This window comes from Taurulus bubalis (assembly GCF_910589615.1).
Source record: "Taurulus bubalis genome assembly, chromosome: 11".
Classification (NCBI taxonomy): domain Eukaryota; kingdom Metazoa; phylum Chordata; class Actinopteri; order Perciformes; family Cottidae; genus Taurulus; species Taurulus bubalis.
Window position 1 is genome coordinate 15,628,621 of NC_136599.1, and position 123,222 is coordinate 15,751,842.

General features: G+C 39.7%; 2 protein-coding genes across 2 annotated transcripts; one reads left to right on the plus strand and one right to left on the minus strand.

Moving 5' to 3' along the window:
- Window positions 1-8,434: 8,434 nt before the first annotated feature.
- On the plus strand, window positions 8,435-76,713 carry cpne5a (copine Va; the record flags this gene model as incomplete). Its single annotated transcript, XM_079225676.1, has 21 exons — window positions 8,435-8,589; window positions 22,471-22,511; window positions 23,340-23,386; window positions 28,562-28,665; window positions 29,784-29,823; window positions 30,737-30,751; window positions 30,907-30,983; window positions 48,170-48,233; window positions 51,958-52,061; window positions 52,310-52,414; window positions 55,053-55,094; window positions 55,391-55,466; window positions 57,795-57,848; window positions 58,400-58,461; window positions 68,618-68,664; window positions 69,308-69,489; window positions 70,433-70,560; window positions 71,704-71,806; window positions 75,221-75,278; window positions 75,474-75,547; window positions 76,525-76,713. Exons 1-21 carry the CDS (start codon window positions 8,480-8,482, stop codon window positions 76,711-76,713), a joined length of 1,722 nt encoding a protein of 573 aa, XP_079081802.1. The 5' UTR covers window positions 8,435-8,479.
- A 19,642-nt stretch (window positions 76,714-96,355) lies between these two features.
- Window positions 96,356-99,345, minus strand: dclre1b (DNA cross-link repair 1B; the record flags this gene model as incomplete). The annotated part of the gene is made up of 4 exons (XM_079225816.1): window positions 99,045-99,345; window positions 98,308-98,473; window positions 97,976-98,158; window positions 96,356-97,635 (listed from the first exon to the last, which is right to left on the minus strand). Exons 1-4 carry the CDS (start codon window positions 99,240-99,242, stop codon window positions 96,356-96,358), a joined length of 1,827 nt encoding a protein of 608 aa, XP_079081942.1. The 5' UTR covers window positions 99,243-99,345.
- Between the last annotated feature and the right edge of the window lie 23,877 nt (window positions 99,346-123,222).

The window sequence follows — 123,222 nt, forward strand, 5'->3', positions numbered from 1 at the left end:
GTGTTTACCTAGGAGGGGGTTATCCGCTGTATGAGAGTCGTGCAGAGCGCTGATAAGCTTGCTAGGGGGGCGCACACTTAGGGATTCACATGAAACAAAGCACAGAGAGACTTGGATTATAACACACACAGAGGAAGAGTGACTGTGCAGGACGCCATTACTCTGCTATATCTTTACATTGTTGTAAGATTGTAGTTGTTTATTGCTATATTAATGCTCATAAGTTAATTTTGAATGTATACTATATGGAGTTCAGAGTGTGACATTCTGGCTCTGCCAAAAACATGCTGATTGGTACTGATTTTCTTATCTTTCTGTTTTTGCATATTACTGCAGATTTTTCATCATGTGCATGGGCTTGATTTCACACCTGAAATGATTGCAGGGGAACTAAATTGAATCCCTGGTTCCTGCAGTTTGTACATTTTCTCAGTCCATTAAAGGCTTCTTTGTCTATCAATACTGAACTTTTTCTAGTTTAACAAAAATAAAAATAAAAAAGGTAATTTGCTAAATGAGGAGAGCAATGGTGATGGCTGGACTAATAGAACTATCAGTTACAAAATGAATCCCTTGAAATGCTTAAACGCCTTCTTGTGCTGCTGTCTGATGCTGATAAGCTGCATATGTGACATTGTTTATTCTCAGTGAGAGAGAAAACAAAATACGGAAAGTTTATTCATTCAGTAGTCAAGTTTTGTGCACTGGAACACAGCAAACTTGGCTACAGATGGCAAACTTGTCCTTGAAAAGTGTTTGCTTTTCCACAGAGATGTGAAAAACTGAATCAAAACAAACTAAATTCCCCTTTTTGGCAAAAATCTTTTCGAGAATTTATATCCAGTATTTATTTCACGGTACATTTACACTATGTTGCTTCACAGATGCACATTACCAAGTAGATGCATGTTTTCAGACTGCACAGAAAATAGATGACAGACTTTCTAACATCTATCTTTTCATAAAAACAGGAAATGACAGCAGCTTTTACAAGATACGTTTTTGTAACCTTCCGTGGGAGAACAAGTATGCAGTATATGTCGTAACTCAAGTATTTGTAGCAGTACCACAACAGAAAAATGTCGCCCACGGCTAATCACGCATTCTGCTGCAGCGACCTGCATACTATTTTGGGTGCCAAGTTGTGGCTGTATGCTCAAAGGCCTCTCATGGTTGTGGAGACTCACACTGTCTCAAAACACAATGTATTGCCTGTTGTATGCTTTCATTGACTGCCTGCTGACCCCTGGCCCATAGAGACCGCTAGTGATAACACGGCTAAGTTCTTTGGCCACTACTCTGTGTGTGTGTGTGTGTGGGGGGGTAGGGGGGCGGAGAGAGAGAGAGAGAGAGAGAGAGAGAGAGAGAGATGTCACTCTTACCTGTCTTAAAAACTTGAGAGCCCTGCAGTAAGTGCACCTTTTTAATTATTGTTCTAATTAATAAAATGACCCTGTCTGACAATGTGAAAGGGTAATGATGGATTCACTGAGAATTACCACCCAACTTTGCAGCTCAGGAGGATATGCAGCTTTTGAGTCTCTTTAAACTAATGGTTTGCGTTGTATTGCACATTTACAGTAAATAAGAGCAGTGAGACTCAAAGTAAACGATTACTACATCACATTTGAGTCAGCAGCCCTGTTTTCAGCAGCCATATTCAGTGAAAAAGCTCTGATACCCACTGTATTATCTGCCCTGTCTCTGAAGTTGGTGCGTATACCAAAGCTAACAAACATTGTAAATATTAGACTTTCGTTTGTCAGGTGGCCAGGAACAAACTCCAAATGAATGTCAATGGTGTCCTGTGTATACAGGATATCTAACAGTTTGCCAACATCAGCCACAACAGCTTCACAAGATGACCAAAAACACTGTTAAAAATCAGAAGGAGTCACATTGATGTAGGAGTGTTGCTTTAGGCACAGATGTGAAATATAGCTATGATCCAGAAAAGTCCAGTTTGAGTAAAATAGATTGACGAAGCTAAGATACAAGCGCCACACGTTAGCTACTCTGCTGACATGTGGCGACACCATAGGCCTAGCTAAGCTATGCAAGACCTACTTCGTAGTTCGGACGGTCAAACAGGGTTTCCTAGTCATTGACAAACAGTAATTTCAGTTTACCTGCTATTACCCTGCATGGGGTAGTATCCTATGGGTTTATATCAAGAGGTATTTTTCTGATCCCACAATATTGCTGATATGGCCGAAATATATCATGTCTGCTCGGGGAGAAACCAACATTTAAATCTTTACACATGAAGAACGCTGAACACTTGTCATCCCGGCCTGCACAACAATCATTGGTGCGGCACCATTTTGTGGAAATTTAAACCTTGTTTTTATCCCAGGCTAACATGTTATAATTCTGCACATAAAGCAGACGCTCTGAGATACTTCTTTGAAGGCCAAACACCGATACTGGGAAAAGGTGAAAATAGCGTTGATTCACTAAAGGAATGACACTGAACCAAAACTCTGGAAAGTTGTCATGGTAATAGTTACATTTATTTGTGTGTTAGTCCGTTTGATTATCTCAGCCACCAACACAATTTTCAATACATTTAAACACTTGTTAGTCACTGAAAAACTGCGACGTCAGTTTTCTCCAGTAGATTTCAGTAGCAGCTCCATAATGTCAGCGACTGAGGCTGTAATCGCGAAAGAGCAGAACCGTCATAATGAGAGCTAACATTAACGCTTGCGAAAAATCTTGTACTCATCTCATCTAAACTGCATACAAACTGTTCTTTTTGCTGTGTTTGAAGGTGAGAAAGTGAAAAAAAAAAACCACTATGTTAAATCTTTATGTCTGGTGCTAAGTAAAGATAACCTCCTGGGCTAGTTTTTATGGGGAAATCTAGGTAATGTTTACTTGTAGTGGCTCATGGGAAACTTATTTTGTTAACATGCGAAGGCTGGAGAGCAGATGATATAGAAGGTGTTTTGCGACTGAAGTGGTGGAATAACTAATTAACACAATGTAGTTAAAAAAAGCAAGTAAGTCCTGGATTCAAAATGTTATTTAGCTGTTAGCTAAGTATATTTTACCAGCAAATATACCTCAAGTAACGATAGTAAAAGTACCCAATTATGCAGATGAATTGCCCCTGTTAATGTTTCACTACTAAATATTACATTGATATACTATTGAATCAATATATAACTTAAGCGTAAGGTTAAGCAGTATTTCAATGCTAGCTAGTTGAGGTGGAGCTGAACTTGGTTAGTTTTAATGAAAGAATGACATCATATTATGAGTTATTTTATAGTTTTTATGCAGAATAGTTATATGTTAAATGACAAGTAACTCCAGATGCACAATAGAATTACAATAAAAGGTAAAAAATAAATAAAAATAAGGCACAAAAGATAGCAACAGCATTACACAAAAAAAAGGCACAAAGATGTGATGATAGTATTGCACAATCAGTGTATAACGTGCATTATGCATTGCTACAAATATACAAGTACAAGTATGGTCGTGTGTGTGTGTGTGTGTGTGTGTGTGTGTGTGTGTGTGTGTGTGTGTGTGTGTGTGTGTGTGTGTGTGTGAGGAAAATGTTCGTCAGTCTCGTGGTTCTGGACTTCAGACTCCTGTAGCGTCTGCCTGATGGCAGGAGCGAGAAGAGTGTGTGCTGAGGGTGTGTTGTCCCTGATGATGTGGTGTGTTCTCCTGGTTACTCTGGAGTAAATGTCTTGAAGAGAGGGGAAGGCTGCTCCTGAGATATACTGTGCAGTTTTTATTACACGCTGGAGTGCCTTGCTGTCCTGGGCAGTGCAGTCTCCATACTACACTGTGATTGAGCTGGTAAGGACGCTCTCCACCGCACATCTCTAGAAGTTGCTGAGAATCTTGGGTGGCATGCCAAATTTCCTCATCCTTCTTAAGAAACACAGTCGCTGCTGGGCCTTTTTGATGTTCTGCGGTGTGTTATGAGACAAGGTGAGGTCCTGGCTGATGTGCGTTCAGAGGAATTTGAAGGTTTTCACCCTTTCCACCTCTGTCCCACCTATGTGAAGTGGTGTGTGTATCGTGATCTATTAGTGTTAAGTTAATGTACACTTAGAACAGTCAACATAGCCGAGAATACAATCCCTGTATTCATCCAAGACATTTTTTTCTTCTTTGCCGTTATTGGAAGTATTTGGCACCTGATTCAACTCAATCATTATTCAGAGGGAATAACATGCGCAGTGCTAATGTTGATCCTAATGTGGCTTGAAGGCTTTCATATGTTGCAATTGAAGTGACTGTTGGATGATCAAACAGCATCAGACCCTCCCCTCCCTCGCCTCACAACAGAATTGACAGGTGGCCAGGTGTGTGGAGGTAAGAAAGTAGGCAGCACTTGAACTCACTTTGTTCCATTCTGCACACAACTACTTCTGTCACTTTTCATTTGTACAGATGAATGCAACAGTATGAATGCCTTGAGGAAAGACCGTTCGAAACTTTGAGCTGTTATTCCAGTTTGAACAATATTGTTTGTTTGTGTGTTTTATTCAGTCAATCATTACAATACAATACAATATACTATACAAAACAGAAAGACTGAAAAGGTATAGGTAGAAGCAAAAATGCTTATATATTCCTATCCTAAATTATTATTATCAATTAAATCAGATAATTAATTTGAAATAAAGAAAACATGAAATGAAATAAATATATACATACATCTTCCATATACATACATTTCATTCACACCCCTCACAAATTGTAACCCTCACAAATTGTTCTAGAAATGATCCTTTTGAAAACCAAAAATGAGTTGACCATTCTTACATCCATTTTAGCGTTGCTGCATAATTGAACTCCTACAATAGAAATAGATCTTCTTTTAATCCATTCTTTTTTTAGCTTTTTGTACAATAAACTTACAAACATCTCTCAAATCATAGTTACACTCATGTATTGAAAACAACCTTTGTACACAGTCTGGCAGTGACTTTGCTTTAGCGCTGTACATTGCCTGCATTATTTTATAATAAACCAAATCATTAAATTTCATAACATGTGATCTGTAAAACAAAGAATTTGTGTGCTCATAGTAGCCAGCATTATTCATGATGCGTATCGCTCGTTTTTGTAACAAAACTGTCGAATTTATAAAGGTTTTATAGGTTGACCCCCACACCTCCACACAAAAAGATAAATATGGAAGTATAAGTGAGCAATACATTATATACAAAGCCTTAGATGTTAGTACATATCTACATTTATACAGTATTGATATTGACTTGGACATTTTACCATTTATATATTGAATATGTTGTCTCCATGTTACTTCATGATCAATCACAACCCCGAGGAATTTTGTCTCAAAAACGCTTTCAATTTTATCATCACAGAATTGTAATTCAATATCCCCATCTAATTCCATTTGATTTCCAAAAACCATGAATTTTGTTTTCTTTATTTTAAGATATAATCTATTAACATCAAACCAAGATTTGATAATTTCTAGCTCCTTTTCAATAACAAACGAAAGGTCTTTCAATCGTTTTCCTGAACAAAATAAGTTAGTATCGTCAGCAAAAATGACACATTTGAATATTTTAGTAACATTACAAATATCGTTAATGTAAAACATAAAAAGTATTGGACCAATCATTGATCCCTGTGGTATTCTACAGGCGACTGTCTTAAGTCCTGACACCATGTCATTAACTTGCACACACTGCTGTTTATTTTCCAAGTAGCTTTTCAACCAAGAGTGAGCTATACCTCTTATCCCGTACTTCTCCAATTTCCTTAATAATTTACTGTGATCTATCGTATCAAAAGCCTTCTGGAGGTCAATGTAAATATAGAATACTCATCATTTTCAACTGCCTTTGTTATTCCTTCCACCAGCATTAGTGCATGGGTAGTAGTTCTATTTTTCCTAAATCCATATTGATGTTCACTCAATAATTTATTTTTACTTATAAAGAGATCCAATTTTTGCACAAATAATTTCTCTAATATTTTAGAAAATTGAGGAAGAAGGGATATTGGTCTCTAATTATCCATGTAATGCTTATATCTTACCTCTTTTTGAAAAGACTGATTACATATATAGGTCAGAGGTCCTGCAATACAATCAATTACTTCTTTAATGATCATCATATCAATTGAAAATATATCAGAAGATATTTTGTTTTTGAAGTTTTTTACAATTTCAACTATATCAGTTTCATTTACCGCACAAAGGAACTTTAAATTATTCTTATTAAGGTAATCAAACAAATCTTTTTGTTATCAGGCACAACTATTTTTTTGGTCAGAGTCCAACACCCACAAAATAATCATTGAAATCATCAACAATACTTTTTAAATCGTCCACTTTGGCATCAAAGCTGTTTAGAAAATAACATGGAAATTCAGATTTGCCTTTATTTCGGATAATCTGATTGATTACTTTCCAAGTCTTTTGAATATTGTTTTTACTATCCTCTAGTATTTTATTATAGTATTCCATACATCATATGCTTCATATACATATTCATGAATATAATCTTTGCTTGAAAAGGAACAGCTGTCGGACAAATGCAATATAGCCAAATGTTTAATAATTCTCAATAAATATATGTATAACTTTCAACATCTTCTCTTGTTGGTGTGAGCTACTCGTCGCTGCAGAACACCAGGGTGTTATAGTTTGTATCCTGTCATCTGGCCTCCTCCCTCTCTTGATGCTGAGGCTTGCTGCTGAGCAGGTATGGGTTGCATCACTGCTCACTCACTCACGGACCCCCCGCCGCGAGGGTCCATACAGCCGTAATTACACTCCTGCCACAGCTATATGTGGGGCGGCTGTGGGTTGGAACAGTGGAGAGCCTCACAGCAGGCAGCAGGGGACAGCGTACTGAAGGGAGCTGAAAATCAACCAACCAAAGGCCTAATTACAGATTGAACATGACTAATGATGAAGCTGCACTCTGGTAGGGCTGTGTCCGAAATGTACAGTCCTCATCAGCCCAAGTCTCACTCTCGGATGTAACTATATAGCAGTAGGTCACAAATAGACCTTCCACAATGCTTGCTTCTCAGGAATGATATTTGGAAAGTAATGGACCTCATTTAAGTTTCTATGGCTGCATGATTCATATGTGATCTGTGGAACATATGTAGCCTATAGGTGTTTCAGTCTGTAGCAGATTTGCATTTGTATTAAATTGATGAATCTCTTAATACATTTGTTGAAATTGACAAGGGGTTATTTGCTGTTTGTCTATTTACCTCCGATAATTGTGTGAATGGTTTCAGGTGATTTTTTCAAAAGAAAAAATAAATGTTTGCATGGGAGAAGCAATCACACACATAGAAAGGAGTGGGCACACACACACACACACACACACACACACACACACACACACACACACACACACACACACACACACACACACACACACACACACACACACACACACACACACACACACACACACACACACACACACACACACGCACACCCACTGCACAAATGTCCACAGAATCTATAGCAGTTTACCTGTGAATTATGTTTGATAGGTTGAATTTATCCATAGTTCAATCAAGAAAACGATGAAACGGGGCTCCCCTCGAGAGCATAGCCTCCCATGCAATATATATATATATATATATATATATATATATATATATATATATATATATATATATATATATATATATATATATATATAATTATATATGCAGTAGGGGTGGAAGAGAAACAAACGTCACTTTTTACTGGTGAGATAAGCGAGGAAGAGGCTGTGCTGAAGCTGCAGGAGTTTAAGGAGCTGTCCAGATGCTGAAAGAGGACCATGCCGCATTTAAATTTTTAATAAGAGCTGGTGGCTCTGCAGGAACTGATGATTTTAACATTAGGTGAAAATAAACTATTCATCGTTTGCGTGCGACCAAAAGGTTCAGGTTGAACATTTTAATTTATCTTTTATTTGAGGCGGTTATTTAATTTGCAGGGAACCCCCACCCATTCTTAAAAAAAGCAGCAAGAAATGGAAATTGCACTCTATATTCACGCTCCTTGGTGCTAATTTATTTTCTGTAAGCGGCTCTTAAAACCAATTTGGAGCGAAATAACGATCCGCCCAGTCACAGAGCGACAGCTTGAATCTGCAACGAGTTGTGTCCGTCGCAGCCCACCATGTAGGATAATGCAGACAGGAGGGGTGGAGTTCACAGCTTTTACTTTTCAACCGCTGCTCTGGCAGAAGAGCTCATTCTTTGCCTGGTAAACAGCGGAGTTGGTGCTGATGCGTCCTGGCATGTGATCCCACTTTCGTCAAATCAGTCGCCTCACTGCTGCAGCGTCCCAGTAAACTTTCCATGCTGTTGCCCGTCCAGTGGACAGCACTTAGGAGGTTTGTCTGGACCGTATCTTCTCCTGCTCGCTTGTCCGCTGCGCTCCGGCTCTCCATCGTCGACTCTCCAGGTTCAGAGGGACTCGCGCGGCTCAGGGAGCTGGCCTGGGTCTCCTGCACACATGGAGGGAGACGTTATGGACAAAGTGGAGGCTACGGCGACGGTCTGTGACTTCGATCCCATCAGTGGGAGCATCCCGGCCACCAAAGTGGAGATCACCGTGTCCTGCAGGTGAGTCCGGTGCTGATGCTGCTGTGCCTGCGCCAGGGGTTGCGGAGTGTTTGTAACAATTAACGTGCCATTTAACATTCTGGTGCTGAACATTAAACATTTTGAAGAATAAACAACTACAAAGGTAAAATAGCGTTGTAGGTACAATCTTTCACAGAGTTTATTGCTCTGCTGAAAGACATAACACAATAACATAATTAAATACCACAGCACCCAATTGTGATGTTCAGAATTTCCTTCAATCGTATAGTGAAATACACAACGTCCCGTAAATCTGACAATCTCTGTACTTTTCTTTGTTACTTTGGCGTAGAGATGTACGCTTTGATGTTTATCAAGATTGATCCCTTTCTCTGTCAACGTGTCTCGTGGGTCTACAGCGCATCGTGTGTGTGTGTGTGTGTGTGTGTGTGTTTTGCGCGCGCCAAGTCGCGTGCCACACGAGATATCGACCGTCATAGAGTTTGTTGGCGTGCCTGAGAGGTTTCCCCAGAGACAACTTGTCGTGTGTGTGAAGCCGTGTAACCGCTTCACAGGATCCGAAAACAACACAACACTATTTGTCACAGAAACGTGAAATTATAAATTGGAACTACACATTTTGTCTCTCGTTGTCCATTACGCTTTAAGTGAATCATAGCTCCCCCACAACCCCAAATACCACGAAGATGTCAAGTGCGTCGGCTGGATAGGGCGGGGCAGCGCTGGCTGCAGGTAGAGCCACTGTGTACAGTATGCTGCTGCAACATAGGGGCGGTATAAAGGTCGACGACTACAGTCAGTCGGTACAGTTTTAATCAATGTTTCTCATGTTCAGGGACTCCTCAGCTGTGTGTAATTTTTCCATAATCCACAGTGATTAACTCTTTTTAACTCCTGGCATCAGCATCATTATTATATGCATATTAATGATGTGTTCCCATGTGCACTGCTGTTGAAAAGGGTCCCTTAGAGACTTCAGATAATAATGTATGTTCAGCCATAGGCCAGAGATTCAACCACCAAACATTCTGTTGTCGTCGTTTTCTTCGCTCTCTCTCTTCTGACTTCTTCCTGAAATCTGCATTCACACATGTTTGTTGCAAACGCTGCTATGTCATCCATTTTGAAATTCTTGTTCAAGTTGTTCAACAGACCCAACATTGCGGTTGCCATGTAGGCAACCTTTTAACCCATTTTGGATACAAGTCACCTTTCAAAAGAAATCTGTTAACCTTTATAGAGATGGCAGGTTGGGAGGATGGTGCAGCTATGGGGAGAGGGACGCTGTTAAAAGAAAATGAACAGCATTAAATCCTAAAGGCCTCGGGTCTTGCGTTTATGTAACCAAAATGTATTCAATTGTGTGTAAACCTGAGGCAAGAGAAAGTGTGTGTGGTGTGTGTGTTTGTGTGTGGGTGTGGGTTTGTGTGTGTGTGTGTGTGTGTGTATGTGTGTGTGCGTGTGTGTGTGTGTGTGTGTGTGTGTGTACGGTTTACATATGGAGCTTAGGTTGTGTGTGTCCATTGTGGGGCTTGTGCTGTGAATAGCAGCTGGACTTCCTGTTGGTACACACTTATGTTTTTTTTTCTCCCTCAGACCTTCATACTTTAAACTAGGATCTGTGTTGATGCCCTGCGGTCAATCTGCAGCTCCCTAGTCTGTCATTAATGTCTCTCCAAACAAAGACTTGCTCAAGGACACAGTTTGATAGAGCAGAACAAAATATTTTCTGCTTTCATTGGGCCTTGAAACATTGTCGGTTTTAGATGCAAAGACTTCAGGTCCTGTCGGTTCTTCTTTGTGACTTGCTTGTAGCTCATGTCTGACCTCAGAGGATTGCTTCAAAGATCAACCACTGGACAGTTCCCAAGTTAAACACGTAGCCATGCATGAAGCTGTTCCTCCCACTTATCTTCAAGTGTGTATCTAGTCCATCCAATAGAAGCCAATAGAAACAGTGGGTTTGACGTGGGTGAGAGGCACAGGCTCCACAACTCTGTGTAATTGATTTAGTAAGCCTGAAAGCTCGAAGATTGCGGCGCACATGGTATTGAATTGTGGCATGCAGCCCCGTAGGCATTCTCATAACCCTCTGTCAATATTACAAAAAGCTTGCCGAAAAACTGGAGGGACTGAAGCAGACAACCCCTTATCAAAACAAGCGCATATCACAGCACATTGTTCCCCGTCTATAGCTCTGATTGGCTTTGCTCACAGGTCAGCCAGTGAGCCGAGTCCAGAGCATCTGCTTCTTAGCTGCAAGCTCCAACTCAGCGATAAGATGGCTCTTCAAACTCAAGTGGCGACTAGTTCTACATCTGCCTTACCAAATGCATGCCAGCTAATACATTTCAGTGGTTTAGGCCAGCGGTCCCCTTTTACAACCTTGAGCCCACCTCTTATGTGGCAGTTGTGCGTGTGTTCATTAGTTATTACTGAAGCAGCTCTGATGAATATTTCATAAGGTGTCTATGTGGTTTGCTACATCATGCTTTAATTATGACCAAAATAGTCAAAGTAAATCCTGCTCGTTTGTAAAATGTGCCCTTTCTTTCTATCAGCTTACCACACCGCCTCAGAGTTATGTACAATGACTTAAGGGAAACTGGGGCTGCAGCTCTTTCGGTTCCACTGTGAAGCACACTTTTGGTAATGAATATCGGAAATAATGTGCACACAGCTGAAAATCACCAAGCCCTAAAGGCTTGACACGTGGATCTTCAGTTCATGATTAGTTTTGTTTCTGTGTTTCTCTTCGTCACAGTACAGATCCATGGACAGGATGTCAGTAACGATTTGTTAAAGCACTGTTTACTCTATGCGCCTCTGCGACCACAATGAAGGACCAGAGCTGATAAGCCTGACAAGCACCACAGAGGTTTACAACCCTTATCGGAGTAGAGCGAGGGACACATTATTTCGTGCTCCTGAAAGATTAGTTTTTGGTATCTCATTTGTTAGAAAGTTACCACTGAGAGGAGATTGAAGGTAAAAAAACAACAACAATGATTTGATGAAAATCCCAGATTTTGACACTATATCATTGTGAGTACATGATATACACCAAGCACAAGGACGTGGCTTCAATTTTTATATCCCTTCCACTTAAAAACCCGTCAACCAAGGGCATATTATATAAATGTATTGGTCCTTTGCAGCGTGTCGGATCACACCACAGGTATCCTGTTAAAAGTGCAATCAGCTGACAAAGCCACCCTCCCTTCCTCTACGCTCCTTCTTCATCCTGACAGCTTGAAGAGTGAACTTTATCAGCCTCCATTGCCCATTTGATCAGGACGAAGACAATGCTCCATGTCCGTCTCCTCCTGTTCTCTGCTGTTACTCTCGCTGTGACCATTCATTTGCTGTGATAGATTGGTTAGAGTAGCACCGCATCCAATCAATGCACTCCAATGTTCGGGGGGATCTAACTCAACAGTGCCACTCTGCTGCCGAGGGATTCATTACCTTGTGAAACACACAAGAGGTCACATGACTGCCAGCTTCCTGTGACAAATGCTAGCAGGAGAGGATACCTGGTGCAAAAAAGCCACCTGATACGGTTCCCAGGGGTCGATCTTAAAACATAAGGCAGGCTTCCTGAGCTGAACTCCTCCTGAGGCAACCATTGCAACAGAGGGGGGAAGCCTAATGAAATCATCAGGACAATTAGTATTTGTGTGGCGTCGCTCAATCTGTCAAAAACAATTGCCTGAGCAGAGTAATTGGGATTCAAGCTGTGTGAAAACCTTTTGTTTATTCCAATGCTTTGTTATGGCCTGTTACTCCGTTGCTGTTGTTTTGTGAAATGCTGTTGTAGTTGTTGATCTAATTCCGTCTTGGTTACCCATTCAATCAAACCCTGTGACCTGTTTTTTTGTGTGTGGTTGGAACATCCTCTTGTTTTTCTCTGGCAGAAAGCAAGTTTCAATTGAACTAGTTTGCATTGTGCAAGAGCATGAAATATTAATACAAGATCTCAGAGTTGGAGAGAAATTTAAATTTGCAGTGTTTTCACCGTGCTGCTCTTTTCATATCGTGTTCTGGGTTAAGACTGACCTGGGGCGAGCTTGCAGCTTTTATCTCGCAGGATGGCTTGTGTGCGCGGTGTGTTAGTGATGTGTCACATCTGTTTTGGAGATCAAGGCTGAGAGACACAAGGGTGCCAAGAGGAGGTAGATTTTTTTTTCATTCCAATTTGGGGATGTTAAGATTGCAGCAGGCGAGTCTCACAGGTCGATGAAGCGGATGATTATGCATGAACCCCTGACACAGTGAAAATTAGTTTGGAACCCAGACACTTGGCTTGTGTTGGTGTCAGTGTTATTAATATATTCTCATTTGGGATTGATGACAGCAGAGGGGGATCCCATGGATACACAGTTGTGGTGCCATGCCAGTGGTGTACAACACTCTGCATGTTGGCTGTGTCAACTGAAAGTGTTGATTGGAATGACAGGAAAAGTCAAGAGCGGGTTGCAGCAGTAAGACATGAAGTCCCTCTTGGCTCAGAAGTATCAAGCTGCTGCGTTTGTCACTATTTTCAGAGAAGCTGAAGGGTCAGCTGAGTATGTCAGTGGATTTCTGTATCAAGGGGTATTTGACCTAACATCACAGCTTGTCTTGGAAATGTGCGAGCTGGTGGAAGATTTGCACAAAGTGCGACAGGTTGCTGTGTGAAGATTTCACCACATTGTGTTACATCTGTAGAAGGTCTCTCCCTCGTTGACAGCCTCAGCCGCAGGCCTCAACAAGCTATACTCAATGTCAGGTTATTGACATTTTTAAACTTATCTGAGAGAGTAATTGTTTTGCGAGATACATTCGAGTGCCTGATGTTATACTTTAGCCAAAAGGGACATTTGTGGCTGTGTTGGGGAGAATATGTGTGCGTGCTTTTGTCACAGAGCTGTGTATGTGCATGCTGAAAATGTACAAATACAATTAATTTTCCCTGTAGGGAAGTAGATTATTAGTCAAACTGTGTGAATTGTGCAAGATAAACGTAACCACAAGCTACACAACTATTAAATGATTATAGCCTTCTGTGGAAGCTGTCAGTTAGTCTAAATTCATTAAGTCTGTTCTGCTTTGTGAAGAGAAGGAAAAGACCCGCTCCATATATAGTATGTAGATATAAACATCTCCTTCTAAAGTAACGACGACACAAATCATTTTTAATAAAAATAATACACTAAAGAAAGCATGCATATTATATATAGATATTTATGTATATATATACATACATAAATATCTATATATATTTATGTATGTATATATATATATATACATACATAAATATCTATATATTTATGTATGTATATATATACATAAATATATATATAATATGCATATATATGTATATGTATATATTTACATATTTTCATGTATATATTTATATGCACATTTACATATAGATCGCCTAAATGCTGCACACTGCTCCTTTAAATATTACATGGGTAACACCAACGTGTTTCGGCTTAAAGGTGTTACCATTGATTGACAGGATATCATTGAACGCAGCAGGCTCTGTGAAAATCTACCAAATACAGGCAGAAACAAGCTGTCTGAAACTGTTAATTGTTAAAAATTGTTCATTTGAGTGTCTGAATTCTGAGTTGTAGATGGATCCGCTAGTGTCCTTTAAAAATCTTCAATGGAGTTCAGTGCAATGTACAGATTGTAACATTGTACTCGAGAGCTAATTGTTGAGTGGTGGTTATATAGGGAGGAACAAATAAGTGATCAACGGTGTGATTTCAGACTCAACCACAGACTTGCAGTTATTCCTGAGTGCTATAAACGTTCCACCAATCAGTGACTTCAGTGTTACTACTGAGATGAGGAGTGTTTTGAGGGTGCACAGTTAGCTAGACCAGAGGACAGAAAGGGTGTCGACATGTTAGCCAAACACTAATGTAAAAAACAGAATCTTTTTTTGGAACAGCTGACTTGCCCCTGAAAACGTGGCTTCAAAGTTCAAGTATTTATGTTTAACATTGATATTCATTAGAGAATAAACAAAGTTAATCAAAGTAAAAAACAGTATGAGTATCAATATTACAGTTTCCTCAAAAACAAATCAGATTTCATTGACAGTGACAGTAACAACTCATCAGATTGATGACATGATTTAAATGTTATCTCTTAACTGTTTGGCTCATTTCAAAGCTTAACATTTATATCAACCTTATATGAGGGACTTTCTGTCAGATCTGTTGTCGCCTGGTTCCAGACCTCCGAATTGACACCCACCTCATTTCATGTTTATTTGTTGGGGACAGATTCAATATACATAGAGAACTGGAGAACAATTTTCCAATGCAATGCACAGCATTTATAGCTGCTGAAAATTTCCAATGGTCGTTCCTAGAAGGGCCTTGAAACAATAAATATCAAACATGTTTAGGGGCAAAAAACACATTCAGACTCATACTCACACTGCATGCACATACCTAAACCTCCTTATACACCCCCACCCCCACACCCACCCTCGAACCCCTACACATGAGTACATGATTGATTGTCTTTTACAAAATCCTTCCTTTCTTAATTAACCTGTTAAACAATTAATTATTTTAGTTTCTATGTACTTGTTATAAATGTAGTAAAGTGTCTAAAATGTTTCATCAATGTAAAAAACAAAACTACTATAGCAACTGCTACGTCAAAGGAAATAGCAATCCAGTCTGATTAGCAGACTATCTGTTGTGAAACTGCATAGAACATGGGTTAATTAGTGTGTGTTTGAGTGAAGAGGTGTCATTATGGTTTACAAACACTTTACCTGCTGCGTACTGTCTGCTTTCATATTAGACAACTGCATTTCTCTGTTTCCACCTTATATGCTATACGCTTGCCGCTATCTCATCCCTCGCTAACATCAATTAGTGTTATACTCTGAGAAAGTTTCTTAGAAAGCTTTATGATCATGAACACGTTGACCCTGCTCCTCCCCTCCACACTTTACTGAATCCAAGCAGAGCTTTCTTTCAAGTTAATGATCAGTTAGTCATTTCAAAGCCCAAATATGTATGAGCTTAGAAATACTTTACTGTGCTTTATTGGGTTCCTAATGTAGAATTTAATGTGATTTCAAGTCGACAGTGTGTGTAGTACATGGTTAGTGTGTGCCTGCAAAGATATCTGCAGCTCGGGTTTTCTAACAGTAGGCTAAGTGCAAAGTGCTCTGCCAGGGTTTTACCAACCACATAGTATCAGTGTGTGCATCACCCTCAAATCCTCACAAAAAAGACCTTTCCCTGCTCAAATCCTGAGCTGTCACACTATGCAATTATCAGTGATATTATTCCCTGGTCAGACATTGGTCACGCAACAAAAGCCACTCTAAAACAGGGAGTCACGGCATACGTGAATTCTCATCTGTTATACTAGCAGCTTTATGACTGAGATTTTGTCACTGCCCGCGAGACGGCCGCCCAGGGAGTGCTCTGCTGCAGGTATTGTCGACCTGGAGAGTTTCCAGGTTGAGAAGAAACTGAATAATTAAACAGTAGGAGGAAGAGAAGACACCTGGTGCCATCACAGTGAAGGTCAGCTGATGGGTGTGTAACTAATAAAGGGACCGCATTGTACGTTGAATGAAACGGAGGGTTTTTGAGATCCAGACAAAAGCAACATTGCTGTGTATCAATCTGTCGCTATTCAAAGTATTGTTGAGATTTATTTTTAAGAATTACAAAAACACCCTCAAAGAAAGTAGTATTTCAGTCTAAATAATGTGATTCCTCCAGTTTGTAAAGCTCTGCTGCAGCATATGTTTCATGTGTTTGGTTTGCTGACCGTTTCACCCCTGCTTAAGGCCGTATTAGACAAAAGTTAGACCTATTGCCCCCGTGGTGTATGAGTGGAAAGAAAATGTCTGTGCTCAATCAAAAAAGAGAGGGCAGTAGTGAAAGTGAAGTGACTTGAAAATGCTGACTGTCCTTCACTTTCTCCGCCCAGCAATCTCCCATTTTCTCTAATGTAATAAAGAGACTTTCCTTCCTCAAACCCAATCAAATACTTGACTTTCAAGCTTCTATATGTTGTGTCCTTTTAAAACACAAAGAGGCAGCAGCGCATACTGGAATTGGCAAGCCAGATTCAAGACAATTTAAAAACACTTTCCACTGAATTAGATGACAATACGCCAAAGTGCCAATTATGATTTCGACAACTCTAAGAAAGTGGAGGAGATTTAAGAGACTTCTGACAATAAGGCACTGCGGGTGCTGGAATTAATTCTCACATTTCTCAGTTTAATAATCGGTTACATGGACCAAAAGCTGCTAAAATATCTCTAGGGAACTGACCGAGAGGGAACGTGTTCTTTTATTACATTCTTCTAAATTTCAGTTCAGCAGCCAGTCATGTTTTAGAGGTCAACTTTACTTTACTCTTGGTTTCTAGTGGAAATTCTAAATATTTAGCATTTATTGACATTTATACAGCCTGAGAGAGTTGCAGATTTTGAGTTCATGCATTGGTTGTGTGATATTAATTCATAATTTGCTGATTTTCCATGACACTGCTTTAATCACAGTGTGCATAACCGATAACTAGAAGCTTAATTCACTGACAAATAAACAAATTGCTTTGTTGGGGATGATTAGACAGAGAAAGAAAGCCATTTAAATTATATATTTCTTTCTTTCATGTGAAATTAACTTTAATTTATTTTTGTTTTGTTTGTTTCACATCTAATAATGCACTCCAGACTCTTGCTTCACATGTGATAAAATATTAAATGCTCCAGTGACGTGAGATACATTTTTTTGCACAGTTTTAATGAAGGTGGTGAGATCAAGAGGAATAAAAATGATGTTTGCCATTTTCATTCACGTGTCTCAAATAAGATGCCATAGTGATCAAAAAAGTGCTACAGTATGAAAGAAGGCTGATAGATGAAATGTGGTGGGGATGAAAAGTAGCTGGATCTAATTACTTTTGTCCTACTTTCAATGAACTTTATCTTCAACAAACTTGTTCTACATCAGCTTTCGGGATGATGATCTTCTCTTATCCCGCCGAGATTCGTAACGAGAAGTAGTTCATTTATTAAATAGGCAGTGAAAGCAGACTGATTATCTGAGTTGGTAATACCCATTCTGTGGCACCATTGTATGTTCTCTGGCCATGTGAACAGTAAGATGGTGGATTAATTTGCACTGGGGTGTACATCTGTATACTAATAATTTCTCCTTGGAATAGAAAGGTTCTGCATGACCAAAGTGAGGTTCAGCACCACAAATGAAGGCTTGTTTTCTACAGTACATTATGTAAATTGAAAAATAGGATGCCATGTTTTTCCCGTGGCGCGTTCTCTTCTGCACTGAGAGACGGGATGACGTGACAAACGAGCTAATTGTCGGAGGGTAATGGATGCCAGGCGGTTACAGGTGGATACAAAGAGGCAGTTAGTCATGGATGGCTTTGTTATCTCCAATGATAATTACACTGACACTGTTCCAACTGTAGTCAGGTCAGCCCAAGGCTAATACCTAACCAAGCTGCATCTGTTATTCCCCTTGTTTCCCTGCGACAGAGGAGTTTGTGTCCAGGAATGCAGAATGATGTGCACATGAATGAAGCCCCCTTGCTTGTATTCAGTCCTGGAATCCTTCCGTCCCCTAAAGGGATGATCATTGTTCTGAGCTACATGCAAGTTATTTATTGACGCTGCTCACAATCAGGGAGCAGAAACAAGACGTATTTATAGGCTTTTTCATTCTACTATAAGTTAATGAGTTCATGTCTCTCATTTACAGTGTTGCATTAATTTAAGTGATTGATGTTCAGGCCCATTTGCAGTAGCCTTGTGTTTTAAAGGTAATACCTACTTTATTATATCTTGTACAGTGACAGAAGGAAATACTAAAGGGAATGACTGGAGTTGTCTGGAAAACGAAGAAACACAGGTTCTGAACAGGCTAAAAATAGAGATTGAATGAATAATATTAATGCTGATTGCGGGTCTCTTATCTTGAATGAGTCTGAAAGCCAATCAGAGTGTCTGGCTGCTTATAAAGGTGTTGGATGATGATCAGCATCAGGGAACGGTGTAGCACCTCCACAGCGAGCATGGCTGGGCTTTATTTGAGGATTTAGAGCAGGGGTGTCAAACTCATTTTCACACCGGGCCACATCAGCATCATGGTCGCCCTCAAAGGGCCGGTTGTAACTGTACAGTGGCGGGCCGTGAATTTTCTACCTGCGCCTTCAGTGGATCAGCTGTTCAGCTGGTCTGGCTGCAGGACTCACCATCACCCCTGACAACCCTGTCTCCTAAAAATTACATTCCCCCAGAACTAATACGCATTCCCAATTACGTTTGATCAGAAACGTATCTCCTCCCTGATTATGTTTGTGTTTGACGTATTACACATACGTTGATTATACACGTATAGGTTGATTAAACACGTATGTTGATTATACACGTATTTTTGTTTTATTGTTTTTATGTTTGTGTTTGACGTATTACAAATAAGTTTATAATCGTGTGTTTGTGTTATTGTTTTCTTGCTTTATTTAAGCATATTTTAATTTTTAAACTCTGCGGAGAAAAAAGAAAAGAGGGGCGTCGCCGTCAGGCCGTCGGTAACAGCCTCCTTCGCGCCGGCTCCGGTCTTCTCTGAGTCGGGTTGTTTGTGAATGCAGCCCAAAGTGTGTGATAAACTCCATCTAGTGCAGTAAACCACTGCGATCATCAGCAGACACTCGGATCTCTGTGGTCACATCAAGTGCAGAATCTGACGTGAAAAATATTCAAACGGGCGGAAGGAGTCACGGGACCCAACATCCGGTTTTCAAAATACTAACTGAAATGAATGTGTTCAGAACATTTCTGACCACATCCAAACATCTTAACTGTAACAGTACGTTGTGTTTGATGTATTACAACATTTATGTAAGACCAGTACAGTAAATATGTTTGGATGTGGTCAGAAATGTTCTGAACACATTCAAATCAGTTAGTATTTTGAAAACCGGATGTTGGGTCCCGTGACTCCTTCCGCCCCGTTTGAATATGTTTTACGTCAGATTCTGCTGCAGCCGATGTGACCACAGAGATCCGAGTGTCTGCTGATGATCGTAGTGGTTTACTGCACTAGATGGAGTTTATCACAGACTTTGGGCTGCATTCACAAACAACCCGACTCAGAGAAGACCGGAGCCGGCGCGAAGGAGGCTGTTACCGACGGCCTGACGGCGACGCTAAGCGTCTGAACACCGAGCCCCGGTGCAAGCAGTCTGAAGACTGGCCTAACAACGGCGGGCAAACGGTCTTCGCCTCCCGGTGCGGCCGACTCTCGGGCTCCCAGCCCGGGCCGGCCGGCTCTCACTGGCCGGCTGTCACTGGCCTCACCCCGCCCCTCTTTTCTTTTTTCTCCGCAGAGTTTAAAAATTAAAATATGCTTAAATAAAGCAAGAAAACAATAACACAAACACACGATTATAAACGTATTTGTAATACGTCAAACACAAACATAAAAACAATAAAACAAAAATACGTGTATGATCAACATACGTGTTTAATCAACATACGTGTTTAATCAACCTATACGTGTATAATCAACGTATGTGTAATACGTCAAACAGAAACATAATCAGGGAGGAAATACGTTTCTGATCAAATGTAATTGGGAATGCATATTAGTTCTGGGGGAATGTAATTTTTAGGAGACAGGGTTGCCCCTGAATAACCTGCCAAGATCGAGGAACATTTTCAACTTCTCAATTTGATTTAATGAAAATATGGTGCAGTTTGAACCTGAGATAGTACAGCACAGCACAGTATGCCAAACACATAAATATTCCCTTATACATTCAATTAAAAACCCAAAAGTGCATCTTAAGGACATAAGGTAATACAACACACATAATCATTTTATAACTTCAGCCTTTTTTAACATAACATAAAAAAAAGGTTGGGAATGAAGCGAACTATCACAAATATTCCGGTGTGTAAACGCACGCACGTAAAGTGTGTTGTGAACGCAGCATTGAGGAGTGTGTGTGAATATTCAATTCAATTCAGTTTATTTTATGTAGCCCCAAATCACAAATTAAAATTATCCTCGGAGGGCTTTACAATCTGTACACATAACACCCCTGTCCCAAGACCTCACATCGGATCAGGAAAAACTCTAAAAAATAAAACCCTTTCACAGGGAAAAAAAAAAGAAGCCTTCAGGAGAGCAACAGAGGAGGATCCCTCTCCTCGGATGGACAGAAGCAATAGATGTCATGTGACCAGAATGAACAACGTAACAGAGTTACAGCACATTGCATGAATATGACAGAAATTGAATTGAATAAACGGCACTCTGCTGCATTAAAAATTCCCTTCAAAATAAAAGCACAGGATTTTTTATGCCCATGCAAAGGCCCGTGACCGACTGAAAACGGGTCTGCAATCCATTGAAAAAAGGGACGCGAACGACTGAAAACGGGTCCGCGATTTCATGGCCTTGAGTTTGACACTAGTGGTTTAGAGGATTTAAAAGTGTGGGAAAGGCTGTTGTAGGTATATCCCATGGGACACTCTTTTGCTGAATGCTCCCATGAAAGCTACATGTTACCTTACTCATGGACGCATGTTGATGGACGTTTGATATATGTATCCATGTTGTGAATGGTGAAATACATCCTCATATATGCACTCTGTGCTGTGGCCCGTTGCCTTCTGTTCTGATGCCAGAGTCACCGGGGCAGAGACAGCTGGACTCCTCATCTTCACTCTGCTGTACTCCTGAGCATTGATGGAGCTGATTACTTCACACTTTCCTTCGTGTTGTCATGGATATTTTTGAGAGCACCCTCAAATAGCACATTATATTCTGATGAAAGTTGCTCATGTGTGCAGGAAAGATTTCTTGATCCATATCAGATTAGGAGTTGATGCTTCAACTAACAATTATTTGTCTGACGAAAAGTCCAAAACACAGATGTATCAGTTTATTATCCTACGAGACACAGGAAATCTGACATTTCTCACATCTGAGATGCTGCAACCACAAAAGGTTTTCCATTGTTAAATAAAATGACTTTTATTATTAATTACTTATCAAGTATTTGCTGTTTTTTTTGTTTTTTTTGTTGATCAGTTAATCAAATAATCCTTACAGCTCTAATTACTTCTCTGGTCAAGTAGGGTGCACAACAATAATGTTCTGATTTGACTCTTGGAGACTTTTGTAATTTTTCTTAGACACAATGGCTCAAATTATAGTCCAAAGATTCATTTCTGAATGTGTGTCATTTTCTTCATTGTATTTCTGTTGTTTCTCTGACTGCTATGACAAAATGGCTGCTTCGCCTGGTGTTGTTCCTGTGGTCTTGTTGAAATGTCGTCAAACCTTTGCTGTATGACATAAAAAACTAAATAAGAACAAACGTTACTAAATCACCATTCAAATAACGAGTACAACCACCGGTCCTATCAGGTTGTAGCAGCAAATGTGAGTTTTTTTAATACTTCTGTTCTGATCATCGATGCCATATATCTTTTGATTAGTTACCAGTTTTATCAGTATTAGTTATGAAATTTGGTAGAAAATATGATAATTAACGAAAGAACAAGTCCACATTTTTGTATTTTGAATACTTTCAAGAATGCTTCACTTTGAGATTAACAGTTGTTACAATGTATTTCTGTTCTGTCTTGAACTACTACACTTACTTGAATAAAAACAATAAAACAATATGGCACATGCATGCCATAATCTTTTTCTTGACATTGTCCCCTAATAGTATGGTTTATCTGAAGTAAAGTGTGGTTGTGAATTATCATGCAATTATTGTGTCTCTTTTATTCAATTTAGTGAAATTAATTAAACCAACTGAAACACATGCCGGGGCCCAATTTTAATGTGTGACTGTTTCCTTCTCATACAGGGATCTCTTGGACCGAGACACTTTCTCCAAATCCGACCCATGTAAGTTCTTAACTTTTTACAATGCTAATTGCAGCTTAGCTTTTCTTTGTTCAGAATACGATTAAAAGGAGAGGAGGTGTCAATACACCTCCTCTCCTTTTGCGAAGCTATACTTTTTACTTTTGCTGAGCATTACTTTGATTTAGTTTACTCTCCTCTTTCAAAATGTTCCTTCAATAGCTGCATATCATTTGCACAGTAATGTGACAACCTTTCCCCAATGGAAGTACCTTAATGCATGCAGGGAATAAAAGTCATCCTTTGAATACAAATGGGTGTTTTTTGGTGAGACACATGGGGAACCTCCATAAAGGCATTTTCTTTTGATACTCCCTGAGGGATAGAGAATGGATGAGACATTTATCATAATAGGGAGGAGGTTCAAGCCCTGTGTAAATAAGCTACCGGGAAAATATCACACTGGCCCTGTTATATATTCGCCTGAAGATGAACCCTGGGATATATGACAGGTCACGTCGTGTTCGCCAGCCTCAGCCTCATTTGAAGTCGCAAAATCAAACAGAAATCCGCAGATACCTGCCGTTAAGAAATTGTATTTTGATTGCAGAGCTTAAATTGTGCTCCAGGAACCGGAGATCTGGCTTTATAGCTTTGTTCTTTGCATGTGGAAATGAAACCCAGAATGTCAGGCGATGCAGCATCATCAAGCTTGGCACTTCATTATGCAGGATAATTAATGATGGCAGGATAATTAATGATGGATGCGAGCAAAGAGGGAACAAACCAAACAGCATTTAAAGAACCAGGATGTTTGATTGAGATTGTGTAGTGACAATGTATTCTCCTGCTCTCTCTCTCTCTTCTCAGTGGTGGTGTTGTACACGCAGGGCGTCGAGTCCAAACAGTGGAGAGAGGTAAGAGATTGCAGCCGTCTGTCTGTCAAGACAACTCAATCAGGCCCTCAGTCTCCTCTCCATGACAGCCCACTCTCTGTTTACACCCCCTCCTCCCAAGCCTCCCTTCTTCTCCCTCAAGATAAATGCTGCAAGTGCCAATCATTTGCAATTGATTGACTCTGCGAACGCTGGTCAGAACTGTGTTAGCTGTGACTGATTAAGGTGGCAGCTATTTGTATTAAGAGAGGCAGATTAGGTAGAGGAGGGCAGAAGATCCCTTTGAATAATGTCAACGGATGACACACAGAGAAATAACAACTTTAAACTATCTCAAAGGGGGAATAGTTGTTCATTCCAGATTCTTTTTGCAGTCGGATATTCTTTTGATCTTCATCCAGCCAGATCTTTTGTGACCATGAATCACTTTTTTTCAAAAGCTAAAAGGCAACCAAGTCAGAAATGTATACAGCTGAATCAATACTGTATATATACGCTGCCTAACAGGAAGACAGATAGTGAGAGCTCAAAATATTTTGCTTCTGCTTTCACAATGTGGCTCAATAGGAGATGTTTATTGACTCCACAGAGACCTTTGTGTCCCACTGATGCACAGCAGTATGACACACAGATTTAAGACTGGGAAACACTCAGTTGCATGATGCAAAGGATTCAGTTATAATCTGTGTTTTGGTGTTGGTGGGCCCTTAAAGATGGAGGACGGTTTAAATCAGCTTTCAGTGCTGCAGAGCAGGATGTTTTCATGAATTTCAAGATGAGAGATACTCAATCTCAAATGGCAAAAACACACTCACACACACACACACACACACACACACACACACACACACACACACACACACACACACACACACACACACACACACACACACACACACTGCACAAATGTCCACAGAATCTATTGGCAGTTTACCTGTGAATTATGTTTGATAGGTTGAATTTATCCATAGTTCAATCAAGAAAACGATGAAACGGGGCTCCCCGGAAGAGCACAGCCTCCCATGCAATATCACAGAGATGAATATATATATATATATATATATATATATATATATATATATATATATATATATATATATAATTATATATGCAGTAGGGGTGAGAGACAAACGTCACTTTTTGCTGGTGAGATAAGTGAGGAAGAGGCTGTGCTGAAGCTGCAGAAGTTTACGGAGCTGTCCAGATGCTGAAAGAGGACCATACTGCTTTTCAATTATTAATAAGAGCTGGTGGCTCTGCAGGTATAGCAGGTATAGCAGTTTACCTGTGAATTATATGTGTGATAGGTTGAATTTATCCATAGTTCAATCAAGAAAACGATGAAACATAAATGGTGCTGACTCGGGAGAGCACAGCCTCCCATGCAATATCACAGAGACGAATATGCACTGTAGGGGTGGAAGAAAAACAAATGTCACTTTTTACTGGTGAGATAAGCGAGGAAGAGGCTGTGCTGAAGCTGCAGGAGTTTAAGGAGCTGTCCAGATGCTGAAAGAGGACCATGCCGCCTTTCAATTATTAATAAGAGCTGGTGGCTCTGCAGGAACTGATGTGATTTTAACATTAGGTGAAAATAAACTATTCATCGGTTTGCGTGCGACCAAAAGGTTCAGGTTGAACATTTTAATTTGTCTTTTATTTGAGGCGGTTATTTAATTTGCAGGGAACCCCCACTCATTCTTAGAAAAAGCAGCAAGAAATGGAAATTGCACTCTATATTCACGCTTTTTTTACTTGTGCCCATGCACCACAAAACCCAAAACTTTTATATATCCTGACATTAAAGCCAAGTCTTACTGCAACAGTTTGACATTTTCGGTAAAATGCTTATCTGCTTTCTTGTTGAGAGTAAGGTGAGAAGATCGAACTCTCACGTCCGAAGTAACTATAAAGCTAGGGCCAATATATTATTAGTTCAGCAAAAAACTGGGCTGAAACAGCTAGCTTTACTTCCCACAGGTGAAAATATCTGCCCACTAGCACCCGAAAGCTCACTTAGTCACATGTTTACAAAAAACTAAGTCTGAGTTTTTTCGGGCCTCATGTGCCAGATTACTTCTTGGCAGGGAACTGTAACTTTGCGCAATCTTCACTGGTCGCAGGTGAAGTGAGGAGCGGTCAAGATGTCCTTGCTTTAAAAAAATAAAAATAAACACACAGACGCAGAAAGTTTATCACATTTAAACTAAAATCCTAAATCGGTTCACAAGACTTATCTTAAGAGTTGTTTGTGTGAAATTTTGTTTTAATGTATTTGGGGTCATTTCTATGTCTCCATGTCTCCATGGTAATTGTCTGTGCTATCACGTCTTGTGTGTTATGTGTCTGTGCTCGTCAATTTCTGCTAACCTGACTGCATAATAAATTTCCCAGCAGGGACAATTAACCTGAATGATTGACTGAATGATGGACTGGTTGGATGTTTGATCGATGGCTTAATTGATTTGTTGATGAACTGAGAGAGCTGAGTGTTCCATTGCTTTACTTTAATGGTGATTAAAATGAATGGAACACTCTCAGCGGAGAGCAAATAATACTTAAACTTGGTGGTTGATCATAATTTCTGCTCATATATCTTTCAAGAGCAGTTGGCTTTAGCTCACAGTAAAACAATCATCAGCACAGTGATATTCTTTGAGTTAAGCCAGAGAAGTGTTACTCATTGACAAGCATTGTAAACAGGCTTCAAGCTCAGAGTTCAGGCGGGAAGAGCCTCCGATACCTGTCACCACTGGCGACATGACCCCGCCTCGAGCTTACAAACGCTGAACGTCTTTCCCTAAAAGAGAGACAGGCTTGTGTTTTCATTGCAGGGGACAGCTGGCTTTGTGAGCAGCAGAGTCAAGCTGTTCCGTATTGATAAAGCTAAGCGCCTCGTTTGCCCCTCTGTCATCTAATGCGGTTGTGTTCTCCCAAGAGTAGATAGGGTTGGTCGCAGCACCTTTCACTGGGCCGTTAACCGTCTGTAATCCAATTACTCTTCTATGGGACCAACTCCACCATCGGCTGTGAGTCTTTCACATTTATCCAAGAGAAGAAGAACAAGACAAAAAGATAGATAGCGTTTTGATTCCAGGCTTCACTTGAGACCTGTGCTCCCTTTGACTTTAATCTATCAGCATCCCTACTGACAGATGAGAGGCTTTCTTTCACAACCCGACTCAGAGAAACTCATGCATGCATTTGTTGTGTGCAGGATATATTTTACAATCCATAGAACTCAGCTGCACATTTTCGAACCAGGGCAAAAAGGCCAGACCATATAGCCTCCAAGATTCTAAATCCTCCTTTTAGTTTACAAAGCACTTTCGGGTCTTGCTTCATGTGCCCAGGGCACTTTTAAAGTCCAGTGAGATGACTTCAGATCAGTTGAGATCAGTATTTCTGGCTGCTGATCTGAGACTTGCTTCATCTCAGCACACGTTTGCTGCTTTTTTTTGTTGTCTTTTTGTGTTTGTTGTTTTATGTAGCACTGTAAATTGCTTTCGTATGATGTGTATATGGTGCAATACAAATACATGTTAATTTAATTGAATCCGTAGCTCACTGAATACAACTGTAGCTGCAGCCTATCATTTTGTTACCACATGACAGTAAAGTCTTAATCTTCTCCCTCTGAATCCCTCGTCTGTAATTACTCCCAGTGCACGACACTTTCTACCGCTTTCACTCAGCTGACACAACAAAACCTTGCTAAATTCAAGCAAATCCTCATCGTTCCACTTCTAGACAGACTCTGAGACATTCATCTTTTTACCAAGATTCATTTTCTGACACTGCAGCTCACAATTTATCCTAGTTGGGGTTTTTGGAGGGAAAGAAGTGCACACTGCCAGCACCCTGATATCCCTCTGTTCTTTTTTTGAGAGGGTTGACAGTTAATTGTAATGCTTTGCAACTCTGACTTTGCAGGTCGACTGTGTACTTGCCAAGGTAAGAATAACATGTGAAGTGGGAGATCTGTTAAATCCTTGGGTGGCTGTTATTTGTTCTGGTGCTTATTCTCTTTCTTCTGTTACGTTTGGTCTGAAACCAAATTGAATATGCTATTGGCTCCCTCCCACCACATTTAGCTTTTATCATGGAAATAACCGGCTGTTCGCCCGGTGGAGAGTTCACCTCCTTTGCATCTGCTGGATGGGAGCTCGCACTTTCTGACAGGGATGTAGAAAAAGAGCGAGAGGAGAGCTGCCAAACACAGCAGTTCAACTTTCATCAGCTTAGACACACTTTTATGTTTGCTGGCAGGTTACACTTCAGCAAACCCACTCTCAAACTGGCATATTTTACACACGGCTTGACTGTCTCTGCATTAGCATAGGCGTCCATCCGGTAAACGTATTCTACTGGTGTAACGTTACTCTGTGTAGCTCCCTTGTTAATTCCCACTTTGAGTTTTAACCCCCACCGGATGTAATAACATAGGTGTGAGCCTATAATCCTGCTGTTTCATCTACTTATTAAGCTCTAACACTGCTATTATTAATTCACTGTGTCGGTTTATGGTTACACTTTCTTCTAATTATGCAGCTCAACATCAGTTCTCTGACTTTGAATTATTCATTTTGGATAAAATGGATGTGCTTGTGTAGGGGGTGCAATGCTTTTTTTGTCTGTTGATTTGTTTATCAGCACATCACTTCATCACAAGGTCTTGCTCTGTAACGCTGACAAATCTTTTTCCCGGGTTTGTGCTGGCAGGTTCTTATTTTCTTCCTAACACCAGGGAACAGGAGGTAGTTTTCTATCTTTCCGTCATTTGTGACAGTTCCCCTGTGTGAAGACAAAATATGAAAATCACTATTTTTCTCTGCCTTTGTCTCGTCACCCCTTCCTCCGCCCGTGAAGTGGTTGTGAGAGCGACAGTGAATGTGGTATTAATTAAATAAGTGTAATTGGACTCCATACAGTGTTTTTCCTCAGGCTTGCTCAACCCCAGCACAATGAGAAGACGTGGACAAGAAGAGCTGACGCTGTGCGATCACTGACTTCTGTTAATCAAATTTGAGCTTATCTGAACTCACACGCTTGCTGGGGGAAGATAATGGGGGTGGGGTAAGGTAATCGAGCAGTGGATGTAGTTTCTAAGTGACTGCATGATGTGCTGTGTCAAAGCTTTGGACTAACTTCTTCCTTTTCTATCTTTTTCCCTCTTCTTTCCTGGTTCTGATCTAGTTTGGGAGAACAGAGGTGATAGACAACACACTAAACCCAGACTTTGTCAGGAAGTACATCCTGGACTACTTCTTTGAGGAGAAGCAGAACCTGCGCTTTGACGCGTGAGTTATTCTGTGTGATCCGGCCCTCTAGGGATTCACACAACGTGGTGTGTGTGTTTCAGATTTGCTGTCCTCTTCCAACCCAGTCCTCCCAATTCTTCCTTTTGTTTCCACCACAGGCTTTACATCTTCTCCCTTATTCACTATCTATCTCCCCTATTTACCTCTTCATCCCCTCTCCATCTTTCCTGTCTCTCATTTTCGCTCTTCCCTCCCTTGGCACCAGCTCGGCTCCCCTGAGGAATTATTCATTGGTGCAGTGTCTCAGTAGTCATTTGTTGAAGGGAGATTGGTATAAGGGTGATACATATTTAATATAAAGTGTTATCCTTAATCTCCCTGCTGCTAAGCAAAGCAAATGTCTGAAACCAAGTCCCATAAAACTCACAAAGACCCCTTTCCTCCCCTCTTTCACATATAGCTGCCTTCTTCCTCTTAAAAAGGCCAGGCTAGCGAGAAGGTCAGGAAGGTGCAGTTTCATTTTGAGATCTCCCAGAAAAGAGTCAGGATCATTTTCTTCACTCTTCCCCCTCCTCAAGTAGAACGGCTATATGCTTCCAAAAAGCCATTCTGTTTTTTTCCTTGCTTCAAGCATGAAGTCCCTAGTGGACCTCAGTGATGTATCCAGGACAGAGCTGCAGTTCCCTGTGGATTTTTAGACACATAATGAATGAATTTGGCATGCTATCATGATTTGTCTCAGGAACAGGAAAGGAGGGAGTGCATCCCCTCTTAATTAGTGCTGCTCATCTACATCTTTCTTTTATCACAGAAGTGGGAGCCAGGGCATACCGAGGTTTAATTACTTTTACATTAAGTTTGACTGGCAAATGCCGGAAACTTTGTCTGCATTGGTAGATTGTTTTAATATGATCCCCTCGGCATAGTACGGAAATTACATTAATAAACTATAGAATTACTTCCTTAATTAACTGTAACATTATTGCTTATGCCTTTCCCCTTTGCTCCCTCAATGACCCAGGTGTGTGATTGACAGGCAGAAAATGTCCACTCTGCAGCCAATATTTTTTTTATGGGAGTCGGTAGTTCATTTAACATCTCAATATTTTTTGCCCACATCTTTGCTCCTGTGATTTGTGGTTTCTTTGTGATTTCAGGTATGATATTGATTCTAAAAGTCCAGATCTGGCAAAGCATGTAAGTGAAGAAATGCATTAGATTTGTTTGAGGTTTATAATTGTTATTAGTGTGTATATTATTCAGGTTTTATGCAAACCAAAGTTTGGGGCATATAAATGCTCAAATATATTTTGGAATAAGGAATGAATTATGCTTCATCTGCCAAAATATAGTTTGGATTATATCTTACATCTGCTTCAGTTTGTAAATGAGATATTTTATTCCTCCAGAGCTAATACAATCAGAGTTTCATTTGCATCTGGTATACCCTCATTACCTTTTTTTTAAAGGAGAAATGAAGCATTGCACATCATTATTAAAGCTTTTACAAGCTGTAGTGTTGTTTGCAATTTAGATAGACAGCATATACACATATAAATGTACATTTCAAAACAATATACTACATTGATATGTATATAACCTGTCTGAAAAGAACAACACTTTATTGGAGAACATACATTCAGGTACGCATTTGAGATGATGTATGTTCGTGTTGTCATTTATGGTAAAAGCTTTGATAAATAAGTTCTTACTCATTCTACATAGACATATAAAGAATATATTTGCAGCACTTGGTTTGCATAGTACCAAAAATGTTCCGCAGTGATTTTGCGTCTATCAATGTGATGCTTTAATTGTTGTGTTTTTGTGCTGCATGTTCTGGAAACAGCTCTTTGAATGAAACTCTTTCGGCCTCTCATCTCTTGTCCTGGTTCACCTTTCTTTTTCTCTTCCTCTGAGACTCTAACTCTGCACCCTCTGCTGTTCAGCTTTTTCACATATCCACTTTTGCTCTTCTTTCTTGCACTTGGTTGATGACAGTCTGGTATTTGAGTCATGTGCCTTCTGTTCCATAATATGCGTTGTCTTGTCACTGCTCCTGCCTGGTCTCTCTCTCTCTCTTGCTTCTCCACCTTCTTCACCCTGGAAGCCAACCGACGTTAACGTACGTGTCTGCCTCAGATGTCCTAATTCATAACTGTACAATTCTTATAATGCTGCCTAACTCCTCACCGACTCTCCTTGTTACCCCCGTGATCCACCTGAACGCCCCCATCCTACGTCTCTTTCCATCCCACTTTATGCTCCCCCTCATGGCAGGACTTCCTGGGACAGGTCTACTGTACACTGGGAGAGATCGTGGGATCACCTGCCAGTCGCCTGGAGAAACCTCTAGGGTGAGTGTCCATTTTACTGTGTTCACTCTCTGATTTTGAGCAATTTTTTGTGAGAACAACAGCCAGTCAGAGCCAGGTAGACATTTTTCCTTTACTTAACTTCTCAATGAGACAAATATACTTTGAAAACCAACCTATTGTTAGGCCTCTGCTCAAAAATTGCATACTCCAACTAAAAAGGGTGTATCTCTGCAACCACTAGGGATATTTGAATAATGCTGGTGTTATAATAAAAGGCTACACATGTGAGATTTTGTTCAGATGTGTAAATATCAGTCTGTATGTTACTGGTTTAGAGTAAATTAATCTGACACGGCAAAAATGAAAAGGTTTCAGGTCCGCCTAGAAAAAAATATTATTTCTTTGAAATTATGCAGCTGTAAGGTCTAATTCTAACCCAAATTATAGCACAGTATGTGAACATTCTCTCTGCCAAGGTTGACTTTGATAAAGTGAAGCAGAATAAAGTTAAAGAGGGTTCAGTACAGAAAACATTCAGGCGAGGTCTCCAAAATTTGCATTGGGGCACATTTGCGCACATCTATGACATTTGAATTTTCTCATGTACCAAATCATATACACTCATCTAAAGGATTATTAGGAACACCATACTAATACTGTGTTTGACCCCTTTCGCCTTCAGAACTGCCTTAATTCTACGTGGCATTGATTCAACAAGGTGCTGAAAGCAATCTTTAGAAATGTTGGTCCATATTGATAGGATAGCATCTTGCAGTTGATGGAGATTTGTGGGATGCACATCCAGGGCACGAAGCTCCCGTTCCACCACATCCCAAAGATGCTCTATTGGGTTGAGATCTGGTGACTGTGGGGGCCATTTTAGTACAGTGATTTTTTTGGTTTTGAATTGGTTACCTTTTGCTGATGTGACGGGGTCTTAGGGAAGGGGGAATGGAAGGGAACCTACAACGCTACCTGGGGACTTGCACCCCAAGAAATATCCGTTTAACAACCCTAAGAGTCAGTTTAGGATTCGCTAAGGACACAGATTCATAACCGATATTGGGCCGGAGACGTGTTTTATACAATTGTCCAAAAGTTTATTTCAGGAATTAAAAGAATATATATTCCACCGTAAAAGCCACAACATGCAAAATCAAACCAGCAAAATAAACTTAAAACAGATAAAATGGAGGAAGCAAAACAAACTAAAGCAAAATAGATAAAATGGATGAAGCAAAACAACTAAAGCCAAACAAAGACAGAGCAACACGAAACAAAGGCAAAACAAAACAGCAGCAGCAGCAGGAGAACCACGAGCCACCACAGGACCAAGAGTGGATGAGGCCATGCCAACAGGTGCCTTTATAGTGGCATTGATTGGGCTGGCTCCTCCCCAAAGGCTGCGTTCACAAACCCTTCTCTAGGGAGTGTTCCCCACTACACTGACAAAAGTTTTCTGATATGATCAGATAATGAAAACTCAGGGCCACTTCTCAACCATTTCAAATGTGACATGGTTCTCCTTCTGGATTTCACACGTTGCAGCACAGATGAGGCGGTGATGAATATGTCTGCCTTCTCCAGCCATCTGTATCGTACATTATACTGCAAGATTAGACCCGTGTGCTTGGATGAGAATGGGTAATTGAACAGGACTGGGGGCTTCCTCAATGCAATTACTGTCATTAGGGAGGCGATCTAGCACAGAGAGCAGATTGAAGTCAGCGTGAGACACATGGCACTATCAACCCCTTCAACGTAAATTGAGAAATATGAAGCCCTGAAGCCATTAGCACCAACAGACCTGTGCATAGCTCTTTGAGTTATGTGTGTCTGTTTGCAAGAGAGAAGGAGAGTTTGACGAGCTACGAAGCTTGTGTTTGTGTGTGAGACTGTGAAGCCTGCTTCTATGTGAAGTACTGGATGAGGCCGTGCTGGCCCTGGCAGCGGGGGGCTTGTGTGAATAACAGGGCTTTGGTGTCGACCATGAACTCTGCCAGGCACTGGTGGCAGTGGATTACAGAGCTCTGTGCCCTTCAGTGCTGAATAAGAGGATGAGCAGGATCAAGAGACAGTGTTCACCAGTATGCTGTAAACTAGGCTTCACACATCAGAGACAGGCAGAAGACTCAGGAGCCCCAGGCAGACACGATGAAAAAAAGTATTGATTCATTCTGTAGCTTCAGCAGGGCACCTTGATCACCACTGAGACTCCTCTGCAGCAGAGGGTGATGAAGATTATATGGTTGTCGTTAGAGAACGCAGTTTGACAAACTGCAGAAATGAGCCCTTATGAAACAGTCAGTTACGCTGCTATTAATGGTTTCAATAGCTCTTATGTCAGGAGGTTCTTGTGGCAGTTAGGAAATAAAGGACAAGTATAGGTTTCTTTACAATGTTCTGTTCCTGATAACATTCAGTTAACGGTACAATGTTATTCATCCCTGACCTGTTTAAATAGCTAAACGGCATCCATGGGTAATGGAGTTTTCCTCGCTTCCTGCGATAGACGATAGCTCAGAAGTCGTTTAATGGCGATGTGCTCCATTTCCTTTTCATGCGTCCTGAAGTGACAGTGCCTCTCCGGACCAGAGCCGAGGAACAGCTCCCGCAGGGACTGAGGAAATCTGTTAGCCATGCTTAAACAAGCCCTCCCAAGGCACGTTGCCTCCAATGACCTGCTTAAGAAGCACATCAGCAGCCCTTTCCCTATTTTCCACACTTCATCTCCCATTTATTCTCCCTCCTTCTATCAACCAGATTTTATTTTTTTGTAGCCTGACCCCCTTTCTCCTCATTGTGTTTTTCATTTATTTTTGTTCCCCCAAACCTCTTCTCTCTCAATCTGCCTTCATTTTGCTGCCTCCTACATCCAGCACACACATGCAAATGTGTACTACTTTACTTTTGAGGCCATTTAACTTACTTATCCTATAGTAATGTTTACCATAACCACTACACACCTAGACAACTCTTTCCTAAGAATGAACCTAATCATAATTCTAATATGGACTTGAAAGTCTTAACCTTCTGTTTTACCTTCACCAAACCTTTGAGTTGTTGAGTCCACACATACTTGTCCACACATACCCACACTCACAACAGATAGCTTCAACCCTGTCTCCTTCAAAATGCCGTTACACAGTCAGTTACACAGTCTGTTACACATTTGCTTTTTCAAGTACATTTTGGAGAAAATGTACTTGAAAAAGCGTCAACGTGTCATTGACAAAGAATGTTTTACGGATACAGTCAGTATTAACATTTTGCAGCGGCAGTGAGAAGTTTGCAGCAATGTTACATTTAACAATACATGTATTAAATAATATACTCTTAATCGGAACGGCATTACGTTGCCTTCAAAATGTATATGCTAATACTATTTAATTGCGAAGGAATGTAAGTTTCAAGAAACTAGGTTGAACATCATATTGAATTCCTTTAACTCCCAGGAGTCTCACCACAACATGAGACCTTCTTTAGCTATGATTTTAATGAGTCTTAAAAAGTCAAGACTGAATGTTGGGGAGTATGCACATAAAATACTCATCATATTGCAGTATTCCTTGTACCCACATTGTGATGAACACACACACACACACACACACACACACACACACACACACACACACACACACACACACACACACACACACACACACACTCACACACACCACTCACATGTACACTCTTTCCCTTTCATATATGCAGAAACCTGCTACTCAGGCTTGGTTCAATAACTCACCTCAATCATTTCTGAATTTATATGTGCTGTGCCCATGGGAACACACTTCATTTTGTGCTATTCGCTTCAGAGCAAATCTTCTTAGACTTATTTGTCTTGGGGAAAATAACGGGACAGATGAGATGTATGGTTTTTCCCTTGTGTCTTTATTAAGACAGAAAGGTCTGCCGGTGGAAAGAATGTGAGCTCTGAAGCGCTGAACTGACACAGTGGTACAGATCATTTCTGTTTATAATGTGGTTTTAATGAGAATCATGTATCCAAGTCATTAGTAGCTGAGGAAATGCAAAGCTAAATTATTGGCTGATGCAGGTGAATGCAGTGTTAGCAGCTCTCATGGCTATGATTATGTGTATAGCCTGTGGGAGGGAATCATATATGGTTGTATAGGTAACGTGATATTATAGTTCATTATACAAATGGAAGTAACCTTTTTTGTTGATATGGTACATCATACTGCACACTAGAGCATATGAATGCAGCACAATATTAGCATGTCAAACCCATTAGCCTACTGTAACTGTGCCCTGCTGCTGTATGCCTGAGGCACGAAATCAACCATATGCAAATCTGCAATGACTGTCGTGGGTGTACTGGCTGCACCCATAGGAGCCAAGGGAGGGAGATGGTTTCTAGAAACATAGCAAACAACATAAATACAAAGTGCATGCTGAATTGAATATACATTGAGAGCCGTAGCTCAAGACAGAGGCTCATCTGAACCATATCCCACCTGCAGGAAACAAAGCATCTTTAAAAGGAATAATCTTGTCGTTTAGTTGTCTCTATAGTGGCAACTGAATAGGAAGTGCATGAAATATTTACACAAATGCAAGATACAGTAAGCACCTTCTAGTGCACTCCATGTGACTCTTCAGCTAATGTAAGAGGTCAGCTCCTGTCTCTCTATTTATGAGAAAAGATATGACACAATACAACAAGTATTTATGTAGTCCTATACATAAAGTCTACACACTCAATTTATAGGAAGTAAAATGTGTGCACTTTTAGAATGTACCCCTGGTTGTACGATGGATGTAATATTGATTTTATGCCATGTGTCTTGCTTTCAGCGTGACTGTACGTTACTGTTTTTTCAGAACCTGGTGCTTTGAAGGGAAACCTTTAAGGCCAAGGAGAATCTATTTAGATTAGACCAGAGGTGTAACTTAAATAATAAATGACAAAAACAGACAAGATGAAAGTGCAATGAATAATAATTTTTTTTCTTAAATTTCTATGTGTTTTGATAAAGACATCATTTCATTAAAACATGACCGATTTGATAAAGGCAGAGCCAATATTTGATAAAAATCACAAATCCCTTGATTTGATAATCATCTTTTCCTTTCTTTTTTAAATTCCCACAGCAGAGATTTGTTTTCTCTGCTGTGATTTACGACTTAATATGTGCAGTGGTCAATGTGTCACAGACTGCATTAATGTCCAACCTGCTTTTTGATGATAATAAACAATCAACATCAATAAAGCATCTGGAAGTCTTGAGAGAAAATTAAACAAAAAGTTCATCCCACACTGTTGGTGCAGATCGAAGCTCCAGATGGCTCCAAACCAGAAACAATCAACAACCACTTTTCAAGATGAATCTTCGATTGACGCATTGGTCGTGCACATGTTAAATGATTACTGCTAACACAGTGCAGATGATGAATTCTAAACAGTGAACGGGGTGATGGATGATAATGATGTTTTTAAAATGAAACTTGGTTCTGCTTTCATCATATCAGCCATGTTTTAATTATCGCTCTATCAAAACAAGTCAAAACATAAGACATCAAAAACTGAAACACAAGATTGCATCAAATCAAATACATTTTGGTATTTTAGTAGAAAAAAAAATTGATCATACTCCCTCCGACTATCATCTTTGTGTTCCCCCTGAGGACACAATTTCAACACTACATGTGTGCTCATATATCTTTTAAGTATCCTTTTTGCTTCAAAATTAAGTTAAGTATTGAATACACCAACAGCTGTACAATGTAATGCAATTTAACACAACAGCGATGTTATAAATACTATATCTGTGAAACCGATAATATTGCGTATTTATTGACACCGAGTCAGTGTTGATTTAGCTCTGTGGTTATTCTTTTCAAGGGATGTCTGGTGTTTCGTAAGATTGCATTTGACAAGTTTAGAGAAAGGGCAAGCTCAAATTGCGGCACCGGCATCTTGTACAGGCACTTCCTGTGGCATCGCTCAGTTGCCACAGTGCTTGAGGCACATGCCGCGGTGCCGGAGGGAGGTGCCGCGGTGCCAGAGGGAGATGCCGCTGTTCCGGAAGCTGCCACTACTTTAGAGGCAGCATTTCCGGTGGCACGTCTCATGTGCTGCGAGCTGCCACTACTTTGGAGGCAGCATTTCCGATGGCACGCCTCAGGTGGCGGGGCACTTACGAGTTGCCCCTCGTGTGCCACTAGTTTTTGAGGCATCTGCCTGTGTTAGAGAGAGCGGGGCCGCAACTTGCTTAAGGTCCTGGAAGGTATATATTATCAGAGCTACCAACTCTCACGGTTTCGCCGTGTGACACATGCTTTTGCATGTTTCACACGCACTCACGCCACACAACCAATTTCTCACGGCAAAACAAATTTCTGATTTTGGACCGAGGCGCGTTCCTTCCAGCGCGCGTTCCCTTCCAGCGCGAGTTCGTTCCAGGCGCGCGTTCGTTCCAGACACGTTCCAGGCGCGCGTTCGTTCCAGGTGCGGGTTCGTTCCAGACGCGTTCCAGGCGCGCGTTCGTTCCAGGTGCGGGTTCGTTCCAGACGCGCGTTCTACCCAGCTTTTGATCTCCTTCTAATACCTCATTTTTTGTTATTTTATTTATGTGTTGATCTATTGTTTTGCTTTAAAAGGCTACTGTTTAAGCACTTTATTTGTTGCACTTTTTTGTTTGATAATGAAACATATTTTTCCCTAACTAATCTTGTGTCATTTTTTCCTGAACATAAATCATTAAGTGCTCTTAAGAATACAAGTATTAACAATATAGGTTAGGTTTTAGTTAAGAATTAGTTGAATACCATTGTAATCAAAATGTCAATCAACCTACCTTGGTCAAATCTTAAACACAGGTCTATTAATTAGGCTATATTGTGGTACATAGACACTCATTGAGGCACAACAATAGTTTTGTGGTTGAATGTTTAGCTCAAGTCTAGAAGGCCGCTGTGGCAGGTATTTGTGGCCACAGCTGTCATTGCTGCAGGATAGATTCAGAAGATGTTTTGGCAACTGCCTGCCACTATTTGTGGCTTCTGGTGAGATGCACAGATGCACAGTTTAAGGATGTCAGTCATGTTGCATTCATTTGCAAGATTCTTTATCATTATTTTTAACAAGGCATCCAATACACGTACATTGTACATTGTCCCTCTTGAACAAATAAAAAGAAAATAAATACAGTTTGTAACAGAAAGAGAAAATTAAGAGCACAGAACAGCCCTTTCCCTCCCTGACAGAGAAAAGAGGGTGGTGCCAAAGAGGCAATCTAGGAATGGTCAAATATAATTTGACCATTTATATTGAAGACTGGGTGGAGACTGGGCGCCCACCTTTTCCGGTTTGAAGGGAAACCTACGCTACAGAAGATATACAAATCAATGTTCAACGACAAATCTGGTAACCATTTAAATATTGATTATGTAAATAGTGTTTGTCATAAAACGTAGGTCATGGACATATCATATAATTCAAGCTCTCTATACACTTTCATAGACTGTATCAGATGATTCATAACAAGGCGATGTTATATTATGTACGGGCAATTTCTTTCACCAGGGCAACTCAAGGTTGTGATTCCATCCACACCTACTGTCCGCTGTATTGTTGAGAGTGTTGGAGGGAGACACTGAGCCCCATTAGAAGCCCATTCGTAGTAATGCTTAAGAAGATTAAAAAGTAAGGCCAATTCAAAAAATAACTTAATAATATCAGAGAAATATTTACTGTTGTTGCAGTACATATTAAAAAAAAAGTTGTTGTAAACAAATGTCATTATCTCTACATACAGTCATAAAAGACAATGACAAATAAGCATATTCAAATGTGGAACATGAACTAATAATGTTTGATTTCATATAATTTACAGGGTGGCAGTGCACATATCATTAATATTACTACTACTAATTATTATTAGTTCTGTTACAGTAGGATATTATGTATTGTATTCATTATAATAATAAAAACAAGCTTGAAAGTCTTTGTCTGTTGAGTTTAAACCAATGAATAAAAACCTACCTAAAACGTTTATTTCTTCTGATCTAGAGAGATTAAATTAAAAAGAGAGATTAAATTAATAAATGCATTATTTAAAGACCGATAAAGCCTTTGCCCATAACTTGTAAATGCATACCTGGCTTATTTCTCAATTACAGCACAGGCAATTAATTATTTTGGTCTGATTTAGTAAGGAGTTAAAAAAAATGAATGGCTTGATTAAAATTGACAAAAGAGTATCAATTATTATGAAGGCTGTATGACATTATTCACATTACAATACTTAAGTCTAACCAAAAAATGAATAGTCCTACATAATAAATATTAGATTTGGTTGGAGAAATATGAATGATGAGTTAAATTAGATAAAGAGGCAGATATTTGATTCAATAGATATTCAATAGCCAGAATACCAATCTTTAATTTATTTAACCAATATCAAAACAGAAAATGAATGGCTATGCTAACGAATTACATTGCACAGTGGATTTATAAATTCAGAAAAAAAACATTTTAAAAGAGAAACATACCTGCATGTGTTTACTCCTGACAAAAGCGCTCACACAAAGGTAAACTCCCTCTTGTGGCCAAATGGGTCAATAACACTCATCTTCAATATGTGCAGAAATACTGGTTTCAGAAGGAAACCTTGCAAATAAATGCAAAAACCACATGATGGAAATGCTCCTTCTAGAGAGTACAACATTGACTACTGACATCCTTAAACTATGCATCTGGGCATCTCACCAGATGCCACAAATAGTTGTTTTTCTTTGTATTTGATTATTGTTTATTCAAGTGTAAAAATATTGTACATGGTTGTGGCAGGCTGCCACAAAAACTAGTGGCACCTCTAGTTGCCACTAGTTTTTGTGGCAGCTTGCCACAAAAACTAGTGGCACCTGATGCCTGGTGCCACAGGAAGTGCCTATACGAGGTGCCGGTGCCACGATTAAATTGTGGCAATGCCGCAAAGTTGTGGCAGCTTGCCACAAAAACTAGTGGCAACTAGAGGTGCCACAGGAAGTGCCTATACGAGGTGCCGGTGCCACGATTTGAGCTTGCTCCTACTGCAAATTTAGGTTGCACTTGCATTATATTACATACAGTAGTAAACTGCACTGTACTGTTCTCGTCCATGCACTGTAGTATACACCTTTTTCTCTTCCGTCCTGTGTTTCTGCAGCTCCCAAACCATGAATATGTTAGTCCAACTAATCAGACTTCATTGTGCTAAAAAGCATCACTTTGCTTTCAGTGCTGTCATGACAAAGTGGAACAATATCATCATCACTGACTCTCACAAAATTCTTCTAACAGGACGTTAGGAGAAACATTTCCTGAACTCTGAAGTTTATAATTTACCGTTAACTGAGCCTCGTCCCCATTAGTTATTGTTGCTACACCTTTCATCGATATTGTTTACAATGACAATAGTGGCAGATTTACACTTGAAAGTCTTTGTAATTTCTTAAAGAAAGGTCCTTGCTGACACGCAAAGGTAGACAGAAGCAACATCTAATTTGGGGAGGTGGATAGTTCAAACAAACACCAGACTTTCACCCTAGTGTCTGCTGTTCGTGTCCTTGTGAAACCAAGTCAATGTTGACATATTTTACCGTAGTTTTGTTACTTAACTCACAAAACCTACGTAACTAACGCCAGTTACGTTACAACTGTTTGCTACTTAATTTAACTGAACCATGATCTGTTCCTGAACTTAACCAAGTAGTTCTGTTGTGTAGGTTGTGTAAGTAAACCTGCTTGGAGGAGGGGTTTAGCAAGCAGTCAGTTAGAACCTTCTAGCACTGAGATACATTAGTAGTTTCTAAGATGCATCTTTAAACACCTTATTTCCAAAGTACTACACCCCATAATCATCAGAATTGACAATCAAATTGAACATAAAAAAGTCTGATACATTTTTACAATCTTATTCTCACAGATGTCAAACTTCTGTGTCAAATAGCAGAGATGTATGGATCTCTCAGAGAACACGGAAGCAGAGGACTTCACTTGTCTCATCTCGACTTCAAAGACTCGCAGTGCTTTTAAAGTTGATGGTTAAGGGAGTTGCCTGACTTATTCGGGGCTACTCAGCGGCAGTTCCTCCGTGATGAAAAAAAACCCTCCAGATTTAAATATTGAGTGTGACTGAGAGAAGTTACATTTCTTGGTGTCTGAAATTCCAAAATCTAAGTTCTCTTGATTCTGCATGGAGATAGTTTTCTTTGCCTGTTTAGGCTAATGTTTTCCTGTATTACTTAAGCGGGAGGTGAAGTGTTTTAGACGGCTTACAGTAATCAGCCTCCTCTGCCTCGGGACATCACACACAATTAGAGCTTTCTGCTGCCTCACTAAATGCCAATTTGGGCTCCAAGCCTGAAAACTAACAAGGGTCCCTCTTTAATAACGTGTGTTCCTGCTTAGTGAGTAAAAACCCAGCCGTGCTGATTCTACAAGAACCCTTTTTGTCCGGTGAAACGAGGATTTATTAGTGACCATTCTGGTATCATAAGAGGCAAAATACTCTCCTCTCAGCAGAACAACTATTGTAGCAAACAGTTTTTCATCATTCAGTTGAATTGCTCTTCAAGGACTTTGGCGTCACACGAAGTCTAAAAAAAGATCTCCCTTTTTTTCTGCCATGAAAAGAGACAGGTCATTCAATGTTTTTAAAGGTCTTAGTTTTTAAAGCTCTGTGGATAATAAGGCAATATAATGAAGGCCTCAAGTGCAAGGGCAGCCAAGGGCAGCGGAGGTTTTTACTGTGGATGAGTTTAGCTGATTTGTTTTGCACTCAGAGCAGACAGTGTTAATTTCAGTCATGACCACAGGCTCATCTGATAGAAAGGTACCCCATGAGCCTCTCAAAGAGCGCTCTGCTGCCTCAGTTTAACACTCCCTCGTTAGTAATCTATTTAACAGCCGAAAACGATCTGCCGACAAGCAGATTGCAATCTAAAGTCAGCAGTAACCGCCACAGTCAGGGCGCCCCAGTGTAACATGGTATGAATACCATTAATTGCTGTCCAGCACCAGGACATTTGACTGCCAAAGGGAGCGTGGCCTTGTGACACAGCAGGGATATGGGAGTCGAGAATCAGCATGGAGAGAAAGTGGGGTGAATTTGGACTTCCAACATATGTGTAATACTGTATTAACAATGAGAATTGTGCTTCTCTTTCGGCTCCTAAAAGAGAGGGATGTTCTGCTCTGGCCATGGGGAAATTTAAATGTGCTTGTTATGTCCTCGAGAGAAGGTTTTTCTTGTTGGCGGGAGAGAGCACAAGAGAGGAAGTGAACTCACAGTCATGACTATGAGTAGTTTTTTTCTGTAGCTACGATTGACAACTTCTCCTAATCCTCTTTTTTTTTCTCCGTCAAAATATGCCATTTTTAGCTTGCAGGTGGTTGATGGATGTCTCATTTATTTAAAACCACAATAAGTCAAACATTGTCAAGTGATTAAAGCTTGCACCATCATTTATTTAATCAAAACATCAACAAAAGTCTCATGACATCAATACTACAATGGAGTGCATTTGAATGGTCATTTTATGGTTATGGTCATAATTACATTAGAGCAAACATAATTATGTAAATAATAAGACTATTTGCATTCATTGAGGTTGTGATGTTGGTCACGATGCATCAGTGGGATTCCTGAAGTATCCAGTGAATAGCACCCAATAGGTTACACAATAACGGGGAAAAAGATGACATGTTGGTGACAATGTGGTTTCATGCCTTGCACCTCGTTTCCTCGTTCTCCGCTGCAAAAAGTTCTTTACTCTTCATTGTTTGGTACATCCTTCTGACATTTTCTGCAAAGCATTTTTTTTGCCCTATTTACTTGCTTTGTGCTCATTCTAACAAAGCTTCAAAGAGCTTGGCTCAGGTTGCCTGTAGCTACCTAAAAACAAACACCAGTTCGTCTTGCAGCACCAGTAGGAAGCTGCTCTCTTTTTCCTCTCTGAGACCAGTTCGGTTTTCTGGTGTCCTTTTAAATTAGCCGGTGCACTTTACATCCTCTTTTTTAATCCCGATGAGGTGAGGGATTATGGATGCTTATCGGTGTATAAAGATCAAAGGGATTAGGGGTATAATCCCATTTGAACCCATCTAGATTTTTGGCAACCTTGATAATTCTGTTCAACTATACGATCTGCCCACTGTGGCACAAAGCCACTCACCATCTCTGTTGGTCTCAAACCAGTTAGATTTGTTCATTTACCCATATCCCACAGTCAACCAGAAGGATTTATTGGATTCTATTCATGGCAATCTCACTGAAATCATTCTCTCGTGCAGTGAAAAGGATCCTATTTCTTGTCTTGTTACACTTCTCCTTCCCAAATAATATATTTTAATTTTCTTATCCCCGGGTGTGAAATTGCGAATCAACAATCTTCTTATTTTGTCGAGTAGGAAAATAGGTACTGGAGACCCACCCTGTAACAGCTGCAGTGTGGGTCGCTTATACCCTCCCCCACTCTGATATGTACGACACGTTGCTGCGTTAGTTAAATATCAAGCCCATTCCTCATCCTAATGACCTAACGTGGATGGCATCAACAATTGCTTCCTTGTCCCTCTTCGGACTTTAATCTCACCAACCTCCATCCACCCCACCTCCGCACTGATAGGTAATGGAGAATACAGAAATTGTGAATCACCATGTCATGCCTCTAGATGGGAAATTATAGAGGCCATACATTGAGCCTGGATATCCATATTATAATATGACATGCGCAATGATCTTTGACAGAATACATTACTCAAATGTGTTTTTCCAATGGAAAATAGATATTTTCGTTGGTATTCTGCAGAACAGCAATATCTGAAACTTTAGCCAAGTAATTGTAGCGATGATGAAATATGCTGCTTGATCTCTTTCCATTCAGTTGATCAATCGGGAGATCTGGCAGACTAACTCCTTGTTTCGGGGTGAGCTTTCTTTCTGTGTAAAGGAGGCCACTCTGTGCTACAAGGCAGTGTTTCATTTCTGTCTCTACTTGTTAGTTGTTTTCAGGACGCTTTGTTTGATCCTCTGGGTTTCTGTTAAATAGGAGGGACAGCAGAGGAGGTAGCCAGCCCCGCTAACATGATGCTATTTTGAGTGTAAATATTACAGTGCAAATCACCAAGTGACATTTGAATGATCAGGACCATATGGTGAGATGTTTGTTGTGCCAAGGGAAGCCTTTAAGTGACTGTATTAATTATATAGAGCTGTGAATGGTGTTAGGAATCATAGCTACTTAGCATGTGGTTAGTGCAGTCACTGCTCACCTGCATTCCTCAGATGCTGGACACCTTAATGCCTTCATCTTATCCCATTAATCATTCACTGGAAGCACAGACGCCATGGACGATAACAGGCTGTCATCAGTCTTCTCTGAACGAGAACACCTTATCAAAACTCTTATTCATGTCTGCTCTTCACACGCTGCATTTAGCTGTCATTATTGCTTTTGCATAATGATTACTATTGTTCATCTTAACTGTAAATTGCATTAAATCGTAAAGAAACTAAGTAATATAATAGCATACATGCTTAAATTTTATTCTTCAAATAAACTGAAGGTTGGTAATGCTTTAAATCATTCATACGAACATCCTCAGTCAGGCCTGTGAGGAGATGGGAGGGTCCTGCAGCCTTAAAATAAAGTTATCAAATATTTAACCAATATTCTAACCAATCGTATAGGTAATGTTTGATATTTCATTTGTATTTGTTTTACTGCATTCACTGCGTCTCCGCTTTAAAAAATAAAACATGTTTCAATTCCTTGTTGTTGGACAAAATCCAATTGAGACCCTGAATCACCAGCAAAGTATAAAAGTGTTGGATGAAATGAACAATATAGCCCTGAGTTTGCTTTCCTTGCAGCGTGCCCAATGGTGTGGCTAAACATCTGAAGAAAGCTCAAGGTATATGCAACATGGAAAGGGATCCTGCACTGGGCAGCATTTATTTATGTAAATTTCATGCAATTTGCCTATTAGACTTTGATGTTTCTTGTGTTCAAGTGGAACTTTATGCCTCATAGTGGAAATAAAGAAAAGCTCAGGGGGTCATGGAAAGTTGTTTTAAGCATAAGCAATGCATTAAAATAGTGGTTTAACAAGCTCTCGCCAACTTCTATTACTGTGAAACTCAAGTGGATTTCTGTAAGAGATTTCTTAAGCTGTGCTTACTACCCAGCATGCATTGCGTCATGTCGACTAACATCAGTAATATCAATTAATTTGATCATTGAATACTATATTCATGGAGTTTGTCTGCTCCCAACTTATAATTGTTAATGCTAATGATTATCAATGCATCAGTGTTTTGCTTATGACAACTGATAATAATACAATTTATGGTATAATTTGATAACTATCTGTGCATCCTTAATCACATTGCTGCAACATTCTCACTACCCAATGACACAATTACAAAGTGACATCATAGCAACACATTATTTGGCTTTGCTGGTTGTGATGACGTTCGCAACCTTTTCTAGTCGCGACCCACCAGAATAATCATGTCTGTGTTAGTTTGAACAGCTTGTGCCGAGATGTTGTCCAATGTTGTTCAAAGCACTGTGGATTTTTTTCTCTCTTCCCCTGACCTACTACGAATCCCCCGTTAGAAACTCATTTGAATGCACACTTTAACTCTCTAAAACACACTCAATAAAGTCTATATTTCTGAGGGAAGTTACACTGGTACAGGCGATGTTCTATGAATTCCCTTGGGGGTCCCGACTGCAAGGTTGAGTGAGATCCACTTCCATAATCCACAGCTCCTATGACACAACATAGAAAAGTATATTATATTACACATTATACTGTACGTGTATACACTTAATGATGTAACCCAAAAACTGAAGTTGTCACATCGTTTGTTGACATGAGTTGGTTAGCTGGGGATTGCCTGGCTGGTAAACATCACAAAACCCCCTTATGGTGTTTGCTTGTTGTAATTTGAATAGTCAAATGTTTGCACAGTGCAGAATCAGTGAAGACAAATACACATTTACATGACCAACTGATTAACTACTGTCAGTTCCTCACAGGAGTTGAACTGTTGGCCTTGTTCACATGCAGATAGTACGGCAAGGAGGGCAGCAGCATCACATTTCACATAATTTCATCATCAAAGCATTTTCCCACTCAGGAAGGAACCATCAGTGAATGAGCAAGGAGTGAATGAGGTCTCTTGATACAGGGTACTTCATATCATCAGCAGTCACATTGCAGTGCAGAAGCTGTTAGAACTGGCAGAAACAATTGTCAGTCTCTGCAATAAAAAGGAACTCTTGGGCTACAGGAACTGCAGTGAGTGCTTATTTGCTCTTCAACTTAACAAGTCATTGTCAGAGAAAATGCATCACTAAATAATGCAAGCCTAATTTAAAAAGACCATTGCCCCTTTGGTACCTGCTCTCATCTCAGCAGCAGAGATTGAATCAGCGTGTCTAGAGAGGATATTTTATAAATCACTGGATCTCATTTGTGAGTTTGAAAAGAGTACTGGTCATTATCGTGACCCGGGGGAGATAACTTCATCTGTGGAGTGTGCAGGCTTTACTGGCCTCATCGGTGAGAGCGTTTCTGAGCTCTTCTCTCAGTGGCGACTTAATTAACATACATTATTCAAGGACGTTTTATTAACCTTGAAATTAGTACTTGTGGAGCTTGAAAATTAAGTGTTTCTGCCCTCTCAGAGTGTGATTTTATAAATTTGCTTCATCAAAGGATGACACTTTGGAAGTTTCCTTGCGCAGCATTTCTGATCGGTCAGTGGATTTATATTAAGGTTGTTCAAAGTTGATACTTGAGGGGCTACTGTTGCTTTTATGAAGTATTAAACTGCATTTATTAAGGGCCTTGGGAACTGAGATAGGCTAGTAAAAGTTAATGGAAGCACCTTGTACCATTTCCTAAAAATACTACAAGCAATTCCTTCACAAGTAGATAAGCAAAAGGAAGCCACGCTATATCTCATAATACTGGAGGTCCCCTGACATACCCAGTACTGTATGCTCAGCCATTGCAGGTTTGCGTTATTGCAAGCATCTGCTGTTGTAGTCAAATTCCACCTCCCATTTAGCCGTATGGACTCCAGTCAGATGAACTGTCATAGCTAATGAGGATCTGCAGCAAGTCTGACCTTCTAATGATTGCTCTCCAGCTACGGCCAAAGCAGGGCTCCTGTGTAATTTCCTGCTTTATCCGGAAAGATGACAGGAGTGTCAGCAGCTGGAGTGCTTCTGTATGATGGGAAAGTAGATATGCTGTCTTGCTCTGTGTTAAGTGGAATGGGCTGTGCCTTCGTAGCACAGCTTCAGTGGATGTAGAGCGTTGGAGAGATTGGATATAAAAAAAAGATCTAATTGTGTTCCTCTTCCAAAAAAACAGCTCAAAACCATTTAGAACAAACTGGAACAACTCTGTCTCTATTCTGTTAGCACCATTGGGTTGCTGAGCTACTGAAGAGGTGAAGCGTAGAGATGCAGACACACAGGAACCTCTCTTGTGCTACGATATGTCTTGATCATCTGCTGGAGCGAGAATCAGCGGTAAACAACTGCAGACCCGCGGAGCTTTAAACTCTCAGTAAACAGGGATCAGAGGAGTTTTGTTTCTCAGCAGTTTTGTTCCACATAGTACTAAAAAAAGTCAAGAGCCTGTATTTATAACTGCTCTTTGAGTCAGTTACAGTGATGAAACAAAATAACGTGCTCATTAGAGCTGTCAGACTGTCACTCTACCGTCACATTCTGTCATGAATCATATGATAAAAGCTGTAAATATATGTAAAAATACACCTGTACAATCATAGCTTCAAATGAAAAGTGTGGCTGCATAAAAAGCCTTATTAGCGTTGATCTTTCTCATTATTAATATTATTATTGAAGTGTCTGGTATACTCTCTGGTGGAAATAGAATCACTTATTCACAGATGTACTTAAACGCTCTTTCAGAAGATAACTGAAAAAGGTTAACGTTGCTGCTAAAATAACTACATTCTTCACATCCATCAAGCATTGAGAAACTTGAGATCATAGGTGTGGTCCATTTGCTCCATTGCATGACTTGGTAAGTGGTAAATGCAAAAGTCAATACGGGGCCTCTCGATGCCATTAAAGCCACACACAAGATGATGAAGTGGATCTTCATTGTTGTGCTGTGTATGATATTTGTTGTAAGAGTGAATGATTACTATTTGTTTTCACAGTGGCATACCAGGGAAGAAATGTGGGACCATTATCTTGTCTGCTGAGGAGCTGGGAAACTGCAGAGTAAGTTTAAATGGTTTCAACCCCTGTATTTTGTAATTTGCTTTCAACATGGGCTTCATAACAAATGTTTTGCAATGTTCACTGATCTAATTCGAATTGGGCCCTAACAATGGCACATTAAAGTTCAATCGAACACATTGAGTGTAACTGATTACGCCATGTCAATGTGAAATTGTTTGCGACACACTGTCGGGAAATGGTGCATTTCGTGTAAGTCCCATTTTGCAAATACTGAGTGAAGTGGCTTGTTTAATAGCCTTGGCTTCAGTTAGATATATTGTGTCATAACAGCCTCCATTAAACCAGCAGGATACGCCATGTCTCTTTGCAATTATGTTTGTCAAATGGAACTTCTACACATAGTGAATATGCTATGAGTTTCAATGCCTATTTAATGAGCTTGCTTTCGTTCTTTTCCTTCAATGTGTGGTGTGGTAATCCATGAATCTGTGTTAATAACCTGTGTCAACTAATGCCCATTGGCTTTCTTTCTGCACTGCTAAATGAAGATAGCAATCTCAATATATTGCTGCCAGTAGAAGTATCAAGACTTATTGGCCAGAACAACTGATCTCCCTCGGAGGCTATAAACAAGTCATTGAGCAGTAGCTACTGTGTGGATGTTTTATGATATGCATGTCGGCATCTAATGGTTCAAAGCTTTGTAACTTCCATACATGTGGAGTAAAAAAACACCTGATTTCACAGTTGTTGTGCTTGACTTTGAGGAAGTTTGATGGATAGCACCATTTATTTCCTGATTAATAAACAGTCACCGATTAGAGTGAGAAAGATAAGCCATTCTTATAAGAAAACTGCCATGACTTTACATTAATGATTTGGTTCTTCCTGGATTGAAGCAAGCACAGTCATTGATGGGCTGCTGTGAGTCACCAGGTGCAGTGGATCTGCAATGATAGCAGTTCACATAATCACTACAAAGCACCACTTCAAGAAAGGTTTTGTAATATAAATGCAAATGATCATAACTGGTATAAATTACCACTTCCTTTCTCCCAGACTCCATTAGATAGACACAGGCTTGACATGTCACTCCAGACCTGCCTTGTTTACACAGAATTTCACCCTGAATAGAAACACCTTGTGTTTAAGTAAAGAACAGGGAACTGAGAGAAAACATGTACTATAATTGAATAATCTGAAGACCCCGCTGTGAGAACAAGTCCCGCACCTGTGAATTATAGCAGTTTGGAATTGCTACCATCCATCTGGATGGTGTTTATTTTATAATTTGTGTGTGACCAATACATGGCGGCAGCTGAGTTGTTGCCTCGCCTGAGGGAAACACTGCAACTCTTGTTTAGGGAAACTGAAATCAGCAGAGTGGAAATCGGCTGGGGAAGTTCTGCAGGGATTCTTAACCAAGAGGCTGGTTGGCTCTCACCTTGGTGGTGGATTTGCCAGGTATCATTAGAGATAGCGACAGCCTCTGCAGGGATCAAAGGCTTCCTCTTGGCTATCGTTAACTCTGGCACATGTAACACACTGAGCAGCAGCTGGCTCTCTCTCTCTCAGTTCATCCTCACAGTCGAGCTGCAGCTCAGGCTGATTCAAATCGAAGTAAACCACACAACGCTCTACATATGACAGATATTTTTAAAATGTTTGCCTGTTCAAGTATGGTTTAGTTAGTATTAAGATATACTGTAGTTCTTGCAAGTGTATGTATAGTATATACTCACCAGTTTACCATTAATTTGTACTCCGATAAACCATCCATTCATATACTCATCAATAAGGCCAATTACCATTGCGTTTTTGATCTGTATGATGTCTTTCCTTCAAGGAAGTATTCTTCAGTTTATCCTTTAAGTTTTTTGTTCTGTTTTCTCTTTTTGTGCATATATAAAACTGCTCCTCACATTGATAGAAATCCTTCACCCAAGGCCTCATTTCAAGTACTGCTTCGTATTTCTTTGAAAGACCAGTCTGATTCTCTGAAAGTGACAGTGTGCATTGCTCTAACACTTACCCCATGCAGCGATATCTTTGGGGAGCAGGGAAATGGAAAAGAGGATACAGACTGCACTCAGTATTCCCTCGTTGCTCATAAACCTCAGTGGCTGAAATGCATGTTCTGCCTTTTTTCCATACTTAATGAGAGAACACTGCAAGGCACCAAAGTGGGTATGTGTTATCCGTGCCTAATGAAGGCTTAAGGCGCAGTGTGGCCATGATAGTGTAAATGCAGAGGCTGTGTCAGCGTTAAGCAGAACAGTTATAGGATGCCTCTATTTTTAAGGGTTTGGATAACTGACCAAAGGAAACTTAAAGTTCTCAAAACAAGCCACAATGAAAAATGAAACTAAAAAAGTAGATGATCTTGTGAAAAGCCACTCCACTGATGATCTTGACTTTCATCTAAACCTTTATTGATCCATATCCAGGGATACAAAATAAAAAAAAATATTCTCTCCCGATATTGTAAGTGGTACAGTAGAAACACAGATAACAACTGATAATGACATTGGGGAATGAAAATATAATATACAGCAGCCCTGCTTCATTTATTCACCACTGTCTGTTTTAGTCCGCTCTTAACTTTGCTTTCGTCTTAACATTTTCACGGCCTTGCTTGGTAACATGAAGTGTGATTAGACAAAGGCGATAATCAAATTAACTACATTTTTTGGAGAATAATCTCAGAGTAATTTTTGTAACAATTATCCACATAGTAACATTCATCTTTTTCTGAGCGTTTGCCCCAGAGGCTGGTCTGCGTCCTGTCCAAGGCTTTAAGTGATGTGATAGACAGGTCAGTGAGAGGCAGGTCAGAGGCAGAGCGCACCACACTGATCTGGGTCAAAGCAATCGATGGAAACCCAGTGAGGCACCATGCTGACTCAGATCTAATAGCTGCACTTCAAAATCTAAAAGTTTAGGAGACCAGCAGGGTAAAAGCAGCTCTTCTTTCTGCCGGTTGAAGGCCCCAAAACGTCTTCTGGTATCACATCTCATTATTTATAATATGACAATAAGACACTTACATTTATGGTATGGCACGGACCAAAAAACGTTTTTTTAAGTCTCGAGATAAAAGCAGTCAGTTATGGAATTTCTTCTGACATTGACATGGTCCTGTCCAGACTGCGTCCACTATGCTTAATTATTATTACAATGCAGACTAATATCTTGACCACAGGGAGACTATCTGGAGCCATTACCATTTTGAGGCATGTTCATTGTCCTTGTAATGGCAGCACACATTGAAAAGCTGCCTAAATGAATATAATTATGGTAATACCAGCCTTTCTAATGTATCATTAGCTGCACTCGCACCCTCCACATCCTTTTGGTACACCCCTCTCCCCCTCCTCCTTATGCAGGGTTTAGAATCCATTTCTGTGCCTCTGCATGGTCTCTCATACTGATTAGATGCTGCACAACAAGGTATTTTCAATTTGATACCACTTATCCCATCCACTGTTGTTATGCAGGAGTAGCATAAGAAAGAAATGGTAATGAATGAAAGCATTTGCAGATTTGGGAAACGAGCACCCACTGGCTGGTTTCACTCTGCTCTAATTAGAATTCAGTCAGCACTTTGCTTTTATTTGGTGCTTCAGTGCTTTTATATCTTGGCACACAGCATGTATAAACAAACAACAGGAGGCAAACAGAGGCAGAAGCATGGATTTGCAATGTCCTTTACTTTTTTGTCTTTTCATTTCTCTGACTCTCTGTTATTTTCCTTTGTCTGTAGGATTACGCCACCATGCAATTCTGTGCCAACAAACTTGATAAAAAGGACTTCTTTGGAAAGTCGGACCCCTTCATGGTCTTCTACAGAAGCAATGAAGATGGCACGTGAGTTGGTCTCTGGCCTCTGCTTTAGCCTAACAAAGACAGGTCGGAGGGTGTGGAGATCAAAGAACAAATGTACCTGCAGGGTTGAACTTTTTTTTTAAATCCCTTGTAGTCAGCAGCATTGAGATACATTGATGCAGGCATGGTCTCGAAGCAAAGCAGAGCAGGAAGATTTCATCACTGGGTTTTTTTTTCTCTTAGAGATTCGTCTTGTAGGATTTTAAATCCCTATTGACCTGCGTCTCCAGGTTCACCATCTGCCATAAGACTGAAGTGGTGAAGAACACGCTGAACCCTGTGTGGCAGCCCTTCTCCATCCCTGTCAGAGCGCTCTGCAACGGAGACTATGACAGGTAGGATGAATGATGATGTACAATAGATTGTTCAGCATACTTTATGCCTACTTTACACGCAGTGGGATTTCCCAGTAGAAATCAAAGCCACACAGTGTTTCAATATACTGTGAAGTTCTTTTGAAATGGTTTTAGCAGGTCAAATTTAGACTATTGATTTTAAACCGTTATCTTATCTGCTGCAAGAGAGAGAAATATTACAGGCGGCATTTCAAGTTTCTGATTGGCTGCTTCAGTGACATCTCCTATCTTATCTGTATCTCTTCAAAGCAAAAGGCCTCGTGGGACAGCTGAGGAGCTGGAGGAGTTTTGGCAGGAAAATTAAATATAAGAGGAGAGAGACAGTTAAAAGTGTCAGTACTCGTGGTTCTATGTTGACAGGTGGCTAGAACAGCAGCGGAGCCTTGCTATGTGTGTGAGCATAAGCATGAAAGTGTGCAGAGCCAGACAGCCATGAGACTGCGTAGAAGAAGTCAAAGAGCATGTCAAACCTCGCCCTCTCCACCACGCTGCGTGTCAACAGAGGTTCTTCACTTCGAACTGTCTCTCCTCACCTGCCTGGAGAAGCTAGTTGGGTCAGGCAGATGGAGTGGAAGCATGAAAGAATCCTGATTCCCTTTGAGGATTTTGATGGCGAGATAAATCTTCTGCGACCTAGGGGTCTCCCTGACGTTTCATGGGAAATATCTGCAGTTTGCATTTGTGGCTTTCTCTATTTCCAAAATCTACACAGCAGAGCCACTGCCATTTTCTTTCTTTTGATTCACTATACTTTTCAGCAAATCAAATTTAAACTCTGTTAAACACACATTGGCTTTGTAATAATTACAGTTGGCCTGGTTTTGATGCACAGTATTTGCCGTAATTCTGAGACTTAATTTAACTCAGTCAATTAAAAAATAATAGATAATGTAGACTTCACCGTTTGAACCACATACATGCATTGCATTTCTGTACATAGATGATACACCAATAACATTAGCACAATTACTCCATGTGATCACAGAATGATAATATTTGATGGATTTTTCTTCCACAAAAACCTGGCTAATGGACAGACTACACATACACTCAAGAGTCAAAACTAAAGGATACCATTCATACAGTTAGAAGAGACAGGAGGTGAGACGTAGTAGATGGAAGGACCAGGCGGGACAAAAGAGAGAGGTCCTATGGCAGATGCTCCAGTGCAGAATCTCTTCATATTTCCTCCGTGCCCATCTTTTACCTGTAAATCTAAGGAATGATTGTGTTTACATCCTCGCTTGAGTCACGTCTTTCGGCCTCAATTGAATCTGTCAGATCTCATGTAATCATCTGGCTTCAATAGCAATCAGAAAGTGAAATCCCATTTCCACATGCAGTGAGTTTAGGAACCGAAATAAGATTGTTCCAGGAACTAATTCGCTGTGTCTTCACCAGTAAATGTGATCGTGTCGTTGGGCTGTTCATTAGTAGTCAAATTACATTGGAGAAAATTGATGTTGACAGATGCATCATTGGGGAATCATCTGCCCTGAGTGTCAAAACACATTTGTTTTTTAGTGGAGTACAAGGAATATTTTATTGTTCTCTCACTCTTACTCTGAAATCTGAATATCTGTCTATTTAAATCTTGTTGTGGTATTTAGAGGTTCTCTAAAAGACATTTAGAACGCTAGAGGGGTTCTTGGAGTGTCGGATATTTTGAAGTTTATGGCGACTGACCAAGCGTTGATATCTGACAAGTTGGGAGTGAGAATATGTTGCGCTGTTAGTACAGTTAGCTTCTCACTGTCGGCTCAGCCATTGCCATGTTGAGAGCCATGTAGAAGCAATTCCTCAATCATAGACCCTGAGTTCCGTAGAGAACTCAATTATAGTGAGAAAACGACAGATTGACGTTACAATTCTTGCCATATCTCTCTCTGCACTACATGTTTGTTATGGGAGGGGAAACACATTAAGGGCAGACAGAATGAGTTCAGGTCAGGATACCAGGGCAGGCCTCCAGCACCTTGCCTCCTCCTGGACCCAGAGACAGATGATTGACAGCTGCTGACGGGGGGAGCCACTGATCTTCCCATCAGATAAAGAATAAAAGAAGTACCAATTTCCTCTTTCTGAGTGAATTATCTCAGGCTTACTTATTTGGATTCTTGCCTTCCAACTTATTTCAGGAACTTGCAAATCATGCTCCCTCCCAAGAGGTTACAGTTTTCTATCTTTGGCATGTGCAGGGAAATGCTTGAAATGCCAAACTTCTGGCAACGAACCCCGAAGTCTCTCTTCTGTGAGAAACACAAACTAACTAGTACACAAATTATTAAATCATTGATGGAAGATTACCAACCGGCTCCGACAACTTTTCTTAATGCAAGATTGATAGAAACTCAGCTGTATGGTTGGTATTGATCTCAGTCTAGGTTGAATGTTGTGTCATTGTATGTAAAGACACATTTTGTATGCAAACACAAAGCAGGCTCTCTTTGATTAATTTATTTCAGCTTTCAATAATAATGAATGAGCTTAAATAGCTTTTTATTCGCCGTCATTTCAGAAATTCTCTCTGGGAAGTTTCCCCTCAAGGATATGAGGTGGTTCACCTGCTATTTAAATGTGCTTAACACTTTGTCTTCTCTTTTAATGGGTTTTCCAGGACAATCAAAGTGGAGGTGTATGACTGGGACAGAGACGGGAGGTAATGAATACACACGCACAGAGACAGCATTTACAGCACAGTGAAAATAAATATAATTTATACATTTTTCCACGTCTTGCCCACTGTTGACAGATTTCTCCTTTAACTTCTCTATAAATTACACTACAGTTTTTCATCACTTTCAAAATATTATCTTCTTACTTGATCAGATTATATCTGTGCGTCAGTAGTTGTGGTGTAATTCCTCTGACTACTTTTATCTTCTACCTCTCATGGTTGTACTTTCTGCATCTGAATGAACATTATATCATGCCAGTTTTGTCTCTTTTCTCCAGCCACGATTTCATTGGTGAATTCACCACCAGCTATAAAGAGCTATGTCGAGGTCAGAACCAGTTAAACGTCCACGAGGTGAGTGGAGATGAAGAGAGTCGATACTGATATTGTTAATAGCTGACCTATGTAAAACTTATTTTTTAAATCACAGCACTGTGTCCAGGCTGTCCTAAATCTTGTATGTTATGTCTTTCTGATGTTCCTCTTTGGTCTCTTTAAACTTATTTTGAGTGTAACCCAAGTCACAATGTAAACCTGATCTCTTTTGTATCAGATCCTAAAGATTTGTTGTGTGTCCACATCCAATATTTAGTCAAGTGAAGAAGCACATGGAGCATACTACAGCTGGACACCAAATACAAAGCTGTGTGAGAAACCAACTTTGATTCAAGACCAAATCAGTGCGCCCTTTTCCAAGGTCTTGTTATCCAAAGTGTAATGCCTTTAGCAAGCTGTGGTTGTTCGAGCCAAAGTTGTGGCTATTTGAAATTAACAGCTAGCCTTCTCTGTCTCGCCTCATCCTACACCGCATTAAGCATGTGAGAGGTTAAGTGGTGCAGCTGACCAGATGAGGAAGAATGTTTCTGTGGGGAGAATACATCGGAACCATGCTGCTGATTAGAGTTTTTTTGGATGGTCCTTGGAGGGTAAGAGAGGGTATTACTGTTGGGTGCTGGGAGACTCTTTTGGTCCCTGCTCATTAAAACACTTGCCATGTTACATTAGCCTCTGAATAAGTCATGGAGGTGGCTTAAGGAAAGAACGGGGCAAGTGAAAAGATGGAGTGGGTAGATGGATAGGCGACAGAATGAGAAAGAGAGACAGAATTAGTGAATAGCATGCAGAGTTGCCCTTTCACACTGCTGATATGGCAGAAGAAGGTGTATCCATTACCCTTCACCAAACCTTTCTGTATTCTAATTAGAAAGTGAAACACAGCAGTTTCTTCATCCACTCTGTGCCAGGTCAGTGCACTTTCATCAATTTCAAGACGTGGTCAAAGACGACATGAAGCCACCTTATCACTGTTGACAAATAAAGAATTTGAATAGGTCACCGGCCGCGGTGTTCGACTCTTGGCAGATTCCTGTGTACTTAACCTGACATGAACAGGGCCTGCAAATATTAGCTATGTGATTTGAGATGACAGCAGGTTATTGCCAACATAGGCTGGTGTAATTGAGGGAGATGTCTGTGTGACATAATGTGAACCTGGCAGTGATGACTGCGGTGCCATACACCGTCGTTTGTGTTGGAGGAGTTGAGGAGTAGCATCAGAAACCACAGTCGCAGAACGGAGGAGAGAGGGAGAGTGGGATACAGCGCAGTTTCCTCCAGGCCTGTGCTTTATGTTTGTGTCCAGACCCAGAGAATAAGCAGTAGAGATGTGTGACTGTAATGGCTCACTGTTCCACATGTTTCTGCCTGCAGGCTCTCAAAGCTACATTCATTTAAAGGGGCGATGCGTGATGTCTAGCCACATGCGCCAAAGAATAAGATTGCAGTATTTTACCTCTACTGCTGGGTCCATGCAATCTAAACTTACAGTCAAAATTAACAACATAAAATACACCTACTAACTAACAGCAGAGTAAGAATATGCAATCAAATAAATACACTTGAACTTAAAATTGACTTCAACTCATTCATGAGCACCCACGATGCCGGATAATGAGTGAGAGCTGCTGCTCAGCCAGTGTACCTGTAACGTTAGCACAAAGGCTAAACCAGTAGCGCAAAACACATCCTCTCTAAGATGAGGAATGACACAGACTATTCAAACTGAAATTGTTTGTGTTTCTGTAATTGTGGCATTTAAAAAAGTTGTTTAAGCTTTTTTTTTTAGGCTATACACTTTCATATTTTACTAAGGGCAGACTGGACACTACAGTGACTCAACTATTGCCTCTCAAGGAACATTGTAATTTATTCACATTCTGTTGACAAAAAATGTTGTATCTAAAATTCTGCCTATATTTTACATGTTCAACTTTTTAAAGCAGGGAGTACTGTAAGCGCTAATAATCAGCTTGTCTTGCTTATCACTCATGTTTGTCTGTTTCTCCACATTACATATCTTATTATTATTTATTACAAGTTGATGGTAGGGACCGCACCATCCCACTATCACCGAGCTTGGTAATGTGCATGTAAAATGTACAGCACAGTGTAGGAGTTTATAAACCCCCCCGAGTAATCTGTATCTTGCTGCGGTGCATGATCAATGCTATCTCATTCTCACCTATACAGTTATTGGATTCAGTCCCTATGCTCCATTACCCTTACACACATGGAGGAGGAGAACAAATATTTTTTTATTACATGCCCAAGGGTGGATAAAAATAATTGTGCTGCAAGTTTATATTATCATCGTCCTTCTTTTCAACTCTGCCTTCATACCAGGTGGTGAATGCTAAGAAGAAAATAAAGAAAAAGAGATACATCAACTCTGGGACGGTGAGTTCTGAGATAAGAGAAACACCCCGACCCTCCTTTGCGTTTGTATTCATCAAGAAGTTTTCTCTAAAAGGATTGTATGAGGCTCTTCAGCTCTGTTAAATGTTTTTGTTCCACTCCCAGTCTCGGGGCTTATGATTCAGACAGTGAATTTAAATAGATTAGAATGAAACAGGTTGAATGACCAAGTTCATAATAATGCATAAAGTGACTCGTGTCTGTTCGATTAGTGGAGAGTAGTGATGGATGTTTATAGATGAGCCTGAGCTTTTGTTACTGCCTGGGCTTCTCTCTGAGTATGCGGTGACTCTGTAATTAAAATCTGTGGCTAGTTTTCCATTACACTGATCATCCATCAGTGCACTGCACACTGACGTTCTCTCAGTGATTGTACTACTAATATGCTGTCCAGGCGTCAAAATCATTCAGCGTGGATAAGTCATTTTGTGGGTGGTTAGCTCAGAGGTCAGTGTTAATGTGTAAATTGCTAGATTTAGCTTTCCTTAATTACCAAGCATGAGATAATCTGTTTGGGCCATTTCTTTCCACAGGTGTCCTTGTTGTCATTCAATGTGGAGTCGGAGCACACCTTCCTGGATTACATCAAAGGAGGGTGAGTCTAATGTTTGTCTGATAATGAAGCTACTGTTTATACATACACAGTATTTTAATATAGTACCTTTGTGCCAAGCTCCGGAGGGTAACAACAAAGTTTCCCTACGCTGAAATGTAATTTGCTTGTTGTTTATGCACTTGGACGTTTGCGCTTCACTGTGCAGAATGTTGTATGTGCAGTGTCTGACATTAAAAGGCTGTTTTGACATTAATCTGCTGAAGGGGGAAATTTCTCTGTGCTCACTTTAAATCACAGTTTATAACATGTAAGAGCCATCACAACTAAGCCAATTACGTGTCATGTGGAAACTTGAAAACCTCCACTGCAAACATACGAGCATTGTCTTCTCAGTTAAGTAGGAGACATCTTGTTTTCAGTAGTTAAACTATTGAAATGCAAAATAATATTTGTATATACAGTATATGTATTTTATTATTACAAAAATATTTAGCGCTCTGATAGTTCTACGTTTATATGCTAGTGCTCTAATTAATACATGTATTCTTTCATTTGTTAAAAGTGGCCTTATGTTGTTAGATGAGGGAAAGGGCAGGAAGCAAAGGGACAACAGGAGAAAGAGAGATGCCTCAAACAGCTGTTATAGCACTGCAAACAGTGATGTCTCGCCCAGCACATTTTAGCGAATAATATATTAGATTAATAGATTTAGGCCTGTTCTTTGATTTTGAAATAACGATGTTGTTATTTATGAATGATCTTTTATTTTATCACCACATAAACTTGACCAAATCTGGCTTCTCAAATTAAAAGGATTAACCTTGTGAGTCAAATCTTTAACTAGTTTGCTAAAACTTGCAACAGCAATACAGAGGACCTACGTGTGTTGTGGGCTTTGTAAACATGTCATAGCTGTGACTAATCATGGAAATAAGAATTTAATTTAACAGATTTAATACATTTTGTGTGCTCCCCTGACTCAGCCTCTCTCCAATCTACCCTACTGCTCATTGCCACATTTTGGCCCACATTTTCTGGTGTTATTGACTCTGGTTACTCAGTGGCCTGGAAGTTTCCTCATGTGAATAAAGTGTGGCCCCAAAGGGGACGATGTTGTCCACATTCACAACTATATTGTCAATGAATATGAATGACTTTGATAAAATATGGAGAAGATCTGAGAGCTTAATTAAAGGCGGACAACCTGTCACATATGGAACTGTTTCTCAGTGGATCAGTGGCTGCCCTGGTTTTAATTTTCTGCTGCTTTGCTACTGATGGCTGAGTGTCCCAGATCTGTCCTGTTGACTCTCCAGCTCACACAAATGGACACACATACACAGACTCACAGGCACTCAAGGTAACAGTGTGTTCATCCTTACTACCGGTTTGCTCTTGATTTAGTTGTTTCTTGAGACACGCAATAAGTCCAAATCACACTGTGCTGCATTTAGATTCATATTTCTGTTTATCTGGGGTTTTGTGAATATGAATGAATATGAATGAATGAATATATACTTTATTAATCCCCAAGGGGAATTTTTTTTGTCGTCATCAGTAGCGCCTTACCACTTGAAATACAAACACACAAGATAACAGATCAAATATAAAAAGAAGCAACAGGGATGAGAGATACATACAAATTAAGATAAAGTAATGTATATATATATATATATATATATATATATATATATATATATATATATATATATATATATATATATTTAAATATACACAATAAAATAGAATAGAATACCAACTAACTGGAATGAAATATATTTATATTTATAGCTGAAGAGTGTATTCATTAATTAAGTAAATTAGATAAACAGATAGTGAAAAGTGCAAAATGCAAAGTAAGTATAGTACGGTGATAAACTAATCCACGGAGGAACTAGCAAACGGTGACTTGTTGAAAAGCCGTATAGCTGTCGGCAGGAATGTTCTGCTGTAACGGTCCTCATTGCAGCGGAGCGTGAGGAATCTGTTAGAGAAAGTGCTCCTCTGGCCCTGCAGCAGGTGGTGGAGAGGGTGGTCCAGGTTGTCCAATAAGGACAAAATTTCTTCAACGTCCTCCTCTCCACCACCTGCTCCAGAAACTCCTGCTTGCCGCCGATGATGGAGCCGGCCTTCTTAACTAGCTTGTTAAGTCTGTTGGTGTCACCGGCTCCAATGCTGCTCCCCAGCAGACAATAGCGAAGTACAGGGCGCTGGCCACAACCGACTGGTAGAACATCTCCAGCATCTTGCTGCACACATTGAAGGATCGAAGCTTCCTCAGGAAAAAGAGTCGACTCATCCCCTTCTTGTAGACAGCGTTGATGTTGGCCTTCCAGTTCAGTCGGCTGTCGATGGAAACACCCAAGTACCTATACTCCTCCACCATGTCCACATCCTCTCCCAGAACACTCAGAGGACTAGGAGCTGTTGTCTTCCTCCTGAAGTCATCCACCATCTCTCTGGTCTTAGCCACGTTCAGAAGCAGGTGATTCTCGCCGGCTCACTTCACAAAGTCACTCACCACTGCTCACCTGTACTCCTCCTCCTGTCCATCCCTAATACACCCGACCACCGCAGAGTCATCAGAGAACTTCTGCAGATGGCATGACTTCGTGTTGTACTGGAAGTCAGTGGTGTACAGGGTGAACAGGAAGGGAGACAGAACAGTTCCCTGTGGGGCTCCAACATCACTGACCACCGTCCCAGACAGCACACGGCCCATTCTGACAAACTGTGGTCTGCCTGTGAGGTAGTCAGTGATCCAGGAGATGGTGGACGAGTCTACCCCCGCCATCCGCAGCTTCTCACCCAGTAGCAGTGGTTGGATGGTGTTAAATGCACTGGAGAAGTCAAAGAAAGTGACTCTCACAGAGACACCGGTACCATCCAGGTGCGACTGAGCTCGTTGCAGCAGGTAGATGATGGCGTCGTCCACACCCACATGAGGCTGGTAAGCAAATTGTAGAGGGTCCAGCGACGATTTCACCTGCGGTCGGAGGTGAGCCAAGACCAGCCTCTCCAGCACCTTCATGAAAGCCCATTAACACTCATCCAAGTTCTGTATAACCCAATTGTGAGCAATAGAATTTGCTTTTACTTGGGCATGTACACACAGTATTCCCACTATTATCCTTGCTTTAATTGGGTACAGACATGTATATCATTTAAGGCATGTAGAGGGAAGGAAACTCAAAGAAAGATAAGACACTCATAACAAATGTGTGGTATATTAGAGATTTAATAGAATAATACATTTCAGTCATCAGTTTATTCCAAATGAGCCGTTAATAAAACATAAACAGCTAATTGTCTGTAAAAAGACCACATTTTACCATTTTATTGGATTTTGCTTTCAAATATAAAATGATTTCCCGAAACCGCTTCACCACCACTCACCTATTTATCAAAGATGTTCCCAAAAATGTAGCACAAATTTCTGACAGATGGCCTCCCAAATAACACATTGTTATGCACAATGCACCAGATTTAGCTATCCAAGAAAAGATTACATTAAGATGGACCTGTTTCAAGCAGAATTTACCAACTGTTGTTGGTTACCTGCTATGTGTTTCCATTTAAGTTATATTTTAAGATAGTAGGGAAGTAATTCAGAAAATACGACTGCTGCTTTCCCTCAAATAAGTTATTCTTATCAAACTAGTAAACATTGTGTATTCAAAGAGGAATCCCCAGAAAACTCCTCTTTCCAGGATAACAACTTGGATTCAACCCAAAATGGAAAATAATCCCAACAAATATTTATTTGATTTATTTTAATCTTTGTAATGGTTCTTAAAAGTGAAACCCACATTCTACTAAGAGACACTTCATTCCGATGGTGTTGACAGGATTCTGATTGAGCTTTGATTCTGATTATTATTATCATAAACATAAATGCAAAATCACTACAAAATGTAACTTCCTTGGAATAGCTCTAATGTGCTAACTCTCAACTCAGTCAGAAGCTTGACACAGCTTTTTATCCATCTTGTTAAATGGTAATCTTCACATGAAACTGTTTCAGACAGAAATGAGAGAGAGATTACCCAATTAATTAATGTGACCCAGCATGAGGAGTGCACCATTATGTAGAGTGGTACTTAATCTTTTGGTTACAGACATTTTGAGAAAAAAAGCTCATCAGGTTCTTTAGTGGGGTTTCAGTGCTGTGCTTGAAAGACGGGCTGATGACAAAGACTATTACTTTAAAAACATTTTTAAAAAGAAGAAATCCCTGAAAGAAAATTCACTCTCACTCATATTGTTTCTTGAGGTATTTTAATTCATCATGAAAGACTTGCTGCAGCCTCTTTTTCATCTGTTGTCATTTTCTCCCTCGTGTTTTCTTTAACAAGTGCTTTCAACAATGGGAGTCCTTGAGTAGTACAAGTCTCATAAGAAGCAGCAGAAGTAAGAATTGTATGTAAGATGCCATCAAAAACAATGTGGGGGATGCAGAAATATGACTTAGTGCTATCTCTCGGTCTCTTTGTGCTGTAAGTCAAGGCCATCTCTGTCTCTACCTTTTGTGTTTTCTTGTTTTGATTGAGCCTCATTCTTTTTCTTGTAAAACTGGCTTTTGGACCAAATTGTCACTGAAAGCACAGAGCAATGAATGCATTATATATATTTAATTCTCAATAACCTTGATAGTTAGCTTTACCAGTGTCTTAGGTACAGCTGTGGAACACATATGCATTCTAAACACCAGCCACAAAACAAAGCTGTCCTTTTATGAAGGTTTTAATGGTCAGGTTTTTATTGTGACCCATTTTAGAGATGTGTTAATACACATTGTGATATTTTTGAGGGTGCAGTTTGTGGCGTTCCAGTTATTCAGATGAATCCAGGATACATTTTCTGCAGAAGCCCTCTGTGAACTGAAACATGTGTTAATATGATTCTAGATAAAGACTGTATTTTATTTATGAGTGTGCAGCTTTCCCCTACTTCCTTTATGTTATCACCCAGAATATGTGTGCACTTTCCTTCATGGTAACTAAGAGGCTTGTGATACAACTGCAAAGACCACATCACATTTCTATAATCATAAATAACCTGATTTATCAAGTAAGACATAGCAAAATAGAAGTATTTAACAGAGGTATCTTCATGGAGCAGATTGCAAGACAGACTGATGAAGAAAATAAACAAGATTATAGTGCTGGCATTAGGTGGACGAAACCATGAGTGTGCTGCTTATCCGTGATGAGATCCAGATTAACTGTATCCATGGAAAATGAAACACCAGATAGGGTTTAACTGAAAACAGTTCAGGAACAACAGCTGCTACTTTTATCAATTAAAGAGGAAAACCTTCAAGCAACTTTGAGCTCTTATTAGTCTTTATAGCTAGAGCTATTTTCTCCACTGAACATTTATCAAGATAGGTTTATTTGAATAACCCTGAATAACTGTCACTGTCTCAAATGGCATTTGACATTTTGAAAATTAGCCCTTCAATTGAGGATGAGAAAAACTAAGCTCATTAGAAACAATAAGATTTGCTCCACTGGTACGGGCAAACATGCAGTGACGGCTGAAAATGGTGGAAAAGATTGTTCCATCGTATCACAAGACGTATGCTTTTTTTATTTGGCTGTATCGCATTTGAGGGAACATGAAGCTGTTATCGCCAAGATAGAAGAAATAGATGTTAGAGGTCTGAGCAAACACATAACAAATCACGAACATATTATTACTGTAATAAATCATTATGTCCTAATCTTACATTGACACCGTCAAATAATTGTTTTACTTAATTCAAAATATATGTGCAATTTGAAAGTTTCTTCTCATTAACAGATGTTTCTAGACAAACATAAGTTATATTTTGGAATCAGACATCATTTTATGCTATTCTTCTAGAACACAATTTGCAATTCAGGGGTTGTGGCACACTCAGTGTTTGTCCAATGCTTTGTTGGGTTTTGATTTGGCATCTGCACTACTGTATTTGGGTGAAAGAGATGGCTTTTCTTCAAATCATACAAATATACAGTATAAAAAGCAACTGACAAAACTAGCTGAGCCTGAATGCCTGGCAAACCTGCTGAAGCCTGATCAGTCCGTATCTGATCCAAAGACACACATTTTATCTTTCAGATTTCTTCTATTGATTTCTCTCCTTTCATAAATGTTAGCTCTACTGCTCCCCTTCTAACAGGCGATACCTTAAATGATGCGTTTCAGAGGATTTTCTGAAGCAGTGGGTGAAAAAAGCAATTTCTTCTCCAGACACACCAGTCCATCCTGACTGGTTTCCCAGTGAATTGTTTTTTTTTATACATTTTCATTAAGATTCAACTAGAGCAGAGATATAGTCAAACAGACGTAGTTAAAGTCAAAAAGCCACATGCAGCTCTGATTCTGAGAGGCTAATGAAAGATTTATATTCTTTTCATCGCATGTTGAAATATTTCTTTTTAAATTAAATCCGCAGTGTGATCGGCCGTCTAATAGCTTGTGTGGATTCTCTGTTGTGTGGAGATCTTATTAAGGTTTAATAGTTTCATCCCAAAATATCGTGTTGTCCTGATACGGGAGAAGGTGATGTGTTTTTCTTTTCATTTCATTTAGGTTTGCTTTGTGCTCAGACTGCAGAGTGGTATTTTTACCAGAGCACACCATTGTATTTTCCTTGTCTTCTTCTTTTACTGTCCTGAATATTTCTTCATTCTTCTGCCGCTTTATATTTCACTGCATGCTTTGTGGTTTGTTATGTGTTGACAAAATACAGGAAAGAGAATATATTGATGTGAAAAGATTCTTGGTAGGTTTTGTGCACCGGTGTTTCATTGAGACATCGGGCCACCGTTGGTCCTGTTTACAGGGATGCAGAGGCAGAACACTTTAAATTTATGAATAGCACAGTTTTGTGCAGGGAATCGCTGCAACTCGAAACTGTCATGACAGTTTTCTGCAATTGGAGGCTTGCCACTGTAGACTTCCCTGACCTTTCCTTTACTTTGTTTTGCTGCCACTTTTACTGCCACTAAATATCCAAAGGCGTAGGAATGGGGGGACATGTCCAACTCATTTAAAATGCCACTTGCATTCCCCTTTTCTTAAAATCTCTCTGAACATTGTTGTCTCACTATCCAGTGTCAACATAGTCCAAAACGAGTAAAGATCTTACTCATGAAAATATGCTCACAATGTAGTAACTAAGCCTAACGAGCTGTAGAAGGACTCTTTTTGTCCTGTGTTTTGCCTCTCAGGCTTCATACTGGCTGCCCTGCCATATTGGTGGTGGTTGCTTGGGCTGTATGCAGCCTTGAATAGAACGCCTAGCAGAACGTCATTACATACTGTGTTATTTGTGCAGGTGAAATAAAATAATATATATATATATATATATATATATATATATATATATATATATATATATATATATAGTTTTATAAATATATTCTAAATTATGCTAAGGCAGTAGAGCACACTGCGTTGGTAGTAACATGAAAATCAGAAAGTATTAGATCTCCAGCAATGAAACTAAAGATTTCTTTGTAAGGTTAGTGAATAAATAATACAGGGATTTACATAGATCAGTTTCTTTATATATATGTATTCATACACACACTATAATACAAACTATTAGATTTCATAATGAGAGACACAATAAATACTGTATATTGTTCTTCATTGTGCCACACACACACACACACACACACACACACACACACACACACACACACACACACACACACACACACACACACACACACACACACACATACACACACACACACACTTCTGAACCAAACCAACTGCCTTGTGTATATCTGCATGCCATTACACAAGAAAATCATCGTGCCATTCTGCTCTTTGAAGTGATCTCGTTACAGCACATACTGATGAGATTGTAGGTGTACAGTAGCTGCATTCTCTGTCACTCTGCTTCCAAATCCCAGATTGCCAAGACTGCAGGGGTTTCACATTACAAAGACTCATTCCATATGGTGTTTGTCTAACTGGAAGGGGAAAGTCAATATGACAGCGATACGCCTGTATCTATTTTAAATGATTGCAGTAATTCAAGGTGATGCACACAAGGTGAGGAGCTGTCATTTTAGCTGCAAACAAAGCAAAAAATAAGAGATGCTGAGCGAGTTAGTGATGACATGAAAGGACAGAGTGAAGCCCATAGGGAATTATTGGACTGCCTGTTCTGAAGGATTTGTTCTGAATCAGGTTTTGAGAGGACATTCAAAGGCTGGTGTCAGATTCATGAGCTCCTGATAAAATGTAGCAACAAATGACGGTCCAGTAATTTGTCCATACAGCGATACATCGCTCACAGAAGTGTCTGACAATTGAAAGATGACTGAAGAATTGCCCGTTCTCAAGGACTTTAGATTTGAGGATTGCAGAGATAAATATAGTAACCCCAGATCAGCCACTGGGTTTAGACCTAGAAAACAGACAACACTGCAGCATCAGTCAACCTCAATCCATATTGATTTTTTAGTCACACATTAATGTGACTGCTCTCAAACATCCCCACAGAGTAGTACATGTGGGGAAAAACAAACAAACAAAAACAATTAGCGAAACCAAAGTCAGTCAATTAAACACAGAGGGATGTGTGATGTGAGATATAACTGTTCCTGCAGTAAGTCACGGACAGACAGCCAAAATACTGATACATGGATTTTAGGAGAGCGGCCACCCTAACTCTAACCCCAGTCCTATATGGTGCAGCTGTTTGACCAGCAAAGGTTTGACCATTTTTTAGAAAGACACTGGTTGTATTGTTGTGTTGTATTCTAATTGTTTCACTACTACTTTTTTAAAGTACTTATACATTGCTATTGTAAATGTTATCAATGGGTTCAATGTTTGTTGAGTGCATTTTTGTGTGCATTTTCTCGGTATACTGTGTGTCTGTTTATTTTGATTTTAGGAATTATGCATTGTAAATGGTATAGGATATTAATGCTATAAATGTGACACTCGTTTACTGGGTTTGTGCCCTCAAAAACATTCAAATAAAAAAGTATAGCACCATGTTGAGGTACTTTAACTGGAGAGTTTAACAGCTTCTCCCTGAGGATGAATTTCCAGGTAGTGCTCCGATGACCGACTGTAATTGGCAGTTTGACTGACAGTTCCTGTGTGACCATTTTCAGTGTGTACACTCTGCCTTAACACTAACTCACCATCTTGCTTTACTCGCTAAACTTTCAAAACCAACCATACAAATCAGCAAGACATTTTCAAATTGAGGCAGCATGGCATGTAACAATTCCCCTTTGTCAGCTGAGCGGTCAAGCTCAATGCTGATTAATGAGCTGGGGTCAAAGTCTCTCCAGGAGGAAGCTGCCATTATCTCCAATGCTGCGCTTGTGGGAATGTTCTCAATGGAGTCGAAGTCAGGAAAGGCAATCAGTGTTAATCACAATGAAAGAGCACACACTTTGATCTCACTCCCATTCCCTTTCGCTCCTCCTTTGTCTCACTGGGGAAACGGATAAATCCAGCATACTAGTCAGGCCATGTTTATTTCTTATTTTTTCAAGGTCTTGTCCATCATTACAGCCTCATGAATAAAACATATCCAGTGTTTTTTTTTACAATTTGTGAGGCTGCTGTTTTCAGATTGACGCAGACCTCAAATTTTCCTTTAATCATAGCAATCAGGTGGAACAAAGACCAAAACGGATGATTACAATGATAGTAATGATTATGATGTGACTATAATGGACAATCCGTTGCACAGTATACATGCATACACACTGTAAAGGATTGTACAAATGTTCATCTTGCAAACAGAAGGTTAAAAAAATAGTGAGTATGAAATTGGCAATATTTTCTTTTTACAGCTCTTGAGCCATGTTAATAATGTAATCTTTCTTCTGTGATGTACAGTCAAATCATTAAACCACCTGCGGCAACTAACATGACCATTTGTGAAATTACTCTGCATTTATTGGTTTTTCAATTTCTTTTATCGAATGTGTTTTCGGTTTGGATTTTACTGATGCACTGTTAAATCTTTAAATACGTGTGATATTTCAGGATCAAAGCAGCACTTGGCCCTGCTGATTGGCCATAAGTAAATTTATGCTCTCAATGTTTCATGAAATGTAATAATAAAAACCTGATTAGATCCTATGTTGCACAGACAATAATGGTGCAGTGTATTTTGCCTCTCTTTTGTGAACAGCATCCTTTTCCAATTCATGTGTTTCAGGACTCAGATTCACTTCACGGTGGCCATTGATTTCACTGCATCAAACGGTGAGTATTTTCACTACCATCACCCTGATCTGCTTCCATTTGTCATCCGATGTAAGACTATTGCATTTTCCATGAATCAAAGAGGGGGCTGGAGTTTTCCTGCTTGTCTTTTTTCTTGTTAAACTTGTTTTATTGACATGTTGACATGATAAACAAAGTCAAGTACATGTAATGTGTTTTTAAAAGAAGGCAACAAGAGAAGACATAGCGAAATTGATAAAAATAATCTAGACATTTCTATAAATAAATTTAAATATTTTTCCAGCATTGCAAATAGTCAATCTGTGGTTCTGTACGTTCACACAATTCAATGAGATTATTCGAAAGGATTTTTTTATTTTCTCCGCTTTCACTGAACTGCATGTCATATTTTGACAGTTACTGATTCCTGTATAAAAGAGAGTCCTGGAAACTAATATCTACCCAGAAGTGTTTACAATGCCAGTGTAACTGCAAAACATGGACAGCTAAATATAAACATTGAATTCCTCTATTGCAAATAATGCAGATAGTCACATCGAGGCACTCCTCTGATTCGAAACATCCAATTTAGTCCTGGCTCATGTTGCTCAGCCCGCAGCTGTCAGTTCAGCCTCAGTCTGATGGTTTGCATCACTGACTCTGACTTCTCTTGTCTTGGAAGGAAATCCGTCACAGTCCACTTCACTGCACTACATGAACCCGTACCAGATGAATGCCTATGCCATGGCCCTGAAGGCCGTGGGAGAGATCATCCAGGACTATGACAGTGATAAGATGTTCCCTGCCCTGGGATTCGGTGCTAAGCTGCCCCCTGATGGGAGGGTCTCCCACGAGTTCCCTCTGGTGAGTACGTTATGGGGCTATTTCAGACACTCGGGTTGTAATTCACCCTCTGAAATGTTCATCAAGTTTTATGTTAAAATTAGTTTGCTCCTCCCAGTGGATCTTATCTTTGAGTGTGAGCACTCACCTGTGGTTTTATGCTCTCTCCAGGAGCCATGGATAACTGCTTTTGCACATGGATGTGTGCATTGTGAGATGAATGCTGCTACACCTCTGATGTGCAAAATTCTGAGTGAATTTCATTTACCTTTTATAGTGCAAATGAGGTTCTATAAGGCTGAAGGATCTTCTTAAATCAATTTGGCTTCTCTCTGCCAGCTAATGTGCTATGGCTGCTGCATAGTACAGCCTAATGAGGAGTCTGTCTACTGGGTAACGTCTGCATCACTCCATGTTTCCATTAAAATGTGCAAATTAAGATTCATCTCACTAATTGAAGTCTCATTCGTTCATGCTCTGGTCTTGTAAGCGGGTTTAAAAGTAAAGTTAGAATCCTGGGTGAAATATTTGATTAGAAATGTGTAGACAAGGACATCTCAAAGACTTGTACTCCATCTTTTATGGCGGAAAAGCACGACTTCACGGACCTCTGTAGGTTAAGATGTAAGTCTGATGAACCTGCACACCCGTCATCACAGCTGGGTGTGATGTGTTGTTATTGAGAACACAACCAGCTGCTATATAGCTATCTGAAACCCAGATAGCGGTGATCGGATGTTTGATATATTTTTTTACAATTTTCTAACGAACTAACTTGTCCGGTAACAACAAAAATATGAAATGTTCAACCCTGAGAAGAAAGTAAAACATTGCTTTTCAGCCTGGTATTAACTTTAATCCCAGACACAATGTTGTACTGAAACACTACTTGTTGTTTTGATCAACTATGTCAAGCTCTGTTGTAATCCATTCTGACAACCAATCATGTTTTTGTTTTTCTCAGAATGGCAATGTTGAGAACCCGTACTGTAACGGCATGGAGGGGATTCTGGAAGCTTACCATCAAAGCCTTAAGACGGTTCAGCTGTATGGACCAACCAACTTTTCTCCTGTTGTTAATCATGTGGCCAGGTACAAGAACAAATAGCTGTCCCTGTGAACATCACTGAGCACAGTTGTCCTTTCTTTGAAAGTCAATCGGTAAATAATCCTCGGCGGGTAGACATGCCGTTAGAGGTATTAAGACAGTGAGTGATGGTTTCTCTATGAATTGAGCAGAACTAATGAAGGGAAAATAAACAACCGGCTGCCAAGCTGAATATAAATGTTTATAAGGCATATATGGGACGAGATATTCCTCCTTTCTTTGAAGTTTATATTTACTGTGGGTTGTGCATGCAGCACAGGCAGAAAGCTTATGCATTAATGGAAGCCAACAATACTCTTAAAGGTAATGATGCATAATATAAACGGTATGCTAGGTGTACAAGATTATGTTAAATTGGTTACATGTGAAATACTCTTTGTTCTCATCCATGGAGGGATCTTAATCTTACAAATGTAGACTATATATATATATATATTTATAATACACTATTATTTTTGGTGTTGCAGTTATTACTTTGCTAATGTGGTCAAACGTCTCCATGAGTGTGGAAACGAGGAAGACAAAGGTCTTTTTAATCTCCTGCCATTAAGCACCAGCAATTGCTCTTGCCTTTGTCACTGACTGGTCACGCTCTTTGATTAAAATGAATAAGGGCTCACCTCTGACCTGTCCTTGGCTCTCCCAATGATCTGTCATATTTCACCCGCTCTCACTCATCAAGTGTGGTCAGTTGAGTGCGAGGCAATCAATAATGCTCTGAAAGAATAAGACTGCAGCACTTGCATAAACAGTTTAATAAATTATTCATAGAGCAGCCAGCGATGGGCGATTGAAACTAGGCCACGCTCGCTGTGCTGTCTCTGATGGGTTTCATAATAGTGTCTGGGTAGACCTCTGAGACATAAAGTGCTATATAACATATTTCTCTTCTTTACATATCTATATTAAGCTTTTGAATCACCCGGTGGGCCGGGGGGGGGAAACCTTTTTTCTTTTGTGTTGACAGTGGTTGCCACTCTGCTGCTCTTAGACTTTCTCTCTTGTTGTTGAAACCAATCTCAGAGTTGTATGTAAATCCATGACCATGTTGTGTGCATCTGTTTTAAACTTTTCTTTCCTTTTAAACATAAAGTTAAACCCCTCCATGCTGATGATCTCTGTTTCAGGTATGCAGCAGCAGTGCAGGACGGATCTCAGTACTTTGTTTTGCTCATCATTACTGACGGCGTCATATCAGACATGGCTCAGACCAAGGAGGCCATAGTGAATGTAAGTGCTGATCTAACATTGCCTGGAGGACTCCCAGGCCTCCCCCTTTCCTTGCATTGGCATTGCAGGTGCTTTTAGCTTGCTGTGGCTCTTCTCTCAGCCTGTTATTTTGAGCTATTCCTATACCAGTAGCACTAGGATTTAAGGCGTTACATGATGTTTTCTCCTCTACTTGTCTCACCCCCCTGTTCTCGGGTGCTCTGTTTGTCCAATATTTGTCCTTTTTATCCAGACTCTCAGAAGGCTGAAGGGCTCAGCTGAGATTCGCTCTTAGGTCAACAGGTTCATTGTATTGTACTGCAATGGTCTTACACAACCCACCATCTGCAGCACAGCGACACGGTGCTCTGACCCCCAGCAGACTGGGTTTAAAGGGAATTTGCGACTGTTAATCAAACCATTCGAACAGCCACACCTTCCTTTTAAGATCTTGTCTGCTGCTCTGCACTGCTCTGCCCGAACCTGCTGTGTCCTGCTGCCACCTGTCAACTCAGTTTGGATCTGGCTACACTTTCTACAGGACTGATTGACCTTCTTCAATTGGCCTTTAGCCTTTGCTCCAGAGAGAAAGTGTTGCATGCAACGCTCATCTCTGCACCTTTGGTTTCTTATTTGTGCTGTGATGTATTTTCAGAGATATCTTTCACGATTGTACTAAGCGGATATATGTTTGTAATGTTCTAAGTACTGCTGCTGACCACACTACCATGGTCAAACCAAACCAGCTCAGCTTAGCCTTTAATGACTAATGTGTCCACTCATCTAACAGGACAGCCTCTGGGGCCATATTCCCTTTGATGTTTTTCCTATAAACTCCAAATTTCATTCCAGGATTTTTCAATTATGAAAGAGTCTATCTCTGACCTGGTAGGTCAAAAATATAAATCAATTTGTGCCCAGGTATTGGATTATGTCTCTGGTTGTCAGTTTGTTGTCTGGATAGGAGGCTAGCTTGACCAGTAATTTCATAGAAACCAATGAATATTTTAAAATGTATAGACACCAGAAGAACTGCATTCGGCTTAGTTCATCTGTCCACTTGGAATCAACAAAGCAAACGTTTCACCTGTCTGGCCAACTTTAGACACGTACTGACTGATTTCCAAAAGAAGAGTTGCTCTGCTACTGATTGTACTTATTTTGTACAGATTCTTTTTCTTATTTTACCAAATTCCGAAGCAAGCCAGCATGTTTTGATGTCTGTGTAAAATTAATTCTATCCATCTTAAAGCTGCGATAACTTCCCTTTTTCTCATTGTTCTCTCCAACCCCGCAGCCACACATTATTCAAACCGAAAAAAAATCCAGAGATAACAAAGATACCAGAAATGTCTGGCTTGATTTTGGGGAAATGTGCATCAAATCATCCATGAGCATTAGAAGGCAGCCATAGAAAATGTGCAGTCTTGGGTTTAGATAAGCATTTTTCTTCGTTTTGCTTAATTTTGCTTCAATAATAACCAATTGACGATGAATTGATGATGATTTCCAATGAAGGTACTTGAAGAAACAGAGACAGTTCTAATTATATATCCCTGTGTTAATATGTTTTTGTTTAAGTATTCTTTATAATAAAGTCCAAACCATTTTCTTGTCAAAATATTTTTTAGGAACTTTGGCATGTTACCCATATTTATCAAATCAAATGTGATTTGGAGTGACTAGCTAACTGCCCCATCATATAAATCCACACTTGACTGTTAGCTTGTGGGATGCAAGTTTAGCAATATCATAGTTGGATTTTGCTGGTTTATAATATCTATCTATATCTAAAATATAATCTGTTTCACACTGAAATGTGTCATATTACCAAAACCAAACATGACTTGCAGTGAAAATTAGATTATAAGTGGTTAGATATACGCACCGAACAACCTGGATGTTATAGCATTTGTTCTGAAAACATCTATCTTCTAATCTAGTGACAATGTCTTCTCTTGATTATTGATTAATGTGACCAATGAAGCAAAAAAGTGTTTTATGAGAACATGTATCTGCCAGCAGTCCCTGAATATGTGTTGTGGCTCTGTGCAGTGAGATGAGGAGGTGTTCACACTGACTGATGGATTATATCCCCTGAGTGACTGTACAGTACAAGCAAAGTAACAAATGGTGTAGACTGAATAATTCAGCCCTTGATACAGAATCCGCTCTAGCATTTATAGGTTATATTAATATGTATTGTGTGGTCTTTTGCTGCTGGAAAGGGGCAAACAGAATGTATGTAATTAGTGTGAGAGCAAGAGGTCAATGAGGAATGAGGGGAAGATACAATGGCATAGGAGATGGAGTGGTACCAATGATAGAGAACATGGAGAGGATGGCCCTCCTCGGTCTATATACTCCTATCTGTGACAGGCCTCTCCCCTCAGGAGATTTCTTCCAGGAAACCTGACCTACTTTTACCCTTTTAAATGCATTTCTCCCAAAAGCATACATCATTCATTCATGCCAGAGCTTTCACTTTCTCCACATCAGGACTGTGGTGAATACTCATCATACAGTGGAGAAACCAGTACATCACAAACAGTGTGGAAGATAAGCGCTATTAAATATTTACTATTTAGGTCTAAGTGTTGTTCAGATTAGTGTTAAATAGGCAGGACATGTGGCCTTTATGTTAACAGGGGTTGAAACATTTCTTTATATAAAGATCATGTATAGATAATGTTAGTTCAATCAGAAGAGAATTGTTTTAGAATTCAACAATAACTTATTACAATTGCATATATTTGAATAGTGCAAAGTATTTGGCGATTGAACTCCATCCTGAATTAGTATAAGCAAGGGGTAGTGATGCTGACATCTGCGATAGCAGAATCCCCCCTGGAGTCCAGACACTGATGGTGGTATTGAAGAAGGGAGTTTCTGTAACCCAGGGGTGTTTCTAGGTTTTTTTTCTAGGGGGGGGGGGGGGCATGTGGCATGTTTGAAGGATGATGAAGTGTTTGACTTTTTTCAAGTTCATACTTGCTATTTTTTTTTTTTTTTTTACTGTTTTCTTAGTCTTAGTAACCATTATGTAAAGAACAGTGTGTTACAGTAAGTTATAATAATGACTAATAATAATAATAATAAACTAATTTGGTATTCCACATTGTAAAAGTGACCTGCACAATTTGTCGTAGCTAAATCAATATATATATAATCTGGATATTGTACTAACCTTGGGGCCCCTGAGTTGAATAATGGATTTTGTATTTTCTCTCAGTCCCTTTACAGCCCAAACTATGCATCATACATAGAAACACTAGTTATGTTTATTTTATTTCATATAGTCCCTTATTATTTCTGTTCACTGGGGAAAATAGTTCAGGTAATTGACTTTGCAGAATAAGAAGTGTATTGGGAGAAAAATACAAATAACTGGAAATGCTACACCAACTAACTGTTTGTTCTTCTTGTTTACGACAGGCAGCTAAACTCCCCATGTCTATCATCATTGTTGGAGTTGGCCAAGCTGAGTTTGATGGTGAGAACAGTAAATAAAGTTATTCAGGGAACAAATGTGTACAAATAAAACCGTGAAAACCAGCCTGTGGTCTGTTTACATCAGGGATGGTTTGTTTTAGTCAAATGTACTCTTAAGGTTTGCCTCTAACCATAGAAATTATTGGACAAAATATATATTTGTATGTAAGATTATTGTAATACCTTTTCTCTGTAGCCATGGTTGAGCTGGATGGTGATGACGTCAGGATTTCCTCCCGGGGAAAGTTGGCAGAGAGAGACATTGTTCAGGTGAGAGCTTTCTAATGTTTTGTCCTCTCTCGGCTTGCGGTAAGAAGGACACGGCTCATTTCCCAAAGGCACAGAGGTGAAAAGTTATATGTTTGCTCTGTTAGTGGCCATACTTACTGAGAGCGATGTTGGCAGTTTCTTTTATTACAAAGCAAGATATCTCATCTCATTAGCTGCAGGCCACATTGTCTTAACATATGTAATGAATAGTTCAGATTCAAACATTCAATAAAAATAATAATGCAGGAAGCACATCATGATTAAATGTACTGAACAGATTCATGCTTCCCAGAGGATGAACCCACTCCAAGAGTTCTGTTGTCCACACTCAAATGTCAACTTTGTACACAAGATATCAAATGGTTGGATTTCAAATTAATTAACTGTGCATGATCTTCATCTTCAGAGGATCAACCACAGTCTCTGGTGACCCTTTGTCCTTTACTTGTGCACCACAGTGAGGATGATATATAAACCTTTACAACATTAATTATCATAATCTAATTAGCAAGTGTTTGAAAAAGAATCTTAAAACATTCACGCTCGATACAGGGTAAACTCTTTAGATTTTAATGGACTTTCGTCTCGCAGCAGCATCAGAGAATCTTTTATATGCTCTTTTCTTTGAAGCGTCAGTACTGCCAATGCTCTAAAGCTTGAATTATGGCTGTGTGTTAAGGGGACATGGCGTAGCTACATAGCATATGCATGTATCCCTGTAGTATACCTCCTCAAAAATGACTACGTCGAGGGGCAACAGGCACGCATGTGGCAACCTCAAGAGGTGTTTAAATTGTTTGGTCCAAAATATTGTCAAATGTTGTGTTATATGTATTGTATGTACCTTTACTGTACACATTTCCACTAAGGGGGACACTAAAGTAAATCTAAACTAAATAGGCTACTACAAGGGCTTTACTTTGGTATACTTGCTGCATACGTGATACATCCTTTTCATAAAGTCACATTTCTTACAGTTTGTCCCGTTCAGAGACTACATGGACCGCACAGGCAACCACGTGCTGAGCATGGCGCGGCTGGCTAAAGACGTCCTGGCCGAGATCCCTGACCAGCTCATCTCCTCCATGAAGACCAGAGGCATTAAACCTAACCCCGTTCCACCAGCTTACTCACCTGGAGACCAACTCCAGACCAATCTCGTTTGAGCGCCAAAACAGGTCTGCGTTGAGGTCGACAGGGTCCTGGTTGACGGGAACCGGCCTTCACAACCGTCCTTTGGGCTTTTAAGGCCCTCCCATAAATATTAATTTGGCTGAACAAAAAGATGATAAGACTCCATATTGTTTTGGAGAAATAAGACTGCTTTTGGCGAACCTGCTGATGATCAGGAAGTTTTTTCTTCCTGAGTGCTTGAGGATGAGAGCGCTGAGAGGAGGCGAGAGTTGAAGGTTTTAGTTGTTCACTGTCAAACCTGTCAAAGTGGTGATGTAATGGATAGCAAGTAAACTCATAGAGAGAGCCTGTTTGAAGGCATAAATATATTAGAATGTGCCAGTGTGTATCATGTGTGTGATACCTTTTGGAATCGGTGTGTTGAACTAGGAAATCATAGCTATACTAATTTATTTATTGCAGAAATCATTCAATCCTTTGATGGGGTTTTAAAGATGGGGCGGGGGTGGTTTGGGGGGGGGATTAAAGTCCTATTTTTCCTGTAGTTTTCCATCTTATATTTTATGACCAGTGTATTTAAAGAAATCCCCATTTCTACTTTGATAAGGACTGTAATATAATCGCATGTGATAAAACCTATCCCACAGTTCTGAATCATTTTCTCTGATAGATAATTTAATTGCAAGCAGTTATGTAGAGGACATAGATAATTGTGAGCTGTTGCCATACTATTTTGCCAGCACCATATCTTTTACCTATTTCTAGTATTTATATTTACAGAATGCACTAATTACTGTCCTGACAAAAAGCACAAAGATTATAATGTTAATAAGCTCAACAAATATTACTTTGAAGGAACCAACCGCTACCACAATCAAAATAATGGAAAGGACCGCATGTTATGTTTTCAACACCTTCAACTTCATGCATTATTTTAACCGAATGCAACTGGAATAATGTTCATAAAGAAATAACTAGACTGATATATTAACATTAACTTATATTTATTATAAAAACAGTATGTTTACAGAAAAATAGATGAAAAATTCAAAGCACATACTTACTTTCCCTGTTTGTATACAGAGAGGTAAATGATTAGTCATGCTGCCATATATCATTTGTTATCTCGCTGTTTGAGTTTCTTTCCTTTTATATTTGTTGTGGTTACAGTTTGTTGTCTGGGATTTTACTCAATACCAATAACGACTTAATTTTCTCCTCCTTTTATCGATTTGTTTCCCCGGAATGAAAACTGAACAATCACAAATCTTGCAGTGAGATATTTGGGTGTTGAATTTTTTTTTTTTAAAGATAACAATAACTGATTGTACGAAACAAAAACAGTTATCAGTCCATCTTTTCTGATTCATTCAGTGTTTTATCAATTCATTGTTTTTACTCTTTCAAATTAATTGAGTGTTCCCAGATAACATTGTTTTGCAACTCACAACAGCCCATTTTATAATAAAACATTGGAATAACATTTTAATACCTAAGGTACAATATCACAATTTTGTTTGACAATTTAATTCAAGACAGCTACCCATATGTTCATGTTTGTTCTCTGCATTTCTATTTTGTGACTCTGTACACATTTTTAAAGTCAGTTGTGTACACGCTATATCTATTTATATTGGCCATTATTTCCATAAGCATCTCTCTGTCACTCAATATCTCGATCCAAATGTGCCTATTATATGGAAACATATCCAAATTCAGTTACCCAGGTGTTACTCTGCCAGCAGAAGCAGGTCTCATGTTTAAGATGTACACAAAGAAAATGTTGGTGACAGTAAAACTGTTGCAAGATTAGGACTATCACAGACTATTACACGCTGTCTCCTGTACTTTTTATACTTGCAGCTCTTCGATAATTGTCTTGAAATAACGAGAATTAACAATGTCGCTGAGCCTTGTACAATATTCAAAGTCAAGACTTGTTTACAACTCAACTGTGGCTGTTAACATTGTCTCAAGGATTAACAGCAAACATTCATTAAGAAGTGAGTTTATTTTTGATCCGCTGTGTTGTGCATTACTCATTCTCATTTTGTACTTCAAAAACGTTTCATTGAATGACACAATCTGTGTCACAGAGAATAAGGAGCTTAGATTTCTCATTGTTATAATTTGTTTTGTGCTGAGAGCAAACGTGTGTAATTCATGTTGCTTTACGATCTTTGTTATCCGCATAATGTTCTTTGACTCCCATTGCTTTAGTGGATCAGAGAGAGGATACAGTGTAATGCTATTGCAGAAACTCAGTCCAGAGGCAGTGAACTCCTTCTGTCACAGGCCCAGATCCATATTTGGCGTCCTTTTTTTTTTCTAATGACATTTCTCCCTCACATGACAAAGAAGCGTTTAATCTGCTGCCAAATCCACTTGTTCATCAGATATGAATTTAGGCCATAAAGTTTAGTTACATAACACACATAAATGCCAGAATACCTCTACAGAAAGCCATTCAAGCCAAAAGGAAATCATTAATTTACATTGAATACAATTTTAGTGAAATATATTTATATTATTATATTATATTCATAATTACTGACTTTGCAAGCAACCTCTTTACATTTTATTTCTCAAATGTATTATTCATTTTCACATTTTCCCTTTAAAACAATCACAAGTTGATAATTACTGAAAATCAATTAGGAAAAGTAGGCCACGCCATTTAGCAGGCATGTTGTCAGCATCAGCATGCAGCTCATACACTGTGAGTGTGAAGAGATTACAAGCAAGCCGGGAGTTAGGGTCATGTTATGTGCACTTTTCTGACATATTTCATGCAATTAATACAGCAAGAAGGCCTCTTTTGGGCCGGCCTACTAAGAGTATAACAAGCTACACTTTCTTTTTCTCTGTGAGGTTTCCTCCATGGAGAAATCAAAGACTACAACCCTCAGTAGTAATCACATAATCAATAAATATGAAATGAGCACAGTAATGACACTTATGCAATTATAAAATATTAAGTTATTATGAAATATATTTTTCAGTCTAAAAGATGTCTTTCCAATAATACATTTAATTATTTTTTCTTGATTGAAATGGCTTTGATTATCTCTTCATTTAGAATTTTCTTTGAGGCTGAAATCTAATTATGTACATACGCCTCATATAAAGAATATAAAGTGCCAAAATGTGTCCCGTTGTTGAACTTGGCCTCTTTAAACAATGTGCATGTGTGTGCCAAAATGCCATGAGGTTTGGTAGTCTACCTTCATTTCACTTGATTAGTGCATCTGCCATGTGCTCCGTTTGTTACTTGGGGTGTTATTTAGAGATTACAGCCACCTTGCATGTTGCATCTCCGGTTTCTTTCCATTCTGTTCCTATGAGACACATTCTGTATGGGTTCTTCTTGCCACTACTCCTGTTTTATCCCAGGTTGTTTACATACCTCTCTTGGTCTCTGAATTGCATGCTGAATAATTTCCAAACCAGGTGTTGGACATGATCTTGTCGTCATACTGTGGTTTGTGAAATGCTTTGTAATGGATTGCCTTAACTGAAGATTAATAAACAATTGACAACTTTGGCAGAATGCAAGACGTTTTGTGTGTTTAGTCTCAATAAGATGAATAAAGTGAGATGGAACAGTAATTTTCAACATTACATTTTTAACTATAATAGCATACTCCACAGATTTAGCATTGCACTCCTATAACAATGTTGAACTTATAATGGACCATTGAATAAAGCATTAAAATCAGTCCAGCAGACTTTTTTATTTTTTACCTTTTTTATTTCACACACACTCTTCCTTGTTAAAACACTACCCATAGTGCAGTTTAGTCAGAGATGCAGGTGTGTTATGCCAGTAGTGGCTAATGTAGCCTCAATCAGAGATGAGGAGCGCGCTGTTCAGTGATCTGTTCGGAGCAATTATTTCTAAATCATCACCAAATTTAGTAATTAAGGAGCAGGGGGAGCCTCGTGAGGCACCCGGGGAGCAACTGTGGGTTCAGTGTCTTGCTCAAGGTCACTTGGACATGCAAACTATGGGGAGACCAGGGATCGAACCGGGTACTTTGTGGTTTCAGGACAACCACTCTCCCAATGAGCTACAGCCGCCCCGGCTACATTTATTTTTAAAACATAGTTTTTTTCAACATATGCAGTAGTACTTCCCTGTAGACCTGAACCATATACATACACACCCTACTTTGCTTAAAAAACACCAAAATGAATTTAATATCAGACATTATAATACGGGTAGATCAAATCAAGCATTCTGATTGGTTGAGAGTGAGTCATGAGGTGCAGTTTATTCAGCCATAAAGTACTGTACAGCCTGTTTACATTTAGAGCGTTCCATATCAGTGCGCACTTAAAATAACAGGTAGATTTAAATTGCGCGACCGTTAGTTGTCATTTCAAGCTTGACAGTTACCAAACATGTTTGTGTAAACTTTGATATTGTAACGTCCGCAGTAACGACTCGCAGACGTTGGTTTCCTTAACTTGCAGGTGTATCGCTTGAGTGTTCACAGTATTGCAACCGGGCTCTTCGCTAACAGTAACGTTAGCTCAAACGTAACAGCTAACAAGCTCACTTAGCATCCCCCACACTAGCATAACGAACGACAACACACGTCACTTCCTCTCTAAAATGAGATGAGGAATGAAAAGGGTTTGACCACAAAATCATGATAATTTCTAGTGAGAGATAATTACGTCGGAAATTTCCCGACGCGAGGCAAGTTCTCTAAACATCATGGAGGAGAAAAATGACGGAGAAAAGACGGACAGAAGCAGCGAGAGCACTTCTTTACATCGGTGGCTGCGTGTCATCCTCCACCCTGCTTCCAACTGGCAGTCAGTTTTATAGTCCCGTATGTGCGTCCCGTGCGTCCCGGGACTATTTTCTTTGTCACTGAAAGGCGATACACAACGTTTGGTGGCTACAACTATTTTGTGCTGAAAGGGAGCTTACTATTACTATTTATAAAGTCGCAGGTACTCGCATTATAAAAGAAATAAGGTACTCGAGGCAGTACTGTGTCTACAATAATGTACAGTTCAAGGGTTTGCCGGCCCTCCGCTGCGCGTCGGGCCTAACAACTCTTGAACAGTACATTATTGCATGACACAGTACTGCCTCGAGTACCTTATTGCTTAAGTATGAACTTGTCGTTCCCCTGTGCCTCTCTATTCTAGCGTTCCTAGACTTGTCCATCTGGTACCACATGAAGGGGCCCCTGACTTTCAAGTGCTGCTTTGCTTTGGTGGATTCATTTAGTATTTTAAACACATGCTATAATGCTGCGTTCACATGATATCAGGCCGATTTTAGACGGCAAACCAGATATGATGTTAGTGGATAAGAGCAGGACGGTAAAATTAGGTGAGGTGAGTGAACAGTAGACGTCATTGCCGTCCAAAGTTAAGAATGTTTTATCAGAATTACAACCCGCTGTTGCGTAGCTCCTACGTTTGCTACTGAGTACAGAAAGCTGAATTTCATAGCTCCATGTAATTCTAGAATATTTACATTAAGTGTTAAGCACTTCATTATTATGTTTCTTTTTTTACATCACCATAGCAACACATCATCACTCCCCGTGCCATCCAGAAGGTGTTGGCCGTCTAACTCCACATGAATACAGCATAAACAAAAGGACAGATACCATTAACTCGTATAAAGTTTGCTGTTTTTAGTTAACTGAATAATATATTATCTTGGAGTTGAGCAGACTTTGATGAATTCCCCTTGTCAAGCTCAGCTATCTAAATTTCATTTCATTTTGATAGATCCAACTGTCAGTGTGGGATCATATATTAGGAAAGCTGCTGTCATGAGATTTTTATTGCAGCTTTTCAACAATCAATCAGGGGGTTGATTTGTAGCTACAAATCTAACCCCCTGAGAGACTGGTGTCCAATCAGCGGCGAGCGGCGTCCTATCGCAGAACGTGTTCCCCTTAGAAATGTGTTTTTCTCCCCCTAATGAGATGCAGTGCTGACTCATCAAGTTGTCCACCTGGGGAGAGGCAGACAGCAGCTGGAGCCATAAATTACCAGCCTAAGATAGAGCCAACACCTCCCTCGCCCACCCACTTACTGCCGAACAATAACCACTGACTGGCAGCAGGGAGAAAATCAACAGCTAATGACATAGAATTATACCCTGTATGTTACGTTTCACATGTATAACATGCTAAATAGTTCTGCTAAGATCTAATTGCACCAATCACTCTGGTGTTCTGGCAGGCAACATTTTATACGTTAAATTAGATACATGAAAAAACATTTTCAGTTTTTTTCAGCTAAGCCAAATCAACCCAGCTTTCGTCTTTTAACTCTCGGTAATAAAGCAAATAAGTGTATTTACCAAAACTATTTCTAAAATCATTAATGTGGTCAAATATGTGTGTCGACTCGTGGCTTTTTTACAATCAATGTGAACACTCTAAAAGTATATCAAAGAGACAGTATGCCACTGCATGAATTAACATCTCCATGGGTTGTTGGCAATGCAAAGTATCTGTAACTGTAAAACAACATTTAAATCTGCAACAAGAGTTATATAAAGCTGATAAATAACTACAGATATATATTAAATCATCTAAAGAAATTCACTGAATGAATTAGCTGCAGCTTGCAACTTTTAATCTGGCGGAGCAACAACAACGGTTCATGTTTTTAACATTCACAAATAAAGTGTGAATTTGTGAATTAATAAGTTCCGCTGTCAGTGTGGGCAGCAGTAACCAAATGCCCCTAAGTCTGTTTTTAGACAGTTCAACAGGGCATGGAGAAAGGTGTGCAGAAGCAATTCCCACTCCAATCAGAGATCAGGGTTGACCACGTTTCAGTATTGAACTGCAAAACGAACAGAACCAAATCTCCCAATTAAAACAGACTCCAGGTTGTCCAGCAGCAAGGTGGGCCGGTTCATGACTGATGGTAGGTGGAACAACCTCCACCAGTTTGTAGAGCTCAGGTCAATTTAAAACATGAAGCTATTTTTCTTTAAATCTGGATTTGCAGCTCCTATTCCTCACAGCTCCCATTAACTGCATGGTACAACTCTCTGTTGCATCCTTTCTACTCTGCTGTTCAAAATGAACTCCACTCACCTCGGGGCTACACTCACTCAGCGGCACAAATGTACTCACCACCACAATTCACCAGCTGCCGTTGTATTGGCTATAAATCATCATTAGGCCACCGATAAAGATATTACAAGAACGAGTGAGTTTTCAGTGCTCTGTAATGGAGCCAGAGAGGAGCGGTAGGTGCTTTCTCATGACCACCTAATGGTGGTTGGAGATTTGTCAGCTGGAAGAACCGGTCATAAAAAATAATTGTGATGAAAAGAAACAAAAACATGTCTTATTTATTGTAGCTGTTCCTTCTACACTAAAGCGCACTAAAGGACAGAGTGGTGATATTTTGTTTGGAATAGAAGCCTACATCACATCAATGAATACCACTGACCACACACACATTAATAACATCAACTAATACAGAATGGAGAAGAGCTGAGCGCCCTCAGTATCACCGTGCTGACTTCTCAGAGGGAAGTGCGACATGCTGAACATCATTACAGAGTGAGCCTTATTTACTGTTTGCTGCAGGCCAGAACAGCCTGTTCCCCATTAAAATGAATTCCCATTACAGACAAAACAACAATACATTTTAAAATGTCAGAGATATTTTGGGGATTTTATGTGATTCTGCATGCTAGCGCAAAATAACAGAATACTGAGAAGGCAGATAACCCAGTCTGAATGCCAATGCAGGTTTTAATTGCCTGTTCACTGAACAGACCACTGCCTATATGTTAGAATATATTTAAAGGTGAAACGTGTCACCGTTTAATGAATTAGGCGTCCAACGAAAAGTGAACCTCAATAGTTTCGAGTCCTATTTTAAGCAAAAAGGCAAAACAAATATATGGCTCCAGCTTTTGCATTTTTTTTTATCTTCTCTGATAGAAAACGGCATATTACTTGTCTACTCGACTGTTTGAACAAAATGTCAACTTGTGCATTAGAAAATTGTGATCTTACAATTTTCTAAAGCACAAGTTTAGTAGACCAAGCAAATAAATAGAAAATAATCTTCAGAACAATAACAAAATTATTGTTAATTGCTGCCTTAAAAACACTTATATATTATACATTATTTATACATACTAGAGGGAAAGAGAGCAAAGTGTGATGTAACTTTACACAAGCTTTTAATACTAATGATGTTAGAAAAAAAAATATAATATTATACAAATTAATGCAACAGAGCATGCTTTACTGTTATGAAAAATGAAAGATAGAAAAAGGATCAAGATATGATTTTCCTTTCTTGGCGGAATTATTAAACTACAAAGTCTACACATGGGTAATTAAATATTTATGAATTGCTTGAAAATCTTTTGGGAAAAAGAGGGAGAATCATAAAAATAAACTATTCTGAAAAAAGAACATTAATATTTTATGGACTGTATGGAAATTACTGGGAAGGGACGGGAGAGAGAGACCGCTCACCTTCCTCATCAGCATCCCATCTGTGAGTTGATCAAACTCGGGAGCAGGCCTGGACTGGGACAAAAATTCGGCCCTGGACTTTTTGGTCCAGACTGACCCACCACAATCCGCACGCAGATACTGTGCCAACTCGGTCCGTTGATGTACTGTACATATAATCACACAAGCCTTAATAACACGGGTCATTGTCTCCTTGTATCTTATTTGATGTAATTTAATCTGAAAATTCCCATAAATAAGTGTTCAAAAAAAGACAATAAACCATAAACACTGACAGGAAAAATAGGTAAAGCATATTTGAACAAATTGGACAGTGGGCTTGAAGAAAGTATATTGATACTTAAAACACTTTAACTCTGGTGACCTGATTTGTAAATATAAAAATTGTGAAAAAGCAGATCTGCAGGATAGTATATAATTTTCCAACACTTTAGAACTAGATTTACACCACACGCTATCTATTATGTCAAGTAAAGTTCATAGACAACGTTTCTGAACATTTAGTGAATGAGTGTTTATCCACAACATCAACATGTTAGCTAGCACACTCACCTGCTATCACCACCACTAATCTCCTCCTCCCCCTCCTGTACCACCATGGCAGCGGGAGCCTCACTTTCACTGTCCGACGACACCTGAGAGGGACTAGCCTCGCCCGGCGCAGCCAAAGCCCCGGAGCCAGAGGCTACACCACCGCCGCCGGCCCCCGCAGCAGCAAACATGTTTATTATATTTCTGCTCTTAGCAGCATCAGTTGCGAGAACTTTTTTTTTCTTTTCCCTCAGTTTTTCTGCACCGCCTTTTCATTGTTTCTCCATGTTTGCTTTCTCTTCTCTCTCACTGATTGCTAATGATGTGTCATTAGCTCATCATTAAAGGTGATTGGACGAGGGGGGGGGGGGGTCTGGAAAATGCGTGGGCGGGACAACTGGGCCTATCATAGGGCCACTGGGCCTCTTATGCGTCTTTACATAAAAAAAAACAAAAGCCACTGCCGGCCCATTACTGACCGGCCCACCGGGAAAACTCCCGGTACTCCCTATGGCCAATCCACCAATGCTCGGGAGACCGCAGTTCCTTTCCTGTTTGCAGTCAACAGTGTTGTTTTTTAAGCATAACCACCAGACTTCCATAACGTTAAAAGAATAGTTATCTAGTTTTCTATCAAATGGCATTAAGGATGGCGGAGCTCCCAAACAGATTTAGGCGAAGGCCCGAGAAACAGCAAAAAAGGTTATAAAGCTTCCCAAAAACCTGAGTCTCTCGTATCCAATCATGGACTCATGGCCACATACTTTAGGTCCAAGATGACGATGATGATGTTCATGATTCAATTTATATGAAGAGGGCAACATGAGAAACGACAACATGAAATAATGTGCATGCCTTTAGAGAAGGGGGGTAAAGGTCTGCTTAGATCGAGGGGCAAAAGGCCAAAGGTCTTCCCATATTCCCAAACCTGGACAGAAGTATTTTCATGTATAAAACAAGGTGTCTATGACGCTCATATGACAAAATCACAAGAACAGAAGGAAAGCATGTTCTGTCGCCGCTCCATTCAAGGTATGAAAATGACTCAGAAATAGTATGATCCAATGTGAATTATTCAATCCTAGCAAATAACCATAAAGATGTGGACTGGCAAGTTGTAAAACCAGTGTTTGCACACAAGAGCGTTCCTTGAGGGGAAAAAATGCACCCGCAGTGCAACATGCCGGAGGCCTTCCTGTGATGACAGTGAAACGCTGTGACACAGACAACATCCTGCTGCTAGAGATGTCTGGTTATAGTGTCACCATGGCTGCATGCTTTGTACAGACTTCATGTGTGTTATGATGACACAGCTTAAGGCTGCTGACAAAGAAATCCAACAGCTAAGGAAGATACATGCTGGGCCGTCATTAATATAACGTCTATGGAAAGCAAGACATGATGGGCTATGAGAAAATACTGTTTCCCACATGTAATTGTTGTGAGATTTATGTTAAACATCTTTACCGATAATATGTTAACAGACAGGTCAACAACAGAAAAGAGAAGAAAGCTGTAACTGCGGAGAGTTCGCCAAACTCTAATATTATAATTTGTTTGATAAATAGTCGGATCGAGTGGGAAATATTATGTGAGAAATGATTGTTTACAGTGTTTAGTATGAATCTGAAAATATCTCATTGTATCTAAATAATGTGTCTGTGTATTCGATGTTACCCATACTGGACTTAATAAATGTTTCAAAATAGTTTATGAAAAAATGAATATATATAAAAAGATTTTTAAGAGCTTGACATTGTGTGAATGGAACAGAACCTTGATGCAACATTTCATGTTGAGAATGCGTTTTGACAAAAACGAGCAAATATATTTTGTTTAATTACCTCTCATCTTGTGAGGAATGAGCCGGGAAGACGTTCAAATCAGAGGTGAAAATATAAAAAAAGATGTTGTTGGGCCTCATCATTCCTCATTCCTGAGGAGAAAAACATCGCTTCCTTCCCTGCCTCATTATGATGACTGTGAACACCCAGAACTAAAACTGACCCGGAACAATCTAGTGACCTGAAGTGTGTCTAATTTATGGAACATTTACTATAAAATTAATTTTAGAGGAAGTTGAAGTGGTCCAAATTTTGCAATTTGCATACAGTACAATATATTTTAAATCCTTGAATATTGAGTAGGAATATGATTTATGTTTAAGTTTACCGTGACACTATTTAAGTGCATTAATTAAGGTATTCTTTCATTTATTTAACTGCAGTAATACCAACTTAGGTTGTAATATTTTTTTCTCAAAAGAGTTTCAATACGGTTTACCATAATGACCCGATCCTCCGGCTCCAGCTACTGATTGCGTCCTTCATCAACCCCTCAACCGCCTCGACACTGCAACATTAATTTCATTATTTTTTCAATAATTTTCATTGTGTGACCTCTAACAGACAACATGTGTTACATTTCCCTAAACCCAACCAATGTAGTAACTCATAGACAATGATGTCGTCCTACCAGATGGCTATATATCAGAAATTGTACTTGCATTTCTCTTTCTAAAGGGCAAATGATTTTTTTTTTTAATTTACGATGGAGGACTAAAACGATGAAGGTTCATATGATCAATTAATAATAATATGATAATAATACATAAAATATGATAATAATAATATTATCAGCGACATCATTGAGAAAATAAATCATGTACATCAACTCCTTCAGAGGATTCACAAGGCATATGCTGCAGCTATTAAAATCTTTTCAAATCACCCAACAAGATGGCACAACAAAGTGTTTTTTGGACCCATGTTCTGTCAATGCTTTTAGTTATAGGATCCACGGAAGTACTCTGCCTGCCTTTGTCGGCTTCACCGTCTGAACCCGATAGTAATGCCTTACATTTCAAAAATATATATTTTACAAAAATGAGAAAACAGTGCAATCCATACATACAGCAATAAGGCTCCATGTGCTATATATATTGAACTATTACCATTTTTACAACTAAAAAAACTACTACTACTACCCATTCCATTGTGCTCTGTGTTCAGCATCCTGCAGTCCTGTCATTTTTTTTACAAAGAATTTGCGTTTCCCAGTTGCTCTGAGGAATGCAGAATTGAACATTTTTTACAGGGTCTGGTGAGTGCAAACAGTTTATATTGGGTGACATTTTTTAAGTTTAGGCATTGGTCTCACAAGATGAGTTCAAGGACCATTGGAAAGTTAAACATCAGATTTTAGTGTCTGTTTTTTCAGCTTCTGGTTATGATACATGGTGTAAAGTTGGTTTTAAAGTTTAAAAACAAGTTAAAAATAAATAAAGCATGTTTTTCAAACCCTGTTTTTGGTTTCAGAATGTTAAAGACAACTCGTCTTTATCAATCACCTTAAATTTAGCATAGACTACTGATGGGATGAGTTAGTGCATCAAAAAAAAACATACTGACAATGTGGCTGTTGTGCATAATGGCACGACTGTGCAGGCATTGGTCAGGTATTGCTGTGTCCATTAGGATAATGGTTCTCAACCTTTGGTAACTTAAGGCCAACTCTAAACATTCAGAGGACCACTTTCACAAATACATGAGAAACAATATACATGACAAAGACCAAAAACCTGTTACACAACTGTCAGCTGTAATTACTGTAAATGATGAATTATTTTCATTAGCTGTCTAAAACAAGTCAGACAAGTACCCTGCTTATACCCAAAATAACTGTAAGACTTCCAGGATGGCGCAACCTCACACAAATCAAATAGCTGTTACATCTCCAAAGTGCTGATGCTGCCAGCAGCCATAAACCATTTCAGCGGTGAAAACCATTCCCTGGTTGATGCGTGCCATTTAGTACAAGGCTGAAAAGTGCACACAATGCCCAGCTTTAACAACCCTGTCAAGCAATAAAAAGGCTTTGGAGATTTCAAGCAAGTGCAAGTAGATGGTAGCTTCAAGTAGTGTTCAGATAATACTTCCTACACTGACAGCTACTCTCTCTGCGGCGCCCTCTACATGTATTTACTATACACCTTAGATTACCTCTTCTGTGACTCAGAACTGAGACTGCAATCTCTGGCTGGAGGGGAAGGAGAAGAGGATATACGAGAGGGAGTGTAAGATGAAGGAGAGGGAGGGCATGACGGAGGGGAGGTAGGCGAGTGGTGACATTAAAAAAGAGTGAGGGGGCATCGGAGGAGAAGAAAAGCTGGCAGGTGGAGAGAGTATAGAGCGAGAGAAGGTGTGGGGGAGCTGGAATGAGGAGTAAAGAAGATTAGGAAGAGCACAGAGGAGGGAGAGTGTAGCAAGGAGAGACAGCACGAGAGAACATGAAGACTACAGAGGTAGAGAGGAGTCCCCCATAGGGAAGCACTGCCCTGTGAGTCATCCACAAGCAGCTGGATCTGGGCTTGTGTGAACCAGACTCCCTCCTATGGTCTTATGGGATATTGATAAAGGGAGAGTAATAAATGACTGCTTCTCAATGTCTCGACGCTTCCTGATTACAGTTCTTTTGAACATGATGGATGTGTTAGATTACTACACCGCTGTTGTTTCTTGTGATGCTCAAACGCTTGACAAATGCCGAAATTTGATGTGTTTCCAGTATGAGCTTGAACATTATGCAAAACCTTTTTTTCCATGACGGTTTATTTTTTTGAAAGTCACAAAGCAACAGCTACATTCCTTCTTTTTTTTGCTGGAGTTTGGCAGCTTTCCCCAAATCCTCCTTTTCTCTCTTTTGGGACTGCTGAGTTCATCTCATCATTGTGTGTTTACCCCCTCAGAAGACACACAAACAAATACATTGCCACATGTGTGTGTGTGTGTGTGTAACCCCTCACATAGAAACACTGGCAGAGGCAAACAGAAATAGCAGTAGACTGTGAGCAAAAAGATAAAACCCTCTGCTGATGTGTGGGTGTGACACAGCTCAGCTTCATTGGTCCAACTCTCTGCGACAGTGGAGGAAAGAGGGACTGAGAGAAACCACTACAACGTGTAGAAACCAGTGGCTTTTGTTATTAGCAATCCTGGTACTGCTCGTTTTTTGTCACACATGAGCTCGGAGCTGGAGCTCGTCTTCGTCTTCATCTTTGAAGAACAGCTCAAACTAAGTCCTTTTGTAAGTGGAAATAAAATGAAGAAAAAAAGCTTTTCTCTGAGTTGAAAAGCCTCTCTGTTGCTCTTTGGTTTTGCCTCCAGGAAAGTCTTTGTTTCAGCGGTGTCAAGTTAATTCATGGTTTTAGCTCGTCATCCTCTTCTTCAGATCAAAGTGATTATTCACTGGAGTAATGCAAGCTTCTGCATCATGGATGAATGTTTCTCTAAACCTCAAAAAGCCAACCTTGTGGAAAATACATACATTTGCATGTTAACAATGTGTTCTAACCCACCTTACCCTACTAAAAGCAAGACCAGAAAAAATTGCCCCATGGTTACAATAATTTAGATTTTCTATTCAGATTTATGGTAGTGATGCTGAAAAACCTGTATGCATGTATAAGTTGTATGCGGCTACATTTGTCTTTTCAATTCAACTTTTTGTCATCGGATGCACCAGAATGGAAATCAGCTGCTTCTGCACTTTTACTCTTCGTCCCTGCAGTATTAGTAGACCATGCTGTTATTGTTTTATTGAGGAATAGCTGCGAACAAAGCTCTGCCAACTCGGTGATAAACACATTTTCACATACATTCTTCACAATAAAATACAAATATTTTAAAAGCTTTTTTATTTAAAGAATCAGGAAATGTTGGGTTTTCATCAGCAGAAACTTAACATGATATATATGAGCTTGCATGGTGGGTTTTATTATATTGAAACATATGTTTTATGCATTTATTTTATGTTAGTATAATCAGTTTCACTCCTCATTTTCCCACCAAACTCCAAGTTCTAACACCACAAGTGTTTCAGTTAAGAAATACATGAAAAGAAGTCTGAATGGAAAGCTATATACAAGAGTTTTTTTTATTATTATTGCCAGACGAATACATAAACAGAACAACAAGAGCACGGAGTGAATACAGGCTAGCTAACACCATGTAGTCAGTGAGTTGAATTAGGCCAAACTCTGTATTTTAATGACAGTATTTCCTGACCAGTTAGCCATCAAGATGCATTACTATTTGTGTACATTAATCCTCCCAGAAAAAAAAATTGTCATTAGATGATTTTATGGTCCCCTACTATTTAAACAAAAATATTATTACTCCTTGGCTTCTGAGCATCAACATCTTGGATGGATTCTCCTATCCTCATTTCCATACCATGTACAATCCCAGAATATGTTATACTTATGCCACTTGTTCCACAACTACATTGCATCATTTGTGTGTGTGTGCGTGTGTGTGTGTGTGTGTGTGTGTGTGTGTGTGTCTGTGTGTCTGTGTGTCTGTGTGTGTCTGTGTGTGTCTGTGTCTGTGTGTGTGAAAGGAAAGGAAAGGCGATTAAAACAGTAAATAAATAAAAAACTTAATTACATAAATGACAAATAATAGCATCAATGAACATCTGCGCCAAACACTGTATAAATAACAAAAAAATAATTAAGTTAGCGTAGTTGATTTGTGAGCCGTACGGATCCCAAAGGATTTGGCATGCATGTGAACCGTGGACTAATTACACAGTCTAACCATCACAGTGTGAAATAATGTTTTTCGGTTGATTGTTATCTGCAACTACTTCTAGTTGCCGATCGCTGATAATGTTAAATTGTTGAAATCGGCAGCTGGAGAGCTTTAGTAACTTTAGTACCATCGCTAAAAGCGGTGCAGAGACTGGTTCCCTTCAGTAACATTACGAAGGTGAATCAGAAGGTTATTATGATGACTTCAATTGTAATCTTGTGAAATCTAGTTTTTGGCGAGAAACTTGTTGTGTAGAAAAGATCTTTTCACAGCAATATTAAATAGATATTAGAAGGAATTATGACCTGTTTTACTTTCTAATTAGTTTTTCTCCTAACTATATGAATTGGGTGTTGGACATAACCACTGTAAAAAGACACAAATTGTCTGGAGCCTTGTATACCAGCTGTATAAGAAAACAAACTCAAAAACGATTTTTAGCGACCAATTTAGCTCAGCAACCATTTGTAGGTCTTGGGTGGAAGCACATTTTCGTCCCTAGTCACTCCTTACTGAAACAGAACTGTAAATTGCACAGCAAGATCCTTTCCTTCATCGTTTCAATGCAAAGAGAAAATAAATGTACCCAACACCACACTATGATCCCGGGTGGATTTTGTTGTCATATATTCCTTGCACTTCTTGCTGCAGGTAGAATTGTCAGATACGTTAAGAGGTAGGAAGAGGCTGTGCCAATCAAATCACCACCCTGAACGGAAGTATTAACTTGAAGGGAGAGTTGACTGACCTTTGCAATAGTCCCCTCATTCTAGAGCAGCTTTACTGCAGGTAAAAGGGCTGGGCCTCGCAAGTAGCAGCTTCCTGATGACTTCCACTTTGAAGTAAAGGCATGTGTGAGAAATCCATTACTCTAGCCCTAATGCCCTGCTGGGATGCTGGTAGGAGTATGTGACACTCCATTTCCTCTCATTTTCTGCCCTCACCGCCAGAGCGATTTTTTTTTCTTCTTCAAATTCTGTTTTTGGTCACAAACATGTTTTTTTGCAGCACTTAATTTCCTGCAGGGGAAAAACCAGGCACATGTAAAAAATGCATGAATCCTAATGCAAATAATCTCAGTCCGTCACCAGACATATTCAAGAAATAGTACAACTGATTATAATGTAAGCAAAATAAAACAATCTATTATTGTGCTATTTTAGTGCTGGACTCATATTACCTGCAGTCCCTGTAAAGCTGGTTATGTGAGGAAGGTGAGAAGAACCCTGTCGACTATAAGAACATTTACTCAATTACTGTATGTTTTAACAGTTTGAGGTATTTATGCTTTATTTGAGTATTTTATTTCGATTCCACTTCCTACTTCTACTACACTACAATTCTGAGAGAAATATTGTCTTTTTATCTTCATTCTATGTGACGATCTGATTCATAGATTAAACTAAGGAAAATTACTTGCCAACTGTTTTGATAATTGTGGAAATAATTTTTTTCATGCAAAACGTGCATTTCATGGTTCCAGCTCTAATAATGTAAGGATGTACTGCTTAATAATAATAATAATTGTATTGTATTGTATTTTTATATTCATATATTTATAAATGTTTCTATTATTATTTTGTGTTTCCATGTTTTTCACATAACTGTGACGGTATCTCTCACTATTTCTCTTTTTTAACAATACATTTATTGTGAAAATGTAATGTAATAATTGGGAGATTAATCCTTTAGGGAAAACAATTATTAGTTGGATTCCCAAATAAATTTGTTAAAAAAAACTCCACCTCGAGCAGCTGCAACACTAAAATACAAAGAAATGATAAATTAATTATATGAAATATGCATACCAGTCAAAAGGGTAATGTTTATTTATTTAAAACTTGTAATACTCTTAAGTAGTCTTCTGGTTATACTGTTTCTTATGTAACATGTTCATGCAAGGCTTACATGTACTTTTACTGTGGTATTGGTTCTTTCACTACCAGTAAAGGATCTGCATACTTTCTACACTACTCTGACTTGTTCCAGATTGCCTTCCTCCGGCATGAAGGAGCCGTTCATTCATCCTTTATGAGCCGGTTGGCAGCTCACGTCAGTCTGACCACTGATGGTGACTTTGTCTCAGCATGATGCCTGTGAGCGTTCAACGCCACAGCTCTTTATCACAAAGTTCACACACTACCTTTTATGGTGGCTAAAATTAGCGACAGCCGGTCCTGCTCTGTAGTCAGGATAGTGCAGCAGGCTTTCCTCAACATTGTACAAATATAAATATGCAGATTTTGAACAATGCAGTAAGACATTACTATAAGAGCATAGCAGGCTTCTGCTCATTTCTGGCAGAACCAGCATGTTTCTGGGTGTGCCAATTGTAGTAATATAACATTTTTTATTATCTTTACAAAAAAAACATGGATTGGGATTTTTTGAAGAGTTAAGTCATTACTGCTCAGCATGCTTTTCCTTACCGAAGATACTTTTTCGCTGCAGGAATCAGACATACTGCAGTAAAACTAAAACCCTAAATAAATGAGAAGCAAAACAAAGTAAAAGCATCTGCTGATGTTTTTAATAAACTACTGCCATCTTCGGGAGGAACGACAGCATTGCAACAGCAAGCAGCTGTGAATGCTTGGTTTATATATCATCTAAGTGTGTGGACTTATTTAGTTATCAGCCTTAAAAACATACATTTAAAAAAGGAACACCACAGCAAATTGATTTGCAAATAAAAAGGCAATTTATTGAGGAAACAGTCCATATACATGGAGCTTTTTCAACATAATTACAGAAACCTTTCCTTGACTTCACAATAAATCAATCTCTCTGAAGAGGAACATTTCACTTTTTTAAAACAAACAATACTTCTTGGCTCATAACTATGAGCTCTAGAAATGCAATGTCACATAAAGCATAGGTCTCCTATTAATATGCAGAATACATTAACTGAAAAGGTTAAATTGTAATATGTCGTTTGAATAAACAACAACCTCACAAAAGTGAATTGTTGCTGCACAATATTCTATTCACAATAGTATAAATGAGTTATAAAATACTCATAGTCAACAGGTAAGATTTAGGATTAACACTTTCATAGTGTGTTGTTTAACAGCCACAGAGGGCAGCCGAGCTGCACACAGCTGATTCATGTCATGTCTAATCAAAACATGCAAAAAGAATTGCCGCTAATTTTGCAGTTGACAAGGTGCACATGGGGACAACTATGAAACTCTCATTAACCTGTTGTAGGAATAATACAATCAAAAGCAATCATGCTTTTCAATTCACATGCATTTTTTTTTTTAAAAGGAGAAGTGTTTTTTGCCCCTTGACAATATACTTGGGATTGTTAATCAATATGAACACTTTAAGATTGTTTCACACTGATCTTTCTGTAATTGACTAAGTAAGAACACTGCCACAGCTGCCTACGGTTCTATTAGGAAAACACACTATTTTAACAGTATTGTCTCAAACGTTTTTCATTATAAAGTTCCTCTAGATGCCCCCCCCAAAAAAACACAGGTGATACCAACAATCACCATTTCTTTTTAATACCTTGATTCTAAAAAAAAAAAAAAAAGATATAACAGACTCATTTTCATCGGCTCAAAATAAAGAACGGAAAAGCAACTGCTGTTACAAAACAGGTTTTTTCTCAAGGCAAAAAACAAACAAGCGTAACCAACTTTGTGGAAATGTGAATTTACAAACATCCAATACAGACTACTGTAAGCCGTGCATCAGCCCCGACCACATGTCAAGCCCAAAAAAAAAGTACTGGTTAGTTTCTTCTATTAGAACAAAAATAAATAAATATATATTTTTTTTTTAAACCAAAGAAAGCGGACCTGGCATACATGACTACTGAGCCAAGGATACCATGATGAAAGGTGGAAGCAAAGGTTAGTCACTTCACAGGTCAGCTCTAAAGACTGATCACAAGCCTGCTTTTCTAAACTCCAGGCCACACATACATTTATATAAATAAAGAAGTTACCAATGAGAAAATAGTGTTGCCTTTAAAGTGCTCTTTTTTAAAAACACACAAAGAGGCCTCTAAAGCGAGGCAAACCCTTGAAAGTCAGTTCACATTATTCATCTGAGATGTCATCTTCTTGTGCAGGACAGAGAGGAAACTGGTGCACAAAGCTCTGTGGCAAGAGGCCACCCGCCTTCATGTCCTCTTCTGTGAAGGGGAGATCCTTTAGAATAATGCTTTCAAGCTCCTCTAAATACTCCTGCTTCAGCTCAGTTTCCGAGCTGGATGAAGAGCAGGAATCGTTATCGAGGCTGCTCTGCAAAGTTGTCACGATGTTGCTCATTTGGCCATTTGACATTATGTCACTGTCCTGATGAATGCCATGTCTGCTATGCTGACTCATACCATCACTCACTGACACTGTGCAGTTGTTCTGAACATTACCATGTCTGCTAAGCTGGTTGCTGCAATTTTCATTTGAAACTGTGTTGTTGATTATTTTGGCATTGGTTTCAAAAGATCCTCTTGTCTTCCTGACAGACTTCAAGCAGTCCTTGGTGTTCGTCAGGATCTCTACTGGAGCAAAGTTGCTCTGGCTGAGTTGACTGAGGGGCACCGACTCAGACATTACCATATCTTCAGACACTGTTTGGACAATATTTAGGCTCCACATTTCTCCAGTCCCTTTTCTCTTTTTGTTAGGAGTGAGGTCCTCGCTCAGGTCAACAAGGATGCAGTCAGAGTCCCTTTCACTACTTTCTGAGTCCATCTCTTCCTCAGAAGCATCTTGCTCCAAGCACTCTGCCTCCCAGGCTTCATTGCATGTCTGCTTGGATCCCTTTTCAGGAGACTCAAATACCACCCCTTTGGCAACAAGAGGTGGGAAACATCTGCGGCGACGGCTGGTGAATGAGGAAGAGCTGAGTTGGCTCTCAGGCTGTCTCAACATGTAGTGTCGGACTGACTCCGGCACCAGGATTTCATGGCGCTTTTTGCTGGGCAGTAAGGCAGATAAACTTCCAGGTACATGGTTTCCTACAATGGGTACAAGGGAAGTAGGTTTTAGTGCAGAGACAAAATCCTCCAGCTCTTGGTAAGAGGAGTGGTCAGAGTATGGCACCACATGAACGTTGGGGTGAAAAGAGACCAGCGGCCTGCTGGTGGGAATGATGGCCAAAGTGGGTTGTTCTTTGTTCCACTTGTGTAAAGTGGCAGAGCAAATCTCTGACTGGTCCACGGCTCGGATACGACCGGCTCCTGGGTCAGTGGTGAAGACATCAGGCAGATCCAGCACTTTGAGGGTCTCCATCCTCTCAAAGCTCACCTCTATCCAGGTTTTAAACTCCATCGCCAGCTCCAACAGCAGGGACTCCTTTCCAAGTGAGTAGAGGCCTGCAAGGCAGCGCAAGAGAGCATGAGGGCCCGTCTGAGCCGAGCAATGTCACAAAAAAGAGAGTGCAGCTTTTTGCAAACCAAGATAATTGTTAGCTTCATTTGAACCTTGATTAGATCACTTTTTAAAACGTGTGCAGGGGTATGACAATAGAACGATTTGTCAAAGACAGACCACATAGCCACAATGGTGTTTCAAATAAAGTCAAAGACGTGCAGACGTAAAGAGAGCTGACAGTATATCATTTCTGACAGTGTTGAGAACCGATATGTTCATCCTGTTGAGAGGAGGAGAAAGTATAGAAGGCATGTTTAGAAAGGTCTAATACAATATAATTACCTATGACAACATTGTGGTTGAGGTGTCTGCGGATGATCTCTTTGATTTGTTGAGCGGCTTTCTGTCTGGAGGGGAGGGTGCGGTTGGGGTCGCAGTTAGTGTTGTCCAGGTACAGGACATCTATAGTGGCGTTGGTCCTTAGGCACGTCTCACGCAACATGGAGGGAGTATATCTGAAGTCACCTGAAATTAATAATGCGCCAATGCTTATTGTTACTTGATTCCGTAGTTGATAAAGTACCTGCACATATTTGTATGTCACATGATACCAATTATAATGTTGGAAAGCAAAATGATGAGAAGCGTCAGATAAAATATGTTCCTACACTGACCAGTGTAAAGTATAGAACCAAAGTAGCCTTCGAAGAGAAACATGACAGCCCCAGGACAATGGTTGGCCTCCATCAGTGTGACTGCCAGCCTCTCCTTGCCGATGTCATCCAGTGGCAACAGGTAAGGCTCATCCAGCTCTAATGGATGGATCCACTGTTCTTTCACCTGATCAAAAATAGAAATGATCAGCTGAAGAAATCTCAATACAGTAATATATCTACTGTTTTTCTTCACCACAGCAACGCCATTTTCCTAATGTTCTTCTGATATACATGCAACACATAACAAGGGCTTGTCAAATATGTTGACAAAGTACAAGAGGACTGCCATCAATTGCGTGTACTGGGAATTATTATTGGGCCCAAGGACAGTTCACTTAATATCTACTTTACCATCTAACCTTTTAGAAATGAAGAGTGGCTTTGTAGAGCCTTAAGAGACTGAGCCGTCACAAAAGCACAAGTTAATAGTTTAGCAATGAAAAAGAGATTTGAGCCTAATTTAAACCAAATATGCATGCAAAACAGTCAGAAGTGGTTTTACAAATTGTCAACGACACAGCTGCCTGACCAGTTGCTCTCATAGTACCTGCACGAATCCCATCCACATTAAACAGCCCCTTCATTTAACTACAACAGTTACCTGTCTTGGGTGAGGCAGATAAGAAATACCCTGACGTTTGAACTGCGTGGTATCTTAATTTGAGTCACGGTACACACGTGTGTGTCCTCCTCACCTGCAGCTTGAGTCTGAGCAGGGCGGCGGTGGTCGGTGAGCAGTAGATGGGTCGGTTGCTCCAGGTGGAGGTCAAGCCCACCGTGTGGTCGCTGTGCATGTGGGACAGGAAGAACAGCCGAGTGGTCGGACACTTCCGTACGTGCCAGAAGTCCACGGCCAGCGGGGTGTTGGGGATGACTTTCCCGTTGACTGGCATCGTCTGAAGTTACCCTGGATGTCCTGCAACCAGACACAGGTGAGCTGAGAACTTGTCTTTTTAACGGCTGAAAGTTGCATGGCGCGTTTAAAATACTGCCTTCACACCGGGGACAGTTGACACAACTGAGTGAACTACGGACACACGGTGGCTGGCTGCAGTTACAGGACACTTTCGTTATTGAGCCATGAGAAAACCTCCTGTCCAACCTCCGACATCACCAGCAGCGGGCCGTCGTTACGTCAGTGTTGACTGCAGGTTAGGGACCCGCCATTTCTGTTTTCAAGTTAACGCTCAACGCCCCGCTTCCCTTTCTTCTTCTTCTTCTACTTCTTCTTCTTCTTCTAAGGTGGTTAAACTGTAGCTGTTTTTGCGTCACACTGCCACCTGGAGGTGGTACCATGGTGGCTCCTATATATATATACAGGTAAAAGCCAGTGAATTAGAATATTTTGAAAAACTTGATTTATTTCAGTAATTGCATTCAAAAGGTGTAACTTGTACATTATATTTATTCATTGCACACAGACTGATGCATTCAAATGTTTATTTCATTTATTTTTGATGATTTGAAGTGGCAACAAATGAAAATCCAAAATTCCGTGTGTCACAAAATTAGAATATTACTTAAGGCTGATACAAAAAAGGGATTTTTAGAAATGTTGGCCAACTGAAAAGTATGAAAATGAAAAATATGAGCATGTACAATACTCAATACTTGGTTGGAGCTCCTTTTGCCTCAATTACTGCGTTAATGCGGCGTGGCATGGAGTCCATGAGTTTCTGGCACTGCTCAGGTGTTATGAGAGCCCAGGTTGCTCTGATAGTGGCCTTCAACTCTTCTGCGTTTTTGGGTCTGGCATTCTGCATCTTCCTTTTCACAATACCCCACAGATTTTCTATGGGGCTAAGGTCAGGGGAGTTGGCTGGCCAATTTAGAACAGAAATACCATGGTCCGTAAACCAGGCACGGGTAGATTTTGCGCTGTGTGCAGGCGCCAAGTCCTGTTGGAACTTGAAATCTCCATCTCCATAGAGCAGGTCAGCAGCAGGAAGCATGAAGTGCTCTAAAACTTGCTGGTATACGGCTGCGTTGACCCTGGATCTCAGGAAACAGAGTGGACCGACACCAGCAGATGACATGGCACCCCAAACCATCACTGATGGTGGAAACTTTACACTAGACTTCAGGCAACGTGGATCCTGTGCCTCCCAGAGTCTGGAGGAGGACAGGAGAGGCACATATATGTATGTGTAAATATATATATATATATATATATATATATATATATATATATATATATATATATATATATATATATATATATATATATATATATATATATGTGTGTATGTATATCTTTTAAAAATGTTCCTGTGAAATGGTCTTCCACTTGCATATATTCATTGCTTTTAATTTTTTAATCACCAAGGGTGTTAAAGATAATACACTCAAACTCGAAAAAGAAATTAGAAATATACGCCTAAAATGCTGCATGCATGAATGTAAACAAAGTTAAACACACAAGAGATGGACAACCACAGATTGCATCTTAATTCATCTGGCTTCAATTTTTTTTAAGATTTACAGTTTTTAAAGCTTTTTTAGATGCAACTCTCTATTTGTCGCTTTTCTGAAGCTAGTAAAAGACGATTTTCAGAACTAATATTCCCCAATACCATTAATACAAACACTCTTGAAGCACTTTATTTATCTACAAAGAGATGGTTCATTATTAATATAGGTCAAGTAAGGAGATGGTGTAATTTGTGTTTGTTAGGGCCTTCTAATCAATTTCAGCAAACATCCCAGCAAACACAATGCGACTTCCTTTTAAACTCCGCGAGCCGCCTTGAAAAAACCCATCTCATCTTAAAACACATGAGAGACGAGAACAAGAGACAGGAACTCGCACCCTGGGGCGCGGTGAGTCTTTTTTAGGACGCTGATTGGCTAAATGGTATGTCACTCATTTATATCTTTAATCAGTGATTGGCTAAACTGCTTATTAGACCCGTCTTTCTTGTGCAAAATGGACCTGGCCAAGGCACATGCACGGTGCAGTAGATGTGCACGGGGGCAGCTGAGAGCGGAGAGAGCAAGCAGGAAAGGCATATATTTTGCACAAATATCTTATTTTACAAATATTACTGGGTATATTCCATATCTCAAAAAATAATTAATAATATAATAAATATTTGTTTTAATTTTTGGTGGCTGAAGGTGGGGCCAGGCCCCGTGGCCCTCTATTGACCAGCCGCCACTGGTACGGAGCATCTCCCTCAAATTGGTTGAATGGTTTACTCTCCAGAAGATGGCGCCAAGAGAGAGGACACAGGTTTGATTCAATTTCCTTTTGTGAAAAAGAAAATTACTCGACAATACATGTATTTGCAAGCTGCCCACATTATGAGAGATTTATAAAGGATATCAATATTATTTGTTCCGCAAATTTGGGAAAAGCTACATCATTAATTCATGTTCATCTTGATTTATACTTTGATTAATTGAAGAAAATAACAGGCCTATGTTTTTAATACATGGCTGATAAACATGTTTTGAATATTTCTCACTGTATATGCAAGCGTGTTTTCTTCTATTACAGAAAATGAACAAAACACAGTACAATGTATACAATAGTTCTCATCTGATTGAAACACTGGATGATGGATCGCTTCCTCTCTCAAATGTTGGCTGACTCATCTGGCCTAATGGTTTTATAAACTCATATAATCCTGAACATCATCACATCCAGCTATTTGTAACATTTGTATGTTTGTAAATCTTTCAATATACTAAGGGGGTGTTACTGCTAAATGTGGGCGTTGCTATGGTGACAGCAGCAATCCATTGTAGCTCTTCCTACCCCGGCGTTTGCACACGAGTCACTTCTCAGGATTATACCTGGGATTGCTTATTCACATTCCCCTCTTATCGCACAGCGTGCAACCTCTCCTCGTATCCAGAGGCACATTAATCATGCTCTGCCTTACAGTTAATTATCCATCTTAACACACACACACACACACACACACACACACACACACACGCACACGAACACACTGTGGAAACCTTATGCTAGAGATGAAAGGCTGATTAACTGGACAGTAGTGGGTCGAGCACAGTCAGAGTGGCCCTGTTACTATTCACATCGTAAGCTTTGTGATACGTTACACAGCTGGATGCCCTTTAGATTATTGCACACTGTGTGAGGAAACTTTATAAAGTCAAGAGACCAGTCAGCAAGTGAATTATTACAGTGTTACCCTAACTGCATGATACTCGGGTTGATTTTTTATTATTTAAACTCTACTTTTATCCACACACACATATTTAGTCTTTGGCTTATGAACAGTGAGTACAGTCATACTTGAATAGTACTTCACCCATGAAAACAATATGTAACCATATAAACAGTATTGTATCCAAAATCAGTCAGAAACATTTGAACACTTCCACATTTGACTGAGTATCTTCATTAAGACTTAAAATCTCTTCCCAGCTAATGTGTTTCTCTTTACCTGTACATTATATACACACAAACAAGGTGCAGTGCTTTAGAAGGATGTTAACAATGCACAGTGGTAAGAATAAAAATAGCTTTGTTTACATTCGTCAAGGCAAAGGTTGCGGAGGTCAGGAGGATGAGTTGTCTTCTCTGTCATGTTGTTATGCAGAGAGAAACCAAAGTGCTGTCAGACAGCAGCAGTGGTGCTGCGAAGGCAGATGGCTGCACAGTCTGTGATCTGCCACTGACGTTATTAACAGCAATGCTTTGCATCCTCCATACACTCTTATTAACAACAGTAAGTCACTGTGACCTCATTCATTCTTTTTTCTATGTTACTAAAACTAGTTATAAGTACTTTGGGTATACAACTCTGTGATATTCTCATTAGTTTCATTGAAGACTAAATTCATTTTGGTGACTACCAAATTGTCCCATTTATGACTCCGTGGATTCTCTTATCTCTTGCGTCACTACTTATTGATCCCACATTAATGATGAGTAATGAGAGCTGTCTACACTTCCCCCATTTATCTGAGTCAACACATTTGTACAGTCAAAATCAGTAGCAGCTTTATTTCTTACAACCCTCCAGGGACGATGCAATGGTGCTATACACACACTCCTGCAGAGACATTTATGTACACGTGTGAGAAGATGTCTCTTGGGAGCAAGTTGCTGGCCAGAATGAATGAGTACACATATTCTCATTGTGGCATACACTTATGTCTTTCTATATTTATCTCTCTGACACTTCCTTGTTCCCCCAGTATCTCTCTCTGTATGAATATGTCTTTGTTACATTTTCTTGACTTCATCCCCTTCCACTCTGTCATCCACAATAAGGTTTTCATGAGGTCTCTTTTTATGCTCTTGTGTTTTTCTTATTTTGACACACACACACTCACACTCATACTCACACTCACACTCACAGCACAGCACAGCAGCACGACTGCTGTCTAAACCTCTTTACAGCCAGTGTTAGTGATTGCCTTCTTTTCCTTACTGCTGTAACACCTTGTGTCAGAGGTGGAGGAGCTTCTATTTGTGGCCAGGCTTCAAGCAGTAACGTGCCACAATATACTGTGGGGCATGAGAGCCAGTTGATTCCCCCACTCATCGGATTTGATTAGCTCAGTTCATTAGACTTTCAGCAGTGTGCTGGGTGGTGCGGCACACACAGTTAGCTGCTGAGGATCCCCCACCGACCAGTGAAGAGTGCAGTTTTAAGGGCTGCATTATGCATAATGTGCACGTAGCTTGCCGTCAGGCTGGCCGCCGCTACATACTGAGGGGAAGATGACTCTCTAATTGTCTTCCTGGAGGGTTCCAAGTATTTCTGAATTTATCTTGGTAGGACGCTGGCATTGGGAAAATCATAGCCGGGGAGAGCTGAAAGCTCTATTAAATTGTGCCATCATAATATGAGCTGAGTGGGGCTGGATACAGCCATTTATTCTCTCTCCCTCGAGCGGAAGCTGAGCCCTGGTCATACCAGTCTTTCATCAAAACACATGCTCCTGTGCTCCTGAAGAGAAAAGTATACATATTGGTATTGATCCTAAGCCTTATGTTAAAGAAAAACTGTAGGATCTGTATGAAAATTGTATTAATTGCATATTAATTTATATCTATATTATAAACAAATATATATGTATAAATATTTTTTGTTATATATATTTTTGTTATATATTGGTGGTATCTAAATGTAAAAATCATAATGTGTATGTGCTCTGGCCTAACTTTTCAGAGTGGTGAAGCGCGGTGGTGTATAAAGGTGATTCGAGCAATGTTTACTACACTAAAACTGAAAATATGTTTCTTGTGCTGTAATGAATTTGTGTAATGTTGTGTGTAATACTCAATTTCTCTCAGGCACAGGCATAACTAATATTCCTGCTCTGAGCAATAGGTAAAAGCTTTCATGCAAAAAGAAAAATGATTTTTGGCTGAGTCCAAAGATTTGTTGCAGTTTTGCTGAAGTAGACGGATTTGTTTGTTAAAGAGAGCTCTTGTTGTTGTCCCTCAGATGACAACAAGCTGACAACTCCTCACAAATGTACTGTCAACAACCACAACAACAAGGACATCCAGCTGTGTATAATTTGTGTTTCCACATGAGCGAGGAGAAACATTATTATCCAGTGATCAGATTTATACATTGCTTCAGTCTGTGCATGTTTTGCACGACCGAAAAAGGAAAAAAAAAAAAAAAAAAGGAATTTAGCACAACTAATATTGCAGGTACATTAGTGAGATGGCCCAGAGAATACATGATATTTGGCCAAATGTTAATCTGCAGTAAAAGCATCATTGGCTTGAAAGACAATGAAAATGGGTTTTGAAGTAGCTTCACGTCTGCTGGCTGCATGCCGGAGTGAAAGTACAACATGGGTGAACATACAACAAAATGTGAGGTAGTCATGTCAAAGAGCATTAGTGTCGAAGTGAATTTGAAAGACCAATGTTCAGAGATGTAATTTCAATTTATTATGTAATTTTACTTTTACTCTGAACAGACGCCACTGATCTAAAGAAGTGCTTATTCGTGCCAGTGGTACCCTGTACATTAAACGAATAAAAGACATGATGAATAATTGATCGTTGAGGCCCCAGAGAAACTGCACTCACAGGGTGGCAATATGCTTTGGTGTGTCAATGTGCATGACAAATTATACGTTTGCTCATGATTTAGCAAAGTGCTCCCCATGTGCACAATACCCTGCTGGAACAGGATCTGCATTCAGTGCAGAAGAACTGTTCGATTGTTTCCCAAAACTGTTACAGCACTCGTGTGGCGGCAAGAGCATTTGACTGTGGCTGCTTCCTTTCTCAATTCACACGCTCCATGTAATGTTGCCCGATGGGAGTAGTTATGAGAGATGTTTTACTGCTGTGGGCGAATGTGGAGGTTTGGTGTGTTTTGTTGGTTAGTTGCTGACGGCAACCATAAAGGGGCTGGCACTGAGTAGCTGGCGGTAATAGGGGTAACCTTGTTTAGGCCTATTACAGTCTTGCTGGTAAGGCCGTCAGAATAATACTGACACACACACACTCACTCACTCACTCACTCACTTACTCACTCACTCACTCACTCACTCACTCACTCACACATACACACCTACACTCACACAGACACAGAAAGCTTGAAGCCTACTCTGAGTGTTTTAACTTGATGCGAGTATCCCGCCAAACATCCGGTTGGCAAAAAACAGATATCATACAAGGCTTTGGGCAACAACTCTATGTGGCAATTATCACTATTCTAGCTGATAAGATAAGATAATCCTTTATTAGTCACGCAGTGGGGAAATTGCAGGATTACAGCAGCAAGAGATAGTAGTAAAATAAAAAAAACAAGTAATACATGTAATACAACAGTAAAACATTATCCACAATAGCACTAATGATGCTCCCATTAACAAATTGATTTACAGTAAATGAAACGGTAGCTGTATTCTCGTGGGGTTGCAAGACAATCAAGGCACAGTCTCTCGTTTAATAATGCACTGCATACAAACAATATATCATCAATGACGGAACATTTTACAGCCACAATAAGTAAAGGCGCAGGATGTTTGATTGGTCAGCAGGCCCTTTAGGCTATGGGGATTCACAGCCTTTTATTCCAAATGTCCTGACAGTGTTCAGCATGACCTTGTGCCTGCGGCATTTTCAATCACTTTAAGTCAGTAAATATCAAATATGAGCTCAGTACCACTCACTTTGATAGCAGTTTAACTTTTCTCACCCCAGCAGGATTAGGTCGCTGAGTATACTTGCACTGGAAGGGAGAGAAGGAGAACAAGTCCTTTATGGTTTTAGTGAGAGCATGTACTCCATCTCTGTGTATATATAGATTTGAAAATTGAAGAATAGAGTCTACAGTCAAAAGTGTAAATGTTGTCAGTCGTCACCACATTAGTGCTGCAGCTTCTTAGCGGATAAGTGGCTGTTTCCTTTTTGGTGATGAGATGGCTGAAGGCAAACTAAAGTGAGTGATGGCATAGTTTTCACCACACAAATAGTCAAAATAACAGGATGATACCGCTGGCTTTCTGGCTAACCCACTTTTTGTTATGCTGCAGTTCTAATTTACAAAACTGTGGATACACACAGCGCAATAGAAAATAGTTGAAATTATTCATGCAGCTCCAATTGGGCTGACATAAAAGACACTTTTATGGCATCTCTCCCTGTCTTTTCCCCTCAAGATGCCTCTTTTCATGCTCTCGTTTTTCTGATGCCTGTGTTGTCTTTCCCATCTGGCTTCACATTGTTTCTGGTTCTAAGACCACCATTTTCATTTTTTAATATTCCAGCATCCTGACATAAACAATGCATTACAATCTCATCATGATAGCGGTAGCACTAATTGATTAGAAGAAAACTCATACAAAGCATTATACTGCATCTATCCAACAGGCTCAAATGTCATATTGCCTTCAAATGTGCACAGACAGATATTGACAGAGTAGATTATATGAAAGAGAAAAGCTATTTTCTGTATACAGTACTTTGTAATCTGAAACTCTGCATGAATATATAATCGGTTGAATTTAGTTTGTTTTTATTTATCAATTTAAAATTAATGTAAAAAGAGCCAGATGTGCACACAGGGGGGAAAAAAGAAAAGGCTCAGGTAAACATCTGAGAGTCCATCCACCGCAGAGACGGGAGTGAATGAAAAATGGTGTTTTATCTCATCTCACTCCCTCTTCTTGTGCCCCAGGCACATGCCAATATGTAAAGCTTATGTATGGCCTGCTCAGCGTCAATTACAGTCACTGTAAACGGAGGTGAAGCAGTGCACATGTTAGGGCTCCATGACGGACTGAGACTGCTGATACAGCAGTTTTAAAGGTCATGCAGTGAGGTATTCATCTGACACGGTGTAGAAGTACTGTACAGGCACTGCAGTTGTCCTTAAACCTACTGAATCAGATATACAGAGTGACCAGTTTACTGGGGAAATCTGTATTATAAATACAATCCAATACTGTAGCATGCAATATCTATCTATCTTTGTGGAGGTTATAATGTTCAGTCTTTGTTGGCAGTGTGCAGAGACGAGATGATCCAACTCTATGGTCATTTTTAAAGCTTAGTGGTGTTGTTCTGGATTGCACTGTATTAAACGGTGTTTCCAATTTATTTAATGTTTATTGACATTGACCAATGCCACATACCACAGCATTTATAGGCTAAGCTAGTTTGCGACGCCTGTCTACTGCTCTGTGACCCTCGTCCACCCCAATATAAACAAGGCTGAACAACGTATCAACAATATCTTTAAATATGATGCAGTTCAATGCAACACCAGAATCACCTCCTCTCTGACGTGTTGTAAAAAACGCAGGATATTACAAATTCAAGTTTCATGTACTGTGTTTAATTGTTTTTTATTGCATTAGACTGTTTATATCTAATAAGCCTGTAAGTGAGTCTATGTCATTCAGATTACCATTATGACTCAACCATAAGCAAACTGATGTAGCTTGGATGAATAAGAACACGCCAGACGTTCCCTCTGGAGTCTAAACGCACAAAGCAGCACATTTATTTAAGAGAGATTTCCGATAATGAGGTGAAACAACACGCCTCCATTTGTCTTCATTACCTCTTGTCTGGTTAACAGACTTTAAAGACTGAACTGAAGTTAACAATCCACTTAGTGCAGTGCAGTGCTCAGCGATGTGATAGCATGACAGCACACTCAGGTTAAATCAAAGATGAGGCCTCACACACTTCAACAGCAGCTACATCTTTGTATTTGGTTAATAACCCAATGTTTTGACAAGGTTTTCTTTGTCATGGTTTAAAAATGCCAAATCAAAGATAATTAAGTTACTGTACTATATATATATATATATATATATATATATATATATATATATATATATATATATATATATATATATATATATATATATATATATATAGTAACTTAATTCTATTCTCAGGCAGACATATCTTTAGATCACAAAAGGTTGTTTGCTGTGATGTTAATGCTCTGAATGTTGTTTGTATATTAACATAAAATCAATATTTCACTGTTATCGCTAATATTGGTATATTGCTACACCCATAAGTGCAAACCATTAATTAATGAACCAATCATAAGATTATCTCCTTAAATCTGAAATAACTGATTTATTTTTGGGCCTCTTGCAGGCAGCGAAAAGGAACTGTAAAGATAGATGTGACAAACAGGTATTTTTCATTTTTCAAGTTGTTATGGCAGATGTTAGCAAGCTTATTTACACATCTAACAGACCAACAGAAACCTCCTCATTCAATTGGAGTCATGTTTGTGTACACCTGATGAATGAGAGTCCAACATTCACTTTCTTCCTAGCTGTGATTTTGTCTCCACCAACTCCTGCGTAGGATGTCTGTCTCTTTAGCTGCTGAGTGACTCTCTGGGGGTTTGTCTACGAGGGATTCCTTTTACTTACGTAGTCATGTGATCCGTTGTCATACCAGTTTAAAAATAATGATAATGGAGCCCTAATTATTGAATTCAACCGAGCAGGAATCATCGTTGTGAAATACTGCTCCTGCTCTGCTCAAACACGGTAGCATCCTGATTCTAGGTTACAGAGTAGGAGGCATTTCATTCTTTGCGTCTTTCTCCACAAGAAAGAAAGCAGATTTCCATATTCTCCGCCACTGAGATTGAAAAGATTTGGATCCACATTTATCTCTCTCCATCTGCTGTGTCAGCTGACCTTTTAGATAAACACACTCTGTCAGTTTGATGGTCTTTTAAGATTCTTCTTATGCACAGTGAGTGAAATATTAATACCCCCAGAGAGTTAAGGTCTTACACAGGGCTCAACGTGTTAACAAAAGCTGTTTGCTTTCAGCTATTCAGCAAAGAACAGCTAGATTACACAAGTAGAGCTCTGGGTCTCCCTTCATCGGCGCCAACGGATCACTTTCCTCCTCAGGTTTTACAAAGCTATCTCCTAAAACTCAGGTTATGATAAATTAATTTGCTGCTTTAAGTTTTGCTTTTGTCAAATATGACAGACCCGTGCTCCCAACTTCTGCGATCATCACCATACTGTGGCGCTTAGTGTCAGCAGAAGAAACCGCTCAGATCTGAGTGAATGTTTTTTTCTTTTGGAGACATCGAGCCAGAGAGACAGAAAATATGATGGTTTGTCTAACATGCTGAATTTTTCAAACTGTGAAATAAGTAGCCAATCTCGAGCTGCCGCCATTGTATCTGCGTGAGCTGCGTCTACCTCATTGTCGGCAGACAGCAGCATTCTCATTATCATTTCATGAGGCCCAGTTGGCAGAGTGCTGTGCGCCTCGAACTCTGTTGGAGTGAATTAACTTAAAACAGGATTCAGACATTTGCCCTAGTTATTTTTAGTATCTTCTCAGGCTGCGAATGCAGGGACTGAATGTCCAGAGATCAGTCAGTAAAAGGCTAAATCTGTGCTGCGACCTTTCCTGCAGAGCTGATAACAGCTCAGGATCAAGCACTTGGAAGAGAGTAGCGAATTTTACTTTTACTTCATTTCAATTCTCCTCTCAGGTACATACATTTTCAGCAAACCAAACCTTCTTCCGACTCTACATTGACAACATTTCTTTCCCTCTCGGGTATCATCCAGGCAAAAGAGACCTTGCACGTGTGTATTGATTGCAGCCAGAAAAATCAATGCAGGTGGGAAACTGAAGCTCATTCTAAATGCAACAGCTGAGAGTTTGTTCCTTGTTAACACAAAATTACTAGATGGAACAATATATTTTAATCAGGCAACTAACAAGTGTTGCCATGCTGCTTTCCATTATAACATACATGAGAGTCTTTATCATCATAATGAATTACTGACATCAATGAGACAGCTCATACCGGTCTATAGCATACTGGAAGATATGTTTGTTCATCTTGCAAGAACAAATAAGACCACTGAACAGAGAGGGAAAGACTGAAGGGGGTATAATTGCTGGAAAAGTCAGCACCTCCACACTTTTAAAGGGCTGTTAACCATATCTCTGTGTTCAAGACAATCACTGGATTGTTTGACATTCACTGAGCCATTATTATGCAGACAGACAGAGGTTGAGAGTTGTATGCAAACACATGTAATATAAGATGAGCTTTTTAGGAAAAAAAGTCCCGCAGAGGTAACATTTTCGAATGTAGACCTGATAACAAGTGTGGAGCAGATCTTCAACAACGTGATATCCTTCTGAAAAAACACCCCACATTCTCATATCTAACCTCGCGCCATTTGACTCATTAAGTAGCTCTTTCGCAATTAATGTCACAGAATGGCGAGCCCACAAGGGAGGACTGCGATCAGACTTAATCAAAAATCTGCCTTTGCTTTAATGTTTTCTCTAAGGGCAGATTCTCTCATTGAATAAAAGCTAGAGGGGAGCAGTGAGATAGCAGAAACACTTAGGTCTGCAAAAACCTAACTACTGTCTTTTTTCTATTTCCGTTTTCCTTTCGGCACTTTCCTTTCACTTAGTCCGAAGGTGTGTGTCTCTATAACCGTGAATATCTTTTTTATTTATTTTAGTGCGTCAGATCTTTAGACTGAAACGGCGATGACCTGCCAGCTATTGATTGCAGCAATGAGAGATGCAATCCAATATTCTGTATCCGGCTACTGTCATGCCAGGCTGCCATGTTGACTATTTCGAGAGTACCATGAGTGGCCATTCATAATTCATGTGATCAAAAGCACTCGTTGTATGTATGCATTTTATGTATATAGACATTTCATGTCTGTAGCTGTGCAGCATGTTTTGGATTTTGTAAACGCAATTACTATTGTATAAGAAGGGAAACGAATTTGACACGCTTTCCCCACTTCTTTCTTTGCTGACTTTGCGCCTCTTGCAGCACATTTCTTATTCATTTCACTTACTTTTTTAAGTATAGACCTTTCAAACCTTCTCTGCAACTGCTGGTCACCTCATCCACCAAAGGATAACTTGCGCAGGTGAAAAGAGCTGCAGAAAGAAGTGATGACATGCTGTCAGTCAGCCCTGAAATGTCTCTCAGAACACAAGGTTCCTCCAGGTTAGGGAGACAAGCCAGGTGGCTTTCCGGAGCCGAGGCAGGAAAAGCTCCCGGAGGAATACTGCTGCTCATTACAACCTGCCAGCATGTTAGGGTTGGAAATGTTAGCTCTCTAACGGCTATCAGCAGGTGACATGACATGATGGGCAAATATTGGCATGGAGGAAATTCATAAAACACACACATTCATACACACGCCTACACAACCTAATGGCACAAAACATATTGTGGCCATTTGAAATGGGGGGGGGGGGGGGGATCTCTACAGTTGTGGAGAATAAATTCCACCATCACCATTAAATTGGCATTTCTCTGATAGCATGTCGGGGCTTTACTGTCAGATTCGTGGTGCAGCTAAGTGTCATCCCTGATTATATTCTGATTGAGATGGCGCTTAGCACCCCAGAGTTTTACAGTACAGCCCTCTTCTAATTGACAACGCCCTCATGCCAGCGTGAGTGTAATGCTTACACTGCATGGCAGCAGCTGGTGAAATATATAAAACAGGATTACAAGAGTGTAAAAATGTGTGCCCGTGGGTGGCTGGTGTGGGAGGTGGAGAACTAGTACTAGCATTAGTATGTGGTACTAATGGAAAAATTAAAAGCTAAGAGCAAACGAAAAGAAGGTTCAGTGAAGTGGAGAATCTGAAGCAGAAACATCACACAGGTGAAACAGGAAAATAAGTTACAGCAGAGAGAATAGGAACCAAAGAGACAAAACAATCCCATAGTGTGATGAAAAGAGACGACTGGATGGGAAGAGAAGTCTCTACGGTTCTACATCTTAAATTCAACTGGCTGACTGTCAGCGCAGGACTGCCATGACTTGAAGGCAGGCGTGACCTGTGATTGGTCTCGCTGGGAGCGGATGGCTGAGATTGAGGCTTTGGCCAAGGCCGTGAAATGCCTCAGCAAAAGTCAGACACTCTGTTCGAGTAGAACTTGTCTTGTCAGAAACAGAAAGTGATAAAGAAAAAGAGTGGGGGGAGAGAGATAAAATATTAATTCCAAACCCACTGCTCTGAGCTCTCTCTCTCTCTTTCTCTTTCTCTCTCTCTCTCTCTCTCTCTCTCTCTCTCTCTCTCTCTCTCTCTCTCTCTCTCTCTCTCTCTATCTCTCTCAGTATTGCTAAAAAAGTTTTCCATTAAGAGAACTTGCACTTCCAGTTGTCCAGGTCATCTATAATTTAGGAGGTTTGTCCTGTGGAGTTGCTTACTTTAGAGCGTTTGTGTGTGCTCTCTCCGGTCTCTTTGTCTGTGGTTCAACCAGGAGTGCTCCTGTCAAGTGCTGTTGATTTGATTTTAGATCAGTTGTTCCCTCAAGTGCTCTGTGGTGCAATGTCTAATTAACTCAATTTGACCTTTGGGTATCCAAGTCAAACGTTTGTGTTCGACAGCATCAGATTCTTAGATGAACTGGTTTCTTGGAACGCTATGAAGTGGCTATTGAAATAAAATTCTGACCAAACTCTGCACTGCCGTGCTTCATTAGGAATTCATCTGTAAAATAATGAGAGTGACAGGTGAAAATGTCACACTGATGCAACAACCTAATAAAAAATAGCTTTTTTCCCTTGATGAATGGGGAATGCAGATTGACAGACCTAGATTCCCAGCTGTGCTCACTACCACGGGTTAAAAGGGGTTAAATGTTAATAAATACTGCTTGGCTTTGGTGTGGACTGTTGCACACAACTTATGTTATGCAGATTGACTTGACATCTGGCCCACAGGCATTTAATTCTGCTCGGCTCTGGCTGCTGCATGGTTCCAACAAGTCCTCCGCCTAATTCTCATTTCTCATCTCATGTTTTTATCATTTAAAAAGTTGGCAATTGAATGGAAACATGAGTGACAATGCTACTATGCTAATGTTTAGCACATAACGTTTACCATGTTCACTATTTTAATTTAGCACATTTTCTAAGGTTGTGCAGATGCAACAATTTTAGACATGGAGATCAGTAAATAAAACTAAAATATGTAACTAGACATAGACTCTATTTTGTTATTTGGGTGAACCAAACCTTCCCGAATTATACAGGGAGAGTAAAACACATCAACCAACCCAGTATCCACCCATCAGACATAGCCTGGTATGAATTGCTATTGCATGAAAGATAATTTATTGTAAACAATTGGTATGCACAGAGGCCTGATCTTGACGTCCCACCCTTGGGTAAGGACAGGGACACTTCAGTAGATCTTAAAGGAAAATTGATAGATGACCTTGGCCTCAGCATGTATAATTCATGTGCATCTACAACAAGGTAATGAAGAACACTTATAAAACTAAATATAAGCACAACTTTTTGATGGACATATTTGTACTTGTAGTAATAGCAAATGGTAGGAAAATACATATTATTGTGGCTTGAGAGGAATATACATATTTAAGTATTTGGTCACTTGCCTTCCAAATTCATTTCACTTCAATTAAAACAATGTTAACAAACAGTCTTCTATGACCGTTTTGTGTGAGGTTTTTAAGGCGCAGACAGTTTGTGTAGACTATCAAAGAATCTCAGCAGATTCCTTAACAACGCCAGGATTATCTGAATCTCAGCATCATGACATCTGTGTGCTTTAATCTGTGCCCTTATTTGTCCATCAAACAAACAACATGAGTTCAGCCGAGACAATCTCATTCCTCCCTATAAGGCACTGACGGTGTGCTATGTCACATCGAATTTATGATTGATATATATAAAATACATGAAGACAATATATAACTCAGTGTGTGCTAGTTCATTTGCTTCCCCATGAGAAGAATAGGCATCTATTATTTGTCTGTGTTTGGCAGAAATATGGTTCCAAAAGACCTCAATACCAAAAAACAAACCAAAAGAAACAAATATCAACATCATGACTTGACGTAGAAATCCACAAAATACATGTATCTCAACTGATGAAAGTGAACAAGTTTCAGAAGTCTATAGCTTCATTGGGGGCTCCTATAGGCTACAATATGCATTACACCTCATAAAAAAAGATTTGTCCATATTGACAAAATTAATTGAAGTGGTAAAGTGAAATGTAAATATAATGATACACTTCAGTGATTACCTTTTTAAAAACATTGTTGCAAAGTGTTTTACCAAAGAATAGAAAACAATAAACTAAAAGCAATGAAATAAGATTGGAAAAAACTATAAAATGAACAAATAAAACACACAAAGCCGAGTGGAACTAAGTTAAATATTGAGCTAATGTAATAAAAGGCTTTTTAGGTTTTAAGAAGTGATGTAAAATATACTGTAGCCTAAATGCAACCCCTCATCCTCGGGGGCACTGACTGCAAAAGCTTTGTCCCCTTTCATTGTAAAGTTACCAGCTGCCAGACAAAAATCAACGTTAACACTAAAATTGAAATCCTCACTGGGGAATTAATGATTTTACCACAATACAAACAGGCTAGGGCAAAACAAAAGGAGGGATCCCCCTAAATGGTAAGTGGTTTGTCCTTTGTGGAGCATGAATCCTAAAATGTCAATCTGATTACTTTAATACTTCAGCAAAACCATTAGGATTCATCCTCAGGAGACACTAAGTATGCACTTCAGTCACCACCTGTCCTGTATAGTTGAGCTTGAACAGAACAAAAATATTAACACCAGGTCCCCATTCCTCGTACATGGTTGAACTAAATCGATCAAATGTCCTATAATCCACTTAAATTACCCCGATGATTGACGTCAGACTAACTCAGTTTCTCAAAGGCTGATCCGCGTTAAATCAGTCTTGTTAATTCAAACCAGACGTCAGTCATTTGGATAATTGCGCGTGCCCGTTCCTCTTCAAAAGGGGAAATAGTCGTGCACTGAATCCATGATCTTCTAACACTACAATGGCAAATGAACTCAAAGGACAAGCCACTTTTTTCTCCGCTGACGAGCAGGAGATGATCATGAACGCATATGAGGAAGTCAAGAGCATAATCGTGGCAAAGTCTAAAGCTGTGTTCACACATTCGCAACGCTTTTGCAACTATTTGGTGTGAACGCAGCTTAACACCACAATAATGATATGTATGGTGTACTAATAACACTGTAATATAATTATGAATGCTTTCAACACATCAGTTTCTTAAGCGCTAAATAAAGGTTACGAACAGCACAGCATGCAGCGGCTTTCCCGATGTTCTCTGCATCGCCAACACTGTACAAACATGTAGCACTTGCAAAAAAGCTCAAGGCTGTGATCCAGTCTATGCATACAGTCTGTGAGACAGTGGATGCTCGGTTGCGCCGTGTGGTGTTCAATGTACGGCTCGAGAAAGTCTCGTAAATATAGGATTCCTTGTAAGCAGAATCGATAGCGCTCGTACAGGAAGTCATCTTGATGTGAGAACGGATCTTGGCGATCTCAAAGAACTCTCTCCCTATGAAACTAATATCGCTCCTTCATCAATGAGAAAGGGAGCTGGCATTTTCGTCCGGTAGGAGAGGCCAACTTATCCAGTGAGTTTCAGTTAGCCTGCGCTGGAGCAGGTTAAGTGACTTTTATGTGTTGCTATGGTGATTTATCCAAACTTGCTTCGTGGAACTGAAAAGCCTGACATGCATCATCTTATCCTGAAAATTATCCGGCTAACTCAGTAAGCCAGGTACGAGGAATAGGACCCAATTCACCGTTTTGCAATGTATCCAAACAGCCATGTAGTCAACACATCTCTGGCATAGTCAACAAAGAATGAACATTAACATTTTCCTTTTAAGCTTTTTACTGGAATACAGTGTACGTATTATTGTTGAATATGCATGACCACAAATAATTGGACATGATGCGATTATTATGCTCATATCACTTCAGTCAGCCATGTTCCCGATACAGTTTTACTTTCAGCTGTCTCAGACATGTTCTCGCCCCAATACTCTTGAGAAAATTAGCATTTGTATTATTATTAATCTCTGTCAATGTTCACATAATCCCCTGGAACTCATTTCCAGAGCCATAATGCAAGTCGGATTGACTTGCATTATGTAAACTGGATAGACTCAATGGAAAGTAAAGAAAGGAGATAACTGAACAACACCTTGTGTCATGAATAGTGATTTTACTGCACCTGCAATGCAAATACACATTGTAGGAATTGTCCTTCCTGACTGTAAACTATCATACCGTATGTGACTAAAAACTTCTGTATGCAATATTAATCTCTCTGTGTTGTGAATTCAGAAACATTAAATATTCAGGGACCATTTATTGTCTTTAGGCAACACAGGGTTGCGCAACAAAATTCAGTTGTAGCCCATTTGTAACACAACACACACATGACAAACAAATCAAAAACAGTAGTACCTCCTTTTTTTAATTTGCATCATAGGAAATCTAAACAGGAACAGGAAATACAGCGCACCTCTGAAGTACATTCATCACAGGCAGTTTATAGACACAGGTTGGTGTCAAAATCTTACAATTTATATCTACATTAGTTAACTGGACTTGTGGTTAGTGACTTTTCAGCCGTTGTGCAACTGTATGTGCAAACTTACATTGCCATTAAAGCTGATTCTGATTCTAATTCTGATAAATCTCTGGAAGTTACTTTGAAAGTGTTTTATCATGAAGAAAAACATTTTTATACTTTTGTTTCATCTCATGTTGAATATCATTTTTCTGTATTCTGATCTCAGAGAAAACAACTATTTACTACATGCAGTTAGTTTAGACTGACTAATAATTGTAGAAGTGATTTAAAAATTGTAATAATATTACAGCAAAGAAAAAATATTCTACTGCTTAAATTGCCAGCCAATATGAACAAAGACATAATCTCAGCTCCACAGAGAAAACTCTGACTGTTCCCAGTTGCAGACTGAAGTCAAAATGTACAAAAGGATTCAGAGTTTAGGACATTTTTAGGCAAACATTGTATTTCCTTTAATGAGGCTTTGTTTGTTGTTTTTGTGGACAGTATTGTGTAACCTTGTTTTGTAAGATGCTTGAAATATAACGCATTTATTACATGCTTCTTGGCTATGAGAACCAAGAGTGGATAGTTTAAAACAAAATTCTTCCACGGTAGTCCATCACGCTGACCTGAGCTCTTTTGCTGAAAAAAATTAGAGGGAACATTCCTCTCAGTGATGTGTGGCGACCTAGCTGATCTGATTTAGGAGGTCACTTTTAGCCAAGTCTTTATCTTGATCAAAATACTCTGGCAGTTGGTATGGCATGAGCTCATGTCACGAAGCATTTTAGATTTGCACCGAGGAAACTAGCTGTTGTTATGATGTTTAATTCACTGGTCTAACATTTATAGTGAGACCAACAATTGTTTAAAAATGTGTTTTTCATAATTTCGGTAGAGAGTGGATATAATATTTCTTGGTGTTTTAATAATTTAAAATATAATTGAAGGCAGTATTAAGCCTCAGATTGCAGCTGCAGCTTGTGTGTGTTCAGTTGTGTCAGACAGAATCAACTCTTGCACATGAATATGCTAAAGAGGAGGAAGATGCCACTGGCTGTTTCACAGTCTTGTAACACCTCAGCTTTAGAAAACACTGTCAGCAGTCAGTCAGCAGTCGGTACGCTGCCAGCATTGACAATAATTTGGTTTAGAGTCAGCCACTGGAAAATAAACTATTGATGGAAATCCTGAAGGTGTTCTTCTCAGGGACAGTATTCTAAATGCTGAGATGTTGTGCGCTTACTTGTCTTTCAACATCAATTTACTGTTATTTACTGAAAAGTTATGGATGTTTTTCTATTGCAGAAGCAAACAGTACTTCCACGTTTGGTGCAGTAATACACAGACATCACCATGTGCCGTACACCTCCAATGGGCCAGCAACTTCCTACGAGTCTAAACACGGCCTCAGGCAAAACAAAAGCAAGGACAGAGGAGGAAGAAAAAAAGAGGGAAAATAAGCTAATAAAAACAAAATGTTAAAAAAAATATGAAAAAGGGAGAATATATGTTAGAAATGGGTAATGAATAAAACTCCCACCCCACCGACCAGTCCACTTTTCACCAAGCTTTTTGTCTTCTTTGATCTTCTCTCTTTTCTCCCTTTATCCGTAGGCACACAGCTCACACACATACTCATGTGCATAGTTGATAATCACTTCTCTTGCACTATTAATAAACACCAAAACAACAAAAAGTAGTCCTCACATGACCCCATTGGCCTGGCATGTTAGTACACACACAGCCCATTTGGTCCTTAATGATTCCATACACACCTGTAAATAGAAGGTCTTGATCCCTCCCTTCTATTAAGTGTTATTCTGTGTGTGTGTGTGTGTGTGTGTGTGTGTGTGTGTGTGTGTGTGTGTGTGTGTGTGTGTGTGTGTGTGTGTGTGTGTGTGTGTGTGTGGACTTGAATTGCCCATGCGTTAAACATTTAAGTTCTTTGCAGCCATGGCCCAGCTGCCCAGGATAAAAGGAAAAAGATGGCAAATGAGGGGGGAAATGCTCACTGGGTGGTTTTCGGGTCTCATCTGTTGTTCGAGGTGTTTACCTCCCCTGCCCCTTTCCACCAAAAACTAAAACATTCCGCTTGACTTCACCACAAGAGCTTAGTGTGTCTGTGTTGGTGTGATTATATCACTAAACACTGAAGATGTTCCCTCCTCTGAAATTTTCCGGCATTGCTATCTGTTGCCATAGAAACAAACATGAATTCCCATATGGAGGCTGGTGGTTGATGGAGGACTCATACATCGGTCCAGAAGGAATGGATTTAGCTCTCAACAAAGCATTTAATCAAGAGCTTGTGCATGGCTGTCACATACACGTTCAGGGTCACTGGGTCAAGAAGAAATGTCTTATGAACTTGCAAAGCCATGAACCAATCTGCATATGGAAATGCACAAACAAAAAGGACAACACATACTGTATGTATACTATAACCTCTGAACACAGTCACATCAATCTATCCTGGTGTCAAACGTGCTGGTAAATATTCATGTTTGGTGAAAGATTTAAGAGGGAAGTCAAATGAACTGCCAATGAAAACATTTCAATTTGTGACAATCAACATCAATCAAGAGCCAATCTGAAACACTTGATGGATGGAGGAATGTGATGTTTGAAAGGCTTGATTGCTTGTTTGGATTGATGATTGTATAGTGTTAAGAGATGGATGGAGGGATGTATGTTTTTAAAAGGATGGATGGATGATTTTTGACAGGGTAAATGGGTGTATTGTTTAAAAGGATTGATCAATGGATGACAAGTCAGTCAAAACTGAAGTACACAATTAATGAAATGAGATTCAAGACAAGTTGATCGACAACATGATTGTTTACATTCTCCTCTCCCAAACTACGCTCTTGTCTCTTACATTAAAACTCATTAACTTTCAGTCTCTTCAATTAAACCGTCATGTGATTTTAAAAGCCAGTGAAAAACTGCTTACATTAAATCAATCAAAGCTAAACCCAGTGAAGTCTATTTCATTTTCAAGATTGTGGGCACAGTGCACAACACAGACTGGCAATTGTTTAAAATTGCTGGTCTGATTGCCTTTTCAATTAAGCCATGACAATGCAAATGACAGACTAAAATGGTGCCTCCTATTCATTCGCATCTGAATGTTAATAATGCATCCACATATTTTACAGGGTTTTTATCCCCTCCCACTGTGACCGAAGCACTCACGTTGCAGAACTCTTTCATGGCGCTTTCCAGCATCCACACACAAGCGAGCATAATGCATTTCACATTTCTCTTATTTATTTCCTGCTAAGCACCAATATTTAGACGTCCCATTTGTGTAAACCCACACACCACTTACCAAATGGTGCTTAATAATTCCAGCTCTGCCAACAGTTTCCTTAATTTGCAATATTGCTCCTAAATTGAAATGGCAAGTGGCCATAGAGTGGGGGGATGGATCCCATTAATAAGCTATCATGCTTCCTCTCAGCCATAGATGGTTTGAAAGGATCTCAGGGTGGTGAGAGGCGGGGACCCTTTCAAATTCAGTTTCAGTTTCTCTTCTGGGGAGTGCAAAGAGGGTGCACATGCTGTCAAACAATTGGCAAGAAATGTGTCAGTGGGTGAAGCAATTCAGACAAACCTCTTCTCCCTTCTTTCTGAAAAAAAAGTCCTTGTTTTTCAAGTTTTACAGATACCACTGTAATACAGTGTGCTACTGCCACTCCTTTCCCACACCTTATATCGAGGGCTTATCTGATCAACCAACAGCGCTCCTTGTAATTGAGAGAGTATGTTTTCTCAAGTGCTTAATTTAAAGTGTGACTGCCAAGCTGAGCGAACATTCTGTACACAACCTAACCATGCGGCTATTTATATTTTCTCCAGTTTCATCTGGATTACAGGAACAGGAGAATAAGACAGTTAGACTGCTTTTAACACAACACAGTGTCATTGCTGGAGGCACTAAAGGAGAAGATGCGGTCTTGCCCACATTGTTTACACTGTTGGATATTCTAAAAGACCAACATAACTCCCTTTTAACGTGCCACGTTTTAGTCGGTGGATTCTTACAACCGAGAGGTGGTGAAAAGGAAATATTGTGCAGGATGGCATGTATGTGAATGTAGCACATGTCCTTTGAAGCACAAATACTCTGCCTCATTTATTCTGGGAGAAGCAGATGTTAGTCTTCTCTACAGTAACCAATCCACAGAAGTTGTTGCTAGTGGTCTTTGTTTTATGGAGTGTGAGCAACATATCTTCCTCGAGCACATGTGACAAATATAGTAAAGAACAATTCAATAATGCACGTGTCATCTCCACACACACACACACACACACACACACACACACACACACACACACACACACACACACACACACACACACACACACACACACACACACACACACACAAATAATGCAGAGTAGTAGCGGAACAAGTGGAATAAGTATAACATATTCTGGGATTGTACATGGTATGGAAATGAGGATATGAGAATCCATCCAAGATATTGATGCTCAGAAGACAAGGAGTAATGATCTTTTTTTTAAATAGTAGGGGACCATAAAATCACCTTATGACAAATAACTTTTTTTTTTCTGTGAGGATTAATGTACACAAATAGTATTGCAACTTGATGGCTAACTGGTCAGGACATACTGTCATTAAAATACAGAGTTTGGCCTAATTCAACCTTTAATCCCAATATAGAGAACAGCATTCCTGTATTGACAAGCTATAAACAATTAGACAAACACTGAGGCACACAGGTTAGAGGAATCAGAATAAATTAGAAGATGAAATGCCTCCTACCTATCTAATCAGCAGCACACATAATATGTTTTTGCATAATGCATCATTCCCCAGTCAGCCAGTCTGATTAGTGGCATCCAAACTGTTTTGCATGATAGACCAGCACCAGTGCACAGTCCCAGCCCAATTCATTGTGTAGTATGGGATTATCATGGTGATAGTCATGCACACTGAATACTGGAGCGTTTCAATGTATCCTCCTATAAGGAACTGGGCTTCATTTATAAATTCTTTCAACAACACTGGATCCTGAAAGCCTCCAAAATCGCAGAGCCAACATCAAAGACGTTGAGTACAACGTCTTCATCCATGGTGAGACAAAACTACACGTTTGACCTAGTTTTCTTTGTACTCGTCGGACGCGCCTTTCCAAAGTAACATCACGGCAAAGTGGGCCAACAACAGCCGTAACTTTAAAAGACACATTCTGAAGCAATCAATTCACAAGAGGCCACATCACGGCCTTAGACTTGGGATTGACCACCCCTCCTAAATAGATTAGAATTTGAGTTTTGCCATTAACCCACACATTTTTCCACCTCTCCCTTCATTTCCTTTCATCTCCTTTCTCATCTATCTCTTTGCTGTGCAGAGCCCAAACTGATCCCTCTCTCCTACTCCTCTATCTAATTATATTCTCTCTCCCTTTCGCTGATCCTCCACCAGTTTCCTCCGTGTTGCCTTTATATACGAGAGAAGAAGTTCACTACTGTAGCGGCGAACAAGAACAAGAGGCTGATTTCAAAGGGAGGTGCTGACTCGCGTTTTCAAAGCAATAATTATCAGCTTTATTCCCTCTCACTTCGGGATCTAATTATATAGTGTGAGAGTTGTACTTCCCTAATTATCACCTTTGTTGACAAATTAGAAATTTGCAATTACCAGCGGATATAATATCGAGCATCACTATTTCATGAGCAAGCTGTGATCATCGTACTGTACATCCTGCTGTCAAAATGCTTCCAATTAGTGTTGTGTAGCATTAATAGGATCACATGTTGGGGGGAAAGACATTAAATATTCCCTGTTATTATCCAAGGCCTTTCGATATGTGTAACAGCGTGTAACCATGAGAAGAAATCAAGACTAATCATAAATTGTTTTTATACATTGTTGGCATCGGCTATATTGCACTCATAGAGGCGGCCAAATTAAATTATGTCAAAAATAGCACTAAGAAGCAGAACACGAAGCATGACCAACTCCC